Source organism: Scatophagus argus, chromosome 14, assembly GCF_020382885.2.
Source record: "Scatophagus argus isolate fScaArg1 chromosome 14, fScaArg1.pri, whole genome shotgun sequence".
NCBI classification, from domain to species: Eukaryota; Metazoa; Chordata; class Actinopteri; family Scatophagidae; genus Scatophagus; species Scatophagus argus.
The window spans coordinates 22,284,408-22,406,303 of NC_058506.1; the positions used below are offsets into that span (position 1 = coordinate 22,284,408).

The 121,896-nt window shown below is 44.9% G+C and overlaps 11 protein-coding genes, 3 long non-coding RNA genes and 1 other non-coding gene across 26 annotated transcripts; 11 read left to right on the plus strand and 4 right to left on the minus strand.

Moving 5' to 3' along the window:
- Window positions 1-26,954: 26,954 nt before the first annotated feature.
- Window positions 26,955-33,082, minus strand: znf346 (zinc finger protein 346). 3 transcript variants are annotated; one of them, XM_046411278.1, is made up of 7 exons: window positions 32,975-33,082; window positions 31,820-31,923; window positions 31,266-31,361; window positions 29,919-30,066; window positions 29,597-29,830; window positions 29,392-29,491; window positions 26,955-29,199 (listed from the first exon to the last, which is right to left on the minus strand). In XM_046411278.1, exons 1-7 carry the CDS (start codon window positions 33,066-33,068, stop codon window positions 29,037-29,039), a joined length of 939 nt encoding a protein of 312 aa, XP_046267234.1. In that variant the 5' UTR covers window positions 33,069-33,082; the 3' UTR covers window positions 26,955-29,036. The 3 variants fall into 3 exon arrangements, with proteins under 3 accessions (XP_046267234.1, XP_046267232.1, XP_046267233.1); XM_046411276.1 differs by having other exon boundaries at window positions 29,597-29,833; XM_046411277.1 differs by lacking the exon at window positions 32,975-33,082 and adding an exon at window positions 32,680-32,960 and having other exon boundaries at window positions 29,597-29,833.
- A 1,264-nt stretch (window positions 33,083-34,346) lies between these two features.
- Window positions 34,347-34,419, plus strand: trnav-aac. The gene has a single exon. It is a non-coding gene; the product is annotated as a tRNA-Val (tRNA).
- A 1,529-nt stretch (window positions 34,420-35,948) lies between these two features.
- On the minus strand, window positions 35,949-39,667 carry LOC124070930 (hepatitis A virus cellular receptor 1-like). The gene is made up of 7 exons (XM_046411279.1): window positions 39,319-39,667; window positions 38,010-38,205; window positions 37,698-37,852; window positions 37,497-37,592; window positions 37,325-37,389; window positions 37,046-37,154; window positions 35,949-36,313 (listed from the first exon to the last, which is right to left on the minus strand). Exons 1-7 carry the CDS (start codon window positions 39,365-39,367, stop codon window positions 36,231-36,233), a joined length of 753 nt encoding a protein of 250 aa, XP_046267235.1. The 5' UTR covers window positions 39,368-39,667; the 3' UTR covers window positions 35,949-36,230.
- A 15,105-nt stretch (window positions 39,668-54,772) lies between these two features.
- LOC124071022 (alpha-1B adrenergic receptor-like) lies at window positions 54,773-65,891 on the plus strand. 2 transcript variants are annotated; one of them, XM_046411444.1, is made up of 5 exons: window positions 54,773-55,487; window positions 56,651-56,902; window positions 57,399-57,792; window positions 62,312-62,433; window positions 62,906-65,891. In XM_046411444.1, the coding sequence occupies exons 1-5, from the start codon at window positions 55,173-55,175 to the stop codon at window positions 63,287-63,289; spliced, it is 1,467 nt and encodes a 488-aa protein (XP_046267400.1). In that variant the 5' UTR covers window positions 54,773-55,172; the 3' UTR covers window positions 63,290-65,891. The 2 variants fall into 2 exon arrangements, with proteins under 2 accessions (XP_046267400.1, XP_046267401.1); XM_046411445.1 differs by lacking the exons at window positions 62,312-62,433; window positions 62,906-65,891 and adding an exon at window positions 59,614-59,745.
- Window positions 65,892-66,255: 364 nt separating this feature from the next.
- On the plus strand, window positions 66,256-66,659 carry LOC124070575 (histone H4). Its single transcript, XM_046410581.1, has one exon. It carries the CDS (start codon window positions 66,295-66,297, stop codon window positions 66,604-66,606), a length of 312 nt encoding a protein of 103 aa, XP_046266537.1. The 5' UTR covers window positions 66,256-66,294; the 3' UTR covers window positions 66,607-66,659.
- Window positions 66,660-70,206: 3,547 nt separating this feature from the next.
- Window positions 70,207-71,808, plus strand: LOC124070579. The gene is made up of 3 exons (XR_006845205.1): window positions 70,207-70,310; window positions 70,453-70,961; window positions 71,070-71,808. It is a non-coding gene; the product is annotated as an uncharacterized LOC124070579 (long non-coding RNA).
- A 2,856-nt stretch (window positions 71,809-74,664) lies between these two features.
- On the plus strand, window positions 74,665-75,097 carry LOC124070574 (histone H2B type 1-F/J/L-like). Its single transcript, XM_046410579.1, has one exon. The coding sequence runs from the start codon at window positions 74,680-74,682 to the stop codon at window positions 75,049-75,051; it is 372 nt and encodes a 123-aa protein (XP_046266535.1). The 5' UTR covers window positions 74,665-74,679; the 3' UTR covers window positions 75,052-75,097.
- Window positions 75,098-77,560: 2,463 nt separating this feature from the next.
- LOC124070568 (histone H1-like) lies at window positions 77,561-78,268 on the plus strand. Its single transcript, XM_046410573.1, has one exon. It carries the CDS (start codon window positions 77,606-77,608, stop codon window positions 78,200-78,202), a length of 597 nt encoding a protein of 198 aa, XP_046266529.1. The 5' UTR covers window positions 77,561-77,605; the 3' UTR covers window positions 78,203-78,268.
- A 768-nt stretch (window positions 78,269-79,036) lies between these two features.
- LOC124070570 (histone H3) lies at window positions 79,037-79,568 on the plus strand. Its single transcript, XM_046410575.1, has one exon. It carries the CDS (start codon window positions 79,097-79,099, stop codon window positions 79,505-79,507), a length of 411 nt encoding a protein of 136 aa, XP_046266531.1. The 5' UTR covers window positions 79,037-79,096; the 3' UTR covers window positions 79,508-79,568.
- Window positions 79,569-80,132: 564 nt separating this feature from the next.
- On the minus strand, window positions 80,133-80,825 carry LOC124070572 (histone H2A type 2-B-like). Its single transcript, XM_046410576.1, has one exon. The coding sequence runs from the start codon at window positions 80,654-80,656 to the stop codon at window positions 80,270-80,272; it is 387 nt and encodes a 128-aa protein (XP_046266532.1). The 5' UTR covers window positions 80,657-80,825; the 3' UTR covers window positions 80,133-80,269.
- Window positions 80,826-84,913: 4,088 nt separating this feature from the next.
- Window positions 84,914-85,989, plus strand: LOC124070584. The gene is made up of 3 exons (XR_006845210.1): window positions 84,914-85,131; window positions 85,282-85,370; window positions 85,862-85,989. It is a non-coding gene; the product is annotated as an uncharacterized LOC124070584 (long non-coding RNA).
- On the minus strand, window positions 85,387-93,822 carry apbb3 (amyloid beta (A4) precursor protein-binding, family B, member 3). Of its 5 annotated transcripts, none has more exons than XR_006845202.1 (13): window positions 90,960-91,196; window positions 90,781-90,839; window positions 90,645-90,693; window positions 90,136-90,285; window positions 89,884-90,011; window positions 89,444-89,449; window positions 89,139-89,253; window positions 88,700-88,781; window positions 88,534-88,617; window positions 88,178-88,293; window positions 87,904-88,083; window positions 87,145-87,622; window positions 85,387-86,277 (listed from the first exon to the last, which is right to left on the minus strand). XR_006845202.1 is itself a non-coding variant. In XM_046410538.1 (13 exons), exons 1-13 carry the CDS (start codon window positions 93,476-93,478, stop codon window positions 87,362-87,364), a joined length of 1,443 nt encoding a protein of 480 aa, XP_046266494.1. In that variant the 5' UTR covers window positions 93,479-93,822; the 3' UTR covers window positions 86,598-87,361. The 5 variants fall into 5 exon arrangements, 4 of the variants coding, with proteins under 4 accessions (XP_046266494.1, XP_046266496.1, XP_046266492.1 ...); XM_046410538.1 differs by lacking the exon at window positions 85,387-86,277 and adding an exon at window positions 93,430-93,822 and having other exon boundaries at window positions 86,598-87,622; window positions 90,960-91,123; XM_046410540.1 differs by lacking the exons at window positions 85,387-86,277; window positions 89,444-89,449 and adding an exon at window positions 93,430-93,822 and having other exon boundaries at window positions 86,598-87,622; window positions 90,960-91,123.
- On the plus strand, window positions 88,068-90,966 carry LOC124070580. Its single transcript, XR_006845206.1, has 4 exons — window positions 88,068-88,333; window positions 88,556-88,833; window positions 88,925-89,334; window positions 90,791-90,966. It is a non-coding gene; the product is annotated as an uncharacterized LOC124070580 (long non-coding RNA).
- Window positions 93,823-94,761: 939 nt separating the features above from the next.
- Window positions 94,762-97,915, plus strand: sra1 (steroid receptor RNA activator 1). Its single transcript, XM_046410566.1, has 6 exons — window positions 94,762-94,990; window positions 95,842-95,955; window positions 96,232-96,318; window positions 96,394-96,557; window positions 97,008-97,116; window positions 97,213-97,915. The coding sequence occupies exons 1-6, from the start codon at window positions 94,966-94,968 to the stop codon at window positions 97,551-97,553; spliced, it is 840 nt and encodes a 279-aa protein (XP_046266522.1). The 5' UTR covers window positions 94,762-94,965; the 3' UTR covers window positions 97,554-97,915.
- A 2,277-nt stretch (window positions 97,916-100,192) lies between these two features.
- On the plus strand, window positions 100,193-119,471 carry camk2a (calcium/calmodulin-dependent protein kinase II alpha). Of its 5 annotated transcripts, none has more exons than XM_046410543.1 (19): window positions 100,193-100,679; window positions 101,293-101,468; window positions 104,233-104,327; window positions 108,014-108,073; window positions 112,758-112,812; window positions 113,543-113,608; window positions 113,749-113,821; window positions 114,298-114,400; window positions 114,762-114,845; window positions 114,957-115,051; window positions 115,176-115,298; window positions 115,382-115,465; window positions 115,744-115,786; window positions 117,475-117,515; window positions 117,951-117,999; window positions 118,128-118,203; window positions 118,308-118,402; window positions 118,558-118,796; window positions 118,958-119,471. In XM_046410543.1, the coding sequence occupies exons 2-18, from the start codon at window positions 101,407-101,409 to the stop codon at window positions 118,788-118,790; spliced, it is 1,437 nt and encodes a 478-aa protein (XP_046266499.1). In that variant the 5' UTR covers window positions 100,193-100,679; window positions 101,293-101,406; the 3' UTR covers window positions 118,791-118,796; window positions 118,958-119,471. The 5 variants fall into 5 exon arrangements, with proteins under 5 accessions (XP_046266499.1, XP_046266500.1, XP_046266501.1 ...); XM_046410544.1 differs by having other exon boundaries at window positions 101,361-101,468; XM_046410545.1 differs by lacking the exon at window positions 100,193-100,679 and having other exon boundaries at window positions 101,230-101,468; window positions 118,558-118,822.
- Window positions 119,472-121,896: the final 2,425 nt, after the last annotated feature.

Sequence of the window (121,896 nt, forward strand, 5' to 3'; positions counted from 1 at the left end):
GTCTCGGATCAGTTGTACATAAACGTGATGTCCAGCAGAAAAGACTGGAAATCAGAAAGTGACTGAAGACTGAAGGTGTCAGACGCATGCTGAGGAGGAAACAGTACAGTATTTATGTTGTACTTCTACTTCACTTCATTTCAGAGGCAAATATTGTACCTGTCAGCACTGCAGGCTGGGAGCCACCGGATTAAACGAGCCGCTTACAAAGTAATTAAAGTAACTGAAATCGCTCACACACTGATGCATTAATATTATGTTATTATGTATTACTCACTCTCTCTCTCTCTCACACACACTCACACACACTCACACACACACACACACTCACACACACACACTCACACACTGATGCATTAATATTATGTGATAACATATCACTGAGTGAATGGAGATTAAAACGTGTTCACACGCTGAAGGGGTTTTCTTCAGTGCTGCGTCCATTTCAGACAAACACACACACACTCACTCTCTCTCTCTCTCTCTCTCTCTCACTCTCTCTCTCTCACACACACACACAGACCATCTTTCATTGCAGGAGCATCCAGTGGTGTAAACTGATTCCCACCCAAAGACAGTCGGCCTTTCAGCCACGCAGGAGGAATCTGACAGCAGCGTGAAAGTCGCTGTGTGAGGTTTAACGTCGGACGAGGACGATTACTCAGGAGGGAAAGAATTACATAAGCACTGAAATACATGATGTGCACAACTGTGTGTGTGTGAGTGTGAGTGTGAGTGTGAGTGTGTGTGTGTGAGTGTGCGTGTGTGTGTGGGTAAAAAAAACCAAACATTTGCTTTTCAGATGTGAGAATTTGATGCTTTTCTACCAATCTAACACATCAGTCTGAACTCCTGTGACATCTTTAAAACTGAACGATGAATTGGAAATGAAAGATGTGTGTGTGTGTGTGTGTGTGTGAGTGTGTGTGTGTGTGTCTGTGTGTGTGTGTTGAGCCACCTAAAAAAAGCTTTTTTCAAAAAAAGCATTTCCTCCCCAGCCCTTGCTTCATGACTGCACACATGCATCCTTGGTAAATGAATCTCTGTGTTGCGAACTGAAATGAAATAAGCTTGACTCAACTTGTCTCTGAAGCTTTAATTGTGCTTTGACTGCTTTATTACCTCCTGAGCTCCAGGTACTTGGCTCCCCTTAATTCTCTCAAGTGGTGTGTTGACAGTGAAAACAAGCCGGGGGAACAAAGGCCAGGAGGGATCCAGGGATCTGATTGCACAGCCTCGAGCCCCCTGCTCGGCTCGGGCTTCAGTGGGGGTTTGGAGGGAAAGATGGACGCTCATACAAAGAGTCTGGAGTTCTGCCAATGTGCAAGTGCGCCTGAGGTTTCTTTAAATATGCCTGCTGGAATGCCGCCTCAGCGAGAGCATTTCTCCTTTCATGAGGAGGAGTGGTTCTGATTTACTTGCAAAGCCACTCTGATTGATTTGAAGGCGTAGGAGGGTCGGATAGACGTGAGTCTTGTTTATGCACAGAGCTTCAAAGAGCCGCTGCGACCAAAACCTTCACTCCTCCGGCTTTCTTTGTTTGCACTGAGCCCAACTCCGGCGGCATAACGTCACCGCAGAGTGTGATTTTAGATAGCATGTCGGCCCTCTGGAAGCAAAAGAGGCGTGAAGCGAAACGCGGCAGCATAACACGCAGGTCGAGCAGCGTTTTCATTCGCCACCCGTTACATTATGTGGAGGTTGACCTTCGGCTCGGAGGGAAAGGAGCTCCTCGTTGGCTCCCCGCTTCGCATTTTTGGTTGCTCTTCTTCTTCTTTAAATTGGCGGCAAACGGCTGTTTTTCTACATCCACCCGCAGCGTCGCACACGTGACATGTTAACACCTCGCAGTCGTCGTGTCCTGCCAGCTACGGAAACAAAAACGAGCTCCTGTTCCAGCTTTCCTTTGCAAATCATGGATTTCAATTACCAAATGACAAATAAAACTGACGGATCACAGAGGACCAAAGTCCACTCAAACGTCACTCCTGAGTCAGCTGCAGCAGTTATGTCTGAGTGATGATGGAAAAGCCCAAAAGTTTTGTGCGATGGACCGAGACATTGTTGGTTTTTATATTTTTATGGCATTTGACAACAATTAAAATATAATATAACATAATGAATATATGTCAGCCTCAGCCAGTCTGTCCAGCATGTTTCCTGTTTTATTTTGGTAACTGTCACCTGCTGTGTTGTGCTTGCTTTGCACTTCCTGTCTTTGTCTGTTTCCCTCCAGTTCTGACTGTTTGCTCTGCCCTGATTGGACTCACCTGTGTCTTGTTACCTCCCATATATACCTGCATGCTCCGTGTGCTTGTTTGCCATTTTGTTTTTTCTCTTTGTCTTGGCTACCTGGTTTGTGAACTCTTGCTTGTTTTGTGGACTTTGATTTTGAAGGTCTGGTTCTGAGCCACGTTTGTGGGTCCTGGGGTCTGTTTCATGAAGCAGGTTCAACAAACTCTGAGTATGAATGTTAACTCTGAGTTGACAAACCCTGAGATGAAAAACTCTGAGTTTCCTGTTTCAACAAGGCGGATTCGCATTAGTTTTGTCGACTCTGAGTATGTCGACTCTGAGTATGTTGACTCTGAGTATGTCGACTCAAGCTCGTGCACCGCGACCATAAAGAAGCCCTCATCAATGGAGTCCCGATTCCCTGATTCACCACGGAGGCCGGAGGGGAAAGAAAGCGCTCAGCATATTTTTCACCGCTGGAGCTGGAAATCTTGATGGAGGCGTACGGTGAATATGAGCGTATATTCAGGGAAAACGATCACTGCTCGAGTCAATGCGTAAGTTTTGTTTCTAATCACTCATAAAATATTGCATGTAGAAAATGGTATTGACCCTCTGTTCATGTAGGTGCAACCCAGGAGGTGAAAAACGTGTGAAATATAAAAATATAATTCAGTCAGGTGAGGCGGAAACATAACATGTCTGGTTGTATCTCACTTTGGTAACGTTTGACATGTCAGACTATTTAAATGTATTTAAATGATTTAATACTCTACAACTCTTTCATCACCGCATGATGTTTCCACACATTCTGTTCTGTGTAAAGTTTCATTAATTAATGTGGTGAAGTTAACATCTGACTCCTGCCTGGCCAACAGAAAGAGGGCAGAGGCCCCTAAAACGGGTGGAGGACCTGCACCACCACCTCCAACAGAGGCAGAGGAGATGGCCCTGAGCCAAACTACTGGAAGGCCAGTGGCTGAGGGAATCCCAGGGGGCAGCTCATCTGAGCCAGTCACCCCCAGGACACAAGTGTCTTCATAACACGTAAGAAGTCCACACCTCTACAACGTTTTTTATGAAGCCTCTTTTAGAGACAGGATGTTTGTTCTTGAATCCAGTAGACTTTGAGGGACGTCTCCACCTGTTGGAGCCTCATGTAGCCCAACTCCAGCCTGTTGTAGGTACCTCAACACACCAAAACTCATAACCAGTAGTGGTACAAAGTTCACAGAATAAAACGCTTGTCTTCAAAGGACAATGAAGATGAAGACACTGTGTCTGCTGTCACAGAAAGGCCTACAGAGGCATCATATTAGATCAGCTTTACATGCACATGTGACATTCTTGTATGGATTTATATTGACATGTTATCCTTTTTTAACAGAGCGTAACTGGACAGCATGAAGAGGGTCCATCAAACTCTGCAGCACCAATGGACACAGTGAGAGTTTCAGTAAACAACACAGTTGAATTCTGTACAATTGTACATGTAGAACAATATGACTTAATGTCATTCTTATGGATTTCCAGTTACCAGTTAAACAGAATCCATCTCCTTAAACTGACTGAAAGAACAGATCAGGAAATGGTGCACTTGGAGCGCCAGATCCACAAGGCAGACCTGGAAATCGAGATACTTAAATACAAGTTAGAGGTGGGTGTGCAGTCACAGGTAAATTTAATTTGTCATTGGAACAAGATAAGATTAGATGAACTTTATTTATTGATCCCGCAGTGGGGAAATTCTCTTCTTGTGGCAGCTCACAAGAAGAGAAAAAGAGTGCAAAAACCAAAAAGTGTGCAAAAACAGTAACACAAAATATAAAGGTAAAATGAATTAACAATTTATAAAGCAATATGAAAACCACCCTGGTTTTCTGGGAGGAGGATGGGGTCCTCCTCGTGGTCTTGTGTTTGTAGGGCAGAGTGTTGCTCTCCTGTAATAATTGCAATATTATGGAGAACAACACAAGCCACAATTATGTCACAGGCTCCCTCAGGAGTTACTGAGATGACGTAAGACCTGGGAACAGGCTTTCAGCAGGCCTACAGTCATCTCTAGCCTGGCTCTGGTCCAGCAGTGTGCCACACTGAAGTGCTGCTGGGGGCCTGGTTGAGGGTCTTATGAGTCTGGGTTGGCAGGGGTAACTCCTGTCACCCAGAAGGAAGCCTTCAATGTCTCCTGCAAGTGAAGTCACATTTATTTAGTACAGATGTTATTCACAGACTAACTAGACAAAGATTTCACAGTGACAAACAGCCACCAGTGCAGTGTTTCAGACCACTTACCACAGTCCAGTCTGCGGCTCAGAGTAGACCCTCGATATATGCAGGAGTCCTGCTCAGACCCAGGCCACTTGGCTTCCACATGTGTGATGATGTGAGCTGCATCACAAATGATCTAACAGTACAGAAAGTGAGACGGGTTAGTTGGGATGTTTGTGCTCTGACATTTAAAGAGAGCAGGAAACGGTTCAGGCTTATGTTCCGTAAAGGGGAGGAGTCAGAGACAAACTCGAGGTTTCTGGAGTAAAACCCGCTCCCGACCAGGTTATGTTCACAGACTAAGTTACCGCGGTAACAGACTCTGAGTGTGAGTTACCTCGCTTTATGAAACGGGCTTAACTTACTCCTTAACTTCCCCCGATCTCGGGGTTAACTTACCTTCCTTATTGAAAGGGTTAACTCAGGGTGTCGCTGGTTTCAGGCTCAACATGCGCAGGGTTTCCACATAACCTGCTTCATGAAACGGGCCCCTGGTCTCTGCTGACTCGTGACTTTGTAATGACGTCATAAACCTGGGTACAGAATACACAACGGAAGAAACGCGTTAAGCTAACTCAAACAGTAGCAAATGACAATAATAATAATAATAATAATAATAATAATGTGCATCACACTTAACAAAACATATTCTCCAAACTGTATGCAACAACTTACCTTTCAGCTGAAGCTGTTTTCTTCATGTTGTTCACTTTTAAACTTGGTTACCGCTTCTCGTTTTACTTGTTGTTGCCGCCTTTTCCGTTTGCGCTTTTGTAGTTTAGTAGTAGTAGTTTTTGTTTTTGTACTTTAGTCCGTGCGCATTCAGAATAAAAGCATGAATCCAGGTGAACAGTTTACAGAAATGAAAGCAACAGCAACAAGCCCAAGGCGGCCAGGAAACGTACAGAGAACTCCATGACGTTGAGCATGATCTTCCACTGTTTTGCAGAGTTTGCAGCTTTCTTTGCAAGACGAGCAGACAGGTCTTTGATGTGAGCTTGTAAGCAGCGAACGATCTCTGCTTCCACCGCCGGATCCTCCAATAACATCAGAGTCTCCAGCATTCGCTTACCGCAGAACTTCTTCTGCAGCTCTTTCACCACGGCCTTGCACAGTTTCTTGGTGCTCTTGATGTCCGGGCAGAAGCCTTCAGTGATGGCGAGTCCCTCCATCGTCTGGTTCACCATTCTCTTGATGTGGGGGACCCACCTCCCCTGGTTGTGGTTCGTGACAGCGTTGCACTTGTCCAACACTCTCACCGTCAGCACAGTGACAAACATCTGGAGCTGCTTCTGGTTTTGTGCTCCGGCTGCAGGTTCACATCCAGAGGCAGGAGTCTGAGGTTGGTCCATAGTGGCCCCAGAGTTGCTTTCCTTCTCTTGGACGGTCTCCGCTGTGTTGTCACCAGACATGACGCTTTTCTACACGCTCGATATGCTCTGCTCTAAACACTCAGTAGTCTGCAATGAGATCAAACCCCGAATGCATCAAACTGTCTGCAGCTGGTCAGTTTTATAGCTTCAACATTCCAGAATCCCAGTGTGACGTCACAAAGCAAGCGGAATGTTTTTGATGACTTTGATGTGTTCTAGAATTCCCCCCCCCCCCCCCCCCCCCCCCACACACACACACACACACACACACACCACCGCCATTATAATCCCCCCCCCCCCACACACACACACACACACACACCACCGCCGCTAATATATATATATACATATATATGTATATATACATGTATATATACATATATATATATATATATATATATATATATACATATATATATATATATATATATATATATATATATATATATATATATATATATACATATATATATATATATATATGTATATATATATATGTATATATGTATATATATATATGTATATATATATGTATATATATATATATATATATGTATATATATATATATATATATATATGTATATATATATATATATATATATATATGTATATATATATATATATACATATATATACATATATATATATATATATATATGTATATATATATGTATATATATATATGTATATATATATATATATGTATATATATATATATGTATATATATACATATGTATGTACCGTATTTTTCGGACTATAAGTCGCACTTTTTGTCATTGTTTGGCTGGTCCTGCGACTTATACTCTGGTGCGACTTATATATTAAAATATATACGGCAATTTCACACGTTCACACTGACAGCCCCGAGGGGGCGCTCTAGGCTGGTGTGCCAGTATCTGCTACGCCCATTACTCCTGTACCACCGAAAAATTAAAACTTATAAAGACAACTGAGAAAGACTGAACACAACTGCCCCAAAAAGAAAATCAGACCCTGCAGATTACAAGCAGCAAGTAGTGAAATATGCAGCCGAAAACGGTAATCGAGCAGCTGAGAGAAAGTTTGTAGTTAGCGAGAAACTTGTGAGGGACTGGCGAAAAGCGGAGGACACTCTGACTGCAATGAAGAAAACCAAAAAAGCTAATCGTGGGCTAAAAGCTAGATGACCACAGCTAGAGGAACAGGGTTTGGTAAACTTATGTTGTTTATGTTATAGTTATCTGAATATCTGTTATTGTGTTACATTAACATACCAGACACCCATTCAGCCCGTTGTTCTCTAACCTATTGTTATTACTATAATTTACCGTTCAAGATGAAATATCTGTTCTTGGTCTCTGATTTTATAAAATTTCCCCACAAAAATGCGACTTATAGTCCAGTGCGACTTATATATGTTTTTTTCTTCTTCATTATGCATTTTTTGGCTGGTGAGACTTACACTCCGGAGCGAAAAATACGGTAGATATATATATTATATATGTTTTATATATATATTATTTTATTCAGTTTATTAAATGTAACCCACTGATGTGATCTCAACAAATGAAGAACAACAAGCATCGCAACAATCCAACACTTTCACAATCAGTCAAGTCACTGAAGGTCAAAACAAGCTCACACTTAGTTTTACCCGTCGCAAAATGGGTAAAAATGTGGCGTAAAACACAACCCAGATGGAGGACTGAGGACGCCGAGACAGAAGGGACTGAAGGGAAAGCCAATGGCCACTTAGTGAAGACATTTTATTTTGACAGAAGGGAGACAAGGAGGAGGAGGGGTGAGGTAGGCTGATGGTTGGGGTGGAGGCAGAGAGGATATGGTGGGGGGAGGTTAAAAGTGAGATAGAGAGGTGAGAGAGGGGAGGTGAGAGGGGAGGAAGAGGGGAAGGAGGAGAAGTCCAAAGCTCTCAGGGAACAAAGAGTCATTTATACAACCAGCAGCAACAGCTGAAAACATCTTTAAGCTGAGCCGGGCTGGCAGAGAGACTGGTTTGTGTGTCAGTGTGTGTGTGTCTTAGTTTTTTATTAATGTTTCATTTTAATTTATGCACAGTGTGGGCGGTTTTACACCTTTGAATCCATGAGGCCATTGAAGGTCATCGACACCAGAATGGTTCATCCTCCACGGAGCAAGAAGAACGCTCGTGTTGTGTTCAGGGGTGAGACTTTGACCTGATGGTGGCGCTAGAGAAAACTTCTAACAGGGCTCATGATAAAGTTTAGCCTGATGGTGATGCTAAAGCAAACGTCAGGTTGGAGTTTAACACCTGAAGTCTGTTTTCACCTGCTGGGGGGGATTTTGTGTCACCATGGAAACTGTCAAGCTGAGGACGCACCTTTTAAGTGGAGTCACGAACTGGAAACCTGAAAAATAAATCAAAATATCCGTAGATTCGCTGAGTGACCATAAGAAGAATGTGTGAGCAGTTTATTCACACGTCTCAACACCCAACTGCAGGGCGTCTGTGAGCTTCTCTTCATCCACTCCTCCTCTTCGTCTCTCACTCCCTTCCTCTCCTCCCATCCTGCCCTCCCTCGTCTCCCACCACTCGTCCAGGCCAGCTGTTGTTTTGGAGGCTCTGAGTGGAAGGTCAGGACCTCCACGGTCTTCAGATAAATGTGATCATTGCACGAGGAGGAGCAGGTGCAAACATTTTAATGATAACTTGTATTAATTATTGTACGCAGATTATTTTCACTGTGCCTCATATGAGTTGTATATGAGCTGCAAAGAGGAATGAGAGGGACCAGATTTTCAGCTTTCCTCATGAGCTGATCGATAGGAACACCGTCAGATGAACAGAAGATGAAGAACATCGCCGAACCACAGACGGCACCTTCTTCTTCATGTGTGGATATTTTAATCCCCCAGAACTGTCTCAAAATCTGCCCGTGTGTGTGGACGGGGTGAACCCCAGGACCCACCTGAGGTTCAAAAGACTTATGGGTTTGATCAAAGACATCTTTACATAATTATGACTGTTGACGAGAACATGAAGGTGGTTCTACACCGGATGAGAGAATAAAATATATGAACCAATCCAGTTCTCATTCATTCATAAGTGCTGACTTTGTAACAGTAATGGACACAGTGAAAACAACGTGAGCATCATGTAAAACCGCCTGCCTTTATTGTTATTGGCAATAACTTCATCCAAGGTGAATCAATTTCACAACTTCACCCAAAGAACCAAATTAGACGGATTATGAATGGGATTATTTCAGCCTGAGAAGAACATGAAGAACAGGATGGTGGCTGGTAGCTAGCATGTCAGACTGTGCAAAGGGCTGTTAGAGGGATGAGCTGAAAATGGCCTTCCAGCGTCCATACTGAGATGGGGCCTATTCAGGCCGGTGGGGAGGACATACGCAGTCGGGTGTCATGAACCCCGCAGAGGAAAGAAAAAGCTTGTAATCTTACAAATGACTGAGCAGCAGTCCTCTGTGCGGTCAGAAAACACGTTGCTGTTTTCTTAAGCTGCCCTGACAGAATATCACTGGAAATTCAGAGCCCCACAGCTTCCAGGACCTTGACTCAATGTGAGCTTTGTCCTCAGCATCAGGGAGGGGGAAGGTGAGTCTGGGCTGCTGATCCTTGACCTCTGAACCAAAGGGGTCACATGTCCCTGGAAGCCATTTCTGAGGCCCAAACCTACGCTGGGCAGCTGGGAGGTCTTCATCCCCAACAACAGTGAGAGTACAGAATTGTTGCAAAAGATGTTCCTTGGAGGTCTGAAACTGAACAGCACAACGATGTGTTCTCACTTAACAGGCTGCGTTTCAGGGTGACACAGTCCCGGCGTTCCCACCGGCCTCTTCGCTGAGGCCACACCTCCTACAACAGCGTCAGAAAAACATCATTTAGCAGCCACAATCTGTGCAGCAGAAAGATTTTGTCCATCTGACACATAAAAGTGTTTCCGACTGGCAGACTGGCACTAGCTAGCAGCAATGTCAGCTGATGAATTATCTCATTTATGCCTTTAATCATTTAAATATGACCCATCAAACATCTTGATGCTCTTCTGACTCTTCTCACCACCACGAGGCTGACATTTGTGGGCTTGAGTCAACATTATACCTGCTAAGTGTCAGCATGTGAGCGCTTTCACTGTGAGCACGCTAACATTAGCATTTAGCTGAAAGACTCTTAGTGTCGTTTCTCCACAAACCTCCTGGAGAAGAGCTCACAAAGAGCTTTGTGGAGCCAAAACAGGTAGAGAGCAGTAAATTAAAACAGAGAGTAGAATAAAAGCGAATAAACAGAGCAGTGAGGTTGCTTAGCAGAGCTCGATTTAGCAGACGCAGACCTCGCAGAACCATAAAACCACATGTAAGACATTTTCTTACTGCTATAAGATGTTTTCTGCTTCATGCTGTCAAAAGACATTTATGTTGTTGAGAAAAAAATTCTCATCACAAGTTTCATTTTGTAAGTAACTTTTCCATCATGCATATAAAGTGTCTGTCGACATTCTGTTTCTATTTCTGGATAGTTGAATTAAGATATGGGTTTTAATATCAAATGTATAGAAACCTGGAGTTTTATTCTGCCAGTGCTGCATCTCCTGTTCCTGCTGTGGAAGCCTCTGGAAGGTGAGTTTGGTGTGTTTGACCTTTGACATGTGCGGAGGTCACATGGGCCTCCGGGGACATGTGACCCCACGTGACTCGAGGGTTTGGACAAGCGTAACTTTTGGTTGTAACTCAAATCATTTTTCCTCTGCTGCATGTGAACAGCCAATGTCTCACCATCCACTGGCTGTCATGTTTTTCTGACTCTTAGAAAAGCAAAAAGGTGTGTGGTCTCTGTGGTGTTTATTTCGTTACATGTCAGATTCATTGTTATTGGTCACATATGGGGATGTGAGGCACGTGGTGGGCGGAGTCAGCAGGTAATAGTAATGTAAGCTTTTCTTGGTGAAGGGGGAAGTCCTACTTTTGCTGACCGTCCGCTTTTGATTTCGCTTATACCACAATTGGTGTTGTTAAATATTGTTTTTAAACTGGGAAATCATTTCACTGTTTGTTTTTACTTGCAATAAATCTGCAAACGTAAGCGTAGGTCAGCGCGTCCGGCGAGTAAAGTCTTCCCCTATTTAGCCTCTCGGCGACTACTTGCTTTTTCTAACAGTCACTCTGTAGAGCCTCATGCAAGAAAACGCTCACACAAACAGATCTGCTCTCAAATGACACGCACAAGCTTGTTGTGATCAGCAGTTTTGTAATTTTCAGGATTTACTTTTCGGCAGGAATGAAACCCACAGGCGGTCCAGACCTGTTGAGGGTCTTGCACAGATACTCTGCCTTAATCCACACGTTTTACACAAGATTTCTAATGTTTAAATCTGAATGAGTTCCACTATGGTACTTTTAAATGTTTTTTCCCTTCAAGTCTGACCCGACCGTCTGACAGGACCTCAACTTGTGCAACGCGAAGCTTTTTGGGGCAGTCGTGGATCAGCGGTTAGGGTGTTGGACCCGTAACCGGTGGATCGCTGGTTCGATTCCCCCGTCCCGGTGTCCATGGCTGAGGTACCCTTGAGCAAGGTACCTAACCCCCACTGCTCCCCGGGCGCTGCACGCGGTCGCCCACTGCCCCGGGTTTGCTGTGTGTGTGTGCACGTCACTTGGGTGGGTTAAATGCAGAGAACAAATTTCGTTGGAGTGAGTTCCCTCCAATGACAAAATATGTCACTTTATTTTTTTACTTTTTTTTGTTGTTTTACTCTTGCAGCAATTTACTCCAGTTTGAGCTGATAAAAGAATGACGTCAAAAACAAAAGGACAGGATTTTCGATAAGAATACACGTGTTTTTACAAGATGACCGTTAAAACTGGTCAAAACAAAATGTCTACTTTCATATGACAAAAGCAGTGTGGAAAATGTACAGCGCATATTTTTCTGTCTGCTGAACCTCATCGGTCTGAGCTGAATGGGCGGCAACGGGAGCTAAACAGCAACCTTTGACCTCCCTCTGTCAGACACAAGTCACATGTCCTCCCAGGCTGCAGTCTGTCCCAAAGATCTGCTCTGCACACGCACCTGCATTTGGAAAAGTTTCGGCATAAGTTCACTTGGAAGCTTTGCAAATGGATTATTAAAGGGTTTTGAGCTTCAGTGTTACCACTTAGCTCGCACTAATTTAATCCTGCAGCAGTTGACACATCCTGTAGACTCTAAGCAGGCAAATTAGGAACCAACAGGTTGCTTTCTGTTCTTCACCTGAACTTCAATAGTCTAAAAGTAAGATTTCCAAAACTGTCTGTTTGCATGACAAATAGCCTCCTGCAGATGGGAGAATGACGAGCGTCCTCTTTAAGTAGCAAAGTTCACCTCTGGCTTCCTGCCGATCATCACTCATCATTCCTGACCGATCATTCCTGAAACGCGTAGTTTTAGTGAGAAAAGTGAGACTTTGCTGTTTAAGTGTGAGGACTTTGTTTGTCCACCGATATCTTAGTGCCTTGCTCAAAGGAGAGTTCATGTTAACTTTCTCACTTGCTGCTAAACTGCAGCACCAGGCTATGCAGCATACGGCTAACGTCTGGGTGGTCCAGGCATCACTGGTAGGAAGTGACCATCTAACAACCAAGTCCAGCTCCAACAGTTAAGTCAAGCCACGGGGCTCTAAGTGAACAATGAACAAAACCAAATCCCTCACAGATCCTCACGATGTTTCCGTTCTGTGATGCAACCCTCCTTCCCTGCAGGCCTTTCAGTCAGGATGCGACCAAGTGAAGCAGCGCGGCCGCACCACTGGGCCCAGCGAGTCAAGTCCAAGCCTCATTCAGAAGCTCAGTGAGACCTTCAGCGCTCGGCAGAAACTTCCTGTGATGATGACACAGTCAAAGTACTTTCGGACAGCGAACAGTCACCGTCACGTCAACGGTCTGTGTTTCACGTGGAAGGCTGCTGCATGCAACAGATCGCCTGCCATGGGAACCATGTGGAGGTGATGGCAACTGCTGAAAAATCCATCCACTCTCAAACACTGACAACAAACCTCGGACCAGCACACGATGTGTCTGTTGTTTTGAAGAAAGGATTTTGTCCAGGGTTCTGAAAACTGACACTCACACAGTGTTTTTGGACTTGTTTTAAAGCGTTGTTGTAAACTTTTCTTCTCTGCTGCAGCAGGGCTCCACACACGAGGAGTTTTGATGGCTTCTTCTCCATAAACGTTCACGTCTTGAGTCCTCTGGTTTGTCCTGCATTTTGCCCTCAGGTTCATCAGGCAGCACAAACACTCAGACACACGATGCGAAGAAGCCGCCAGCTTCCTCCTGGTGACCACGAAACAGTATACACGTCGTGGTTTGAGCTGAAACACAAGGCTGACATCCTGCTGTGAATAATGTGCTAATCAGATTTGGCCTGTGGTTGTTGCCGTAATCAAATCTATCCGGTGCTGCAGGGCCGAGAGGCTGAAACCTGATCTGATGGCCAACATATGCACTTGGGCCATTTCTCCAATCTGTTTCCTCTCAAGTCCTGGCACGCTGCGCTATCTGTCCACCCTGAGTGTGTGTGTGTGTGTGTGTGTGTGTGTGTGTAAGTGTGTTATTTCTTCTTGCTTACTGTGCTTTACTGCTCCACAGCACATTCTGTTCTGTTTGTTAGCAGCTCTGTGAAGCTGTTTTCGTTCCGAGCTAAATGCTAACATGAGCACGTGCTAACGAGCTCATGTTTGACAGGTGAAGCGTTTCACCGCTTTTGCCATCTTAGTTTAGCTTTTTAGCATGCTGACATGCTTTAGCGCGCTAACTTAAGGGGGGGAAGCAGAGAGCAGAGCCATCGGCCCTGCAGAAGCCTCCCATTCAGCCGGCTGGGCTGTAGATCCACCTGTTCCCTGGGCTCAGAGCTGCTCGTGGGTCCGGATGTGAGAACGTGAGAACATGGAGAACAAAAACCATCTGGGAGGGTGTGTGGTGGAATGTGGCAGGGCTAAGATTTTGTACCTCAGATATCCTCAAACAAAGGACGTGCTCGCCTCTTTGCTTTGTTTTTTGGTGTTCACTCTTTCAGGCGGCTTCCCAGTTCTTATCATCTGACGGCATCAGACTTTGTTACCACATCTCACCAATTACTGTGAGTACAATGGTGGATCACAAAGCTAAACAAATCAAAGTTTGATAAAAGTTCAAATAAATTTATATAAAATTATCCGACAGGCATCATTTTCTTGTAGGTCAGATGTGCATCCGGACTGCCTTGAGTCTCTAATCATATGAAAGTGCTGAACGAAGAACCAGATGCTGCAGGAACGAAGGAAGGAAGACAGAACGAGGGATGGAGACATGAGGGCTGCGGAGGGGCTGGCGTTACTGTTTTCTACACTGTGGTCGGGGGTGGTGGTGGGAGGAACAGATTATGCAGAAAACCACTTCCAGAGGAAGTGTGTTTTAATGCTGACAGCGTTCCTGCGGAGGCTGTTATGCTAATCTGACCCCCCCTTGTTAAACAGTGAAGATCATCCGTGGTGGACGAGGGGAAATGCATCATGAAAACATATATCTGAAGACAGAGACAGACAGACAGAGAGAGGAGGTGGTGGAGGAGGTGGAGGAGGAGGAGGCGGGGGGTACAGTGCAGACGAAGCACACAGGAAGCAAGCACGGCATGCTTTTTATCCCTCCAATGCCAACACTGCTGCACTCTTACCCCAATCTGACCCGTCTGAGGGGGGTGACAACTTGTTTTCAGAGTGCATCCACCCCACACCACCTCCACCCACACACACACATTTCAGCACCACACCAGATTTTACAGCTGGATGAAGAGCATCAATGGGAGCAGTGAGCGAGTGGACAGACAATGGACATGGCGTCCAGGCCGGCACGCCAACCCAGGATTTCCTGGCTTACAACACACACACACACATACACACACACACAAATTCTCAGACCTTCCGGGTGCACAATAAAGAAAGAAACTCTTGTATGTACCCAAAGAAAAGAGCATGTTGGATAATCTCTCAATCCAGACAAGTGGTGTTAGTGTCATTTTGCGGGTTGTAATGGGCAGTTGGCGGGCAGATATCAGGTGGTTTGTGTTGCACTGGAAGAGTCCGGCCGCTCCAGCGCCCAGCAGCTCAGGCGGACTAAAGCAGCGGGGCTTAAAAAAGCAAACCGAGGTGAAATGAGCGGTGCCTTCAAACGCGACATCAAACGGTCTGGATCTGACCCGATCCTCCCTTTCACTGTCGCATGAGCCTGCATGGAAGCTGTCAGGCCTCGTTAACGCAGAGACGCCCACCGCCAGCCTGTCTGCCGTCCCAGCCGTCTGACCGCCTGACTGTCTGACTGTCGGCTGCTCTGGGCAGCTTTCTGTCTGACATCTCAACCCTGGACTGTGACTGTCTGTCGCCGGCTTTCTGTTTGGCTGCCCGTCGACACAGTTTGTTCCTGAGGTTGTGGAGCAGTGGGGCCGAAGGGAGCGTAAAAGTCGGCTCAACGGTGAAAGCTGAGGAGGCAAATGTTAAAGATTAGAGAGACGGGAAGGGGGACAACAGAGGGGAAACATCAGACCAAGACAAGGTCTCGTCAGTCGGCGTGGATCAGTACATCGAACTGGAAATGAGGTTCATCAAACACTGTGACTACAGCAAGAAAACAAACTGCACACTGAACGATCTGCACTTGTTACCTGCTTTTGAGGTTGAAGATTTTTTTTTTTTATTCACAGGGGACATTAATCAACATTTAAAAATATTAAAACGTAAGAAAATATCTGACCAAACCAGATTAAGTTCATACTTTTGCTTTATTTCTTCAGGGAGGATTTTGAGCTCACACTGATGCTTAGCAGGTAACATTATTATGCTCATCATACAGGATTAGAGGATTAGCATGCTAACATTATTAGCACACACCACAAAGTGCAACTGAGGCTGAGAGGACGTCGTTACTTTAACAGGAATTTCATTACAAACCAAAGTACAAGAGAACATTTTGACCTTATTAAGACGCTTCACGAAAAGTCATTCAGGACAGTTGAGTTTTGAGCTAAATGCTAATGCTAACTGGCATGTTAACACGCTAACAAGAATCTGTATCAAATCCAAACAAAAGCTGTTAAGACTCTCCAACCAAAGCCACAGAAATCAAACTGCTGGTGGTGTTAGAGAATCAGGGATGAGGGATCACCAGCGGGGTTGGACCTCGGGTCACCGTGAATATCTGCACCGTCTGTGCGAGATTTCACAGCCATCCATCCCAAAGGACGGGCTGCCATCGTGGAGCCACGCTGCCTGTATGGCTGATAAAACATATTCCATAGTAGGTGAAGCTGGTGTGTCTGTAACTTCATCTCTGTGTTGTGACATAAAATATAAAAACTTCCTCCCTCCAGTGTTGCTCACTTTGATTTCCTGCAGACCCACTCAGAGTCCTGTGATCTCCTGAGGAGCAGAGCATCAGGGATTCCCTCATCCTTCCTGCCCTCCCTTCCTCCCTCCATCCCATCATCCTTTACTTCCTCCTCCTCTTTGCAGGGGGACATAAGCCTCTTATCGAGGCCCACAAACTGTTTATAATGTGTTGCTTTCACATGTATGACTGTGAAGGCAGCCACTGTTAAGAAAAAGGTGTTTTTAATGAATGTGGATACGAATTTTCCTTTGCTTTGTGCAAATTGTAAAATGCAGAACTGTGTCACCCAAAGCTTGAGATATTAAAGTGTTCACACCGCAGATGACAGATAACTGAAGATCACATTTGTCAGATCATCACAAAGGAACCACAAAGCTCCCGAAACGCGTGACGGCTGACCATCAGTGGAAAAGAAAGAGAGCAGCGTCTTCCTCTCGGAGTATAAATCCAGCCTTACAGGTGGCTCAGTCTCGCCTCAGGGAGGTGAAAAACTCTCCTTTAAAGAGAAACAGAGGCAGACAGAGGAGCTTTTTGTGCTGAGGGGAAACGAGAGAAGCTGCTGATTATCAGCACCAAAGGCACCAGATCCCTTCGCTCCGAAAACCCCCGAGCAAAGCTCTGAAGCCTAACGTGCTCTTTATCCCCTACTGATTTGAAACACAAAAGCTCCTCATGAGTGTTGCTCTGAAGGAGAGGCGGAAAGCAGCAGGGAACAATTCTGAACTGTTAAAAGTGACAAAAACACCCAAAAAACCCTCAATTTTGATTTGAAAAATTAATTTCAGTGGCATGGAGGTGGGAGGAGTACTCCGATTTTGTATTCAGATTTATTAATTGGCTAAATCTACTTTCCACTACTGCAAAATGAGCTTTGTTTTCTACATTTGTAGACATTTGGCTCTGAGGAAAGTTTTCAAGGCCGAAGCCGAGACAAAAACAAGAAAACAAGATGAGTCGTCGCTCGCGGGATCTCCTTCAGAGGCAGCTTTACTCCCGCGTCCACAAGTGATCAGGCAGGTCTGAACAGTAAAACAAAATGGAGACTGTACAGGAATATGCTTTGTGCTCTTGAGCAAGGCAACAGCAGGAAGTGCGGCATGCAAAGGGGGATGCTTTTAGTAGGTTTAATTTGTCTTTGTGCTACTTTAGGTCACTCACTCACACCGATTCACAACTGAGCAGACCTGTGGCACCATTCAGCATCATCGGCATCAACGATGAGCCCAAGCAGACGTCCACGGGACCAAACCTTAACCAAAACTCTAACCCCGACCACTGAGGCCAGCGCGACTGAGGCTGGTCCCAGCAGAGTCCAGGATCTGTGGTCAGTGAATACATTTAGATCTCATCCTCATGCAAACGTGGCATAAGACCGCGATTATCAGCAACACGTTTATCCTTTCCCGTCGCACAGCCACACAGTTCAATGTCTTTGTGAAATGCACAGAAAAGACAAGCAAAATGAAAATGACTGTTGCTTAGTGTAATTCATGTGTGTCGTTAATGACCCTCAGGAGGAATTTGTAGTCCTTCAACACACTTGAAAGCACGAAAAATCTCCCAAATGACATTAAATGTGGTCCTGTGTTCTGTTTTTCTTTCATTTTTCTTTTCTTTTTCTTCATTAATGTGTTGTCCTGTAATTACTCCGGCTGGGAGAAGAAGCTCGGCTTTCATTATCCTGAAGAGAAGCTTCCCGAGTTTTCTCTCCAGGTATTTGGCAAACTGTGTAATCCTGCTTCCTGGACCTCATGGACCTCATGTCCTCCACCCCCGGGTGAGGGCGAGCGGACATCCGCAGACCGCCACTCCTGCATCGGCAGAGGGCGGCGACCCGTGGCTCCTTAAACGGCCAGAGGTCAGCCAAAACAGAGGTGTTGGATTCAGACGGTGTGATGAGACCCTCACTGAGCTCTGACCTGCAGCCTCCTGAAGGGAAGTCATTGTGTTGTGTCCCCTCTCTGTCTCACCGTTTTCACTTTCACTGAGGCAAACTGTTACTGCAGACTGGACGGACGAAGTCCTTAAAAACTAAACAGTGTGGGTTTCCACGCTGTGAAACGGGTTCCGGCTTGTGTTCGCAGAACACTAAAGAGAAGAACACGACGGGCATCTAAAGTGACCAAAATGACATTTGCACATGAAGTTTCCATCTGCTTGTTGTGCTGCAGCTGAGTGGATAATTAGCCGATCAGCCCTGAAGCTGGACCTTCACACGTTTGCACCAAAATGTGCTTCTGCCTGCTTGAGCTGAGTGTTTGGCCCCTTGGGGTTGTGAACAACTAAAATTCTCACCTTATAAGTTGATATGGCAAACATGTTAGCAAACGTGCAGCCGTTCTCCTAACAGAGCGAGACTTGTGGGTCCATCCCTCAGGTGAACTCAGCTCGGCCTCTTCTGATCCACTCCTGAGGTTAACATCTGGCTGTTCGGCTTTCAAATATGTGAAGATAAAGCAGCGTAAAGCCGAGGGCGCATTCAGGCGGTTATTCTCTGTAGGAGGTCACATCGTTAGGATATCAGTTACACTTCTGAAAGCAGAGTGTTAAAAGCAAAGTAAAGTGAAATGAAAGCAAAGGAAATACTGCAGTTTAAGCTAAAACATCCATATTTTACTAAGATGTTAATTCAAAAACCCTGAACTCCTGGAGCAGGAATATAAAGTAATGACAGCTGAGAGGTGCACTTGACTAAAAGCTCTCTGAACTGCTTTTACCCACAGCCACGTTCAGCTCAATGTGGACTGAGAAGAGACTGCAGGGCCAGAGAAGGAAAATGAACCAATGAAACATGCTGATGAAGTTAGCGCCTCCGGCCTGCGTGCACACATGCTTCCACACGCCTCCTCCGGCCGCACGAGCTGCTGCTCGGCCTCGGCTGCGATCTGCTTCACATGGACGGGATCAAAGCCTGCAGGGGGGGCGGGCGGCGGGGCTGGGAGGCACTAATGTGTTTCCACAGGGGAGTCTTCTCCCTGGGAAAGTGCAATAGGTTAGAATATCAGTGAGACGTGCCTGAGAGCGCAACTGCTCACCTGTCGTCTGACTGCGGCTTTGGCGCTGCAGCTCTGCGGTCACGAGGACGACTCTGGCTTCCTGTCCACTGCGTCTGGCCCGCGTTTCCCAGCAAACACTTTGACACGAACGGCCCGAACCGACGCTGGACACCCGGGAGCGGCGAGTGGACCGAAGCGGCCTGTGAGAAGCGTTCGTTCAGCCATCTTGTTAACAACCACAGCCGACCGTCCGCTTCAGAGGGACACTTTCACCCTGTGCACCACATGGACTGTCCACAGGTGTCCAAACCACTGATCCCACTGATCTGATCAGCACTTTGTCTGCTTTGGGTCAAAATGATCACGTTCAAATGTCAGTAAATATGAACGAGCATTTAGGCTGATCGATACTGGAGAACTCAGTGAGTTTAAAGGAGCAGAAACTCCTCGACTTCACTGCAGGATTTAAATCTCTGAGCTTCTGTTCATTGCACATGTTGAGCAGACAAACTTCCAGTTATTTTCACTGCAAAGGGTTGTCAGTGAAAACACAAAGCCTCAGGATCTGGTAAAATGAATCAGTGTTAATCATCAACCGTTTTGTGCGGGACAGAAGTTAAAATGTTACTGATTGGCCCTTTAAGACTCTCGGGTCCTGACAAACCAGAGACAGGAAACAGAAAACGGAAACATTCAGTTGATCCAGCTGTTTTCTCCCTTTCTCCCCTTCCTCCTCTATCTGTTTGTGTCTCACCCCTCCCCTCCCCCTGCCCTCACATATCAAGTATCCGGGGGAGGAGGAGGAGGAGGAGGGGGAGGAGGAGGAGGAGGAGGAGGAAGGGGGGGGGTTCAAACAGGTGTCTTACTGTCCCAGCAGCCTGCTGGTTGGTCTGCTACAGGTTTTACCTCGTGCTCCCAGCTGCTCTGTCACACACACACTCACACACTCACACACTCACACACACACACACTCACACACTCACTCACACACACACACACACACACACACACACACACACACACACACACACACACACACACACACACACACACTCACACTCACATACTCACTCACACACACACTCACAGCCATCCATCCATCTGTCACAAGAATTAGAAGTAATCCATAGGAATTTTCAGATGTCATGGAAGGAGAGGTGTGTGTATATGTATATGTCTCCCTGTGTGTGTGTGTCAGTGTGAGTGTGTGTGTGTGTGTGTGTGTGTGTGTGTGTGTGTGTGTACTTTCACTTGTTGTAACCCGACCACTCGGCCACCTGCAGCAGATGGCTGAGAAACCCAGAGAAACAGAAGACACACTCTGTCTCTGTCTGTCTGTCTGTCTGTCTGTCTGTCTGTCTCTGTCTCTCTCTCTCTCTGTCTGTCTGTCTGTCTGTCTGTCTCTCTCTCTCTGTCTCTCTCTGTCTGTCTGTCTGTCTGTCTGTCTCTGTCTCTCTCTCTCTGTCTCTCTCTGTCTCTCTCTCTCTCTCTCTGTCTCTCTCTCTCTCTCTCTGTCTGTCTGTCTGTCTGTCTCTCTCTCTCTCTCTGTCTCTCTGTCTGTCTGTCTGTCTGTCTCTCTCTCTCTGTCTCTGTCTCTCTCTGTCTCTGTCTGTCTCTGTCTGTCTGTCTGTCTGTCTGTCTCTCTCTCTCTGTCTCTGTCTGTCTGTCTGTCTGTCTGTCTGTCTCTGTCTCTGTCTCTGTCTCTGTCTCTGTCTCTCTCTGTCTCTGTCTCTCTCTCTGTCTGTCTGTCTCTGTCTGTCTGTCTGTCTGTCTCTCTCTCTGTCCAGAATGTAGAGGACAAAAGATGTGAACCCCTCGTGGGAAAAGAAGGGTTCACTTGTGAGTTATTAAAGCGTGAGGTTCGTGTCAGGATCAGAGTTTAGGGTGCGTTCCATTTCGTTTGTGATGCTGCCTCCTGTCCTCACTCATCTGTCAGTCAAGCCACAAATCAACACCTGTGCACACCTATGCAAGCTCCTCCCACCGAACCCACAAGTCGGATCAGCAGGAGGACACGGTTCCACTCATTTGTATGGAAAGACCAAACGGTCCTGTTGACTCTTCAGGAAGCCTTGGTTGTTGACATTCCTACACCTGGAGGTCTGCCTCTGGTCCCTCACCTTCACACATCACGCAGGTCGTGAAAATCGAGAAGATGCTATTGGTTAGCTTTTAGTTTGCAGCTTCCTCAAAGTGCGCATCATCACAGAAACATCACTGAAACAGGACTTAGGATTACACACAGAGAGACAGACACACAGCCAGAGACATGACTGATGAGACGACGTGATGAAAGGATCAATGAGCAGATGAGACCGCACACACACACACACACGCTAACCCGGCACCCCACACACACCTTCAGCCACCATGCAGCACAGGAGGCGGATGTTGGATGTTTCCTACCTGCCGCCTGTCAGTGACAAAGTGTCTCGCTGACTGATGGCTGATGAGAAATGAACCCGCTGCATGCTGGGGGATGAGCTGATGACAGGCTGATCTGCCCTCTTGCTTTGATTTGCTGTTTCCTCCCCGCAGTCCGCTGAGTGAAGGCCCCTCACACCCACAGCAGAACCGCATCCGTCAACCTGCTAACAAGCACTTAGATTGACTTACTTTTGTACAACCAGCCAGCCAGTCCTCACCCTTCATGTCTTTTCTCTTGTAGAACCGAATCATGTCTGAGAACGCTGCCCCCTGTGGGAGGCCGTGTTGTTCCTTGGTTCCTTGGTCAAACCCAGCGATGTCTTGGCCTCTGGGCGTCTCCATTTCAACGATCTCCCTGAAGGCCGTCACAGACTGGACACACAAACAGCACCCTGTCCCTTTCTGCTTGTCCATGTCCACCATGTTTCTGTCTCTTGTCTGGTTTCTCTCTTCCTTTCTTTTCACTCTCGGTGGCTTCCTCTTCTACTGACAGAACAGCAGAAACTGTGACCACGACACGCACGAGGCAACCAAACCAAAGCAAACACGATAAACGTTCATATGTATTTAAGTTCAAGGAATATTTTAAAATCAGAACGACTGGGAATTAAACCCGCTGCATATTAGAACAACAAAAACATGTAGCGGAAACCTGTGGGCGTCTCCCCTCACCTCTCAGCATGCAAACAACACAGCACATGCAAAATATGCAACACGATGCCTCAACACATCACACAGACAAACATCAGGTGATGATTTTGTCCTGGAAACACGAGTAAACAAGCGATGCAGTGAAAAATAAAAAACTCTCAGCCAGGCACAGTAAGTGCAGTCATTTTCCTATGCAATAAGATGTAAAACACTAAAACTGGTTGGCTGTATTTTCTCTCAGGGGAAATTAGATGATGTAACTCAACCAAAATGATGTCCCCGTGAGGACCAACACTGGGATCAGGACTCGTCCTGACGTACTCACACGGTGATGCTGGACACACAGATCAGATCCCTGGTGTCTGCTTTAAAAAACTTTAAAAAGATCTGTCGTGAACATTTTGAGGGTTTTGCTGTGTGACATTAAATGCGGTCACACTCTGATGTTTTCTTTGAGGTTCCAGATGTGAATCAGAAAGTCTTTCCTGCAGACAGACGAGGCAAACGTCACAAGACTGATTCTCCTGTTGGTCCTCTGAACACATGGGTGGCATAGAACAGGAAGTGGATCAAGACACCAGAGCAAAGCAAAGCCACGTACTGTGCTGTGTTTCCTCTGTGCACCTTTGTGCTGCAGTTGTGTAAAGCTGCGCGACTGACAGCCGAACACGAGCGTTCAGCTGGACTCAAGCTACACATTTTGCAGTTGTAGCGAGTCTGCAAAGAAACGGCTTCCCTTCATTTTCTGAGGTTCTTTTGAGTCCGTTGCTTTCATTTCGTCAACACTAAACTCACTAACGAGTGGAGCGGGATCGAACGTGACAAACTGTCCCAGTGAGGTACGACGGCTTCGTTTTTAATCCGGGACGAACAGCAGCGAGTGTGCAGGAGGCGTTTTAGCCTCTTCTGAAAAATGATGCACAAAATCTGCAGTAGAAGAAGAAATGGGAGAATTCAGATTTCAGCTATGACTCTTTGTTTTATTCTTCTGATGTTCCGCTGCAGCCAGCTGCTCAAACCTTGAATAATAATCAAGCTGAGCATCGCCACAAGCAGGTCACTTCTTTCAGGCCTTGAGGCCGTTCGACAGTCCAACAAACACTTCATTTGAAGCGTAGTGACGCCTTCACTAGCTGAGCCAATGCGTCCGTTTCCCCATAAGCCTAATGGAAGCAGAAAAGAACACCTGGATGCAACATCTTCTGCATTTCTAATGCACTTCATTACAAATCAGCACTGGGTTTGCATACACACAATGAGAAATGTGGAGCTCCAGGACAGTTTGAGCTCCTCACAAACACAACCTGGCAACCAAAGCGTTTCTTAAAGAGAGGAGGCAAATTTAACTGACAATAAAAGACAATTTATTGTGTTTATTGTCTGTTGGTTGATGGTGTAGAATCATACAGTTTGTGTATGAAACCCAGATTAGGTGCATTTTAACACTGACATGCCTCCTTTAATTGAATTACAGTAACGCTGAAGCCCATTCAGCCTGCAGGGCAGCGGGACAAATTGTCTTTTCTGGCTGCTCCAACAGAAAATCCTGATGTCACCAAGTTTGCTTTCAAATGCTGCTGGACACACACACACACACACACACACACACACATGCACACAAACTTTATTAACGCTGCTTTTAACGAGTGCAAAGCAGCTGCATTGGACAGAAGACGGAGTCAGAATCCCTGCAGACGTCAGAAAATGACAGAAAACATTCAATTTGTTTTATCCACACTGAAACGTTCTGACTGACGGCATAAAGCAACAGCATATTTGATTAGATTATGCAGGAGGTTCGCGTGTTTCTCTGTCGAGGAGCAACAAAACCTTTGGAAACAGCATCTTCTGCTGTTCATGAGATTGACTGACGGCTTTGTATGTGCTGCTTACTGAGATCAGACTCAGCCTGAAGACGGTTTGTCTGTCACATCAGGAAGTCATCAGGACGAATCGAACACAAGTCTTCATGTCTCGCCAAGACATCTGACTGCTGTCCCTGATGCTCTTTTAGTTTTCCTGTCTTGATGTGCAGGTTGATCCCACACTGTGAAATGCCACTGAACTGTTCAGTGCTGAACCGCGATGACTTCGATTAGCTGCTCCTGCACGTCACTTAAAATGCTTCTGTATTTCTGTTAATGCTACTTTTATTATCACCTTTAAAGTTTGTTTCTACACACCTGAAGCAAACCTTAAGATCCTGATGTTGTGTTTGAAAACTGACTCAGAAATGTTTCACACACATGAATGTGTTTGTTGCTGCGCAGACACGCTAACACACAAACCTGCGCTCACCACATGAATGTGCCAGCACACTCATTTATGCTAAAGTCAAACTGGACTCCACTGTGTCCTCGAGGTAACAAGTGGTCTTTGTGTTTTTAAAAAAAGCTTTCTGTGTGTAACACACACACACACACACACACACACAGGAGAGCATATGTTTACTGTGCATCGAAGTGTGTGCGCGAAATTTCGATTCTGGAAGATTTAAGGCCGTCATGGGGTCAACAGGAATGAAACCACAGCCAGGAAGTCCCCCTGACTGGACTCCGGGTCGGGTTTAGAGCTGTTCCCATTTGTTTTTTATGCATTCATCGCTGTATTAGCTGTGGATAAACACTCACGCACCACTGACAACTACAGACCGCTGGGAAAACAAGAAACACTGCTTGAATGGCTCGGTGTGTTTCGAGCGAAGTGTTTGTTTAACATGTGAAACCCTCTGCGTCCACACGCTGAGACTCTAAGGGGTCTTACACGAACACAAAGTCTCCTGTTGGAAAAGTCGGAGGCGTTTCATATGAGAGATGCTCTCAGTTTATTCACTGGTTTGAAGTGGGCGGCGCTCCAGTGGAAAAAGGTGATGTCATGTATTTCTGTGACTCAGCGATATCAAAATTGAAATCTGATGACGACTTTGAGGATATTTTCTCGTGCTGCAAATGGCACCCAGTGGGACCATCCAACCACACCACACATGATCACATGGACCTTCACTGAACGCATCTTTTAAAAGAAGAATCTATGATATATGTTTTTAAATGAGAAAGGATATATATGATATAATTAGTAGCTATACATATAAACTGAATAAAATCTTAGATTAAAACGATCTGTGGTGTCTAAAGTTAGTGATTGCTGATGTATTTCCGGCCACGACTCAAAGAGCTTTGCCCGTTGACTGTCGTTACAAGTTTGACATGCGCAGTTCGTTCCGCTTTGGGTTCTTTTTTCCCCACCGCCCAAACAGCATGTAGCCGAGTTACAAACCACCAGCCAGCAGGTGGCAGCAGAGAGCGAGTTGCTCGTCACAGTATGAAGACAGAAGAAGAGAATCCAGTCAATGGCGACCTGCAATGCTTTATTTTTCTTTCTGCGCGTCCTTAGTCAACCCCTGTGGTCAGACCCAGCACTGACTCGGACAGGTACGGCCGATTTAAAGGCTTTTTCCCGCAGAAATTCACACTAGAAGGCTGTTTTCAATCCTGTTCCAAAATTCAAATTACAGCAGTTAGCTAACTCCAGGAGGTCAGCTAACTTTTTAAGTGTTGGTAACTCTTAATATACAATGATTAAGGACAGCTTATTTATTATTTCATTTATTTATTTTTTTGTTTTGTTTAATTTCTTGTTAGCAACTCATGAATATAAATGAGTGAAATTCTTAAACTTACAGTAACTGATTTTTTGGCCACTTGGGGGCAGCGGAAACAAGCAGTGAAAACAGCACATTATCAGCTTTTAAACTCATTTGATGAACTGGTTAGGAAATGCCTACTTGTGCTTATTTATCTGCAGATTCGGGTGATTGTTCTCTGGGCTTTAAGCCATCATCCACAGGTTTTTAACAGATAATTTGAAGTGAGGTTTGCTGCCATTTTGTCACATGTAGCAACAAGTAAAACCACTGCTAACAACACTTCATTAAGAGAAGTATTTCTCCTTAGTTTACTATTTTCAAGGTTTTTTCTGAATTACTCGAACATTTTTGCACGGTGTTCATCAACAGCACTCAGAGGTTTTAGTATCCATACTGACTGCTTTACAAGTCAGTATGCATGTTGAAAAATAGTCAGTGTGTGATGTGGTAATTGGGATTCACCTGGAAAATCAAAACGTGGAGCTGAGGTCAAGTGAGCAAGCGGCAGCTAAAATGTGTGATGTTTAACATAAGCCTTTTTGATCCCACAGCATGCAGGCAGTCTGTAATAATGTGGTTATGTTTTGTCTTTGTGCAGGGCTCATTGCTGACAGGTCATATGAGGAAAATGTCGCTGGAGCCTGGACTCTGAACGAGCCCTCATCATGAGCCAGGACCAGGTGCTGATCCAGTGCTATCAAAGAGTAAGTGCGCCCCCATGTGGTCTGAATGACGCTGCTGGATGAGGCTCAGTCAGTTTTCAGCTTTGTGTGTTTTTACTGCTTTGTCTTTGTGTTCTCTCACTTTGGTCTGTGGTTGGATTATTAATAATCAATTCAATCAAATCAAAAAGGTTTGCTTCTTCCTCTTGCTTTTTCCATCAAGCTCACGTTTTTTTTGAGGTCCTGTAAGGTTCACAGTCGTGAAGTGGCGAGTCAGGGTCCAACAAATGACTTTTGTCGAGTGAAAAAACCAACCAACTTTCTTAAAACAGGCCTTTATTTAATGCACACCTTTGCTGCATTTTTTTTTCCTGTTATACGCAACTTACACTGAAAGTAACTCTTAATCACAAAACATCTAGCACACAATGAGGGAGGAAAGAAAAAAGGCCATTTGTCTCTGAAACACCATGTACTGTACAGTATGCATGAGCCCTCTTTGTATAAATTACATCCAAAGAAATTCTTTTCTTTAGCCAGTAGGTTGAAGACGTTCAACACTAAAATATTCAACCAGTCACCTTGTGAGAGGGAAAATGGACTAAAAAAAATCCTAATACTGACATCACTCTCTAATTTGACATCACTCTTGGAAATCTCTGTTAAACGTCTCTGCTATCGACAGCCATTGCAGAGCTCAGAGAGCATCCATGAGTCTCTTCTAGAGTCTGTGAAGTTCCAACTCAGAAGGAAAAGTATTTAGAAGTCTTCAGTCTCACCCTTAAATAAACCAGGCATATAACTTGACAGTACAAAAGAAAAAAAAAAGCTTAAACTCTGCGTAACTCACAGCTGTAACAAATCCGCTGCATTTGAAATTATTTTTATTTTTCTTCACAATCCCTTTCGTCCCTCCATTTCGTAGTTAACACTTTCCAGGTAGCTGAAAACTTAAAACTGTTTTTATAAAATGACATCAGCTTCGACAAAATGCAGATTCTGGTCCTTTTTGTAGTAGCAGAGGGTCTAATTTAGACTCTCTGAAACCCTAATAACATAATCAGGTGAACTAGAACTACGAGCATGGACTGGATAGCAGTTTCGTGTTGAATTTTCATCAGTTACATGTGGCTCTGCTGCTACATGTTAGTGTTGGTTAGATGTTAATAAGCCTCACTCTGTCCATCCTGTAGACTGAATCGTTTGCTACAGTGACGCTAACAAATCTGTTATTAGTCCACCTTGTCTCATTAGCAAAGCGAAATGTCTAAAACATTCCAGTCGCAGTTTCTCATTTTGAGCTGGCGTTGACTGTCGCTTTCACAGCTTCACAGACACGTCAGCTGTCGCCAGTCAATGATAAATACATGAGTAACTTGATAACAGACCAGAATTAAACATGTCTGTTGCCTGGTGTGAGTGCTCACTACAGCTGCTGTCTGCACTGTCAAAGATCATTTGTGCGGAAAGAACCTCCGCTCCGTAACACCACCGTAAAACCGTATTGCCATTTCTGTACACACTCGCTACCGCAGCAGAGTGATACATCTTCTCGTTAAAACAATCTAGCTGATTACGTCACTCCCAGGACAGTGTCCTCAAGTAAAGTTTAGAAATATAACAGTTTGCAATGAAATACCTCTTGAAAAATAGGTTATGCTAGACTTAGCAGTCTACAGTTCATATTCGATGTGTCAGATACACGTTTGATCAACATTTAATGGAATCAGACTCTGAATCTCACACACCCAATATGAGTCGGATCAGGACTGGGACATTCCTGTTACGTACACTAAGGCTGAGTTTCACACTTAAGTACTTTTTAATTTTAAAATTCCTCATCAGAGCTGCAGATTTATTTTACTGCATTAACCAATTAAAACTTTTTTGGATGGATGTTTTGTTTTATCAAAGTTCCTTAATGGGTTTTTTTTGTACAGACAGCATTTAGCATTTAAAAACTTTGGCTTCATTGATTTTCTTTATGCGAAGAAAGTGTTTCGTATAAACGAAAGGTCAAGTATTGATCAGCACGGCGCGATTCCCAGCCTTAATGTACACTGATGGGTTTCAGACGGTGCGGGACACGTTTGATGGAACCCTCGAAGACATTCCTTTTCATGATTGCGGGTACAATCACAGATGCAGCTTTTCTCATTCATGGAGAACACAAAACACACACACCAAAAACCCCAGACAGTCTTCAGCCTTTTCCTTTGGGAATCCAAAATCCAGACCTGTCGTTTAGACTACTCTGTTTCCAGGGGAAAACCTACTGAGAAGAGACTCTGGCAGGAGTTAGAGGTCCATGGAGGTTGATGTTAATGTGTTAAAGGGGCTGGTTGTGGTGTGCCATTCCAAGTCCTGGCTGAAGCCTCTGCAGTCCGTTCCAGCCCGGCCTCAAGTAAACTGGTTCTCCACTGAGTACTCTGAGTCCTCAGGAGTGTACTGGTTACCCCCGGCTGTGTACTGGTCGTCTGCAGGAGCGTACTGGTTGTCACCACCGTGTGATTTTTCTGCTGCGTCCTGATGCTCTGCATTGTTCAGGCCTGATTTCTTCACTCTAAAAACAAACAAAAAAAAGACTCGTTTTAAGATCATTTGGAAACATTCCTGTTTTTCTGCATGCACAAATACTCGCTTTGACATGTTATTTTCCCCACAACTGATTGGTTCATTTGAAACAAAGTATCTCACACAGGAGCGGGCTGCCGTGTCAGGCTAAATGCTGAAAGAAAACCGAGTGAGTACGTACTGGTTCTTGTGTTTTGCGCCGCTGATGTGAGACTGGTACTGCTCCACAGAGTTCAGCTCGATGTTGCAGATGGTGCACGGGTATCCCTTCAGCGTGGAAGCTGTTGACACACACAACAGGAGAGAATTGAAGGCCATAAGCTCTGTGACCAGTGCCGTTAAAAGGCCGGTGCTGCCATGGCGAACGCCTGGTTGCGTGGCCCGACCTGGTGCCGTGGAGGGGCCGTACGTCTCCATCAGTTTCAGCTTGGTCATCTGTTTTCTATGCTTCTTGCCCACGTAGTGCTGCTGGGCCATGAGTGGGTTGTTGAAGGAGGCCTGGCAGATGGAGCAGAAACGGTCCGGGTTGTTGTTGTCGTTGCCGCCCGTCGCCGGCACGCTGCTTGAATCATCTGCGGGTTTCTTCTTCGGCTGAGGTGTTGGTGGTGTTGGAAAGGCTACTGCTGAAGAGGACATACGACTGCAACCATCAAAAGGAAAACAGAGAAAGGGAAGCAAAAAGCAAAAGGCTCACCAGCCTGTACCTACCTGGGGTCTGGGGACCGATGGTCTTCATCCTCAGGTTCTTGGCGTGAACTTTGCCCTGGTAGTGAGACTCGGCCACCACAGGAGAGGAGAAGGTCATGTTACATACATGACACACCTTCAACCGGTCGGTGTCTCCGTTGTTACAGCCCTGCTGATGCAGAGCGACATCAATCATTTATGGCTACAAGAGGCATCATTTGTCCTATTAAAAAAGGATGAGTTGTATGTCATCGCTGCACGTCTGCTCTCTGTGTTTCTAAACTCAAACTCGCTTTTCTTTCAGAATTTCAATGTTTTCGGGTCATTCGCCATGTGCTGAAACAGCCGGCCTTTCTCAGTATGCAAAGTTCAAATGCTCGTGGGGTTTTGGGAATCCACACTCCAGAAAACGAGCTGCAGTGCACCCAAGTTGCATTTGCACATCATTAGCTCAGCTGGATGCCTGCTGTAGTGTACTTCTATCTGTAGTGTTGGAGAATTATCTCAGTGGGAAAAAGATCCTCCGACGGCTTTTAAAGCTTTTCCTGAGCCGTGAAACCACACAGTAATGTATGTTTAGGATAAAATAATTCTTATTTAATTCTTTAAACATATCAATTACATGTTAATGAAGTGGGTCATGAGCTGTGCACATAAGGATGCAAAAGAGCACAAGGCCGAGAACTGTGAACAGTTACACAGTGTGACAGCCACAAACCAGGTTGTGGGCCTGACACCAGGTTTATTGTGAATATAAGAATTCCACAGCTTGAAATATTAATCCAGCTTTTAATCCACTTTATCAAGCACTTCTTCAGTTTCTGTCCTTGCATGCACTGTGCTCCTCCACTGCTTACATAAAGCCCGGCTTCAGCTCAGTCCGACTGGACGCTCAGGGACACGTGGGTGGTGAAATCAGGCGTGACCAAAGCCACGGCGCATTTCGGGACGTGAATCGTGGGTTGCGTCTGAATTAATGAAACTTTGAATTTGTTTAAACTTGATTTTGTAAGAAGGTGACAGCCCTCACTGGCAGTTCACTGCAGCTTCATTTAAGTGAAGCTCAGGAGCAGCCGCTTATTGTAGGACGCAGGACATCCTGTGGGTGAAAGCATCCTGGGAGATCCAGCAGCTCAGTGAGCCCAAGATCAGAAACATTTTTCAAAGCCCGGTTGATTTCAGTTCGTGGTTGACAAGTTAGTCGTTACGTTTGGGATGAGAAAAAACTGACTGTGGGTTTTGATTCGACTTACATTAGCTGTTAGTGTAAACTGTTCATTATCCACTTTGCTTCTGTTACAAGATGAATTTCCCCACTGTGGGACAATAAAGGAAATCCTATGTTAAATCTGAGCACGTCTTACTCACACTGTCGGATGATGACGACTTCAGCTTTTTGAGCGCTGGCTCCTTCTCGTTTTGGATGGAAAAATAGCGACGCACTTTGTTGGCATGTTTCTTGCTCTGAAAAGACAAGCACAAATGTTTAATTAAAGTATAATTTTGGCGCCGGTGTGGAAACTCTGGAATCGTATCAGCACAAATACAAAAACAAATGAAGCGGCTGTGTGTACACGAGAGCTGCGGGTCACGTTCATAAAGATGAAACACCCAAACAAGAGGAAAACCGTCGAGTCTCGTCTTTGTCCTCTTCAGTCAGCAGAAACACAAAATGTGCATCAGAGCTAAAGTCGTGTCAGTGTTCTTACTCTGTTTTTGTTTTTTGTCTGACAACTTGGGAACAAAGCAGTGATTTGACTGTAACCCGCCCACTCAGTGTGGACGTGCTCTCGTAGTAATAATAAACCCACTGATGTGATGGAAAGCACACTGAGTAACGATACCTTCCATCTCATAACTAAGCAGATTTTCCACATTTCACTCACACTGAAGCCGCGGCAGAAGACTGTGGGCTCACTGACCTGATAATGAGTCAACTTCTGAGACTTAGAAATGAGGACAGCACTGCAGACTTTACACTGGGAGTCGGAAAACAGGTCGCTGTGCTCCTTTATCATCTTATTTACTGCAGAGAGAAACAGGACAAATCAGGTTACATCTTCTGGGAACGTGGAAATGCAGCACAACGTAAAACATCTGTGGCAAAAGTTCAAACATTTCTGCTCGACAACTCTGATCATTTTCATCCTCTGCATGAGCCTGATCTTAAAGCGTTGTGGGAAACAAACAGTGTGAGCAACCCCTGCCTGCTGAATGTAACACGGCCTTCCTGTACACACATTAACATCTGTGAACATCAGCACGCTCACACACACACAAACGCGTGTTTTAGCAATGACTCAAACTCGTCTTGACTCAGACAGCCTGGAAAATGAAATTACCATGATGCATCAACTTACAGACGTGTGACAAAAATAACCGGTGACACAGCAGGCAGATATGATTAAGCCAACCGCTAAGGCAGGAGGTTTAACTGGCTGATATGACATTGTGAATCACATGAAACAGCTGAAAAGGACTAAAGTTTGTAAACTGGGGATTCGTACTCCAACCAACCGGCACAGTAATCGACTCAAGCTGACAGCAGCGATGACACCTAAAGCAACAAAACAAACACAAAACGCAGACATCTGACACGCTTGTTTTAAGGAATAAACTTCAGACGATTCATATGAAGTCGAGCCGCAATGCGATCCATTCAAAACTTAAGAAAAGTAACAAGTGTAACGTTAAGTGACGTTACAGAAGCAAAGCCAGAATCACGTATGGCTTAGTTCAGCTCGCATGTGACCAAAATCATGTTATGTCTGCTGAGCCAAACCTAAAGATGCGACTGTCCGCCTCCCGCGGTCCACAGGCAGAGGAGTCACTTCAGGGGCTCTGTGAGCACACATCGGATGCAGACATGCTCTCATCGACCTTGGAGCAGAAACGGCTACAGCTAAGTTAGCTTAGCAGAGTTTAGCACCCCCGCTCCGCTCACTGTGCCGTGCCGGCTGACGCTAGCGTGCAGGAAGCTAACTGCAACAGTTGCATTGAAGCTTGATTAGCCGTCCCTGTGACTGGGCGCACTGACGCAAAAATAAACGTTAAATGAGTAAATGAACAGGTCGTACCCTCCGCCGGCCCCGAAGGTAAGTAAGGAAAATCCTCCGTCTGCATCGCGACAGCCATTATTTCTATTACGGCCAGCGGCGTCCTAATACGCATGCGCGACTTGTTATTCTGACGTTTTGTGGCATTACAGCTACCTTTCCCTAAAAATGAACTATCGCCCTACACCACACAAGACCTGAGTTCAGTTTTAGAAATAGTTTTGATTCAGGTTTGTCACGATCTTTTTGCAGGCATGTTTTACTGTGTCCTGCAGTCCTCCAGTCACAGTGTGTGTTCAGTTTCTCTTCTAAGTTTGCTGTTAAGACCAGTGTTCCCAAACCCCATCCTGGAGTTAATGTCTTCTTCTGTCTTACATCTTCTAGTTTCTCTCTTTTCTCCTACTTTGCTTTTGGATACTGCAGTAATGACTGCCTTGAGTTTTTTGTTTTGTTTTGACATTTCTCCCCCATTTCTGATTTGATTATACCTTTTGCTTCGGCCTGACTCTAATCTGCTGTCGTTTTAGCTTCTGATCTTTTTGCTGTTGCAGCTTTTGCATGTTTGCCAGTTCATTTGCCCCTTGTGCTGTGTGTGCTGGAGTACAGATGAATCACTCAGTAATCCCTGTGTTGTTAATTCTAAAGATAGATTGGCATATTTCTCCTACACTGTGCTGTTTGCCTCTGACTACATACTGTTGTTACTGGTTAATGCTTTGATAGAATATGAGCTTGTTAACACTTGGTTTGATGTTTTCTCTCCGACTGAGCGCTTAAGGAATAACCAACAGTTCTTGCATCTTTTTCCTTTGTATTACTGTTCCTTTTTGGTATTAAGTCTTTTGCTGCTCCTACAATAATACTGCATTATATTAACCCACTTTAATGTTCCTACCGTTACTGCTCCAGTCCCAGTTTTCTTTCCAAATTTCCATCTCCCTTGTCTTTCATCTTGTACTTTCTGCCCTTCCTCTACTTTATTTGTGACGATGAGATAGTGATCGTTGCCGGTTGTGCTCTCTTTGAATATCCATCTGGTTTTCCTGGCCAGTCAGAGATCTACTGCTGTGCCCTCCACTCATTTAAACACATCATTTCCTTTTCATTCCAATTCTAGGGTTTTCTATAGTTTGTTCATTCTTTGATAAATAATGCGTATCGTCTTGATTGTGTTTGTAAAGGAGGTTGTACGTTTGTGTTTGTTATTTAAAAGCAGAGAATTAGTCTCTAAGTATTGCACACACAGAAGTGCGGTCAGGAGGTGTTTAACAGTCCTGTGTGGTGGATGAGTTAAAAGGAAGGCTTTTTATTGTATATTCTAGTAGCCTTTGCAGACTGTGTGATCATATAGAGATGTTCTTATAGGCGGAGTGACGACCCTCACATATCGCCAGTTTCCGTAGTGTAGTGGTTATCACGTTCGCCTAACACGCGAAAGGTCCCCGGTTCGAAACCGGGCGGAAACACTGTTTTTGATTTTCCTTAAAAGTTAAAACCGCAAGATTGAGATATTACGTAATTCACGAAGCTGATTGCCAACAGTTAAATGAGTAGCATGTTAGAACAATAAAACGTCAGTCATCTGGTATTCAAGAAAAGCGGTTATTATCGGATGTATTTAAACTGCTGCTTTTACGACAGCAATAAAGTTTGAGACAAATTGAAACACATTGTTCATCACCCCGTGCTGTGGCTGCTTGTGTCAGGCTGTGGGGATGGAAGCTTAAAATGGGCCGTTGACAGGTTAACGTTCTGAGGCACTTTGGCAGTCATGTGGTAGGAGTTGGCAGCCAGTCACAATCAGAGCCAAATCCACGGCGTAAAGCCATGATCATATGCACGGCGCTGGGCGACACGGTCGTCCTGTGGCCTTCGTTGCGTTTCATTAATACATGCGTGGAGGAGAAGAAGAAGGAGAGAAAAGGTGAATTGGACTGACAGGCGCACATACTAACCACTAAACAAACAAGGAATACTGTGCGTATGGCACCTGCAGTACCACCTTTAACCACAACACTGGGATCTATAGACGAATGGCGCTGTTGAGCTAAAACCCATCACATATTTAGTTTGTTCTGTTATCCTGTTTCACAGGAACACAAACAGCGACACGACTGAGTGAGCATCAGTTCAGTTTTGAAGTTTGAACAAAGATATATCTGAACAAACTCAACATAAGCACAAATATTTTTAACAGAAATGAAAATGTAAAAAAATGTGACGTCCATAAATTCAGTCCTGTGTCTTAACTTCATTTTTAAGGTAAAACTTTTTATTGATCACATACATGTAAAGCAATACAAGACAACGCCCAGCTGATGTATGTGCACAGTGAAACAGCCTGTTAAAACAAATCATATGGTAAAAATATTTAGCTGCATCTCATCAAATCGTAGTGAAAAGTTGAGCTCAGTGGCTCCACCTGCTGGCCACAGCGCGGATCTGCCGGGCTCATTCAGGTGAACATGTGAGATAAGTTAGTATTGACTGCGTCTATCATCTCATTTGACTCCAATAGATGTGATTTCTTTGATAAAATTGCAAGAAAAATTTATTTATTTTTATAAAGTATAAAGTCAAAGCGTCATTCGTTAGTTAACTCATCGTGGCCACAGACTCAGACTGTCAAGAAAAGAAATAAACACTTAAGTCAGCGAAGGAACGAGAGCAAATTGAGCACCAGGCTACAGCACGGAAACACGTCATCACCACACGTTACAGCAGGGAAACAAAGAAACACTGACCTGGTCAATATAAACCAGGAGCCCACTCAGAACCTGACACATCCGTCCGCACCGTCCTCAGGATGGAGCAACGACATCTAACCAGCAGGGGGCGCCACAGGCCAGAGGACAACACTGACACCGACACTGCAGGTTTACTGTCTGCGGTGTTGCAGGAGTTCATTGTTGGTGTTCAGAACCTCAGCTTTCATCACATCACTCATTAAACGCAATCCTTAATTAATCTGAGATGTTGAGATCTTGCTGTGCTGATGGATAGCTGTTCACTGTAACTGTGTCAGACCTTTAAGCACCTCAGTCTGAAGTAACCAAAGCTGACAGATGATGTAGTGAAGCCAGCAGGACTGAACTGTAGGGGAACTGAAGTACTGAGTATCATAAGAACTACCGCTTGAGTACAGCATTTGAGTAAAAGTAGTTTGCTGCACTGTAACACTGTAATGTGTGGTGAAGGTGTGTACGGCGGCCCAGCTGGACCAAAAGTAAGAGAATAACCAGGAAACAGACACATAAACACTGAACACTGAGTGTCTCTACACACAGCTGTCCTCTGCCTCCTGCTCTGATTGGTTCAGCCTCCTGTTAGTCTCTGGTCTCTGATTGGTCCTCCAGACTCCTGCAGACATAAAACACATCAGTGTCAGGACATCTCATGACCACAGCCAGGACGGAGGTGATGCACAGGAGGTGTTTGTTGTTCCTTGATGTGTATTTGTGCTTCACAGTACAAGCCGGGTTGTTTGTATTTCCACTGAGGGCACCGACTACTTCCTGACAGACGCGCTGTTTAACTTAGTTCATCTTTAAGTATCACAAATCGTCAACATCAGCACATTATTTTAATATTCATTGCTGATAAATAATTCAGGACTGATTGTAGATCAGCACTCCAGACCTTCAGTAGATTAACGTGTGTGTGTGTGTGTGTGTGTGTGTGTGTGTGTGTGTGTGTGGGGGCAGCCGTGGCCTAGAGGTTGGAGAAGCGGCTTGTGATCGGAGGGTCACCGGTTCGATTCCCCCACTGGACGGGCAGGAAAAATTTGGGTGTGGTGGAGTGATTAATGCGAAAAATACTCCCCCCCTCTATTAGACGGCTGATGTGCCCTTGAGCAAGGCACTTAACCCCCAATATGCTCCCCGGGCGCCTGATGCTGCCCACTGCTCCTGTGTGTGTTTCACTGCATGTAGTTTGCCGGGTGTTGCATGTGTGTGTTCAACTAAGGATGGGTCAAATGCAGAAGACGAATTCAGTGTGTGTATGTAAAAATATATATACTGCCAATAAAGTTGATTCTTCTTCTTCTTCTTCTGTGTGTGTGTGTGTGTGTGTGTGTGTGTGTGTACTGACTGTAAGCAGCAGTCAGCAGCAGTGCAGGTATGAAGACGGTAAAGGAGCCTCTCAGTGTGTTTCCGATGAAGCTCTGCAGACTGTTTACCTGCTGCTGCTGCACAGGCCACTGTCAACAAACAAATAAACAAACAGACAGACCCACAGACAGATGGACAGACATTAATCTTTATTTTCATGGTAAACAAACATGAGGCGTTTAACAAATGAATTTCTGTCAGTATTTCAGTGGGATCATTAAGAATAAACATAATAAACAATGGCGTGTCCAGTTGTTACCTGAACCTGTGCCACCATTGGCCCTGTGCTGTTGTCTCCTGTGACATCACTTCCTCTGCTGGATCCTGCCCATGAGATGAAAGTGAGGAGAGTTCGTAGAGGTGCACCTGCACACTCCTGGTACTTCCCTTCAGTATTTTCAGTATGTCAGTGCGTCCTGTCCTCTGCTCACCTGTCGTAGTTTGTGGCGCGTTCAGGTTCTCCTCACCCCTGTTGCCTGAAGGCTCCGAGGTCTCTGTTGCTGCAGAGCCGAAGAGCACTGAGCGAGCTGCAAGTGAAAACAGTTTAAAAGCTTCCTGTTCAAAGCTGCGTCACTGACGCATTCATTCACACCATCACTGAACAACAGTTCATGTGCTGCTTCTGAACGTACGGGTTATGATGATGAGGTGAACGATGGATGTTTGGTCGTTGAACAGACCGGGCAGCTGAACCCTGCAGTGATAGAAACCAGAGTCTGCTGGTCCAGACTTAAAGATGGACAGAGTAGAGGAGGAGGAGGAGGAGGAGGAGGAGGACACAGAGTACCTGCAGGTGACAACAGATAATAAGTAAAACATTATCTACATTTTCATTTTTATTCCCATGTTTCTTTCACTTTAACACGGCTGGGGAAGGAAGCGGAGAGATGGAGATGTATGAACTGCAGTACCCATGAGCCTCAGCGGCTTGTCTGTAGCCTCACCTGTATGACTTCCTGTAGGTGACCTGATCTCCAGCTGTGTTGATCACCGTGTTGTGGCAGGTGAACAGTGATGGTTCTCCTCTCCCCCAGCACACCTCCACTCCTTCCTGACTTGCTGCCTCCAAACGGCACGGCAGCGTCACCTTCCTCCCGGCCACGCCCACCACCGTCTCCGTGGTGACAGCTGACACACGGGCTGATGAAGACACAAGCAAACAGAAATTAGCTGTTAAACTCTGACATCAACAGTGTCTCAAAGTTCAAACCTCTGGATTTTAAATTTACTTGTTCCTCAGCTGCAGCTCCTCTAATGTCCAGCAGGTGCTGCTGTTATCTAACTGTTTTATGTAGAATTTTAAACCAAATTAAAACCAAACTGATCAGAAAAATGAACACTTGAACAAACATCAGCGTGATAAGAACTACCTAAAAGAACAGAAACCATCTTTGGGAAAAGGTTATTTGACGTGTACTTTACTTTGCTGACACGGATGGGGAGGAGTTTATGAGCTGTACTGCAGCCAGCCACCAGGGGGCATCCACGTGTTTGGGCTTCACTTTTGGGGAGCTCTCACATCATCCAACTTAATTGTACAGTTAACTAACAAAACCACAACTACTAACAGATGGTACTGTCTGACTCATAGGAGCCAGGATGAATGTGAATACGTGCTTTGATATTCAGGTTTGTAGCGTCGGTCACATTACTGGGGAGTCTGAATCGTCTAACCTTCGTAACTGGAAGTGCTAGCCTAGCGTAGCTCCATCAAAAGAGCACAACTGCACCTTCCAACCACCGCAAGTCTTTGTAATGCTTTCCTAGTGGCGGAAGAAGTATTCAGAGCCTTTACTGTAGTAAAAGTACTACTACCACACTTCAATACTCGTACAAGTCAGGAAAATGTGTCTATTGGACTGCAGCTGATGATTCTTTTCACTCTGGATTCATCCGCTGATTATTTTCTCCATGAATCCACTGACTGTTTGGTTTGTCAGACGTGTGAAAACAGTGAGAGATGTTGTCCCACTGAGCCAGAGGACAAAGTGACTCCTTCACAGAGTTTAGTTCAGTCCAACCAACAGTCCAAAGCTCAACATCTTTACTAACACATTCAGAGGATTCAAGTCACTCAGAGGCAAAGCAGCAAAGCTTCACTCTCTGAGGAGCTGCTGCCATGAAAAGTCAAACAGTTTCTGTCTGAGGAGGGGAAACAAAACCAGCAGATCCGCCTCATGTGGAAATCAAATGTCCCGTCTCAGTCGAACAGGTGAGGACGGAGAGGATGAAGAGCGGCGGGTTCAGACTCACCTGTGAGGAAGCAGACGCACGTGAAGCTGTGAAGAAGGAGAGACAGCATGTTGATGTGTTTCCTCCAGAGGGACAGACGGACGGACAGGAAGAGAGGACGAGTCAGACACACGACTCACTTCTCTTTTCCTGACATTTATAGACACAGACAGACGTTTGCAAACAACAAACTGGACAAACAGCAGTCGTGGAGGAAGACTTCACCGAAGGACGAGTAGCAGTACTACAGTGTAGAAGTACTCTGTCACAAGTCCTGCAAGTCTAACCACATGAGCATCAGAACAAAGTACCAAACCTACAAGTGCAGGATATTTGGTATTATCAGATCATGATGCCTTAATGCAGCTGATAAAACCTGGAGCTGTTTATTAATACCTCGTTTATTTGTTTAACGTGTTCAAGTAAAGTAGCAGATAATAGAAGTACTCGCTTTGATGTCACAGTTGGTTGAAGGTGTATTGTGAAACCTGTTTTATCTTTACCACGTTATTTCAAGATCTTTTCTGCATTTATGAACCAGGCAGTCAAGAAACATGAAATCTGATTCAACTTGTTCCTTCTTTCCTGTCTTTTCCCTCTTCTCTCCTCCTTCCTTCTTCTCCTTCCTTCCTCTCCTTGTCTCCTCTCCTCTCTCTAATATCTAACATTTGCTGACAGTGAAAACAGTTGGGGGTCAAAGGTCAGTTTTTCTTGGCTTTTCTTCTGATTTTGTGCCACATTCCTCTCTAATCACATTCCTCCCCCTGGAAATATAAACACATCATATATTTACACAACATATTAAACCCTCTTCTTACAATCAGAGACGTTCTATGAGCTCCCATCATGCACCATGTTTCTGTTCTGTCTGCGTTGTCTTTATATTAAATTAGTTATTGGACGATGTTTCGGCTCCTGAATCAGTTTCAGTTGAAGGATCAGTTCAGCATCTTTCTCTCTCTCACGGAGCTTAGCTTAGCTTAGTTTAGCTTAGCTTAGCATGAACAGCTAGCCTGTGTCCGTCTGAAGCTCCTTGATGAACACGTCATACAGTTCAATCACAGCAGTTTGAGGTTTTTATGGGGTGTCGCTTTAAAAAGAGAAACACATTTTTTAAAGTAGCAGACTCAGATTATTACCGTAATACACAGCATTATTTCTAATAAATGATGTTTGGTCACGGGTTAAAATATGCAGCGGTACATGAGCTCATCCTGATTTATGAAAGCAAACAGGTCAAACCTCCTCTGTGTGCCTGCCCGAATACTAAACAACACTCAGCTGTAATCTGTGACATCAGCAGTGAGGAGGAGGAGGAGGGATGAAGGGCGGAGGTCACACACACTGACGTGTGTCTCGTTAACTTCACAGTGAAGAAGAATCAGGATGACTCGACCTTCAGACACCCTGAAGGCTGATGTCATTTTATTGGCTGTTGCCATAACGACTGCCTCCACCCTTTGCCTTACGGTTCAACTCCAGCCTCTGTGGTCCTGACAGGATGAACTTGAGCCAGAGGCTGTACAGCAACAGACAGAGTGGCTGATGGGAAATGGTGTTTTAAAAGATTGGCCTGGAGAAATCTATCGAATTTCATTGGAGTGAGTTCCCTCCAATGACGAAATATGTCACTTTAATCTTTAAAAAAAAAAAAAAAAAAAAAAAAAAGGGGCAGTCGTGGATCAGCGGTTAGGGTGTCGGACCCGTAACCGGTGGATCGCTGGTTCGATTCCCCGTACCGGTGTCCATGGCTGAGGTACCCTTGAGCAAGGTACCTAACCCCCACTGCTCCCCGGGCGCTGCACGCGGTCGCCCACTGCCCCGGGTTTGCTGTGTGTGTGTGCACGTCACTTGGGTGGGTTAAATGCAGAGCACAAATTTCATTGGAGTGAGTTCCCTCCAATGACGAAATATGTCACTTTAATTTTTAATCTTTAATCTTAATCTATGCTCCTCAGAGAATAACAACAGAGGAAGAAGAGAGAGCAGGACACACAACTAACTGTATTTAAAGAAGAAGAAAATCATCTGGTTCGCCCCCTGGTGGCTGGCTGCAGTGCAGCTGGTAAGCTCCTCCCCTTATATGTTAGCAGATGAGCCAAACTAAAAACCTAAAGTACATGTGAAATAATGTTGTATAATGTATATAATGATAATGTTTCCCACGACAAGATGAATGACATGATGCTTCCACCTGAGCTGTCAACCACAACTGAAGAAATGCTGATCTCCCACACACATGTGCACAGTACGGGAAGCTACTGTTTGACCTTCAGAATAAAAGACTGAAACAAAAAGCAAAAACAGTTTTGTCTAAAGCTGCTCAGTGAAGATGAAATGTTAATAGATGTTAATACATGTTAATAATTCAGTCAGTGAAGTGGATGTCTTCTGTATGAGTGCTGTAAACCCACGTCACTCCAAATTCTCAAGTGTTGCAGCCTCTCATTAGCATCGTGTAGCATCATGCTCATTAGCCTCACGCTGAACAGCTTCAGGCCTGTTAGCAGGACACTCATTAATGTGGCAGCACTCAGAGTTAATGCTGCTCGCTGCCTCCCGTCCACGTCCACTCAGTCCGTCCTCATTAGCATGATATAATTAGCATCAGACCTGCTGTGCATCTGAGCCACCGATTGGTGTTAGCCGCATGCTAATGTCAGCTGGAGTGGATCTGACACGAAGGTTCAATGAAGGGACGAGGACAGTGAGGACAGACAGGAGGACCATGTTGGCTTCGGTCGTCTCTCTGAAGCAAAGAGCAGCAAGATGGAGACGACACATGACAGCTTCATCATACTCGGCAAACAAAAGAAACAAACAGATAAAACCCTGAAACCCTGTTGATGAGCGAAGACTTCATGTCTTCTGACGTCTCGCAGGTTTCAGGTCAGTTTTCATCAAACTGAACGCAGAGCAGCAGAGGTCACGACGAGACTGAAAGCCTCCGTTTGGTTTCAGCTCTGTGCTTTGATGTGCTTCAGTTCTTCACATCTGACTGGCTGTGAGCACTCAGACGTTGTGTTTATGAGTCCCAGAGGACATCAAATCACTGAAGCCTTTTAAAAGTCAAGAGGACAGAGTTTAATCGCAAACAGTCGTAAACGTCAGCTGATTCAAATGTTTCAGCTGGGCTTCCTCCCAGCTAAAATGGAAATATTCAAGTGTTTGACTGAGACAGGCTGACGTTCAGAAGAAGAAGAAGAAGAATCAGCTTTATTGACAGTATGTATATTTTTACATACACACACTGAATTCGTCTTCTGCATTTGACCCATCCTTAGTTGAACACACACATGCAACACTCGGCAAATTACATGCAGTGAAACACACACAGGAGCAGTGGGCAGCATCAAGCGCCCGGGAGCATATTGGGGGGTTAAGTGCCTTGCTCAAGGGCACATCAGCCAGCTAATGGAGGAGGGGGCATTTTTCGCATTAATCACTCCATCACACCCAAATTTTTGCTGCCCGTCTGGTGGGGGAATCGAACCCTCCGATCACAAGCCGCTTCTCCAACCTCTAGGCCACGTTCAGGTAACGTTCAGGTGATGTTGACACACTGAGGTTAAGAGAAGTGCTGGAAAGTACGTTTGAGGTTATTCCTCTATATTTGCTTTTCCCAGCAGTATGTAAGGCTGTGAAAATCTCGTCTCAGGGCTCATGAACGTATGTTTGAGCACCACTACACCCACTCCAGATGAGGTGAGGGCCATCACTTTTAGCTTAGCACCTACAGTTGGGTTACAGCAGAAACCAGCAGAGCAGAGAGAAGGTTCAGTCCTGAATCTGTCAATATTCACATCCACACACCCGTCATCTGAGTCCACAGTCTGAATCCGTCGAGGATCTAATCTCTGATCGTGTCTGCAGTTTGCACTTTGTAAAACCCCGGAAGCGACAAACCGACAACACAGAACGAGTGACGACGAAGGTCGACTGTTACGTCACCTCACGTCACGCCACAAAGTGTGACACTACAGCCGACGGCCAGTTCATCGATTCTGCGGCCGCATGCGAGAGGAAGCAAGTCGATGAGTCGAGAATGTGGCCAGAGACCGACAGTTAACATCAACACACCAGCAGAGTGTGTGTCATGACTCTCACTGCCAGAAGGGGGAGCCAAAGGTTCTGCCCTGCAGGTTCAGTCACTCAAGAGTTCATTTTCTTATTAATGCCAGCCCTGAGATGAATCCACTGTTTCCATGTGCTCATCTGACGAGCCTAAAACTTATTTCCAAAAGTTGGTAACATTAACAAATCCATAAAAACCGCTTACAAGTCAAAGTCCAAGTCAGAGACAAAAGACTGTGGACACTGAAATGGAGAAACGTTTTCAACAATCCATCTTTATATTCCACACCCACTTCTGAAGTCTCCAGTTTCTGACGTGTCCTTGAACACACCATCAGCAAGAGTTTTCTAATGATATTTTAATGTTGATTCAACCAGCAGAAAAAAACCAATGGTGTGAGGTAATTGGTTTTGATGGATCGTTTCTGTGAGGCAGCCGTCTGAGAGGAGACCAGACAGAAACCTGATGACGGGAATCATCACAGACGTCAGGATTTAATGAGCTGAGACCCCCGGTACAAAGGTCCTTTAAGGCAGCAGACAAAAGACTGACGAAGGACAGAAGAAAAGCCAAGCTGGTGCGCACACACATACACACACACACACACACACACACACACACTGCAGCAGTCCACCCTCCTGCTCACGCAGCACATTTTTAACTACATTGCATCAGTGGACGGAGCCAAAAAAAAATCCATAACAGTTAAGTTCTGTAGCATCACAACATTAACGACACCTCCTCCTCCTCCTCACACACTCACACACACACACTCACTCACACACACACACACACACACACACACACACTGCGTCAAAGACCTGTTGTAGGCTGGAAAGGCCTTTGAGGAGCTTGTAGGAGGTCTATTTTCTGCCAGTACAACCACTGAAGGGATGTGAGCTCCTGGATCGCATGCAAGAACATTTTAAAATAAATTTCTGTTTCAGCTCAGATTCAACAAACTCTGTTCACAAACATGTTGTAAGTGGCCGGTTTCAGCCTGATGAACCACGCCTGATCACCATAGGATCATTAATCGACACTCCTGAGGTCTCTGCTGTTTCAGTCAAATGCAGAAACGTCAGATCGTCGCAGCTTCCTGTCCTGCTGTCTGAAAGCTGCACAGGCAGTCGGACTCTGAGTTGGTGTTCAGGTCTTAAACTGGGACTCGTCGTGTGTGTGTGGGGGCTCTTTTATTGGCCTAAATACTGGATACAAGTTTATTATCATTAAAGGTGCTGCACTAAAACCATGTGAGGTCCATCACAGACGTAGTTGAGGACCCGCTGGAGTTTTCTGATGAGTCCTTGCATGTCAGACTCTGTGGCATTTTGTCAAAAACACACTTTGAAGCTCAGCCTTAAGATCAGATTTCTGAAAACGCTTCTAACTTTATACAGCACGTTATCCAACCACTCAACATCAAAGCTCGGCTGATCCAGGACCTGTTAAAACCAGCGGTGTGACACGAGTCCAAATACCTGAGACGAGTCAGAGAGAGCAGTTTAACCCTCGGACACTCAGACAGGATCCTGTTTTCAGCCGAGCTGCTGAGCTGAGCTCCAAGCTTTTTATCTTTCCATCAGATACTCAGCACGTCTGCTGCTTCATTTTACACGCGTTAACCAAAGACAGTTTAAAACACACAGAGAGTCTGGACCGATAAAACTGGTCTGAACTGGTTAAAAGACATCTTCTTTTCAGCACAACCTCAAGGTTTCATCCTCTGGGGAGCAGGAACGACTCAGCTCAGACCTGCTGTGTCCGTCTGAGGACAAACATTATGAGACGATGAAACGGCCTCAGGCAGGTGGAAGCAGCTTCCCATTGGCTCTGATTCCACACATCCAGAGGTCACACACAGACTGTCTTGACCTCGCTGTGACCTCACTGTGACCTCGCTGTGACCTCACTGTGACCTCACTGTGAAGCTGCTGCCGTCCAAAGAAAACATGTGGAGACTCAACAAATTAAAGACAAATATTCCAAACATGTGTGAGATCGAAGAGACGGAGAGGAGCCTTATTTGGACATGATGATGATGATGATGATGATGATGAATCCCTCCTCACTCTCACAGATGATTAATCAGCCTTGACTTGAGCTGACAGGAGAACGACCTAAAAGTAGATGAAGAATTCGTGTCGTTTATTTCAGATGCTGAAGCTTCAATGTAACACAGAAAGGAAACCACAAGACTGAAGAAACCCAAACAGAAGAGAACAGTCAGAAACCTGCAATAAGTCCACAACAAACAAACAAACAAACAAACAGGAAAAATAAACAAAAGTGTCCGCTCCTCCCAGACTTCCTGGCTGCAGGTGACAGTGAAACAGTTCAAATGAAATGAAATGATTGGAGTCGCTTTCTGTCTGGATAACAAACTGACCTCAGACCAGGCAGAAGAGATGTTCACCATCAGCATGCAGAAACCAAACTCCCTACGAAACGCTTTTACCGCCGTCACATTTCTGTACTGAGTGGCTCCTTCATCACTGTTAGTTACAAACAAAGATTTAAAATGTGGACGTGAAGTGAGACAGAAACAGAGAGGAGGACACGCTCATGAAAAATGGACTCTGCTGTAAAGTTCTCCAACGTCTCAGTGGAGATTAAAAATAGTCTGCAGCCGTAAACACTGTGTGTGTGTGTGTGTGTGTGTGTGTGAGTGTGTGTGTGTGTGTGTGAGTGTGTGTGTGTGTGTGTGTGTCTGCACCATCTTTAAATAACCCCCCAAGAAACAGATGGAAGATTCAGACTGTGATTAATTGTCTGCTGGACCTCATCATCATCATCATCTTCATCATCATCATCATCATATCATCATCATCATCATCATCATCATCATCATCTTCATCATCTTTATCTTCATCATCACCACCACCATCATCTTCATCACCATCATCTTCATCATCACCACCACCATCATCTTCATCACCATAATCTTCATCATCATCACCACCATCATCATCATCATCATCATCATCATCATCATCATCTTTATCTTCATCATCTTTATTTTCATCACCATCTTCACCACTAAATCTGCACTTTCCTGTTTCTCTGAATCATCCAGTTACGTAAAGTCACAATCTGCTCAACGTCCAGACGAATAGAACTCCATCCATCCATCCATCCATCCATCCATCCATCCATCCATCCATCCATCCATCCACCTGTCCGTCCGTCCGTCCGTTCAGTCGCCTGCAGAACTTCATGTAAATATTGGCTCGTTTTCAGCTGAACTTCTGTGGTGAATGTTTTTCTGTAATGTACAATGAAAATGTATGATTAAACTGAAGTGTTTATTCTTTTAAGAATATGACTGAAAGTTTGATTGAATACGCCAAAAGAAAGAAACGGCGTCTGCAAGGCAACGTCAAATCACATGCTGTCAACTCGGTTTTGCTGCTTTTTGCTCCAGCAATAAAACCTTTAATAAGTTGTCTCACTGAAGTAAATCTGATGGATGATTTGAAGGATTTAAAGGGTTAAATGATAAAACGCCATGAGGCCCGACAGACTCGCTCGGTGGAAAACTCCCTCCTTTATTTCCTCCTCTTCCTCCTCATCCATCCATCAGCGGTGAAACTCCCACCAGCTGTACGAGCGGCTGCTGCTCGCCGCCATAACTCAGCTCCAGCTGGAGCGGAGGAGGACAAACTGCACCCGCGAGGAAACACAACCAATAACTTTCAAATCTGAGTTTGTTCAAACATGGAGGCTGAATTCTCTGAGAGCTCCTGCATGACTAAATGTTGAATCATCTCAAGTGTTTGTTTATGGATTTAGAAAATGTTCTTGAAGTAACAGTAAAAGAACAAAACAGCCACGACGAACTGCTGTTTGCTCCTCCTCACATTTAAACTCAAGTCATTTAAATTGTAATCTGTGATCATTTTACGTTCAGTCCTTATCAGCAGAATCAGCCCTTTTGCATCCTCTGAAGTTAGCGTGATGATGAAGCCACGTGGTCCACCATGTGGTCAGTCTCCCAGGCCAGGTCAGGTCCTGGTCTGCCAGCTCGCCCAGCTCACCTGGTGCTGTGAGCTCAGCTGAGGACGGCTAACTGCTGGGCCACTGAGCTAACTGTGACAGCGACGGTTAGCAGCAGTTAGCAGTTTGTTTGGAGAATAAATCTGACTTGTGGTCAGTTCTTATTGCACCTTTAAAGCAGACCTCTCAGTAAACTGACTCCTTTTCATGTTGTTTGGCACTGAGAGAAAATTAACAAATGCTACTTTAGATGACTGTTCCCTCCAGCCTCTTCTAAAACCCTAAATCCTGCAGCTCAAAATCACAAAAGGTCATATAATGCGGTTTTTGTGTCATCGTTAAAACTGTGAGGTAAGTCAATTCTGGCTCACGCAGGATTGTCGATCAGCAGTACGGTGGTGCAGTGGTTTGCACTGTAGCCTCACAGCAAGAGGGTTCCAGGTTTGAGTCCTGGTCTGGGCCCTTCTGTGTGGTGTGTGCATGTTCTCCCTGTGCCTGCGTGGGTTTTGGGGGCAGCCGAGGCCTAGAGGTTGGAGAAGCGGCTTGTGATTGGAGGGTCACCGGTTCGATTCCCCCACCGGACGGCAGGAAAAATTTGGGTGGAGTGATTAATGAGAAAAATGCTCCCCTCCTCCATTAGCCAGCTGATGTGCCCTTGAGCAAGGCACTTAACCCCCCAATATGCTCCCCGGGCGCTTGATGCTGCCCACTGCTCCTGTGTGTGTTTCACTGTGTGTAATTTGCCGGGTGTTGCATGTGTGTGTTCAACTAAGGATGGGTCAAATGCAGAAGACGAATTCAGTGTGTGTATGTAAAAATATATATACTGTCAATAAAGCTGATTCTTCTTCTTCTCCTCGCGGATTCATCGCCTGCACAGAGTTGTGATCCCAGGAATGTACAGTTGAAATTTAAAGGGATGTGCTGCCATTTTTAGCCTTTTTAGCCTGGCAGTTAATAATTGGGGGTCACAGTGTGGAGAGGAAGACGTCTGCTGACATTTTAATGTTCATTCCACATATTCCCGCTCTGCTGAGCTGTTTTTAGAGCCGCAGACTGTGGGGGCTTTAACGTGAGAGGACTCGGACTTTTGTTTGAAAGCAGCATGAAGATAAATCACTCTTTCTCAATAAAACCCAAACTAATCCTCCAGCGGGCTGAGATCCACCACTTCTGCTCCTTCTATGGAAACCAGTTAGTGTGGCAGCAGCAGGTCAAAGGTCACAGCGGATAATCCACTCAGTGAGCTCCACCACACCACACCTGAGCCTTTCAGGTTCAGGTTCACGCTGCTGCCTGCTCCAGCACGACCAGTACGGCCCTGCAAACATGAACAACACATACAAAAAAGAGATATTTTAATAAAACGTTAAAGCAGCAGCTGAGGGAAATCTTCTGTTGCTAGGAAACCAGCAGAGACTCCAGGACGTCACGGTTCAGGAACTCAGAATAAACAACAAATCGAGTTTAAACGTCATTCACGTGATTGGCAGGATGCTGATCATGTGACTGCAGATACGTGAGGGCGCTTTGAACCGTCCCACAACGCACCGGGGCAGCAGGTCCGTGGACGTCCACAGCGTCCTCGTCGCTGATCAGATCAACGCTCGTTGTCAGAGATCTGAAGCTTTATGTTCCCTGCTGCTCACCGTAGTGTTCAGAAGTTCTGCACAGCTGAAGTTGGATTAAAGTGAAAAGTCTTAATGGCTTCCACTTTCCTGCTGTGAAGTATGAAATACTGCAAACGTTTGTCATTAAAGACAGAAATCTGAAGAAGAAGAGGAGAGAACATTTCTGACAGGAAAAATATTGAAATAATTACAAATAAAAGTACACGAAAGATTTCTGCATGATAGAAATGAAGCTAACAGTAAGTCAAAATTTGTCTCAGTTTTTCTTTTCGTATCACAATTTTAACTTTGTACATCAAACTAATAACAAACTGAAACAAGAAACTAAACCTGGACTTTGTTTCAGAGACTCCTGACATAATCAGTACAAACGCTGACTTTTGTTGTTCCTTTCTTGTAATTATTGATTTGCTTGTTATAATTTGTGTGTGTTTTCATCATTTCAGCTTTCTATCCAAAGAGTTTGACTTACTGTCATTTGACAATTTTTTAATGTTTTATTTTGTTTATGCATCATTTTTGATGTATTTCTGTCTTTTCTTCTGTGTGGAAACTTTATTCCTTCACATCTTCACAGATCACACTTTGTCCTTTTCTTCCTGTCACAGAACGTAAAGCGTCCCGGTCACACGCCGACTGATGGCTTTCGTTTCTGATCTCACAGTCATTTCCTGCAGCTTTAAGGTCGTTAGTTTCCCGAGCTGCTGTTGTTCTTGCTGTTTGTGCGTTTTATTGTGCTGGCAGCGTCCTGCCTGCTCGGCCCTGATGTGCACAGTCTGAGTTCATTCAGAGCAGAGCGGAGCAGGAACCATCAGTCAGCAGATGTTGTTCCTGCGCCTGAATGTCACAATGACACGACTTATTTTAGCTTCTGACTGTGGAAGACGGTGGAGGCCTACAGCAGTGCCGTCAGCTCTTTTCAACATTCATTCATTTGTGTTTCATCTTTGTTTATTTTAGCTGTAAACTCTTGCTTTGTGGTATCAGGTGTTACAGGTGTACCGGCTGCCACGGGGCTCCATGTTTGGATTTGCTGTATTCATTCTTGAATTCATTTCTTTAAACAGCAGGTTTTTTTTCTGTAGTTTTTGTCGAATGTTAACGCCGTCCCAGTGCATTGTGGGTAGTCGCTGATGTTGGACTTCACTGTTGTTCATGATCAGAAAGGTGTGCAGCAGAAACAAACAGCAGCTGACTGACGCGGCACAGCTCACATGTAGTTTAGTTTGGAGGGGGAGGGGCTTCCCGCAGCCAGCCAGCAGGGGGCGCTCGCCGTGTCTGAGGAGATTCAAGATTCAAGATTCAAGAGTCTTTATTGTCATTATGCAAGCATAACGAAATTTTGTGCAGATTCTCAGCTTAAAAACACACTTATAAATAGTCAGAGAAAATTAAAATTGCACACTTAAGGAAAAATATAAAAATATAAAATACAAAATACAAAATGAGGTAGATAAAAACAAAGTGCACTTAGTGCCAGACTATGTGTATACTGTGTGTGTGTATGCGGCTAGACGGGGGAGGGTGTGTGTGTGAAGTCCTGTATGGGGGTGGGACGTGAGTGTTTCACTGTAGGGGGGTTATTGCTTTAACAGCTCTGGGGAAGAAGCTGTCCCTGAGTCTGTTGGTGTTGGTTTTAATGTTCCTGTACCGCCTTCCTGATGGAAGCGGTACAAACAGTTCGTTGCCCGAGTGGGTGGGGTCTGTGGCAATGCGTCTTGCCTTCTTCTGGACTCGGGTAGTGTAAACTGAGTCCAGATCTGGTAGACTGCAGCCCACAATCCCCTGTGCTGTCCTCACCACCCGGGCTAAGTCCTTCCTGTCCTGAGCTGTGCAACTGCCATACCACACAGTCACACTGAGACACAGGATGCTTTCGATTGTGGCTCTGTAAAAGTTCATGAGCAGCTGAGTAGACAGTCCAGTCCGTGTCAACTTCCTGAGAAAGAAGAGCCGTTGTTGGGCCTTTTTCACCAGGTGTGAGGTGTTCACTGACCAGGAGAGGTCAGAGGAGATGTGGATGCCCAGCTCTCAGGCCGTCAGCGGTTCAGACTGAAACGTCTCAACAGCCGCTGGGTGGGCTGTGATGAAATGTGGGGACGAACTGTAGTGACTCTGACGATCCTCTGACTTTTCCTGCAGCGCCACCATCGGGTCAACATGTTGACGTGTTCAGTACTTTGATTTATGTGGAAGCACTTGCAGACCTGATGACGTTCACGCCAGCCTCAGCTGCGCCTCGACTTTACTGCTAATTCAACACCGTAACGTGTCTGAGCGAACCGCAGCCATGAGACATTTTCATGACGCATCGTTTTCACTGTGACGACTCGGGGGGGTCATGGGAAGGATCAGATGGTGTTCGATGCAGATTTCCTCCAGAAGTCAGATAATCAGGTCTATTTGTATTTTGGATTAAAGGGATGATTCAGATGTTTGAGAAACCGCAGAGAGTAATCCTCAGCAGCCGGGGGAACTGGGTCAGTCTGCACCAAGCCGGCAACAAGCTTCTTCTTTCTGCTTTGTTTCTGCAGGGCTGATGATTTCAGGACCTTTCAGTTTGACTAAGTAAATTCACTCACGTAATTAATACGTTTGAGGTACTTTTACTGCAGAAACTAGTTTTGTAGTTACAAGTTCAGAGTTTTTCACACACACACGAAGAGTATAAAATTAAGATGATTTGTTCGAAGTTAAACTCAGTCCATTGTTATTATTGTAATTATTGATTAACTGTACTGAGGATGTTTTTCCTGTAAAAACGTGCAGGCTGCAGCTCCTTGGAGGAAGTGAAGTTTTGCTGCCTGTTGAGGTTGTCTCCGTGTCTTCATTATTCTGATGAATTTAAATCAATGTGCAGCTGCAGAATGAGCTGTGCAAACGCTCATCAATCCAGTGGAAGACAACTGACTCACACACACACTCAGTCCTATCTGATGGTTTGTGAGTGTTTTGCCGTTTTATCAGAGTGAGCGGCTCTCCTGAACACCTCGAGCTCATTCATGATGAGGCTGAAAAAGAAGCTTGGAGCTGCTATCAGTGGACGCCCTCTGAGGGGTAAACAAACTGCAGCGCGTCCACCAATCACTGCAGTCCAACAACACACAGGTGCTCACTGCAGGTCAGCTTTGCTGAGACGGCTCCAAATGACTGCAGAGGGGCTTTGCAGTCGGAGCAACTCCATCCGTCACTACGGCCTCGGCTCAAACACTCAAACCTTTAACAGGAAACAACAGCGTGACAATCAGTTAGACAGAAACGCATTTTAAATCACATACAGACAGACATATTGGTTAACGTGGTACTCAGTGAGTCAGGGTCACATGACTTGGAGTTAATCAGCTCTGACTAACATGCTAAAGTGGCTCTTTTAGCTCCTACTCTGTTAGTACATATATTAATACATTTACTAAAACAAATGAGTCCAACAACCTGCTGGGTTTGTTGTTATTTTTGAAGAAATGGTCTCCAGCATCTTGAACAAACATCAACGTGACAAGAACTACCTAAAATGACAGAAACCATGTGTGCACTTTGGGTTTGTTTGGTTCATGTCCCATCTGTCCCCACATGGAGGGGGAGGAGCTTATGAGCTGTACTGCAGCCAGCCACCAGGGGGCGAAACAGATGATTGGACTTCATTTTTGTCATCCATCTTTATATACAGTCAGTATGAACGTCAATGAGACTTTCTCCACCCACCTGAGGATCTGCTCTCTGATTGGCTGTCGCTCTCTGTACATAACAGCACATCAACGAGAGGTTATTGTTGCTCTGCTGCCAACGGCATGGCGCACATTTCCAACTGATCTGAAAATAGATTTCTCTCTCTCACACACACACACGCAAACACACACACTCCTGGTGAGCTGCTTATATCGCCTTAAACTGGTCGACCTTGGCTGAGAACAAATAGAGACACACACACACACACACACACACACACACAGACCAGTAAAAGCAGCTCGCGGTGTCTGACGAGGGTTTGAATTTTCTGCGTCTCATTCGTTCCTCTCTGAGTCCAAACTGAGTCGATGATGTTGTCGTGTTTCTGCTGTCGAGAACAGAGAGATGAATTTAAATTTGACAGACGGACACATTAAGTGAACTGACGTCCTGATGGAAGACAATTTATTCTTTTGACATGATTCTGGAGAAAGTCCCAACACCATCATAACCATCTGTCAGTATGCCACTCAGTGTTTATCTCTTAATCAGCCTTCATTTCTCCATAAAACTCTCTTTAAGTTAGGATTAGGTAGGACCTGGATTTTTCATGGCATTCAGTTGTGAGGATTCATTAAGACTTCGGAAACTTTCCGTGGGTTTGACTTTTAAATGAGTTTTGAAACCAGGGATAGCAGGACCCAAACACATGAACAGTTGGGAAGCTGAGAGTACTGAGTTTCATGTTTAAAACAGGCAGTCACTGCAGTTTTTATCAAACATATAGAGGACACAATGCACTGGCTGTGCACTATTTTCAGCGGTGGATGAATCCACATTTGGAGCTCTGGTGAGTACTGGCAGCAGGACGGTGTGTGTGGGACTGAGTCAAAATAAACTACCGTGTGTATGTATGTGTGCGTGTGTGTGTGTGTGTGTGCAGGCGTGTGTGTGTTCACGCGTGTGTGTGTTCAGGGTGATGAACAAAAGCCATAAACAAATCTCTTAATCCCTTAAATAAACCCTTGAATACAAGCTTTTCAGATAAACGTTCAAATGAAAGTTCTGTTTAGAACCACATTTATGAGCTTACTTTACTTTGCCAATTAGAGTTTTAGAGAATTAAATGTGTGATAAAATCATAAAATTCAATTATGTTATTAAAACCAGTTGTCTCCAACCTGGTCGGAAAGGTATACAAATAAAAACACAGTGAGGCCGGAGCTGAGAGGGATTCCTCTGCCGGGGTTGGACAGGAAGTTCACCTGTCGCCAAGACGATGACCCCAAAGCAACACAACAAAATGTTTGTCCAAATCCAACCAACATGCACCCGAGCTGAACAGCTAGGTTTTCAAAGCTACTTCTACAAGCCGGTGGTACAGCTAAAGGTGGTTAGCAAGTACTAATGTGGAGGTGTGAATACTGACAGAAGTCAGTTCATCAAAGGGTTTGCTGACTAATAATTTGGCTAAGTAACAAAATTTAGCTATGAAAATTTAATGCTGAAGTCATGGAGCCAACACCAAATCTGCCAGGTCTTAAATATGGAAAAATTCACAAACACATCGAACTTTGAATTTTTCTCTGAGCTAATGCACAGCTAACGTTCCGACAGGAAATTAGCATAACATAACCAATCCTATATATATATATCTATATATCTATATATATATAGATATATAGATATATATATATATATATTATGACACAAAACCTCTCACGTTTGACAGTGATTTTACACTTATGTTACTGTAGTTTTCCCTTTATATTGTAATATACATTAGGAGGACACTTAGCGTATTTAGCGTATAGCATATTTGAATATGGCTGAATACTTTTGCAAGCCACTAACGCGTTTTGTTTTTTACACCTCCGGGCCACCATACTGTACAACCTGCCTCGACAATACTGCAATAAAGTCTGGCCAATAAAGTGAATTTCCATGTGAATTTTCCAGAGAGAGGGACAGAGCGGGACAGAGCGTGTCTCAGTGTGTCTCAGTGTGTCTCTGCCACCGTGAGAGCAGGACGCGGCGGTTCGTGTCTCTGTCTCATTTTTTTCTGCTCTTCAGTCGAAACTTTCCCACATTAAACACTTGGACCATAAAAGGACACACAGATCCGTGACCCACTACTGAAGCAGCAGCTGAACCCGAGGAGGAGCTCCATCGGCCGGCAGGACGCTGTCCGACCGCCCGGAGGGACCGAACTGACCCGGACCTCCACCTGCTGCTGCTCCGCGCGCCTCCCGCGCAAACCGAGCCCGGCGCGAGCGCTCCTCTCGGCCATGGCACGAGCGGTGCCACTTTCCTGTCCGCGGATTTTTACCGAAACACACCCGGATTTTTTAAACATGTAGGAGCCGATGGAAGCACTGAACTGACACCGACGAACACTCACACTGCCAGTTAAAGTACGGTTATTGTCCCTCTTCAGGTTTTAAATTAAAACCCACTGATCACACTGCGTTCGTACCCCGGACCGCGTCAGGCGAAGCCCCCTCACCATGAGTCTGTGGACTAACGGCTCCTCCGCAGATCTTTACCCCGGGACGCAGCTGCCGCCTCGGGGCTCCAACTCCTCCATCAACCGCAGCTCCGGTCACCCCGGCGCCGCCCCGCTGGATCTGAGCCGGGCGGTGCCGGTGGGCATGGTGCTGGCCTCCTTCATCATGTTCGCCATCGTGGGGAACATCCTCGTCATCCTGTCGGTGGTGTGTAACCGGCACCTGCGGGTCCCCACCAACTACTTCATCATCAACCTGGCCATCGCGGACCTGCTGCTGGGAACCACCGTGCTGCCGGTGTCCGCCACGCTGGAGGTCAGTAGAGGGATTATCGATCACTTATTGGCGATTTAATGAAGATTAAATGGAGATTTTCACCATTTTAGAGTAGCAATGGAAAGGAAAGAAAGAAGGGAGATTGGAGGTAATGAATAAAAATAAAGACACAAGCGAAAAAAGAAAAGAAACAAGAAAGGAAGAAATTAGAATCGAAATAACTGATGTGTTGATGGTAGTGAAGTCATCAATGAGGTGATTTATCGATCCGTTTCAACAACATGAGAGCAGACAAAACAAGACGTCAACTTGTACAGCTGTGTGACATTTTCAAGACTTAACGAACAAATAAATGAATAAAACTGTAAAAAGTCGGTGGTTGTGACCCGAGAAGAAAAGTGGGATGGAAAAATTAGAGAAATGAAGGAAAAAATGAAGGAAGTAAGAAAGAAACCAAGAAAAAAAGAATTTGTCAATTAATTAAGGAAGAAATCCTTTAAAATTATGAAACAATTCAGATTCTGTTCATAGATATATATATTCCACTTTGCTATTCATGTTCTTAAATAATCCTTTTTTTCTTCTCTTCGTCAGCAGTTGTGATATTTACAGTCATAATCTCACTTTTTAGTAACCAAATGTCCAAAACAAAACCTGAAATGTTTGGTGCAGCAGGCAGGACGTGAAGGCAACAACATCCACTAAACTTGTTTTACGTCACTGAAGTGTAGGAAAATGTGTGACGTGTCCTGCTGGTGGTCACGTGACGCAGCTCGACCAGCTAACGTTAGCAGCTAACGTCTCAGAGGTGGCTGTTGAAGACAGTAGCTTTGTGCTGCCTTCACTGGCCTCCTGGTATACAGTAACACTGAATATCTCCAATAACCTCCACCTGGCACTTCACACAAACCAGAAATACTTTATCACCCATCGCTCACACGGGAACACCTCGAATAAAAAAACAGAACTAAAATATGCACTTATGAAGTTAAAAGAAAAATACAAAAAGGACAGCAGCTAACGATTATCTTCACTATTAGTTTGGTAGTTTTTCACAGCTACGAAATGTCAAAACATTGTGAAAAATTCTCATGGTTTCCCAACGTGGCTTCTTCATGTTGCTTCTACACTCAGTTATCAGAATCAGACAAGAACCTCTGAACTGAACAGGAAGTGGATTCAGATACTTCCTGTCTCTGCAGGTCTTGGATTACTGGGTGTTTGGCCGTATCTTCTGTGACATCTGGGCGGCGGTGGACGTCCTGTGCTGCACAGCGTCCATCATGTCTTTGTGCGTCATCTCCATCGACCGGTACATCGGCGTTCGCTACCCGCTGCAGTACCCCATGATCGTCACCGAGAGGCGGGCGCTGCTCGCCATGCTGGGAGTCTGGGTCCTCTCCATCGTCATCTCCATCGGCCCGCTGCTGGGCTGGAAGCAGCCGCCGTCACAGGTGCTGAAGTGCTAAAGTGCTCAGAACATTTGGACGTTCCTCCCAGTGTTTTGTCATTTTATAGGTAAACGATTAATTGATTTATCGTGAAAATAGTCGGCAGATTATCTTTCTAAATGACACCCATCCCAACAGGAAGTCATTAAATGGAGCTTGTGATTAACTTGTTTTAAACATGACAGCAGAAAACCTGCACAGAACAGCTTCATCACACAGACCAATCAGGAGCTTTCAGTTGTATCACATGACCTTCGTCTGTCTGCGAGTTGCAGAGGTTTGAACGTCAGTTTTCAGCTGAGGTTGAAAGCTGGTGAGGACGGTCGTGTGATACAGCTGAGAGCTCCACAGCAGCAGCTGCTAAATGGACCTTGTGGTCAGAACTGAACTCAGGTCAGTTTTAGTTTTCCAGATCCAGCAGAAGCTCCTCGACTCGGTTCTGTTGGTTCTGTGTGTTGAAGCTAAAGATGATCTCTCGTCCTTCCCGTCCGTCCTGCAGGATGACACGGTCTGTCTCATCACCGAGGAGCCGTTCTACGCCCTCTTCTCCTCGCTCGGCTCCTTCTACATCCCTCTGGCCGTCATCCTGGCCATGTACTGCCGCGTCTACATCGTGGCCAAGCGCACCACCAAGAACCTGGAGGCCGGCGTGATGAAGGAGCGTCAGGAGGACTCCAACGAGCTCACCCTGAGGATCCACTGCAGGAACCAGCAGATCCAGGAGCTGTGCCCCGCCTCCAAGGCCGGAGGGGGCGGGGCCTCGGCCACACGCAGCGCGCTCACCGTCAAACTGCTCAAGTTCTCCAGGGAGAAGAAAGCTGCCAAGACGCTGGGTGTGGTGGTGGGCATGTTCATCCTCTGCTGGCTGCCTTTCTTCCTGGCTCTGCCCATCGGTAAGCTCGAACGCAGACACATGATGGTGGCGTCTCCAGGCGTCTTTAGGCGCCGGTGGGGCCGGATGTCACTCACAGACATCAATTCATCCGTGAGTCAAAGCTCATGTTCTCTGCGCTCTTTGTCTTTTGGCTGCGTCATTGAACTCGACAGGAAATAAACGGTCCAGAGATGACCGTGGGGGTCGGTCAGAACTGGAAAGTTTCTGTTCCATCCATCAGCCGTCATCACGTTCTTATTGTTTCACTGCAGAATTTTTAATAATTAGGTGCTAAAATCAGAACAATATCCCATTCATTTCCACATCAAAAAGATCTATCAAAATCTATCAGCAAACCCTTTACAACAGGCTCTCGTGTTGTACTGCAGTATTTATAAATACTGAAGTCATACTCAGTATGCATACATGTTCAGCTCGTCGGGTGAGTTAATTTGGGACTGTGAAGTATGTCCTGGTACTGCAGTTCAGAGTACAGTAAACCACACAGTATTTCACCCCCTCAGAAGCTTTGATATTGAAAATAAATACTTATGATCAAAGTTTTAGGCCACACAGTCGATGAACTGAAACTCGACTCATCCGGAAATAAAATCAAACGTCTTTGAGAAACGTCATTGTTAGCCGCCAGCGTGTTTACACGTTTACACAGTCGACTCATTAAAGAAAGAAAAGGTAAAATAATCACTTTGACTAAACGGGAAGTATCATCTTACAGTTCAGTTAAGTTCAGTTAAAACAACAACCAGAAACAGCCCGATGGTTTGACTGTCCTCATAAGGAGAGTTAAAGTGTGGCTGAGGCCTACAGAAACTGCACATTATTTTTGTTTTCTTTGTGTTTTAAATATTTGGTCTGAGCAGCGACGCTTCAGGTCCTTCATCCTCCAACAATCAGCCGAGTTTCTGGGACAAAACCCGGAGATGGCCCTGACAGGGAGAAGATCAGTGCCGAAACACAGAGCAGGAAGTTAAACACGCTTGTTATTTCTGTATTTTCTGTGATGCTTTCCCACAACACGGACGGTGGAGCGACGCCAGACACCCCCCGGCTGGTATTAGTCCAGTTGGACAGGAAGCTGTTTATGTTCGTAAATACTGAGAGGACTGTGTCAAAGACGATAAGCCCCAACACTGACCTGAGGTCTGTGCTCCTTTAAAGGTGCAGCTTGTAAGATTTGTCCACAATTTTAGTTTAAATTGTTCAGAAATGAACTAACATCAGCGAATGTTATGTCAGAGTGCTAATCAGCTTTATTCGCTTCATTAACTCCTTGTAAAACACACTTCATTGAGACGAGACAGAAACGAAATAAAACCCATCCAAACCGTCTTGGTTTGTCTTTGCACGATCACCTCTGGTTTGGTCCAAATAAATCCTCAGTTCACAGACTAAGATGTGATGTGTCTGCCGTCCCGCAGGGCTCACGGTCCAGGAAGACCTCAGTCAGCTGCAGGGCCTGTAGCTCCACAGCTAGCTGAGCTAACAGCAGCTATAGCTACAGCCACAGACAGCCACAGCAGACAGAACATGGAGCAGCGGTTGGTGGTAACTCTGCTCTGTGTTGCTCCTATAGAGACCCCAAAGAGAAACCGAATAAGACAAAATAATCAGCCAGTTTCTCAGGTTCTCATAATGATAACAGGTGAAACAGGTGTGGTGCATTCCTCAGCTGGGGTTTAAACATTTTCAACCAAAAACAATCAGTCACGTCAGTAATGAGAGAAGAAATCTCATTCGTGTCTGGTGTCTCAGAAACTGAAGAGCTGCTCTGTAAACTACACCCAAGAATATTTGTGTTTGTGTTCTCCCGACGTCTCAGGGAAGATTAATGCGGTCGCACAGGAAGTGTGAAGTTCACCACACTGAGGCTGTTTGGATGGAGGCTGAAAGTGACTACGCTGACAAACCTGATGGATTTTTCAGCAGCTATTTTCTGCTCATCAGAAAACCCTTCCTCAGGAACTGAACTCGATTCTTGCCATCAAAATGGAGTCAAAGTTTCTTCTTCCTAAAAAGGTTTCTGGAAAGGTTCCTGCGGTTGAAATCATGTCTGAGGTCAACTCTAAGCCTTCGACAGGAGCCACAATAACACGGGCTTGAGCGAATCCCTGTGGCTGCAGGAGAACTGTGGAGATTTCATATGAAGTTTGAGCAGACTGATCCTTTAATGCTCAGAGAAACAGAGCTGTGATCAGAGGATTCATCGGGTTGAGAAGCCGCCGACACTAAACATGGAGATGTTGACGGCTGCCGGCGTCCTCAGAGGGACACGCGTCCCTTTGAGGACGAGGAGTGAAACTGTTTCGTCTGGTTCATTTATGTGGACATGACTTGTCTGATTTTGTTCCTGTCAGATCTTTTTCCTAACCAAACCAAAGTGAAGCTGACAAACTGGAAACAGCTTTTCCTGACCGTAACCAAAGTGCTCTTGTTGTCTAAACCTAAACCACAGACAGGATCTGATCCCTGGATCCTGGTGTGACGGTCCTCGACTCCTACGTCCGCCTGTCATCCCCCCAGACCACCGACATTTAATCTAAGGTGCGTCCATGTTAGGTTAAATGTTGTGATCACCTGACAAGCCGCCGTCATACTCGTCGTTGTATTGGTTTTCATCTTAGTTTTATTTGGATGCTAAATCTGCTCTGATTTTGAGTGAACCTGAAGTATCGAGTTTCCATGGAGTCTTTCAGGTAGCTTCTCAGCCTAACATGTAGTCACACCACCTGTCAGCAGCGTAGCTGTGGATGTGGAGACACGATCACTGGATTGCTGTCATATTGAAGAAAAGTGAAAAACGTTTTTGTGGACTTATGGACGTTTATCGCGAATGGACAGCAGAGCTGATGACCTCAGGAAGTGATGTCACACTGCATGACATCAGCACGTGTTTCATGTCGGTGTGTTCACGTCTTAAAATGAAGGAGCGAGACGTTTGACCGTACCTGCGGCGATCCGTAGCTGAATGATCTCTGCGATTTAAAAAACCTGCTGAGTTTACTGAAAGGCTAAAAATAATTTAGCGAGTGACTTCGATCTGCTCTGCAGAAACAGCAGATACTCGTCACGACTCACAGCTCCCTAATGAGAGCCAACTTTGTCTGAACACAGTCTGGTGATAAAGTAAATCTGCAGAGCGGCGGGTCTGTCCTCCGGGCCCGCGGCCGCTGCCCGGCTTAAAGGGACAGTACGCCACAAAATCAAAAATACACGTTTTTCTTCTCTTGATCCATGGAGTCTGCTGTGAGATCTGGTTCCAATGTATTAGGGAGGAAGCGGACTGTGAGACCTTTGTGCACCTGTCAGGCAACATCATCACTGCACCACACATGCACAGTGACTGTGCAGCGCCACCTTCAGGTCAGCTCCTGGACGATCCAGATGTTCATGTGGTTACAGAAGATAAAGTCTGACTTCGTAGCTTAATGAGCTGCTGAGAGTCTCAGGGATGCAGTGTTGGCTGGATGCTGCGTCACGATCTGCACCGCGTCCTGAGTCAGACCGAAGCTCCTCCACCTTTTAAACACCTGTTTTCAGTTAGAGCTGCACGACTGCTTTTAACTCCAGAGCTGCATTAAAGCTGCCGACACTCAGTCAGATTTCGTGATGAAGGAGAAGAAAAGCTTTGTTTATCTGCATTAGGAGGGAGAATCACCAAACTTGGAGATGCCTGTTTTATACACGACAGCGGTGCTTCCTGGTCAGGTGTCACATGTTTTTCCCACGGCGGAGCTCAGGTTACCAATGAGTTTCTTCATATATAGTCAGAGAGAGCAGCCTGAGGCGCAGGATGGCCTTACAAGTCCATGTTCAGGAGAAAATAATCTCTGAGTTATCTGAAGAACATCAAAAACCTGATCCACAGAAATCCCCCGAAATCCACCAAAATCCTTTGAAAACCTCCAACATGCTGCACATCACCTGCCGCGCCTACGGGTCACTTCCTGTGATCCTCAGGAGGAGGAGGAGGAGCCCCTGGATTGAATGCTGCTGACTGAAAAGCTTTGTTTAGCTGTGCTGTTATGAAAGGAATAAATGAAACTCTGCAGTCCTTTTGGTGAAAAACTGCTGTAATGTGTTTTTCTTTCTCCCCGTTAATAATCTGACAAACCTCTGACTCCGTCCAGCTGGTCAGAGGTCAGTTTCTTCTTATTTACAGCTCTTTAAAAGTAAACATTTCTGTTTGTGGTTTATTTAATGCAACATTTAACTGATTACCCACCAGCCAATCATAATCAAGTGCTCTGTGTGCGATCAAAGCTGCAGCAGAAGCTCAAGATGATGATGATGATGATGATGATGATGACTGCTCACAGATTTCCTGCTCTTGTGGTGATTGCTGCCCCCCGGTGGTGAAACATGTGATCTGCAGCTCAACTGTGTCTGCATGTGTGAACCAGACACACTCACCTAAAAGACTGTCCAAACTCACTTCCTGTCCACATGTTCACTGCCCACCACTTTACTTGTGTGTGTGTAATTTGTGGTTTATGCCAGCTGTGTGTCTCTGTGTTCAGGCTCATTCAACAGCAGCCTGCGTCCTCCTGAAACCTTCTTTAAAGTCATTTTCTGGTTGGGATACTTCAACAGCTGCCTGAACCCCATCATCTACCCCTGCTACAGCCGGGAGTTCAAACAGGTACCACTCCTGCTCACAGTACTGATACTTCTGATACTACTGATACTACTGCCTTTTCTGTGCTACATTCAGCTCGGACCTCCAGCCGTGGCCTAGAGGTTGGAGAAGCGGCTTGTGATCGGAGGGTCACCAGTTCGATTCCCCCACCCAAAATTTGGGTGTGGTGGAGTGATTAATGCGAAAAATGCTCCCCTCCTCCATTAGCCGGCTGATGTGCCCTTGAGCAAGGCACTTAACCCCCCAATATGCTCCCCGGGCGCTTGATGCTGCCCACTGCTCCTGTGTGTGTTTCACTGCATGTAATTTGCCGGGTGTTGCATGTGTGTGTTCAACTGAGGATGGGTCAAATGCAGAAGACGAATTCAGTGTAAAAATATATTTACTGTCAATAAAGCTGATTCTTCTTCTTCTTCATTAAACCTCTCAGTTTCCTGTTCCTGTCCAGTGTCCACACTTGTTTTTGTGTCTTCAGGCGTTCATCCGGATCCTTCGCTGTCGTTGGAAGAGGAAGCGTCAGGGCTGGCAGGCGTACTACAACTACCGCTGCCAACAGGGCTCCAACAACTCGTCCTTTCTGAACAGCAGCCAGCAGACGCTGTCCTCCATTAGCCCCAGCCCGCGCTGCATCGCCTCCAGACTCCGCCCCCCGCCGTGGCCCTCCTCTTCCGACCGAGAGCTTCTCCCCGGCTCGACGGGCAGAGGCCGGACGAGCCCGGTGTCCCCGCTTGCTAAGGATGCCGGGAAGGTGTTGGGCGTCGGCGCGGGGCGCAACACGGCGATCGACGGGCAGACCGTAAACAACAAGGAGCAACGCGGAGCCTCAGAGGGAACGCTATGCGAGAAGGTAGAACACTAAGTGACACACCTCGCGCGTCAGGTGGCCACGCCGCCACTGACAAGAAGTGGTTTGAAACACATCACAAGATGCACTCACTGAGGGGTCATTCAGGTGTGATGAAGCTCCTGTCAAGTGGTTGGGACTGTTTCTGCCTCCTCCTCAGCTCTGATAAGACACCTGTGGAACATGACGGAGCTCACCTGGACCAGCTGACACTTTAAACCAGCAGTCAGGAGCATCCACTGCACTTAACAAATCTTTTACCTCGACTGCAACTGACCTACAACTACCACAAACTTTATTCAAAACGACAGCTGCACACTGTACTTTGACTTTCAAAAAACTTCATTGGAGCCCCTGATTGGTCTCACCTGTTCAGGTGTTTGCTGTCCATCAGCTTTACCTGACGGACGTCCGAGGACTGAAATGCTTTTAGCAAGTCAAAGGCCGGTGTGCAGGACTTCTGACTTCTCTTACCTGTGAGTGTTTTTACAGTCAGGACACAAAACAAAAACTGAACTGAAGATGACCTCACTCATCAAAATCTGAAATAACAAACAACAAGCATCTGCCATCTTTCCCTTTTTAATTTGGACACTAAAGTAAAATCTAATAAAACAACATGGAAAAAATATCAACGGAAACTTAAGAACAAAACTGAACTGAACAATAAAAATGTAAAACTCAGTTTAAAATATGATGTATAAAATTAAATCTGAAAACTTGTGTAAACATTACTTTACTTGCATTGCAGTTATTATTATTATGTCTTTCTTTATCTTTCAAATAAGTTGGTGGAATCCGATGGAAGATTCTAATTGAAATTATAGAATTTTTTTTATACCTTTATTTATTGTTTGATTTTTCCTCTTTTTATTTTTGCTAAAATGGTCACAAACTTCTCCTGTAATAAAAACAATCAGAAATAAAACTTTATTTTTACTTAAAAATAAGTAAACATGTAAAACTAATTTAAAGAAGTTGATTATAAACAAACAAACATATCTTACAATTCCTAAACTGTCGTTAGCTGTGAGCTAACTAACTGAAACACAAAACAAAATGAAATCACTGAACCAAAAAACAGAATTTCAAAGATTTAATCGAAAATGACCTTGGAAGTGAGTTTCATTGCATTCCATGAAGTCATTTATCTTGTTTTGGTGGTTAAACTAACTGTTAGCCTGTGAGCTAACGAAAACAGCAACAGCTGCTAACTTGTGTTAGCTTGCTAATGAAATATCAGCTCAGCATGTGCTATACTGAGAACAAACTGTGACCATGACGGTCAACAGGAAACAAAAAAAGGATGAAATTATAAAATAAATAATTATAGTTATGTTGTTGTACATTTAATAACTGAACTGAATCTTTCCTGAAGTATTCTGATATTCTTATTTTATCACACTACAGTGCTTTATAAACTGACTTAAAGCTACTAATTTCAGTTAAATTAGTTAATTAAGTTACTAAATTAATTTCCTCAAATTAAAATAATAAATAAAGAATAAAAGGAATCTGAGTCTGAGAAAGTCTGCCAACTGATAAAACTATTGAAATATTTAGATATTTGCAGTATTGTGAACTGCATGCCTGTGGTGATAAGCAAACCACACATTTCCTATTGCTTTGGCTTCACAATAAAAGCATTTAATTTGTGAAATACTTTTATCATGAAGTAATGACAGGAAATGCATTGGCTTAGTCGGTTAACAAAAATAAGTATTTTACTGCCATTTGTAACTTCAGGCTGCCATTTCAGCTTCTGTTGAAAGTTAAACATTATTCTATTGTACTTTTATTTATTGTCATGTGAAATTTGTATATTGGTGATTATAAAGGTTTTTTGCTTGTTAGTGAGTGACTTAGCTTACTTTAAACAGCAGCATCTGCTAATGTATGTTAGCTTGCTCATCAAATGTTAGCGGAACAAAGAATAAATGGTATGTAGGAAGTGAGATTTGTACACTACGAACGGATTAGCCAAAATTAGCCATCTGGCTAATGTTAGCATAACTTGTCTCTGGGACATGAGGATCCAAGTTGACCCATGAAGACATCATTACAGCCTTAATAACCCCTGACAGAACAGTTATTATGAAAGTCTTCTCTCATACTGACATCAGAGGAAGTGACATCATCTGCTCAAAGTTGGACGTGTTGTGTTAAAACTGTACTGACTTTGTCGAGAGAAGTTGGAGGTTTTCTCTTTCACTTCAGCAGTGTGATCACAGCAACACCTAGTGGCTGTTAGAAGAACTGCAGCTGAGGTTGACCAGTGTGAACAGTGTTTTTGTACTGTACTTCTATCAGACTTCGTTCAGTGAATATGTTGTGCAGTGTGTACTCAACAAGATGGGTCGATGCTACCTAAGAACATATAAATCACACACAGCTGTTGAATTGTGTTGTTTTTCTCTTTTAACTGAGCTCAGTTTCTCCTGCTTCGAGTCTTTGTGCTAAGCTATGCTAAACATGTTGTGGACTGATCTCAGTGGCGGAGATGACAGTCAAATGTCTTCTTTCAAACGAGTTCTTTCAATAAGCAACAAACTGGCTTTGAAGGGTTGGAATTAGTTGTGATGATGTAAATGAAATTCAATAAAATGGCTTCTGTCTCGTCGCTGCTCCTGAGTGTTGCTGTGGTCGAAGGCAAGTGAAGCACAGACCGACATGTTTGAAGTGAACACGAGGGATAAAAACAATTCATCTCCGAAAGTTAACTCGTCAGTCAACAGGCCATCTTAGCCCTAAAACTACACGATCTGCTCCGCGACGTCCAGCAGGACAGACACGAGAACAACCGACCTGCCACATATTGTTTCAGGACGCCTCCGACGTAGAAATTAAAGATTTTTATTTTTATTTACATTTTAGTAAGTTTTTCGGGAAAACACAGTGGAGAGGTGGCGTTCGACTCCACCCAGTGAAGCACTGGCGTCTCTTACGTCCGCACGTGAGGTTTAAATCCAGAGTGTCGCGAGGCAAACGAGACACTCGACTCAGAAAGCAACTTGAGTACAATGAGCGGAAGAGGAAAGGGAGGAAAAGGACTCGGCAAAGGAGGCGCCAAGCGTCACCGCAAAGTCCTCCGCGATAACATCCAGGGAATCACCAAGCCCGCCATCCGCCGCTTGGCTCGTCGTGGTGGTGTGAAGCGTATTTCCGGTCTTATCTACGAGGAGACCCGCGGTGTGCTGAAGGTGTTCCTGGAGAACGTGATCCGGGATGCGGTCACCTACACCGAGCACGCCAAGAGGAAGACCGTCACCGCCATGGATGTGGTCTACGCCCTGAAGAGGCAGGGCCGCACTCTGTACGGCTTCGGCGGTTAAAGCAGACCCTGACCCGCGGACACTGAAACACAAAGGCTCTTTTAAGAGCCACACAAACAGCCTGAAGAGCTGATCCTCCACATGTAATGATCACATTTATCTGAAGGCCGCGGAGGTCCTGACCTTCCACTCAGAGCCCCCAAAACAACAACAACAACAACAACAACAACAACAACAACAACAGCTGGCCTGGACGAGTGGTGGGAGAGGAAGGAAGGAAGGAAGGAAGGAAGGAAGGAAAGGAGTGAGTGAGTGAGTGAGAGAGACGAAGAGGAGTGTGGGCTGCCGTTCGTAAAGCTGCTCATGCTGAAAATAACAGCAACATTTAGTCACATTTAGCTTCAAATCGTGTCTTAAAAAGTGGTGTGACTTTTTGAAAGTCATTTTTTTTAGCACATTTAACACAATATTTGTTAACTTTGAAATTAATTCTAAACCTAAATGTTTTGGGTGAAACTAAATATTTGGCTAATATGTAAATTCTGACTGTCCCCATCAGACTTTCTTCTTACTAATAGAAAATGTGTCGAATTCGCCTGGATAAGTAACGTTACCCGATGGATCAGTCAAAGTGCGCCCCCTGTGACTGACTGTAGTGGCTACAGGTTATAAGTCCCGCAAAAAGCGACACATTAATTATTTAATACATTTTCAAAGTTAACAAACATTGTGTTAAACGTGCTAAAAAATGATTTTCACACCACTTTTTAAAACACGATTTGAAGCTAAATGTGACAAAATGTTGCTGTTCCTTTCAGCCTGAGCAGCTTTACGAACGGCAGCCCACAGAGGAGGAGTGGATGAAGAGAAGCTCACAGACGCCCTGCAGTTGGGTGTTGAGACGTGTGAATAAACTGCTCACACATTCTTCTTATGGTCACTCAGCGAATCTACGGATATTCAGGTTTCCAGTTCGTGACTCCACTTAAAAGGTGCGTCCTCAGCTTGACAGTTTCCATGGTGACACAAAATCCCCCCCAGCAGGTGAAAACAGACTTCAGGTGTTAAACTCCAACCTGACGTTTGCTTTAGCATCACCATCAGGCTAAACTTTATCATGAGCCCTGTTAGAAGTTTTCTCTAGCGCCACCATCAGGTCAAAGTCTCACCCCTGAACACAACACAAGCGTTCTTCTTGCTCCGTGGAGGATGAACCATTCTGGTGTCGATGACCTTCAATGGCCTCATGGATTCAAAGGTGTAAAACCGCCCACACTGTGCATAAATTAAAATGAAACATTAATAAAAAACTAAGACACACACACACTGACACACAAACCAGTCTCTCTGCCAGCCCGGCTCAGCTTAAAGATGTTTTCAGCTGTTGCTGCTGGTTGTATAAATGACTCTTTGTTCCCTGAGAGCTTTGGACTTCTCCTCCTTCCCCTCTTCCTCCCCTCTCACCTCCCCTCTCTCACCTCTCTATCTCACTTTTAACCTCCCCCCACCATATCCTCTCTGCCTCCACCCCAACCATCAGCCTACCTCACCCCTCCTCCTCCTTGTCTCCCTTCTGTCAAAATAAAATGTCTTCACTAAGTGGCCATTGGATTTCCCTTCAGTCCCTTCTGTCTCGGCGTCCTCAGTCCTCCATCTGGGTTGTGTTTTACGCCACATTTTTACCCATTTTGCGACGGGTAAAACTAAGTGTGAGCTTGTTTTGACCTTCAGTGACTTGACTGATTGTGAAAGTGTTGGATTGTTGCGATGCTTGTTGTTCTTCATTTGTTGAGATCACATCAGTGGGTTACATTTAATAAACTGAATAAAATAATATATATATAAAACATATATAATATATATATCTACCGTATTTTTCGGACTATACGTCGCTCCGGAGTGTAAGTCTCACCAGCCAAAAAATGCATAATGAAGAAGAAAAAAACATATATAAGTCGCACTGGACTATAAGTCGCATTTTTGTGGGGAAATTTTATAAAATCAGAGACCAAGAACAGATATTTCATCTTGAACGGTAAATTATAGTAATAACAATAGGTTAGAGAACAACGGGCTGAATGGGTGTCTGGTATGTTAATGTAACACAATAACAGATATTCAGATAACTATAACATAAACAACATAAGTTTACCAAACCCTGTTCCTCTAGCTGTGGTCATCTAGCTTTTAGCCCACGATTAGCTTTTTTGGTTTTCTTCATTGCAGTCAGAGTGTCCTCCGCTTTTCGCGAGTCCCTCACAAGTTTCTCGCTAACTACAAACTTTCTCTCAGCTGCTCGATTACCGTTTTCGGCTGCATATTTCACTACTTGCTGCTTGTAATCTGCAGGGTCTGATTTTCTTTTTGGGGCAGTTGTGTTCAGTCTTTCTCAGTTGTCTTTATAAGTTTTAATTTTTCGGTGGTACAGGAGTAATGGGCGTAGCAGATACTGGCACACCAGCCTAGAGCGCCCCCTCGGGGCTGTCAGTGTGAACGTGTGAAATTGCCGTATATATTTTAATATATAAGTCGCACCAGAGTATAAGTCGCAGGACCAGCCAAACAATGACAAAAAGTGCGACTTATAGTCCGAAAAATACGGTACATATATATGTATATATATACATATATATATATATACATATATATGTATATATACATGTATATATACATATATATATATATATATATATATATATATATATATATATATATATATATATATATATATATATTAGCGGCGGTGGTGTGTGTGTGTGTGTGTGTGTGGGGGGGGGGGGATTATAATGGCGGTGGTGTGTGTGTGTGTGTGTGTGTGGGGGGGGGGGGGGGGGGGGGATTCTAGAACACATCAAAGTCATCAAAAACATTCCGCTTGCTTTGTGACGTCACACTGGGATTCTGGAATGTTGAAGCTATAAAGCTGACCAGCTGCAGACAGTTTGATGCATTCGGGGTTTGATCTCATTGCAGACTACTGAGTGTTTAGAGCAGAGCATATCGAGCGTGTAGAAAAGCGTCATGTCTGGTGACAACACAGCGGAGACCGTCCAAGAGAAGGAAAGCAACTCTGGGGCCACTATGGACCAACCTCAGACTCCTGCCTCTGGATGTGAACCTGCAGCCGGAGCACAAAACCAGAAGCAGCTCCAGATGTTTGTCACTGTGCTGACGGTGAGAGTGTTGGACAAGTGCAACGCTGTCACGAACCAACCACGCAACCAGGGGAGGTGGGTCCCCCACATCAAGAGAATGGTGAACCAGACGATGGAGGGACTCGCCATCACTGAAGGCTTCTGCCCGGACATCAAGAGCACCAAGAAACTGTGCAAGGCCGTGGTGAAAGAGCTGCAGAAGAAGTTCTGCGGTAAGCGAATGCTGGAGACTCTGATGTTATTGGAGGATCCGGCGGTGGAAGCAGAGATCGTTCGCTGCTTACAAGCTCACATCAAAGACCTGTCTGCTCGTCTTGCAAAGAAAGCTGCAAACTCTGCAAAACAGTGGAAGATCATGCTCAACGTCATGGAGTTCTCTGTACGTTTCCTGGCCGCCTTGGGCTTGTTGCTGTTGCTTTCATTTCTGTAAACTGTTCACCTGGATTCATGCTTTTATTCTGAATGCGCACGGACTAAAGTACAAAAACAAAAACTACTACTACTAAACTACAAAAGCGCAAACGGAAAAGGCGGCAACAACAAGTAAAACGAGAAGCGGTAACCAAGTTTAAAAGTGAACAACATGAAGAAAACAGCTTCAGCTGAAAGGTAAGTTGTTGCATACAGTTTGGAGAATATGTTTTGTTAAGTGTGATGCACATTATTATTATTATTATTATTATTATTATTGTCATTTGCTACTGTTTGAGTTAGCTTAACGCGTTTCTTCCGTTGTGTATTCTGTACCCAGGTTTATGACGTCATTACAAAGTCACGAGTCAGCGGAGACCAGGGGCCCGTTTCATGAAGCAGGTTATGTGGAAACCCTGCGCATGTTGAGCCTGAAACCAGCGACACCCTGAGTTAACCCTTTCAATAAGGAAGGTAAGTTAACCCCGAGATCGGGGGAAGTTAAGGAGTAAGTTAAGCCCGTTTCATAAAGCGAGGTAACTCACACTCAGAGTCTGTTACCGCGGTAACTTAGTCTGTGAACATAACCTGGTCGGGAGCGGGTTTTACTCCAGAAACCTCGAGTTTGTCTCTGACTCCTCCCCTTTACGGAACATAAGCCTGAACCGTTTCCTGCTCTCTTTAAATGTCAGAGCACAAACATCCCAACTAACCCGTCTCATTTTCTGTACTGTTAGATCATTTGTGATGCAGCTCACATCATCACACATGTGGAAGCCAAGTGGCCTGGGTCTGAGCAGGACTCCTGCATATATCGAGGGTCTACTCTGAGCCGCAGACTGGACTGTGGTAAGTGGTCTGAAACACTGCACTGGTGGCTGTTTGTCACTGTGAAGATCTTTGTCTAGTTAGTCTGTGAATAACATCTGTACTAAATAAATGTGACTTCACTTGCAGGAGACATTGAAGGCTTCCTTCTGGGTGACAGGAGTTACCCCTGCCAACCCAGACTCATAAGACCCTCAACCAGGCCCCCAGCAGCACTTCAATGTGGCACACTGCTGGACCAGAGCCAGGCTAGAGATGACTGTAGGCCTGCTGAAAGCCTGTTCCCAGGTCTTACGTCATCTCAGTAACTCCTGAGGGAGCCTGTGACATAATTGTGGCTTGTGTTGTTCTCCATAATATTGCAATTATTAGAGGAGAGCAACACTCTGCCCTACAAACACAAGACCACGAGGAGGACCCCATCCTCCTCCCAGAAAACCAGGGTGGTTTTCATATTGCTTTGTAAAATGTTAATTTATTTTACCTTTATATTTTCTGTTACTGTTTTTGCACACTTTTTGGTTTTTGCACTCTTTTTCTCTTCTTGTGAGCTGCCACAAGAAGAGAATTTCCCCACTGCGGGATCAATAAATAAAGTTCATCTAATCTTATCTTGTTCCAATGACAAATTAAATTTACCTGTGACTGCACACCCACCTCTAACTTGTATTTAAGTATCTCGATTTCCAGGTCTGCCTTGTGGATCTGGTGGTCCAAGTGCACCATTTCCTGATCTGTTCTTTCAGTCAGTTTAAGGAGATGGATTCTGTTTAACTGGTAACTGGAAATCCATAAGAATGACATTAAGTCATATTGTTCTACATGTACAATTGTACAGAATTCAACTGTGTTGTTTACTGAAACTCTCACTGTGTTCTGGTGCTGCAGAGTTTGATGGACCCTCTTCATGCTGTCCAGTTACGCTCTGTTAAAAAAGGATAATATGTCAATATAAATCCATACAAGAATGTCACGTGCATGTAAAGCTGATCTAATATGATGCCTCTGTAGGCCTTTCTGTGACAGCAGACACAGTGTCTTCATCTTCATTGTCCTTTGAAGACAAGCGTTTTATTCTGTGAACTTTGTACCACTACTGGTTATGAGTTTTGGTGTGTTGAGGTACATACAACAGGCTGGAGTTGGGCTACATGAGGCTCCAACAGGTGGAGACGTCCCTCAGAGTCTACTGGATTCAAGAACAAACATCCTGTCTCTAAAAGAGGCTTCATAAAAAACGTTGTAGAGGTGTGGACTTCTTACATGTTATGAAGACACTTGTGTCCTGGGGGGTGACTGGCTCAGATGAGCTGCCCCCTGGGATTCCCTCAGCCACTGGCCTTCCAGTAGTTTGGCTCAGGGCCATCTCCTCTGCCTCTGTTGGAGGTGGTGGTGCAGGTCCTCCACCCGTTTTAGGGGCCTCTGCCCTCTTTCTGTTGGCCAGGCAGGAGTCAGATGTTAACTTCACCACATTAATTAATGAAACTTTACACAGAACAGAATGTGTGGAAACATCATGTGGGGATGAAAGAGTTGTAGAGTATTAAATCATTTAAATACATTTAAATAGTCTGACATGTCAAACGTTACCAAAGTGAGATACAACCAGACATGTTATGTTTCCGCCTCACCTGACTGAATTATATTTTTATATTTCACACGTTTTTCACCTCCTGGGTTGCACCTACATGAACAGAGGGTCAATACCATTTTCTACATGCAATATTTTATGAGTGATTAGAAACAAAACTTACGCATTGACTCGAGCAGTGATCGTTTTCCCTGAATATACGCTCATATTCACCGTACGCCTCCATCAAGATTTCCAGCTCCAGCGGTGAAAAATATGCTGAGCGCTTTCTTTCCCCTCCGGCCTCCGTGGTGAATCAGGGAATCGGGACTCCATTGATGAGGGCTTCTTTATGGTCGCGGTGCACGAGCTTGAGTCAACATACTCAGAGTCAACATACTCAGAGTCGACATACTCAGAGTCGACAAAACTAATGCGAATCCGCCTTGTTGAAACAGGAAACTCAGAGTTTTTCATCTCAGGGTTAACAGAGTTAACATTCATACTCAGAGTTTGTTGAACCCGCTTCATGAAACGGACCCCAGAAGTCCCCAAAGTTTACGTATTACCATGCTAAACAACATCAGCGTGTTTCAAATACACTAAAGGTGAGAGGCTTATGAGGAACATTAGTGTAATAAACATTGCTGAATCGATTAGATAAATGAATCAATCATACTGATCAAGACTGGTAACGATGAATCGATATATGAAGTTTTACGAATGACACGTGAATTACAAGCCTGATGGTACGTAAAAGAATACTAATTAATACTACTAAGTATCAATAATCTCAGAGGACCTGACCTGGACCACCAACACCTCCAGCCTTGTGAAGAAGGCTCACCAGCGCCTCTTTTTCCTGAGGACACTGAAGAAACACCATCTGTCTTCAGCCATCCTGGTGAACTTTTACCGCTGTGCAATTGAAAGCATCCTGACCAGCTGTGTCACAGTATGGTATGGGAACTGCTCGGCTGCAGACCGCAAGGCGCTACAGCGAGTGGTGAAAACCGCCCAGCGCATCACAGGGACTCCACTTCCAGCCCTTGAAGACATCCAGAGGAAACACTGTCTGCGTCGAGCTCGCAGCATCCTCAAGGACTCCTCCCACCCTGCTCGTGGTCTGTTTGCACTCTTGCCGTCTGGCAGGCGCTTCAGGAGCCTCAAGGCCAGGACCAGCAGGCTGAGGAACAGCTTCTTCCCCAGGGCTGTCTCCTGACTGAACTCAGCCCCCCACTAACACCCTCACCCTACACCACACTCCACTACACCACCCTGTCCTAACTGAGTACTACGTACTGAGTGTTGCACTAGTTCCTCTACCTCACTGCTAATATAGTTAGCCTACTGCCTATCGCTGTACACACCATACTGTCCATTGCACTAGTGATTTATAGTTAATTTAACATCTGTAAATATCATCTGTAAATTGTGTTACAGTTTCCGCCTACACTGGATGCACATTAAAGCACATATCCATCTGTATAGGATGTTCATAGTACTTAGAAACCCTGTATATTATGACAACAATCTGTATATCATGTTTATAATATACCTGTAGCATAGACACCTGTACACACCCTGTACATACTGTATTATTGTACACCTGGCACTTACTGCTTATTGCACTTCTGGTTAGATGCCAAACTGCGTTTTGTTGCATTGTACTTGTACATGTGTAATGACAATAAAGTTGAATCTAATCTAATCTAATGACTACACATTAATTTATATTTGATTACACTGTCCACTGCAGTCACAGTAATAGAACTGATCAAAGAGTTTATAGTAAACTAAAGTGGAGTCAGAAATGGGACATAATGTTCAGAGTTGTGTTTATAAAGTCCTTAAAACCAAACGTCACTCTTTCAGCCCCCAGTGACGTGATGCGTTAAGTAAAAGAGGTGGTGCTAAAGAGAAGTGGCCACTGATGATGGATGACAGCAGCACCTCAGGGAGGGAAGCCTGCATTGGCCCTCTTTCTGTCGCACCGCACGTTCAACTTTCCAGCGGCTGCTCTCTACCGCGCATGCTCGCCCGCCTTAGCCAGAAAACCAGCCAATGCTCTGTGAGCAACAGCACACTCGGATTTGCATGAGGCACATATAGAAGAGGCGTCCTTTGGACGGGACCGGTATTGTTAGGTGAGTTCTCAATAGAACGAAAATGCCCGCTGAACCCGGAAAGGCCCCCAAGAAGGGCTCAAAGAAAGCTGTGTCCAAAGCCGCCAAGACCGGCAGGAAGAAGAGGAGGCCCAGGAAGGAGAGCTACGCCATCTACGTGTACAAGGTCCTGAAACAGGTCCACCCCGACACCGGCATCTCCTCCAAGGCCATGAGCATCATGAACTCCTTCGTGAACGACATCTTTGAACGCATCGCCAGCGAGGCCTCCCGTCTGGCTCACTACAACAAGAGATCCACCATCACCTCCAGGGAGATCCAGACCGCCGTCCGCCTGCTGCTGCCCGGGGAGCTGGCCAAGCACGCCGTGTCCGAGGGCACCAAGGCCGTCACCAAGTACACCAGCTCCAAGTAAAGTGCTGACAGTCCCCACAAGTCCCAAAGGTCCTTTTCAGGACCACCCACTGACCCTGAAGAGCTTTGTCCCTCGTTACCTCGTGTGTTCAGTGTAAACAAAGTTCTTATTCTTTATGTGGTGCTCGTTAAGCAGTTCCGGAAGTCTGCGGGACACTTGAGACCCCAGTAAGCCTCATTAGCCAACAGCCGCGTCAGTGAAGAGCAGCACGTAAAGGACGCGTTAACTGACAGGTGAAGCCCCAGACTCCCACAAAACAGTGTGTGTGTGTGTGTGGATCAGATCAAACGACTGAATGGTTTCTCTGCTCGGTGTTTTACCAAAAAGACAACATTATTACTTTGTAATAAAACCGTTAAGTGTGTTTTGTTCAGCAGCGAAGCCTCTAAGTCGTTTGTTCACAGGGATGTGTGTATATATATTTTTATTTTATCATGTTGTTTTGAATGCATTATGTGTACATCCTTACATATATATTATATGTGTGCTCACCCTGCAGGACAACACTGACATCACAGAACTACATTATCTCACTGTAAGCTGTGCTGTCCTTCCTGTTTACTGAGGTTAGACATTTTAATCAGAAATCAGAAAGACTTTATTGCCATTGTAAGGGAAGAGGTTTCACATTACTAGGAATTTGTCTTGGTGATTGGTGCATACATAGAACGTAACATATAATAGAAGAATAAAACAAAATAAAATAAGTAAAATAAATGTTTCTGGAGGTAGTCCAAAAGTGAGGCAGTGCAGGGTGGAGTATAGTGCAAGTGGGTGAGGTAAACAGTGCAAATGAACAGCAGGTGGATCATGACATGAGCAGAAATCAATTACTAAAATCAATTACTAAAATCAATTACTGAGGTGCAGGGCAGCATGTCAGTCAGCTGGTGTTCAACAGAATGAACACAACAGTTAACCTGTTCAAAAACATGTGGAAAGATGTCTTTATGCAGGCAGTACGGTTATTCAAGTTCAAACGTCAGGTTTTGTATTTTTAACATACTTAATAGTATAGTTTACTTGGTACGGAAGTCCTTTTTGTTTCTTTAGTGAAGTCAGGTGGAGTTTTTTGATATTTAAAAGCAGGCACTTGACCTGCTGACCACTGAGCATCAGTGTAGAAGTTATTTTTATTTACTCTTATTTATTTGTAAACATAAGCAGCAAAACACTCATCAACTCATTTACAGCTCATCTACCTGTCAGAGCCACGATTACACACCTGGACTAAATGTACCTGTCACCTTCTGCACTCCGAATCCCATCACATATGCATCCCATATGTTGTTTGGTCTTGCATATATTATATCTTTATCTATACTATACTATACATCCCATATATATATCATATCTTGTGTGTACATATACATATGTCTATTCATGTGTACATATTACATATTGCAGATATGTATGTTTACACACCTGCACATGCTATATACACACATATATATATATATATATATATATATATATATGTATATTATGATCAAATATACTATTGCTGCTACCTTTATATACTGTTATTATTACAGTTATTATTTATTTTCACACAAGTGTCCTTTAAGTGTATTTTTATTCTATTTTCCTACTTCAGTATTTCATGTTATTGTGTGTTTTATCGTATTCAAACACACCGGGCTGCTATGACAACCTGATTTCCCCTCGGGGTGAATAAAGTCATCAGTCTATCAGCGTGTGAGCACTTCCGGCCTCCTTCAGCCAAGCTGCTCTGCACAGTCACTGACTTTAGTGGGTCAACAGAAGTGCTTATCCTGTAATGAAACGTGTTTTAATGACCTGAAATAAAAACGAATAAATGTAATAATCGGGGAGACATTTCACAGAAAATCTTGCTGTCGGCTGACAGATAAAACCGGACAGTTCTTACAGTCGGCACCTGAGGGTCTCCTCGGCCTCACGTCAGATTTAAAAACGGTTCAAGCTGAGGCCTATCGACTGTGAAATGGTGTTTTAAAGCCAGGTGATGTTGAATCTGTCAGACATCCTGCGGATCCATCTGTGACAGGAGTCCGTCCGACCGTCTGAGTCACCGGCAGCTCCGTGTGTTTACCTCCACCGAAAACTTTTCCGAGTAAAACCAAATAAATCACAGAAGCGCGGTGATTTCAGTCGGCCTCCATCCTCACACATCTCAGCTCGCTGCCACACGGACGCTGCGCTCCCTGCGAAACACTTTTGGCCATTTTTAGAGCCGAAATGTGGAGAAAACCCGCCGCGGACTGCACAAAGTCACCGTGTGTCCGAGCGGTTTGAAGCCCACTGGGATAAAACGAACGAGTCCCCGGCGTCAAACGTGAGCTCAGCCTGAAGTGACGGACGTGAGGTCGCTGCTACAGAAACAACTGTGGCGTGAAACGGTCGTTTGGCGTGGATTTTACCCGCTAAACGTGTGTGAGAAAACACAAGTGTGTCGTCCTGTGAGCGCGGCGGCGGAGCGGCGGGCTGACTTCTCTCTCCACGGTTCTCATGCGCCTCATAAATTCCCGCCTCCCGCTCATCTGTTCAGTCACATCGACACAAACGCTCGAACATGGCGGAAGAAGCTCCAGCAGCACCTGCAACGGCTAAAGTTTCCAAGAAGAAGAGCGCGGCGGCGGCGGCCCCGAGGAAGAAGGATGGCCTGCCTCTGCCCAAGCTCATCGTCGGCATCCTGACGGACTCCAAGGAGCGCAAAGGGATGTCCATGGCGGCCATCAAGAAGGCTCTGGGAACCAAGGGCGTTGATTTGGCCAAAGCCAACAAACGCGTCAACATCACCATGAACAGGCTGGTCAGCAATGGGACCCTGACCCAGACGAAAGGGACCGGGGCTTCCGGCTCTTTCAGACTGGCTAAGAAGGAGACTGTAAAGAAGTCCAAGCCGGTGAAGAGAGCGCCTCCGAAAGTCAAGAAGCCCGTTGCCAAGAAGAGCCCGGCCAAGAAGCCTGCTGCCAAGAAGACCGCTGCCAAGAAACCGGCTGCCAAAAAGTCAGCCAAGAAAGCAGCGACCAAGGCTTCCCCGAAGAAGGCCGCCAAAGCTGCGAAGTCACCAGCGAAGAAGTCCGTGAAGAAGAGCACCCCGAAGAAGGCCAAGCCTGTGAAGAAGCTCGCTGCGAAGAAACCTGCAGCCAAGAAGGCCAAGAAGTAAAGCCACAGTCCCGGACCCGCACTCCAAGCACCAAAGGCTCTTTTAAGAGCCACCACCGCCTCCCTAAGAGAGCAGGACCTGCACGTGCGTGCGTCCGTTGTCATTAATCACGTTCATATTTCACATGAAGCAGACCGCAGTGGCTGAGTGTCACACGGCCAACAGACACATGAAGCACCGCGGGGTGCACGTCTCTCAGTCAGCCTCAGCGTGGACACACACGTGCTGGAGCTCCCGTCTCGTCCCCGCGTTTCACCTCACGTCACTCTGACGTGTCGGCGAACATCCTGACCAAAACTCTGACTACTAAGGGGATTGTAGATGTAAAATATTATTCCACCGGCTACGACTGCCTTTCAGAAGTCACTTATCGATGTCATTTCATCAGTAATCAATGTCTTCATCACTCAGGGTTGTACTCATTATCTACTGTGTTTCTGCTCCACCACAAACCACATGCAGTTATTGTACTTCACTAAATATGACTTATAATTCTGCGGATTTAGTTTTATAATCAATCACCGCAATTACCCAGTAACATGTATTATCCTGAAACACATACTGGAGTACATTTACTATCGGTACTCTTGATTACTTTTATACTTTAAAATGTAAACGCAGGACTTTCTTATTTATTTAACACCTTATTCGAGTTGCTCTGACACAGTCTGCTCCTGCCTGCCTGCCTTCACTGATGGTTAAACGGTCGCTGGAGCCTCGTGGTTATTGGTTAGTTGGATAGTTTGAATGGTTAGTTTATTGGTTAGTTTGAATGCGCGCGCAGCTCCGTCTGGACCAATCAGCGCTGCCGGCAGCTCCTTCATAAAGCCGCTGTTCGCAGACACAACACATTCGATCTTGTTCTGCAAAGTCAGAGAAGACTGAAAGCTCACAATGGCAAGAACCAAGCAGACAGCCCGTAAGTCCACCGGAGGCAAAGCCCCCCGGAAGCAGCTGGCCACCAAGGCCGCCCGTAAGAGCGCCCCGGCCACCGGCGGAGTGAAGAAGCCTCACCGCTACAGGCCCGGCACTGTGGCTCTGAGGGAGATCCGCCGCTACCAGAAGTCCACCGAGCTGCTCATCCGCAAGCTGCCCTTCCAGCGCCTGGTCAGGGAGATCGCTCAGGACTTCAAGACCGACCTGCGCTTCCAGAGCTCCGCCGTCATGGCTCTGCAGGAGGCCAGCGAGGCCTACCTGGTCGGCCTGTTCGAGGACACCAACCTGTGCGCCATCCACGCCAAGAGGGTCACCATCATGCCCAAAGACATCCAGCTGGCCCGCCGTATCCGCGGAGAGAGGGCTTAAGCCGACCCGAAACCCGTCCGACCAACGAGACTACGACACAAACGGCTCTTTTCAGAGCCACCTCACCGCTCACTGAAGAGCCGCTTCCTCTCGTGTGGTTACACCAGAGTGATCACACTCACAGCTTTCCTTATCCCGAGGAAACGACACTGGCGTATACAGACACTGCAAACAAACAAACAAACAAACAAAACAAAACAGGTGTTTACATATCTGTACATTCATACGTGTGCGTGTGTGTTTCCTTTACAGTGCAGAGCTCGTTCCATGGCACGAGTCGTGTCCTGTGGTTCATCGTGGCAGTCAGAGTCTGACTGAACGAGCTCCTGCAGCTGATCACACTGTGCGGGTGGGACGGAAACACGGCTGGCCTTCTTAATGACCCCGCGGACCGTTGATTAATTTATTAACGAGGGGAGCGGATCTTAACATTTGGCTGCTCACGGTCCTCACACCATACCGGTCGTACCGCGTACAGCGGGAGCACGAGCCTGAGCTCTGAAGAACTGGGCAAATAGGAGTCAAATGAGTTTAACAAACCACACATTTCACAGCTTAATGTCTGTGAGAGCGTGTCGGTGGATGTACAGACAGAACTGACATGTGCGGTAAGTTAATGTGCAGAGTCCCATCAACATGTTTATTTCAGCAGATAAAAAGCAGTACAGTGACACGCAACAGGTGAGGATTGTTACTCTTCAGACAGGAAGTGTGTGGCTCTTAAAAGAGCCTTTGTTTTGATGAAGTTTCATTTCCGGGTTTCTACTTGGTCTTGCCGGGCTTGTCGGTCTTCTTGGGCAGCAGGACGGCCTGGATGTTGGGCAACACGCCGCCCTGAGCGATGGTCACTCCGCCCAGCAGCTTGTTGAGCTCCTCGTCGTTGCGGACGGCCAGCTGCAGGTGACGGGGGATGATCCTGGTCTTCTTGTTGTCGCGGGCGGCGTTTCCTGCCAGCTCCAGGATCTCAGCGGTCAGATACTCCAGCACAGCCGCCAGGTAGACGGGGGCGCCGGCACCCACACGCTCCGCATAGATACCTTTCCTCAGGAGCCTGTGGACACGACCGACCGGGAACTGCAGCCCAGCACGGGATGAACGACTCTTCGCCTTGGCTCTTGCCTTTCCGGCTCCCTTTCCGCGTCCAGACATGTTGGTGTTTGTTTTGATAGTCAACTTTGTCGGCTAAAACAACAAGCCGGTGGTGTGAACCCGTGTTTATATAGAAACCCGTCTGCGCGTTCATTGGGTAGACTGAGCGTAGCCACGGTCGACCAATCACAAAATAACTGCTTTCAGTTATCGTTTTTCTTCCGTTGTCTGCGATTTTCAAAATAAAACGCGCCACTTCAAAGTAATGCGTTGTTAATATTTTCCACCAGGAACATTTTACTGTCATTTACTCACTTCTGCTTGTAGTTAAAAATTTCCCCATGTGGCATTAGTACTGAAGTAAGGCGTCGTGACGTTTTGTGCTCTGAATCAGAGTACAGTTTGAGTGAGTAGAATGCCAGTGGTTAAAGGAAATTAAATTAATGACACAGAACTTGAATAACACATGATTAGATTGAAATGCAATTCAAAAATGTCCCGTGTTAATTATGGTGATTTATATTGTCACATCACAGTGAAAAACTGTGTCCCCAACAAGAACATAACAGGAAAACACATCATCAGCACATGTTGGTTGTATGTGCATTCAGCATACAACTTGGTCGGGTCATGTGAAACGTAAGGTTGAAATCTGAGCACGAGTGGTCAGTTGAGCACCTTGGGAACAGGTGTGAACAGGGTAACATGTCAAGGCTGTTCACCTGCGTTCAGACCACAGTGTAATCAAGGTAAAAGAGACACCAGAGCATCACAACTCCTTTAGTCTGATAATAGATAGATTGGTAATAAAAAGTATTTTTATTGTAAATTAAAACATGTTTCTTCATTTTGACTTATATTATTGAATCAGTTGATGTCATCACATCTGCCCCCAATGCATGATGGGAAAGAAGGAACCCAGTGGTGATAAAGGTCAGAGGTCAGCAGAGGTGATCGGTCAACATGTTCCAGAGGCAGCAGCAGCACAGAGCAGCCGAGCATGCTGCCAGACACGAGTCTTCCCCTCCGCCACCGCCATCACCGCCACCACGATTCTGCTCGACCACGTACACTGACGGAGAGAGAGAGAGAGAGAGGCCAAAGCCTAACGTCAACCTGTGATCAGATGTCTGAGGTGTGTATGAGTCCAGAACAGCTTCCTCACATGGCACACAGTTAACTTCCTGTTGCTGTTCCTTGTAAAATGTCTCAGTCCTGATTGGTTAAAACTGTCTGCTTTGTATGTCTCACATACATTCATGAAGAGGTCATGTGACCTGAAATCTCCGCAGATATCAGATGAAGTGAATACAGTCAGCTGAGCTTACTTCCTGTGTGGGGGGATGAATTACTCACGTTGTGAGGACTCAGCTTAAGGTTGGTGCTTGTGTTAAGTGTCCAAGTAATGAACGCTAGGCCATGTAATGTCCTCAAAAGTGATGGAAACATGACCGTGAGTGTAGACTATGACCCACCCGTGTGTTTTGGCGGCTCTCCGTATGGCTGGGCGGTACCGGGGGGCCCGCTGTGGTAGCCCTGGTACCCAGGCTGAGCCATGTAGCCTCCTGAGGACCCTTGGGGTCCCTGGAAATAGGAGTGGTTTCCTCCACATGTCTGAGGGAAGGTCTGTAGGAAAGACAGACGTGGTTGTCGTAGTAACACCAATGTCATGTGACAACCGTTGAAAAGGTTAATTTATACTGATCGCCACTGTTATCATTCTTTAACAAAATATACAAAGTGAAATCAGTAAACACACATGGACAGCAGTCACGGAGACAAAGTACAGACAGCTTGGACAGATTCAACACTAAATCAGATCTGATTTGTTCTACAGATTAATGTTGTTTTTTATGTGTGGATCCGCAGCAGCTCATGAAAGATGTCTGCAGGCGGCTGAGCGTTGCTGAGGCTGCTGCAGTGCATGCTGGGTACCTGGTATGGTGAGCCGGGGAAGGCTGAAGGCTGAGTGCTTAAAGCTGCAGAAAGACAACAACATGTCATGTGATCACGTGACTGAACAAGGAACCAGTTGTTTACACGGTAACAGCCGAGAATAACCTGTTTTTTTATTGTTTGTTTTTCTTTTAATGTTTACAACATTAAGGACAAAAACTTCGAGATGGAGGCTAAACTCTGAGAGGCGAAGAGTCAGAGCCACCGAGAGGATGAAAGACAAATCAGACGAATTCAGAATCAGAAAACATTTCAAATATTTCCCAAAAGGAGGTGCAGCTGTGATGTTTCAATGAATCTGAGAGATTTCAACATAAAGATCTGATATTTTGAAGAGGAAGTCAGAATAAAGTAACATAAAAAGGTGTAATATTATGAGGGGAAAAAGGCTTTGAAGTGGTACTTAAGTACTGCTTTGTAGTAACAAGGAGAGTAAAGTCTGTCAGGACTCTGAATCTTACCATAATTAACCATATAACCAAACCATAATAACATCATAATAACATCAACAGTAAAACAAGGACAGATGTCACCTTCATCATCGTCCTCATCCTCATCGTACGTCGTTGTCGTTCGAGATTCGATTGGTTTGAAAAGGAAAGCGAAAGAACTTGATCTTAATTTTCTTAATTTTAACAAACCTGACGGGAAGCTGGGAGCTGTGGGGGGAGGAGGGTGAGGAATGTAGGGAGGAGGCAGCTCACTCATCTGGATGGATGGATGGAACCTGAAAAACCAAAGCAGATAGAAAGTTTGGCTAAAGAAACTTTGTGTTTGTGAGATGATTTTAAAAACGTATGCCGTCAGTAGAAATGAGTGTGTAAAGTTCTGACTTAACGCTGAAACATCACAACACTCAGAAACAGACTCACGTCACACACACGCCATGAAGAACGACGTGTGTGAATGAAGTTCAGTTGAACTGATCATGTGATCTGCTTCCATATGAGTCCACTCAGGGACGCGTCTCATATCTAATATCTGTCCTCATACCAGCCGTAATCTAATCTGCTGGTTTCCATGACAGCCGGTATAGAAACAGATGTGTCTCTCTGTCTCCGTCCCATTGTTGACTGTCTTTTTCTCTCAGACATTTTGTTTGTTTGGAGAAAACAACCCAGTAAACACGTTTCCAGTCAAACCAGACTGCTGCTCAAACCCTCTGAGGCCCAAGCAGCCAATAATAAGAAAAAACATGTCGAAGAAGAAAAAACTTTATTTAATATTATTATATTATATTAATTAATTTTATTTATATTCATTCCTGTGTTGTCTGACAAACAACTGGACTCAACATCCACAAAGTCTAGAGCTTCATTTGTGCTGACAAAATGGCTCCATATGTTTATGATAAATAATCTGTTTACAAGTTAATACGTATCAAACTCAGTAACACAAAGTTCCATTAAAAGCTTCATGTGTTAATGTGTCCTTCAGTCATTAATGCGGACAGTGTAATAGTTAATTTAACCAAAGAATGTTTAAAATGTTAGTTTCTTTAATGGAGTTTGGAATGTGTGGCCTCTTCAACACCCTGTAAGCTGAACACACACTTCTTATGATCTCACATTTAATTCCTTTAAATAAATCAAGTGATCTGAGCCCAAATTTTGGCTTCATTTTCATCATTAAAGAACAGTTTGCTTAATTAAATTAAAATATTTCCACCATTAACTTTGAAAGCAACATGCAGTGGATTCCACATAATTAGACTAAATGTGAGACATTATGGATTACAGATCGTGTTGATAAGAAGCAAACCGTTACACATTAATAACAGCACTGAAATGTGCAGTAAGTGGATGTTCCATTAATGCCAGACTCCATTCAGGAATCTACAAGTTTTATGTTTCCAGGTGCACCAGTGGTGATTACAGACTGAAGGAATATTTTTTAGGATGTTTTACAAATTCAAAATTTACATTCTCTAATTCAGCCAACATCTGATTTCAGCAGTTTTTAAATTATCTTAGCTGTTGTTCTGAGTGGAGTCTGGACCGCAACAGAACCTGAACTTACCTTCTCAGTTCTCGTCTCTTCCTTTGATTGACCAGTTGGTGGTTTGATTGGCGGATCGACTGTGTGCGGGGACACAGCTGGCTGCAGGACAAGAGTGAGGAAGAGGACGGACACCAAGACTCCTGCTGACCTGCTGTCTCTGTCTTACCTCCTTCTCAGTTCTTTTTCAGTCTCTCCCCCTCCCCCTCTCTCTCTCTCTCTTTCTCTCTGTCTCTCTCTCTCTCTCTGTGTCTGTCTCTCTCTTTCTGTCTCTCTGTCTCTCTCTCTCTCTCTCTCTCTCTGTCTCTCTCTCTCTCTCTCTCTCTCTCTCTCTCTCTCTCTCTCTCTCTCTGTCTGTCTCTCTCTCTCTCTCTGTCTCTCTTTCTTTTATCCCATCACTTATTCAGTCAGGTTATTAATAAACAGGTCCTGTCTCCATTGTAACCATGGTGACATCCTGGGTCCAGGGTCAGGTCCAGGACTCTGTTCAGGACTTCTGACCCCCACCTGTCTGTCCCCAAACCGCCTCCGGTGTTTAGACTGACACCAGTTTGAAGTAAACAAGACAACAACACAAACTGGTCAGTTCAGTCGGTGTATCAGAGTTGATCTGACTGATCAATTATGAGACAGACTGCTGATCAGATCTTTTAAATTAACTTAAGTAAAAGTAGTCAGAATAATATATTTATATAATATAATTTATTTATTTTGTGTCCTGCTGGATTCAGTTTGACCACTCGAGTCTACGAGTCACTCGGGCCCAACCTGAAGCTAATTGATCACCGACAGGAAGTAACACCAAAAGACGACAGCAACGGTAAATACGTTCACTTGTTTATTTGACATTTTTGGTAAATTTCTACATGACATCATCGGTTCGTGTTGTGCCAGTTTTGAACTGTGGACATGGAGACAGAGCAGGTGAGGACAGTTTCTCATCACGCTGAGCTGCAGACTTCGGGGACACTTTGGACTGTTGTTGTATGCACAAACCGCTCGCTGATGTTTCCTACTGGCAGTAAACACACTAAAGCTTCTATCTACAGGTGCGTCAGCCAATCAGGAGACAGCTGCACCTTCTCTGTCAGTTTATATTAAATACGTTATTAAATAGGAAGTTATATATCTGTGAACGTCTCCGCTGTACATTCAGGAACGTAAAGCTATCGGACATGTTGACGTGAAAGTTCCCTCACAAATCCATGCTTTCATTTGTGTGCGACATGCAAGTTGCAAGTCAAAGAGTCAAACTGATGTTGACTTTTTTAAACTGAAATTAAACTAAAATAAATGTTTATTTGTTTGCAGTGTGTTCACCGACCCGTTCAGGAGGCGTTCAAGAGCCCTCACAGTTACAGGTCACATAATTACTGTTCCTTTAATGCTGCTTGTCAAACTCTTTATTTCTCTTTGTCAAATGTTTCTTCTGTTTTTTCCCTTTTGTCAAGTTTTATTTGAAAGATTTTGAATATTTTTATGTACGATGGAGAATCAGACTGTTAAGAAACAAATCTGACTTGAGCTTTTCCTGACATCAGATTTTTTTTAAAAAGTTGTCAAAGAACATTTTTCTCCAAACATTACAACACTGGAGCACCGTGGCAGCTGATTGGTTGCCATGCAGGTCACATGATCAGTAACGCCGTTGGTTTGATTCCAGCTGCACACCTTTTCTGCTGTCGTAGCTCGCTCTCTCGTCGCTGTTTCCTGTCTGCTTCTGCTGCCTGATAACGGTGGCAAAGAAATCCTTATAAAAATCTGTGTTTTTGTTGTTACTTTTGTGTATGAAAATTTTGTATAAACAAACATTTTAGAGAACTGTTGATTTTGAGTTGTAAAGGAGTAGCCGTAACCATGGTAACCTCATCACCAGTCCCTTCCACGTGACATGAACATGGAAGAGGAAACATCAGTCTGTTCAGGACTGTCTGTGTGTTTGTGTTTCTGCCCCCTGGTGGACAGAATCGCTTGCTGCAGCTTTAAAACTTGAATGTTTTCTCTAAACAGGAAGCTCAAAGCGAATACGTACAGGACACACGTCTGACATCCAGTGTGGGAAGATGCGCTTCGTTATCTCTAAGTTTCAGTCATTTTAAGGAGAAGCTAAAGGGGAAGTCAGGGCTCAAACACGATTACTCATCATGGTCACATGACAGTGAAGGGAACCTATAATATTACAGGGTTGGGTTTTTTTTTATTATTATTTTATAAGTTATTTAAGTTATTTGCTGATTAAAATGAAGTTATCTTTCCCCAAAGGATAAAGTTTAATCATAATATCCTTTCAGTTTCATCTTTTTTTGTCATTTCAATATTCAGCCTTCTTTTTTAACATTTAATTATGACCTGATTATCCTGAGTAGAATAATAATGACATGCCAGTTTTTATTTTTCTTTTTTTTCTCTGTCTCTCCCAGTTTTGGCTAAAATGATCCTCTGTAGTTCTGTTGATCTGTCATGAATCAGGACTATGTGGACTGTGTTGCGGATGAGTCTGTCTTATCATCTCATGTGTGACTTTTGTCAACCAAATTCATGTTGTTCAACCTGCAGTCAGGTAGCCAGCAACACTGTTGCTAAGCTAAGCTAACCTGATTGTGAGTTCAGACAGGTATATTTCTGGTCCAATGAACAAGAGGTGAGGTGACTGTGGTCTCCGAGGCGTCGCTGGTGACGTGAAGGCGGCACAATCATTCTGTCAGACCACCAGAGGCAGGCTCCGCCATTCACATGTTGGTCTGGAGACACCATCATGGTCTTGGCGAAGATCGGTAGCTTCTGCTGTCTCCGATGGTCCCTGACCCGTCATTAGGAGGTGGCGGCCTGTTTGTTCCTGAAAGTCTCAAAGAAGGCCATCATCCCCTTCCTCACATTGCTGCTGCTGCCGTTGGCCTTGGTTATCCTCGGGGTCATCATGGTGCCACTGCTGCTGAGATGGTGATGGGATGTGAGTGGAGCGAAGGCGGCGCCGTCCATGGAGTTGGCACGTTTGACCTTTGACGGGGTCACACGCCATGACTTGGTTCTTGGGGGAGGAGTCTGAGCTACCAGGCACTTCTGATACTGGACCTGATGGAGAAAAATGGACTGTTAGAGGAAGTGATATCAGCAAGAGCTGCCCAACATGTTTTGGCCACCAGGGGGCAGAAGAACACCATGCTGACAAATCAAGCCAAAATGAAGTCAGGACTCTTAACTCTAAACTTGCATTTTGAGAACTTAAAAGCTTTTCAACAATGAAAACAACACATACATAACAGAACATCATAAAGTCCATGAGTTCGTGAGCCCTGCAGACCTGAATTTACACCTGAGCTGCCTTGGAGGTCGTTGGAGGTTTGTTTACTCACCATACATGCAGCCTGGACAGCCTCAGACAGGTTTCCTGCGTCTGGTTCACACCAAAACACATGACACTCAAAACGCTGCGTGCCGCCGTCTACGATCACAGCGAAGGTGTGGCTGTCATGGCCGACGCCTAGAAAGGTGAGGAAACGTACCTGACACTCCCAAAAGGGCTCCTCCCCTTCCTGTCAGCATCCAATCAGAAGGATGAAACACAGTGAGCCGTGACGACCTTCAGCCTGGTGGAATAACACAATTTAAACTGAATAAAGACATTACCTGTCCCTTCCACAGAGACAGGATATTGTCAGAGACGTGGACGACGATCGGCTCCCACTCGTCTCTGTCTGTAGAGTTCATGATGCTTTCGATTGCTCGGTTCAGCACCTCCATACCTGCACAAACACACCAACACGGACGACCTTCAGCACGGAGGTGAGGACGGAATGACTGAATTTTCATTTTTGGGTTGATTTGAATTTAAATTAATAAAACTTCATCGTTATTATTATTATTGTTCATTATGACTGAACAGCTAAAGAATTAACCATCAGTTTGTTTATGTAGAGGGAAGCAGCCAATCACAGCGCTGGGTGTTGATGCATGCAGGTGTAACAGGTGTGACTCTGTCCTACCCATTGCTCTGGACACTGGCAGGTTACCGATGTACTGGACCTGGAACTTCTGGACCTGCTGCCGCACCGCTTCCAGAAACTCCACTGAAACCCAACAAACAGAAGGAATCAGCAGAGAGCCAATCAGAGAGCAGCAGGTGATGATGTCAGAGAACACGGGAGTCACCTTGTCTTGGCAGGTCTTCAGGTGAGATGCTCTCCATCGTCAGAGAGCGAGACGGCCTCATCAGCGTCTTCTCAGACAACATCTGCAGACACAGAGACATTCAGACCCGTGCTGATCTACGTGAGGGGCTACAGGTCAGGTTGTCTTTGATTCTGACTGCTTGTTTTAGCCATGTTAGCATAATGGCTGTGAGGATGTTAATGTCTGTCTGTCTGTCTGTCTCAGGATCTGTCCGTCCATTTTCTTCCACTCGTCCGGGGTCAGGTCGTGGTGACAGCAATGCTCCTGCTGAGGGATCCAGAGGTGCTCTCAAGCCAACATGTAATCACATCAGCCTCAGCTGTGTCTTGTGTTTACTGCCAGTTAGCTAATGTTAGCGTGCTAACTGGTGAAACTAAGATGGAGAACCCGAGAGCATCTGAGCGGCGGACTCACTCACCTTGGAGCACATCTCATGCAGCGCTGTGGCGATGGCTTTGGCCGGAGCGTTGCAGCGAAACACGTGACACTTCAGCACACAGCTGTCCTTATCACCTGCTACGAAGGCAAAGTCCCTGAAGGCACCACACACACAGAGGACAGATCATGTTGCTGTGACCAACCAGCTGATGGACTGATGATCATGTGACTGGGAGGTGAGCTCAGCAAATGACCCTAACATAACATATGGAGGAGCTTGTGAAGATGAGTGTAACTGTGACCGTGTGGCTCTGGATGTGATGAGGTAAAGGTAGAGGGGTTTACCTGTCCCTGCCCAGGTGGAGGGGTGGGGGGTGGGCGTGTTAAAGAAGGAGAGAGAGACAGTGTTAGTGCAGACAGACAGGGAAATCAACTGAAAGGTGCGTTTGATTTCCACATGCCGAAACATCAGACTGTGAAGGAGTGCTGAGTTTAGCTTAGCTTAGCACAGAGGGGAACTAGCATAGCAAAGCACTGAGTCACATGTTGTTTGACTGAGACATACAGTGACATCACTAAGCTGCACCGTGACATCACATAAGGAAATGTGGGTGGAGCACTGTGGCGAACTCTCAATACTGAAGATCAGCATGCTTTTACGACGCCGATGAAGCGTTTTATCCCTGACGTCCGGCCAGCAGCTTTGCTAACATCATTTCAACCACAGCTGAATAAAATCCACTGCAGAACTGAACGCAGATCAGACAGAGATCTGATTGGCTCACCTGCCATTGTTGCAGCCCACCCCCCAGACACGAATATTGATGATTGGCTGACAGTGTAAGGGGGTGTGGTCTAAAGGGTCCAACAGGGTCAGAGTGTCTTTCTTCAGAACCAGCATCATTTCCCGACCCTGCAGACGGACAGACAGGCAGAAACCAGTTTAAACCAGACCCTGACAGTCTGAACAGGTATATTAAACTGTGCAGAATCTCTGTGATGTGTTCAGGGCACAGATGGGTACGAGTGTGTCTTACCTCCCCCCAGGCTCCTGGCCTGTCTCTGTGCTCAGGGCTGTTGCAGTGAGACAGCTGCTGGATGACATTACTGACAGCAAGACTGCTGCGACCTGGAGACAGGTCTTCCTCCTCGACCTCCAACCAGCCCAGAGAGCGCACAGCAAAACACTGACAGACAGACAGAGAGACAGACAGGGAGACAGACAGAGAGACAGACAGACAGGGAGACAGACAGAGAGACAGACAGAGAGACAGATGAGTAGATTAAACGGTCAGTGAGTTGTTGGGTGACAAACAGAGAAACCAGGACACATACAGAGAGACAGGCAGAGAGAGCGACAGACAGATTAAATCAGATTATTGCTCTATAAAACTGTGGTAGAGCGAGGCAGACACGAACAAGCAGAGAGAGAGATTAGAGCAGATTAGAACACCAGAAAAGACAGCAGTTAAAACCTCTGCTTTCACTTTGGTATCATTATTATTATGATTATTATTATTATTATTGTCATTATTTCTGTTGTTACCTTGGAGTTGGGGTCGTGATTGGTGAGATACTCTTCATGCCACGAACACCTGAGAGAAAAATCCAATTTATTACCTGTACAGACGCACTGTGTGTGTGTGTGTGTGTGTATGTGTGTGTGTGTGTGTGTGTGTTACCTGGCCTCAGGCCGTTGCTCTGTCTCTTTGTTGGAGCTCTGCTGTCCAGCCTCCTCCTGCTGAGATTCAACACCACAGAAGAAGAAGATGCATCAGACAAACCTGAGCTAATATGAGCTAACTCGGCTACACTGGACTCACTGGGTTAATCTGGACTAACTGATTAAAGAGGGTCTAACCTGTGTGTCTAGCTGCTGTGGCGTCCCACTGAGGCGGGGGTGTTGCCACTGAGTGGCGCCGGTGGGAACGTGCCAGTAGTAGGTTCCTGTTGAGTCTTTGATGGTCCTCCAGCCGGAGGGAAGGTCTGGATCCAGCAGCAAGTTCTGGTCTGTCCAGATGTTGTCTGCATAGACACAAAAAACAACATCAAGACCTGCAGTCAGAAGGCAGCGCCCCCCGGAGGCCACGCTGTTCATCACAGCCACAATGTAAAAGACATCAAGTCAAATGTCTTGAGTTCAGTTTGGCTCAACTATTAGCTGTGAGTCAGCACCCGATTGGTGAAGCTCCTCTGTGAGATGATGAGCTGCTCCACTACGCAGACGTGTCTAAACACACTTCAAATGTCCTAAAATATTATTTAATCGTTCATTCTTAATCACATGACACAAAGGCCAAGACACATGTGTAACCAGTCAGGTGACGGTGTGTGAGGGAAGAGCTGATTGGATCGTAGACGTCAGTCGTTCAGCTACTGTTAGCACAACTGACATTCACTTCTACTGAAAGTCTTCCTCCTGTTCAGTCATCGTCAGCTCCACACAAGAGTTTTATCATTCTGATGTTGTCCACCTGGAACAAAATGTACAAGAGACAGTGGACGGCCAAGAGATCAGAGGACAAACTGCTGTGCAGGAAAAGAAACTGAAGATGGTTTGAATAATTAATGAACCTTCAGAGACACAAACTGCTGAACTGGCTGATTGAGAGACAACGATATGACTGGACGAAGACGATGGGTGGAGCACGCGGGCGTCCATACGTCAGCAGTTACAACAAACCACCTCACGGCTTGTTGTGGCATTCAGTCATCACATGGTGTGTTGATCACAGCATTTATTCTGAAGTTAATGTAGGATGTTCATACGGTGTGTGTGTGTGTGTCCCAGTCCATACAGTCTGGGACACACACACACTGCATACTCAGTGGACAGACGCACATATTGATGGTTCTCTGGTTGTCTTGTAGTCAGTCTTTACATTTCCATAGCACAGATCAGTTGTTTTAATGGCGCAGCTTATCTGCGTGGCCCTGAACACAACATTCCCCTCATATTAAACGTATGGAGGCTTTCTCTTATTCTGTCAGGGTTCAGGTGGGCTGGGAGTCAACTTTACTATTCGTGACATAACTGAATGGGACGGGAAAAAAAGTCAACAGACAGGATGGGAATCATGAAGACGTCTTGTAGTTCTAATATAAATAAACACTATTGTCTTTACTTTGAACACAGTGCTGGTCTTTCTGTTTGTCTGCTGGACTGTGGATTGAAGCCGCATGCCAACACTGGAATCGGAGTTAGATCTGAGGAGGACAGAGCTGCGACGCAGAGCAGAGGAAAGTGATTCTCCTGTCACACTGACACTTTTCTGACAAGCCTGAAGTTTTTAAACAAGTGCCTAAGAAGTAAAAACTCTGCATGTGTGAGGACGTCAGGAGCCAAAAGTGTGCAGTCAAACACAAAATAATCAAAGGATGGTGAAAACATCAAATCAAATCATGTTAGGAAGAGGATGGGACAGGAGAGACGATCCCTCCAGCAAACAGCTGATGCTGTTGTTTTCATGGGAGGACAGTTTCTATCTGCTTACACTGACTCAACAGTAAAGTCAGTCTGCTCTGTCATTATGACCTCATACGTACACAGTGTGTCTCTCTTGTGTCCCACAGTCCCCCATGACAGCCCTGTCTGAGTGTGTGTTTGACCTTTAATCATGTCCATTAAGCCCCGCCCTTTACTGCTTCCAGCCTGCCAGTTTTTCTCACATCACACAGCACGTGTGCAGTTTACAGTACAGATTTAGTGTCAGAAGTCTTAGTGATTCATGAAACCAAAAGAGACTGAGAGAGATTTACTTTCTGGCTTGATTGCTAATGACATGCTATCCACCTGCTAATGCTATGCTGTTAACAATCAATACGCTGTGGAAAGCAGCAGAGGTCGGGTGAGGGTTCTTCTCAAAGCCCAAATTTCACATTAAATGATGATTTGACCCTGCAGGCAGCCGCTGTGGCAACCAGGTAATAAGCTAGTTAGCTGGGCGTGCTAATGTTAGCTCAAGTGAAAGCAGGTAAGCACACTGTGTAATCCATTGTCTCCTATACTCCTCGTCATGTACGACGCTTCAACATGTGAATAAACTTAAACGCTGACCAACTGGACCCTCGCTGTTCCTGGGAGGGGTTCAATATCAGCACAACTGTCTAATCAGGCAGGTCAGAGGTGACAGGTGGTGATGACACACACGGTGGTTCAGGCCAGGATCACAAATCCAGACCTGCTTAAACCACATTGTCCCATTTTTTACATGTATGTGTCTGCAGCTGTTCAGCAAATCAGACATGTGAACAGAATGTCCTCACAAAGCTGTGAGATTACAGGCACCTGTGTGTGTGTGTGTGTGTGTGTGTGTGTGTGTGTGTCTCACCATCATAGTTGACTATGAGGATGGCCAACATGTAATCCTTGCCCATCATGGCTCCACCCTCCAACGTGTGTGGTCCAATCAGCTGATCGCCTCTCCAACACACACACACACACACACACACACATACACACACACACACACACACACACACACACGCACGCACGCACACTCACACACAGGCCCAGATGACAGATGTTAAAGGCTCCTCCTGCCTGTCTCTCTCTCTGGCTGTCTGTCTGTCTTGGTGTCTCCTCCGTCCGGTCTTCTCTCAGAGGACACCATCAGTCTTCCTCTTCCTCCTCTTCTTCTTCTTCTTTATTTTATTTCTGTCCCGGTGTTTTCTTTCTCCTCCCGTCCGTCTCTCCTCTCTCTCTCTCTCTCTCTCTCTCTCCCTCTCTCCTCTCTGTCTGATGAAGGATGCTGTTTTCCTCCTCCTCTCCCTGCTCTCGCGCTGCTCTCTCTCCTCCCCCTGCTGACGTCACCCCCCCCCCCCCCACAGGCTCTGCCTCACTCGACCTTCACTGTAAAAAATTCTATATTTTCTATATTTTAATTCTATAAAATCTATATTTTTTCAGATATTGTATATATATGCGATAATGCGCAAGTGTCCCCTGCAAACACACCTACCCACTCCTGCTGCTTCAACCTGATTGGCTGCTGTCAGTCTCAAAGTATATCTCTGGTAGGGACTTTAAGAACACGCTGTCTTTTGAACGGTTTAGTTATAATCTATTTCTTTTTTTTAGTGATAAACAAATAGATTTTATCATCTCGACATGTTTACCTTATGCTCTTCAGAGGTCAAATTACTGCTGGGTGACGTCATAGCAGGTATGACACAGGAACCACGTGTCCCGGAAAAGTTTTGCCAGCGAGGATCTGTGAAGTTCAATAACATTAAGGAAGTCAGAGCAGTACTCCTACAAAGTAAAGGCCTAAAATTCAATGATGATAATCTTCAGCCTCCATCTCCATGTCAGCAAACAACTGAATTGGATAGTAATGAACAATAAATATTAAATACTTTAGTTGTACTTAATTTAATTACATTTGATATTATGCACATTTTTTACAAATGCAAAGTTAAATTTAATTTTGACTTTTAAAAGTTTTTACTTCTGGATTTTATTGCCTCACTTAAAAATTATTACTCACAAACACTGAGCTACAAGCATAAGAATGAAGAATGTTCAGTATTAATAAAGAGAAGAGAAGAAATGTGTGACAAGAAACGCTAATATACATGTAAAAAAAAAAACATTTCATCTGCAAACTGTAATGAAAACACATTTGAAAAACATTGCGCTCCGGAAGACTTATTTTGAAATTCAGGGCGGAAGTTGCTTTGTTTAGTGCTGTCTGCACGACGCGGATGTAGTTAACTAAACACGTAATATTCACCGGTCTTTATATCTGTACGATTACACATGATTTTGACCCCAAGGTTACTTCAGCTCTTTTGGTTAGCTTAGCCTCCCTAAGAAGAAGAAGAAGAAGAAGAAGCTCTTGTTGTTTGACACGGTGGGGTCCAACATGGAGGACATGTATGTGAAACCAGGTAAGAGTCAGCGTCACTGGCCCAGGGATAAATAAAGTTCATAAAGTCTTCTGTTAGTACTCGTCTTGTAAGGCGAACTGTTAGCGAGATGCTTGTGCTGCTTTGATACCCGAAATGAGATTTGTGTCTCATGGACAGAATCGTTCAACGAACTGCACTCACAATTCTGCCAAGTTAATGTTCCCGCAGCTCAGAGGCGAGATTTACTCACTTTGTACGCGTAAACGGTGCATTTTCAAATTTACTGGGATGTTGTTTTTAGGTCGGCATAGAAATACAATTCTAGTAACGTTTGTTCAGGAGGAAATGGAAGGATTATTCGTGCTTGGTCTGTTGTTTTCTGAATGTCCGTTTACTTTACAGTAACAGTACTCGAGCGTCATAGTAGTTGGTGTGAAGTGGCGATATAAATAACGATGGAGAATAGAGATAAGATTTCCCTGAACTCGAGTAATGTTTTGGATCATTGAAATCCAACAGTGCCAGAATTTGTCGATTCCTAAATGTGTCAAGTCATGTTGCAAAAGCAGCCAAATATTCAGTGGAGTTTGGTTGGACTCACTTACCATTTAAATGGCAGACTAAGGATTTGGTTTCGGCCTGGTGTTACAGCTGGTTCTGCGACCCACATGTTATCAGTTCATGTTAGTGCACTGCAGTAAGTTTGCTGGGATGTTTTATATTGTGTTGGCTGAAGCAATAGTTGACTGACTAATGAATCAATAATTGATAAGTGACTTCAATCTAAATCTGCTGCTGTCCTCATCGCACCATCAAACACAGCTCAACTTGCTGACACAAACTAGTCCTTTTAATAAAGATATCCTGGTCTCTCTGTCCATGTTGCCTAGGTAACCAGGAGCGAGGTTGGAACGACCCCCCACAGTTCTCATATGGCCTTCAGATGGCCCGCGGACCACAGAAGAACCTCCTGAACAGGAGAGTAGCTCCACCTGCAGCTTCGGGTCAGAAGGCACTGCTGGGTTCTGTGATGTGGTCATGTGGTTGTCTGTTGTGTTCAGCTGCGGAAAACAATCTTTTCTTTACTTGTCTCTTGACTGTGAGAGGCCAGCAGCGTTCTGTTACCCAGGATGACCCACCCTCTGCTGCCTCTGATTGGCTGACTTCGCCATCCTGAAGAAAAAATTGAAGTGACTTGAAGCAGAAGCGAAGTCTATTGTGTGTGATCTTCTTTATCAGCTCTTTATGCCTCAAACATCTTGTCTCTGATCGGTCCTCAGGTGTAGGAGCCCCACCCATGACTCCTCCATCCTCCAGTCCTCTGGCCCCACCCCTAAGTGGTGTAGCCCCGCCCCCGCTTCACCCTGGTAAGAAGCAGAAGAAGAGAGGATGTAGGAGCAAACCTGATGTCGTGTTCTGATCTCCTCGTCTCTTCCTTGCAGCTCGGCCTCCTTCTGCCTCTGTGGCCACGCCTCCTCCTCCTCCTCTGGGTCCAATGAGAAGCCAGAGACAGGCTGACAGCAGCCAACCAGAGACTGAGCCTGACGTAGACGCTGTGGTGTTGGTGATGAACCGAGCGCTTGCTGCCTGCAGGCAGGCTGTTAAAGTGAGTCTGAACTGTGCAGATAGACAGCATCCAACACACTAAAACTCTTCTTTTGGCTTGATGATAATGTAAAACAGCAGCTGAAGAGTCTAGCAGATATCCTGACCTCGTGAGTCCCTAAAGGAACGTGGTCTCGGTACAGAATCAGGGCCACAGAGTCCAGCAGAGAGGGAACGAGTTGTGGGAAGATTTTCCAGCCGGTTTTATGAACATAACACCTTGATGATGCAAACAACAGAAAATAGAATATTACTCAAAAATCAGAACATTAAAATACATAAACCACATAAAACCAAACTGATTTGATCTAAAGTTTGCTCCTCATCGCAGAGACACACAGCAGCTTTAACAAACTCACACTCTGGAATCTGTGGATGAACAGTCGAAACCAAAAACCAAACGCTGGACCAGCTTTGCTCATACTGTGTGACCTTTGACCTGTGTGTGCAGAACCAGGTGTGTAATGATGTGGCTAAGAGGCTCCGCCTGCTGGAGGACAGCTGGAGGTCAGGTAGACTGAGCCTTCCTGTCAGGAGACGCATACACACCCTGTCTCTGGGTAAGCTGTCTTACTGCACACCCACCTGCCTGTCTCTCTGAAGATCCGTCTTTCTGAATACTCATCTGTCTGTCTGTCCTGCTGTCTGTCTCTCAGAGTTACAGTCGGGACACTGGGACTCAGCTGATGAGATCCATCGCTCTCTGATGGTCGATCATGTGACAGAAGTCAGCCAATGGATGGTTGGTGTCAAACGACTCATCGCTGAGACCCGACAACTGAGTCCAGAACTGTTAGAACCATTTCAGAATCCTGCAGAACCAGTCCAAGACCCTGCAGATCTAGCCCAAGACCTTGCAGAACCAGTCCAGGACTCTGCAGAATCAGTCCAAGACCCTGCAGATCTAGCCCAAGACCTTGCAGAACCAATACAGGACTCTGCAGAACCAGTCCAGGATGCTGTAGAACCAGTCCAGGACCCAGTCTCCCAGTCTTGATTCTGTTGCTCCTGTTTCTTTCTGCTCTCATCAAACCTCGACTCTTTTAACCAAAACCAGGATCTGGTGCTAAAAATCTTCACAGTCATGTTCACACTTAAGCAGAGGGTCAAAGGACAGAGCCCCAGCAGCAGGGAGGGGGGGTCTGAGGTGGGCCCCTGTGTCTGACATTCGACTCTGGACTCTGAACGGTAACAGTCTAAGGTCATGTGACATCTCCACCAATCACAGCTCAGCTCTATGCAGTTAACCTCAATTTAAGGCGGCAATGACACAAATCATGAACTCGTTTTTTACTTTGTTTTCTCGATGAATGTGATGTGGGAATAAATCTGATTCTTTTCTTTCCACGTAGGAACGCCTTCGATTGTCCGAGTCGTGTTTTTATTGCCTGTGTTGTGTGAATAACTCCCACCTTCAAACAGTACATCATGAAGAATATCAATTATTCTTTATTCTTTCAAATTACTTATATATTTATATGCAAAGTTCCAAAATGACTTCCTTGTGATGAAAAGCTTCAGAGGGTTTTCTCCACCGGCAGTTCAGAGGATGTTTTGTGTGTGTGCAGTGTTGGCATGCGACCAGCAGGGGGCAGCAGAGTGTGCGTGTTTGTGAGGACGTAAGGACAGCATTTTGTGACTGTGCCCTAATGTTGCATTGTTTAAAGTCTCAGTTTGTGTTTATTTTGGATCTTGCGGTTGTTTTATGTTTCTTTGTTGGTGGTTTATTGACCTTCCTTCAGAGAACCGGGAACAGTCACATCCAGTAATCCTTCCTTTTGTCTCTTTTACTCTTCTGATTGACGGTTTTGGGTGGATGAACAAACAGGAAGTGTCACATCTGTTTGTGAGTGAGCTGCTGTCTTCGTGCTGTGTTAGTGTTGATTTGTTGCTGCTGAGGAGGTAGCCAATCATAAACCTCCATATGTCCTTACATGTGTTTACTTACCAGCCCAGCGCTGCTGGTTTGGCCTCAGTCAGGTGTTATAGGAAGCAGCTTTAACGCACCAACAAACAGATGTGAGGCCTTCTCTGTCTCCTATCAGAAACCTGAAAGTGTTCTGAAAATCGTGGACTTTTAAAACCGCTGCAGTTCCATCAGCTGATCAGCCGACCCTCAGCTCTTGTTTCTGATGTCAACAATGAATCTCAACATGTTTGTTCATGTGCTGTCTGTAATTACCTCTCCGGCCTGCAGGCGGCGCTGACAGCAAATCAAAAACTGTCTTTCTGCCACACACTTTGTTCTTCATGTTCTCCTCTGAAGTTGGATTCCAGCTGCACAGACCGGACGTCTTTCATGCTTCCAGCAGTCTGAACTCTGCTGACCAATCAGCTCCTCCTCCTCCTCCTCCTCCTCCTCCTCCTCCTCTCTCTGGGGGGAGGAGGAGGAGGAGAAAGTGAGGGGCTAGAAAAGAGGAAGCCAAGCAGAAAAGATGAGTGACAGAAGGAGAGAGAGAGAGAAGTGGAATGAGGGAGCCTCGTCCCCACGGACAAACCTAAAAATAGACAGAAAGACAGAGAAGAGGGAGTCCATCTCTCTGGCCACAGGTCGAACAGACAGAAACATAAAAGCACAAACCACTCGAGCTCTAACAAGGTCACTGAAGTTGCTGATTCGCTGATTAACTCGCCGTCCACCGTGATGTTTTCAAATGTCTTTTGTCCAACTAGTAAAGACAAAAACTTCCAAATTATTATCAAAGAAAGCCAGCAAATATTCACATTTCAGAAGATGAAACCAGCAGCTTTGCCTGAAATATTATGATGGGCAGGGGGGACCCAGAATAACCCACACCCCAGGAGGCCTCTGGTCCTGGTGCCAAGTGCACCTCTACACCTGAGGAGTCAGATTACAGGTTTAATGGCACATCAAACTACTTCCTCCTTGTTGCTGACATCCAGGAATCTGAATTAGATTCCCAAATCCATTCATTGATCACTTTGAGTTACTCATGGATATCTGAGCTCCAAGGCCCACCAAGCAAACTCACTATCCAAAGGTCATAACAGTATGTTAGTGCTGGACCAGACATCGACTGGTAGGTCAGGACCCTCTGAACCGGCCACAGTCTCATACAGTGTCTGCTGACTCTGAACCAGTCCACCTGTTGATCTCAGGACACATCAGACCCTCACTGAGGTACCTGAAGGCCACTTACTCCACCTGGAGCAGCGACGCACTCCAGACTGGACCTCAGACTGGAATCAGTCTCAGTGTTTGCTGAAGGTCACCACTGGACAAAAGCCAACAGAGTAACATCATCGAGAAACAAAAGGCAGTGATGTAGTCCTGAAGGCCGTTGTACCGACATCCCACACCTTGACTGAGCCTTCAGATTCTGTCCATGAAAATCACCAAAATAGTCTGTGACAGGAACAACTGACAGAGTCCATCGCCCACAGATACAGACACGGCTCTTATACAAGGCCTGAAAGACATGTAGCATCCGCCTGCTGCAGACCTTCACAACACACCCCAGATGACTCAGCTGTGAGTCCACCGAGCGCATGTGGACGGTACTGATGGCCAGATAAACACCTGGTCAACTGTTCCAGGACAGAGAGGGAATCGTCCTCCAGTTGGTTTTCCCAGGGAGGCTGAGCAGTGGAATCGATCCTGATCGGATCTGACTGAAGCTGTTTACTGAGGTCAAGAATCAAGTGAGATTACATACCATCAGACTTCTGTTTGAAAGTAGTGAAGGCGCCCCCTGCTGGATACCTGAAAGACTTGCAGGTTTAAGGCACTTCTGCACTTGCTTCAAGTTCTTTCCACTTATTGTACCGTCTGTGGTCCTTCAGCTGTGCGACCCAGCAGATGTTGAGAACATCCTGGTCTCAGCCCTGCCTCTACCTCCTGAGCTGTCTCCAGAGGTTTTTCATGGCCTCTCTCAGGCTCAAGTTCTCTCACTTCCCTGTGTTGTCTTCTCTGTCCTCAGAAGCTGCAGTCCTGACCTCCTGATTCCTGTCTGCTCCCTCAGGGGTTCCTGACCTGGAAGACTGGGTGGACTCCTTTCCTCAGCCTGACTATCCCCACCAGCAGGTTCTTCTTGGACTGTGTCCCAAGACATCCTGGACAGGGGACATTTCAGCCCACATTCATTACATTCTGGTCCACCAGGTGACGTGCAAGCAGTTTTCACAGCAGTAGAAGTTGGATTGATAGTCACAGTGTGGAAGCAGTGGCCCTTGTAATAGCACAAGTATCAGTAGTAGTATTAGCTGTAGCAGTTTTAGGGACATTTTGTTGTATTAGCAGTAGCAGTGATAGTATTCCATGTAGTAAAATTTGTAGCAAATTTTTATCTGCTGTAATATTTATAATATTACAGTTTTGGTTTCTGTATAATCTGGCAATGTTTGCAGTCTTACTCTCCATCGCAGACAGAGAGGATGCAGTTACCATGGCGACCCTGTGTGTGTGTGTGTGTGTGTGTGTGTGTCCTGGCCTGTGATTGGCTGACGGGGGAGAGTGGGCGGGCAGGTGGAGCGTCTGAAAGCATCTCTGTCTCTCTCCCACAGATTGGGACAGTGAGACGCAAGCTCTCCTCACTGCTCTCTCCACTATCCCTCCATCTTCTTCTTCTTCTTCTTCCTCCTCCTCCTCCTCCTCCTCTTCCTCCTCCTCTTCTTCCTCTTCCTCTCCTCTGTCCAGTACCACAACTCTCTCTTCATCTCTCTGCTTCTTCTGTTTTTCTCCTCTTTCTGTTTTTTCTGCTCCATTCTTCACACAGACAGACAGACAGACAGACAGACAGGTCTAACTCTTGGCCTTCTTCATCACCATCACCATCATCCTCAGAGGAAGACGGACAGGAAGCCCCTGACCCTCGCCCGGTCGGGTCGCCATGGCAACGGTCATCTGCACTCGCTTCACCGAAGAGTATCAGCTGTATGAGGAGCTGGGCAAGTAAGTATCGTCATCTTCATCGTCGTCTTCATCACCACCACCACCATCATCATCATCATAAGTACTACAGTACTACAAATACTACAATTAATACTTAACTACATTATTGGGTTAAAGATATTATTCTTTACGGTGATATTTTATATTTCTGATTTTATTCACATCCTAACATGTAGTACGGTCATGTTTTGTATGTTCTGCAGAAAGTTTAAATTGTTAGACTTATTTTATTAATTATTTATTATGGTTGTTATCAAATATTACAACTACATAATACATTACATATTTTTATGTTTTAACCTTTTTGTTTCTTTTCAACATATTTTGTTTTAATTTGTTATGATCATTATTAATAATAGTATTAACCATATTTACAATTGTATTCATTGTTTTCATTAATATCATGATTACAGTGCTGCACTTGTGAAGTATAATATTACAACATTTTACAATTTCAATTCAATTTTATATTTCATGTTTTATCTATAAAATGTATGAAATTATTGCGGACATTTTTTAAGATGTTGATCTACTAATCCTAATAATGAACAAGACTAATAACACATATTCATCAATTATGAATGAATTAATTGAGTTTCAGTGATAGATCAGTTATATATTATTGACCGTGCAGATAGATGGATAGAGGGATGAGTGTATCACCTCTCTGACCCCATCCCACTCACTGCCCACACAGGCGTGCACACACACACACACACACACACACACATAATGCCAGGTCTCTTACATAATGTGATGGTGGGTGGCAGAATCCAGCTTTCATGAGAAACGCAGACACAGAAATCTTTCTGTAAAAACTGTTTCACTTCCAAGGAAATCAATATAATATTTATTGATCACAGTGTGTTGCTCTCTAAGAAATAATCTCTTCCATAAAGAACCAGTTGTTCTGAGAGACAGATTTAAAACAGAAACTGTGCAGGTTCTGACTTTTAGCTGACTTAACACTGAATCCTAAATTTCCCACAATGCACCTGGATAATTAATCTAACTCCCCACCTCCACTTTGTGTAATGTCAGAGAATTTCTAATCAGAGGAGAACTCCCACTCTCGGAACTTTATGTTATGTAGGGGGCGCTCATGAGGTAGTCCAGAATGAAGGGGGGGCTGTGGAGCTGTAGGCCCAAAATGTGACCTTTAGGGAGTGGAAAAAAAATCTGACAGTTTCCATCGACACCAAGGCTACACTTCCATTAGATTAGAATTTTGCAGCTTTTTTGTAGTAGTAATATCTTTCTGTAGGTATTTGTGGCGTCATGACTCAGTTTACAGCATCCACCATTTTGGTTTCACACATCAATCAAGAACCAAGTGTGTGTTTTGCTTTGACGTCTGCTGTAGCTCTCATTAGCTCTCATCTGTAACGCACAGAAACCAACACTGTATTATTGTGGTTATGTTGACGTTGTGATAACTGAAGTTAGTCTACCGTAACATAAAGTTGGCAGTCGTAGCTCTTTAATCGACCAATCAGCATACGTTAACAGAATGCTAGCTTGTGACGGGGAAAACTGTCTGCCCTGCAAGAAAACATTTCATTTCACTTCTGATCTATAATCAATACTGCATTTCCAAAAATTAAATTAAATAATTTTTTTTGTCTAGAAGTAGGTGTAAATAATCATCTGCATCCACTCTTTTCTTCATTGAGGGCTACCTTCCCCCTTGGTGAACTGCAGCCAGTTACAGTACAGTGGCATTAGTAGTAGTAGTTCAGCATTTACAGTGTAGTGCCACCACAGTAGTACCAGTAGTACTAAAAGTAGTTTTAGAAGTGGGGGTAGCAGTTTTAATTGCAGTAGTAGAGACAGTAGCAGCGCGAGTAGTTGAGGGAACAATAGTGCTAATATTCGTAGCATGGTTAGCAGTAGCAGGAATATTTTAAGCAGCACAGTAGTGTAGTAGCACAGTAGTAGTAGTTGTTGAGTTATATTTACAGCAGCATCAGTATTATCTTAGCATGAGCGTGAGTGAGAACAGCGGTGATAGCAGAAGTAACAGTCGTAACCATGGTGATGTTTGCAGTAGCAGCAGTAACATTTGAAGTTGTAGTAGTAAAATGAAGCGATAGCTGTAGTAATGAAACGGAATAGAAGTAGTTCTAGTAGCCATAGTGATGTTAGAAGTAGTTTATAATATTTTTATTATCAGTAGTGGAGTGTCCTGACAACAAGATGACTATTTCGTTAGCACTCATTCAGTCCTGTGAGGCGTTCACACGCTGTTAAGCACAGCCTCACCTGAGCTGGACAAATAGAGACAAATGTTTACTAATGTCATCACAACTGAAAAATAAAGCCTATGGCTGCTATCGCTACCATCAGCATGCTAACATGTCATCAGTCATAAACCATGCAGCGTGGGACCCATTAAAACGCTGACCTGATGGTGGCGCTAGATGAAAAGTCAGGAGATCACCAGAGTTATTGCGGTTCATCCTGAGGAGAACATGAACTTCTGAACCAGATGTTGGCATCAAGCTAACACAGTGATGTCAGTTAGCTCATTTCAGTGACAAACATTTCCTTCAGTCTGACCTGTCGTACACTTTAGTAACAATGAGAAAATGTGTTAGAATTCCTGTGTAGTATAATATATATAGTATAATATATATTGGTATTAGTATAATCCTTTTATATTGGAAAAATGTTGTTAAAATTTGAAAAATATCGAGTTAGGAAAAGGTTTTCTTGTTTTCTTATCGTGAGTCAAGATGAATGGTTCCTCCTGTTGTGTTTCCAGGGGAGCATTTTCAGTGGTGCGGCGCTGTGTGAAGGTGCTGTCAGGCCAGGAGTATGCAGCCAAGATCATCAACACCAAGAAACTCTCTGCCAGAGGTGAGGACCTGAGGAGGACTCAGACGAACACGTAACTCATGAACACAACACACTTGGTCTCCAGTGAAGGCAGACATGTTTTCTTGGCTCAGTTGGTTTAGAGCTCAGCAGTTCATCAGTGACGTTGAAATGACACTTTCTGGTGATTCAAAGGTGCTCTGAATGCCAGAGCGTAAACATGACAAGGAAATACAAAAGACGTCTGTAGGTTGTTTACTTATTTATTTACAGAAACACCTGCGGCGTAAAGCTAAGAAAGCTTCCAGAAAGCCACCTGGAACGTGTTTGACATTGTGAAAGGTGTATTTATAACCCAAACCACGATGTTTTCATAAAGCTAACCCAGCTGTGACTGGACGGTTAGGATACTGATTGTTTAAGATAAATTAGAAGCCATCACAGGACACAAACTGTCTTCTGCGTGAGCCCCGTGTGGGCTTTTGCTTTATACTTCTTGCTTTCTGTGTGAAATGTCAGAAAGTCCATTCTAGCAGAAAGCTGAACTCACTGGACCTTCCCAAACAGTGAAGAAACAGAAAGACTCCGAGGTCTGTTGCACATGCTGATCCCCACCTGTGCAGGTGTGTGACGGCGGCCTCACGGCAGCTGGTGTCCACAGAGTTTCTGCTGCCAGGCAATAAAAAACATGAAAACATGAAGAGATTCTGTCCACACACAGACGTTTCAGGGCTTTTAATTTGAAACAGACACAGGAAGTCTTGAATTATACGAAAATCAAAACTTTTGATGAACGTCATGTTAACATGAGAACGTTAGCATTACAGTCACAGCACTGGGAGGAGCTACGTTAGCTTAGCTTTTTAAACGCCTGCATGTTTCAGTAGTTTGTCTCATGTGGTTTCTGTTTCCTGTTGAGGTCTCAGTTTAGATCTGATCCCAAAACACCAGCGACACACCTGTCTGTCTGTCTGTCTGTCTGTCTGTCTGTCTGTCTCTCTGCCTGTCTGTCGCTCTGTCTGTCTGTCTGTTTCCATTTTCACATTTTTTTTCAATTCAAGAGATTTCCTTCAGTTGCTTAGCAACACCTTGCAAAGTTGACAAAGATATATGTGTGTGTGTGTGTGTCTGTATGTGTGTGTGTGTGAGACGTCATTGCAGTAACTCATGTTATTAACTCTGTTACATAATAATAACAATAACAATAAAAATGATGATGATGACGATGACAGTGGACGTGGCTGCTAATTAATAACTAATTACTAATTAAGTTGTGTTTATCAGTCGGGGATAATGATTTCTTTCATCCGTGTTCGATCTGTTGATTATTCTGATGATTCATTTGTGCATCACATTTTTCCAATCTGAGTCAGCGTGTTCACAGTCATTGAAACAGCTGATTGATTATATAAAAATAGTTTCAGTTTGATCACTTTGATCTCTGCTGAAGCGTTTGTGTTGTAACTTTGGCTCAGTATTTAATAGGCTGCATGACAAACTGGAGGAAACAGGCCTTTCTTCTTCTTCTTCTTCTTCTTCTTCACACCCTCACAAAGTCCATGTGTTCACACGCCAAACCTCCTCCACATCTAATAACACATCCCATAATATTCTCACTTCCTGACCGCTGCAGCCTGCAGCTCCGCTCACGTGACTCCACCTTCTTCAGTTTGAGCGTGACAAACTCGATCTGATGATTTTACCTTCACTGCAGTAACAGTACTGGTACAACAGTGTAAAAATACTCCGTTACAGGTAAAAGTTCTGCATGTAAGTAGAAGTATTAAAGTATTACCAGCAAAATGTACTGAAAAAAGTAAAAGTACTGTGATGCATTAGTGTCAGAGAAGCATTTTTTTAGTTTTTAGTCCCGTGGTTCCCAACCTGAGGGGCCAGGCCCTCCAAAGGGCCACCAGACAAACTCGAGGGGCCGTCACAAAGGTCGAACACATCAGTCTGCCTGAATGTGTCTGTCGTGTCGTCACATTTCATTTCGATTGTTTCAGATGAGTTGAATGCAGTTTTACTGTGTGGTGATGGAGAACATCAGCGAGTCAAACACCATGCGACCAGCTGGTCTTACTGGAAATGAGGAGTGAAACCATCGAATGTTCCTTAAACCAACAGTCTGTGTTTGCTCTGTGTGTGTGTGTGTGTGTGTGTGTGTTTGGGTTTGAAGCCAGCGTGACAGTTGTGTGCTGTGTTTTCTGGAGCAGAAGGGCGACAGGCAGCAGAGCGTCTTTGGTTTCGTCTCCGTCTCTTTGATTCGATGGTTTCCTGCAGTTTGAGCACGTTCATGTTTTGCTCTTAGATCTGTTTTCAGCTCTGAGGTCTCCTTTTTGTTCTCAGTCTTTGTGTCGAGCTCGGGAGCTGCAGCTCTGTTGGAAACCTCCCTCAGCAGATTCTCTGTTGGCTGCAGGACGCTCGTCTGTTCATTCAGCTGAAAGTGAGCTGCGGCTGGTCCTGGATCAGTCCCTGCTGCTCTGCTGGAGATGAATGAGAGGTTAAGCTGAGCTGGGTTCATAGGAAGTTAGCGGTTTGTGCACACCTCAGACCGCTCAGAGTCATGTGACTTAACGTGACTTCCAGCTGAAAACATCCTCTGGGAGGCGTGACGAGGAGGCTGTGACCTTCCTCACATTAACACACAAAGCCCACAGAAATGCTTGTTTTCCATCATGGTCTCCATCATTTGACCTGTGACTGGACCTCTTTTAATGACAAAGTCATCTCATTGCAGTACCATCTTCTTCTGTGGTGGTTTAATGAGAATTAACGCCACCTGCTGTTTATGAATGTGCATATAACGGGAGTTGATGAAAATGAACCATTTGTCATGTTTCATTTTCCCAGTTTTCACAAAATGTTGTTAAACTTTGCTCTGTCTTTGGATGGAAATGTGGCTAGAGATGAAACGCCCTGCCCTGCTGATGTCAGCACCACCCTCAGGACAAACTCATCTCTGTTTACACAAGCAGCCCATCATCAGCAGTGACGTGCGGGTCCACCAGTCCCTTCATCCCTTCTGAAGTTAGTTTAAAGCATCTTCTGCGTCACGTTCACAGCACAGAGGACGGCTCGAGGAATATCTTTACAGTATGAACACTCTGTTCTGTACAGGCTGTATGAATATGAAACTTTCAGTGTGAACGATGAGCTGTTCAGTGAAGACAACTTTCAGTCATCTCGAACTTTCTCTGTCATCAATCATTTTAAATTTCATTAGGGCTGCTGTCATTAACTTGGATTTATGTTGAATGTAAAATAATCATTTTCTAATGACTTTGGAGGCGTTGTATGGAGCATGAGGGGGTGACTTCATCGTCCTGAGTTTTGTCTGCAGGTATTCATTCCAGGCTCAAACAGTCTTCACCGATAGTGAAAAGTAGCCTGCAAATAACCTGAGAGGCAAAACTCAGGGGGAACAATCCACACTGTTCACTGCTGCTCATTAAGTTTATTACTCTGAGCTCACAGTAATAGATGAAGATGACTCAGTGGGTGAATCATCATCTTTATGAAATCACATGTGACTTCGTGCTGACATTAGCAGCCCGAAGCTGATCTCTGACTGACGCCTGAGATATCCAATCAGGAGACAGGGCTCATGCTGTCATGCTCTGATTGGTCAGTACCTCAATCTGCACCTTCACCCTGACACTAAACGGTCTGTATCGCTTTATGATCAATACGTCTGATCACTGATCGATGTGTTTTTGTGTTGGCAGATCATCAGAAGTTGGACCGTGAAGCTCGAATCTGTCGTTTACTGAAGCACCCCAACATCGGTGAGTACTGCATGTACTGCAGGTACTACTACTAATACTGTATTACTTTTACTAGTGCTACCATGCCTACTACTGTTACTGCTGAGGTCACTGCTACTGCTGCTTTATTACCACTATTCCTTCAACATCTCCTCCTTCTTCTGCTACAACTACAAGGCAGGACAAATATTTTGTACAGCAGCTTTCAACACAACACAAAGCGTTAGGCAGGAGAGGTGGTCAGATAAGAAACACAAAGCGTTTAAAAAGACACATAAGGCTATTTGAGACTGAACAGGTCAGATGTTTGGTTGTTTCCTCACACCTGAGCTGGCAGCAGCAGCATGTACATGTTGAACTGAAGATGTCTGAGAACGGAGCCCTGAGGAACTCCATTAGATGTTACTGATGGACACAATGCAGTCCTCGTCCTTAACAGAGGATTCAAACCAGTTTAGACTTGGTTTAGTTTTAGTGCCAGAATGCCCACCACAGTCTTGTAGTCCTGTAACGTTTTGTGGAGAGCACGCAGCACTGAAATCCAAAGGTTTTTCTCTCGCTAGGAGTTCACTCATGTCCTAAACTGAGCTTCTCCGTGCTGCTCTGGTTAAAATCCCGATCAAAATAAAGGTTTAGGTGAATGGATGTGTTTGAAAATGAGCCTTTTCAATGACTTAACCGAACAGTAGGAGGTTAGTTCTGAGCCTGTGTTGTTCATTAGTGACTTGTTCTTTTTTAAGAGCAGTTCAATGACTGCAGTTTTCAGGCTCTGTGGGAAGAAGAGAAGTGTTGACTGTGAAGCAGGCGGCTTTTTTTTATAGCTGAAAGTGAGTAGTGCTGGTTGAATTTAAGTGGACACTGACAGGAACTGACAGCTTGTCTGATTTTCTGAATTTTATCAGCAAAAACAAGACAAATTCAGTGCAGGACTGTGGTGTTTGTTAGCCCGTCAACAGAACCTGGGAAATGTTCACATACTAATACTGCATGCCTTGTACTGCTACTTTTTTGCTATCGCTTATGTTAATGGAGCTTTTGAAAAGAGATTTAAAGATGTTGCTTAAAAGATCTTAAGTACACAACGTCAGCATCTTCTGTTTCCACCTCCATCTGAAGGCTGTTCAGTCAGTATCAGTCAGCTGGTCTGTTTGCTCTCCAAATGGTGAATCTATTCCATTCTGTGTTTTCATTTCTGCTGAAAATAAGCTGCCTTATCATCTGCTGGTAGAGTCTTTCTCACTGAGGTGACTGGACAGTAACGGCCGTGCTGGTTCTGCAGTGGGTCCCCAGCATAAAGGGGAATCATTTATATTTTTTTAATTGTGACCGTGCACAGTAACAGAATGTACTGGACTTCATACACTTGCTGCAACAAACATCTTAAAGCGAAATTCTTCTCAGATGGAGGGTGAATCTGTGCTGTGCAGTTTACTGCTTTTTGCATTTCTGGTTAGTTACTAATGTCTCCACTTCCTCCCACTGTACTAAAATGAAGCCAAAATGATCCCTGAATAGAGCGCTGCCATCTTGTTCTGATGATGTCATTCGGAGCCAGATTCTGTGCGGGAGTGATCGGAAGGTGGAGCTGTGGTATTGACTTCCCACCCATATACTGCTCTGACCCAATCAGCAGCAGCGCTCAGCTGTCAATCATGATGTTTCAGGCCCTATTAATAGCATCAAATGAGAAATTAAAACCAAACTGTTCAGAAAAATGAACACTTGAACAAACATCAGTATGACAAGAACGACCTAAAATGACAGAAAACATCTTTGGGAAAATTTTTTTTGAATTTGGACTTTCGAGTTCTTAGTTTGGCTCATGTTCCATCTGCTAACATGGAGGGGGAGGGGCTTATGAGCTGTACTGCAGTCAGCCACCAGGGGGCGAAACAGACTATTGGGCTTCACTTTTGGGGAGCTGTCATGTCTTCCATGTTTACATACAGTTCATGGTCAGTGCCGTGTGCAGTGACAGTAAAGCTGAATCAAAAGTTTTCAGACAGACTAAAACCTGCACAGTAAAACCACTAAAACAAAAATCACAAGCAACTGATTTGTGTTGGTGCATAATAATTAGCGCAGTAATCACCGTAGTAAATCCGACACATTTGTGATATATTGACGTTCTAAAATGAAGAGAGCGAAGAGACAATAAGCAGGACTGCATTTCCTGTGGCCTATTCACAATAAAAGCATGCTTTGACTGACAGCAGTTCACACTGAAAATAATCTGACCACATTCAGCAAAAAACAAACTCTGTCTTTATTAAAACAAACTGAACCAGTCAGTCAGGTGTTCAAATATGACCTCACATGGATCAAACCAGCCAATCAGAAGGCCCCGGCTGAAGTGAGCATCCAATCAGAGCTTTGTGTGGGCAGGTGATGCTCTGCAGATACTGTGGAATGTTACATAACTCTGTGTGTGTGTGTATGCATGTCTGTTGCCAGGCAACAGTGTCCTTAGGTGAAGGCATCAAAACCCTCTCTCCTCCTACACACACACACACACACACACACACACACACTCACAGACAAATCAAATCCCACTGCTGTACTGTGTGGGAGTGTTTCGAGAGAAAAACCTGATTATTTCTCTCTGAGTGCTTCACACAGGTACGCTTACGAGTGTGTGCGCGCGCGTGTGTGTGTGTTTGTGTGTGTAGGCAGCAGCTTCTCTTTCCTCCTGTTATATATCCTATTACACAATCTATACAGAGTTTGTGCATTCAGAGCAGAAACAGACAAACATCCTCATCATCCAGCTCTGCATCTACTGCAGTAAAAGTACTAATACCACACCATATGGAACTCACATACAGTACTGAAACTAGTAACTTCTGTCAGTGTGCATTTGATTGGCTACATGTTGTGTGTCAGCATTCATTAAACATGACAGCTGTTGTTGAATCTGTGCTTCATGTTTCACCACATCTCATTGAACGACTGCAGCTGGAAAAGAGTGAAATACGCCGGAGTTATTGCTCACAATCGAAGGAGATACTTGAGTAAAAGTACAAAAGTATTATCAGCGGAATATTAGATAGATAGATAGATAGATAGATACTTTATTGATCCCGAGGGAAATTCAAGCATCCAGTAGCAGCAGTGCAGGTTAGTCAAAAATAAGCAAACAAACAACCAAACAAGGCCTAACTGTTAGTGGGAAAAATAGACTAAATAAACATATACTAAATAATAAGCTAAATAAACTAACATATGCTACATAAAGTACAATAGAGTATCAGTACTGAAGTATCAGAGGTAGAAGTACTCATGAGCAGAGGGACCAGTAAGTCTCCGTCTCCTGTGTTCATGATTAGGAGATTAAATCAGCCTTTTAAAGTGCGGTCAGACTGATCCGTCCAATCACAGGCAGTCCCGCGATGTAACCTCACTGCACTAGTTTAGGAAGGTTACCTGTTGAATACAGGTGTGCTCACTTCTTCACAGCTGTTACAACAAGAAATAAAAGTCACCTTTTTATTCATTTACAACAACACACACACACACACACACACACTTACTGCCCTGTGATGTACTGACCTCAGGCCAGTTCGCTGCACTCTGCTCTGTTAATATCACCTTTACACGAGTCGTGAGCTGAGCTGCTTGTCCAAGCGAAGCAGAGAACAGTTTGGTTAGAATCAGCTGTCACGCTGACTTCAGCTCGGCTGTGAAAGCACATCGCTGCCCTCACATCACGTCTCACTCACCTGTGAGGAAACTCCTAACATCAAACTACAAACATGGCAGCTGTCAGCACCCACAGATGTTGGGAAAGTGTGCTCGGCCTCGGCATGTGCAGTGAGGACAGAGTGTGGGTGGACAGGTGTGTGGGGCGTCCAGGTGTGTGGGGGCAGCCGTGGCCCAGAGGTTGGAGAAGCGGCTTGTGATCAGGAGGTCGCAGGTTTGATTCCCCCACCGGACGGGTGGGTGTGGTGGAGTGATTAATGCGACAAATGCTCCCCTCCTCCATTAGCCGGCTGATGTGCCCTTGAGCAAGGCACTTAACCCCCCAATATGCTTGATGCTGTCCACTGCTCCTGTGTGTGTTTCACTGCATGTAATTTGCCGGGTGTTGCATGTGTGTGTTCAACAATATGAATTCAGTGTGTGTGTGTAAAAATATATATACTGTCAATAAAGCTGATTCTTCTTCTTCTGTCAGTCCACTCATTTCCATCTCATGTGAATGAAATGAGTGGTTGTTTGTGTGCTGCATCAAAAAAAACCTTTTATGTGTGTGCGTGTGCTGTGGAGAATGTCACCACTGTGGGACTAATAAAAGTTTATCTTATCTTAAGACGAGGTCACACAGAGAGATTGTGTGTGTGTGTGTGCGTGTGTGTGCGTGCGGGCCAATGTATCCTGACAGAAACTGTATCACTGTGACCCGTCCATACAGTAAGGCTGCAGATGGCGGCAGAGGAGCGTCACCTCTCATTGGCTGTTCAGCTGAGTTCAACTGAATCCTGTGAACTGCAGAATTTGAATGAATGAACATTAGAATGAATTTTCAGAGTGTCTGCTTTTTACTTTGATTAAGAGCATGTTTTACATTCACAGGACGGTCGTGTGTTTTGTGTGTGGAAATGGTTTCATAAAAGTAAAAAGAGAGAAAGAGAAGCTGGAGGAAACTGTTAGCTTAGCTCCAATCAGTTCTGTAAATGTTAAATAAAGTTTTCTTTCTCTCTTTCAGTTCGGCTACACGACAGCATTTCAGAGGAGGCCCATCATTACCTCATCTTTGACCTGTGAGTGCTGCTCTGTGCCGTCACGTATGTTATGTGGTCATGTGACACCACGTGACATCATATCCTGCCGTGGTACATGGTTACTTCATGTTGTAGCTTTTTTCTCATGTGTGACTGTTTGTGTGAGGTTCTTACACCATGTGACTTTGTGCTGCGTGATGTAAAATAATTTTTATTTCATGTTAAATACCATTTTTTTGTTGTTATGTTGTATTGTGTAATGTTACATTAAGTAATTTGACATCACGCATTGGGCTGCAGTTTGTTGTGTAACACACTGTTTTGTTACAGGATGCGACATTATTTTATGTCACGTTATGTTATTTATATGTTTAGTTTGTTATGAACTGGTCCACTCAAAGGAGGAGGGAGAGCAAGAAAACTGCAGCTCAAACTACGAAGCAGCTGACTCAGTTAACAAAATGATTAAAGAAACAAATTGATCAGTAACACCAGTGATTGAGTGTTAAGCAGCACATGAACATGTCGTGTGCTCAAAGAAAAGAAAACCGAACGAGGAGAGCGTGACTGATCGGCTCTGATCGGGTTAGCTGGTTCGCTAACTGCCTGCAGCTTCAGCCGCCTCCTGTAGGGGGCAGCGGCAGGCAGCCAGCAGGACTCGGTACACACACTGCACTGCGTGGTTCAGTGCTGTGCTGTCCGTGTTGTCACCACTCAGCACATTTGTTACCTCAGGCATGTTTTCCCATAATGCTGTTTGTCCTCGCAGGGTAACAGGTGGAGAGCTGTTCGAGGACATTGTAGCCAGAGAATATTACAGTGAAGCTGACGCCAGGTAGGAGACATCCGCCCATCTTCTCATCTCGCTGTTTAAGCTCCTCCTCTTTCTCTTTCTTCATCACTGGTTGGTCAGACACTGATGCAGTTTCATGTCCTGTCCCCTATGTCTGATGGCCTGTGTCCCCTTGTCCACAGTCACTGCATCCAGCAGATTTTGGAGGCGGTGCTACACTGTCACCAGATGGGCGTGGTCCATCGAGACCTGAAGGTACCTGTCTTTCTGCACTCGTCAGTCCATCTTATTCTCATCATCACATATCGCACGTTTGGACTCAAAGCGACAACGTGATCGTGCGTCTCTCATACGGTCTGACTTCCTGTGGCTCTCAGCTCCAGGCTCATTGGTTCCTTCTGAAGACATTAACAAACCCCATGAATTTATACACAAAGTCACACGATACGACTTGAGTTTTGTCTTTTAGCAGCAATCCAGATATAAAACTTTAAAAACTCGTGACAGATGTAAAGTTTCATGTTTGAACTAGACTCACACGTAGGCTGAACTCCGGTCACATGACACGAGGTGCACCCACCCACGCAGATGCACCTGTCAGGGCGTGGGACCTTCAGGTTCTGCTGAGATGCTGCTGATCCCACTCACTGAAATCCACTGAGCGTTGTTAGCACATCTCATGTAAACTAATGATGAGAGTTAGCGTGTTAGCATGTGTCCTGTGTCTGCAGCCAGAGAACCTGCTGCTGGCCTCGAAGTCTAAAGGAGCCGCGGTGAAGCTGGCCGACTTCGGCCTCGCCATCGAGGTGGAGGGAGACCAGCAGGCCTGGTTTGGTACGTCCTCCATACTAATACTACTGCAGTATTACTGCTGCTGGTACTACTGTGATGCTACAGTCAGTGACCGTTTTTACTCTCTGCTTCATTTTATTTTATTTTGTGTTATTGTGTCTTTTTCATTTATGTTTATTTTGTTTTTTATTTTATATGTTTTAACTGAATGAGACTTTACCAGATTTTATGTTGTCTTACTGCACCTTATTTCTATTGACTTTCACTGTTTTATTCTTATTACATCATATCTTAATTACTGACCAAAGACATTGACATTTTGTGTGTGTGTGTGTGTGTGTGTGTGTGTGTGCGTGTGTATGTGTGTGTGTGTGTGTGTGTGTATGTGCGTGTGTGTGCGCAGGCTTCGCGGGGACTCCTGGTTATCTGTCTCCGGAGGTTTTGAGGAAGGATCCGTATGGCAAAGCCGTGGACCTCTGGGCCTGTGGTCAGATTCCTCTCTGCTCTGCTGCTGTCCTACCTCCTCACTCGCTTCCTCACTTCTTCTCCTTCTTTGTTTGTTTCCTCTCTCAGTTGTGTCTCTGTCTTTCTCCTTCAGGTGTGATTCTCTACATCTTATTGGTCGGTTATCCTCCATTCTGGGATGAAGATCAGCATCGTCTCTACCAGCAGATCAAAGCTGGAGCATATGATGTAGGTCACATGACTGTTTACCTGTAGTTTAATGACGGAGAGCAGTCATTGGTCAGTGTGTTTGTTCGGGGCGGGGCTTCGTTACTTCTGGACCAGCTCTCATCTCTCCTCCTCCTCCTCTCAGTTTCCCTCTCCTGAATGGGACACGGTGACTCCCGAAGCCAAAGATCTCATTAATAAGATGTTGACCATCAATCCATCCAAACGGATCACAGCAGCCGAGGCACTCAAACACCCCTGGATTTCTGTGAGACATACACATACACATACATATACTGTGTGTACTGTGTGTTGTCTGATGATGATGACGATTTGTGATCTTCCTCCCAGCATCGCTCCACTGTGGCATCCTGTATGCACAGACAGGAGACGGTCGAATGTCTGAAGAAGTTCAACGCCAGGAGGAAACTCAAGGTAGGCTGAGGTCACATGTCCAAAAAAATGGGACTCAGTGTGTAGCTCACAGCTGAATGACTCCATAAAAACGTTTGTATTTGTCAAACGTTCTACTTGTTTCATGTGTGGTTTTTCAGTGTTTGAACTGTTCAGAAAAGTCTACACAGAGTGAGACCTCCCTCTTTCATTTGTGTCTCTGTGTTATGATGTATGATCAAAGTTTCTTTGACATCTGGTGCTGAAATATTCCTTCCTTCCTCCCTTCCTTCCCTTCATCCTTCCTTCCTTTCCTTCAGGGAGCCATCCTGACCACCATGTTGGCCACCAGAAACTTCTCCGGTGAGTCCAGCTCTCGTCTCGTCTCCTCCTGGGCCGTCTCAGGTCATGTGTTAGCTTGTCTCCATGTGATCAGTAGTCCTGCTGGATTTTATGGGGTTTGACCTTTGACCTGCAGGTCTGTGTTACAGTAGCAGAGGGTTAAGCACTCAGAGGCCGACCAATCAGCTGCTGGTGTTCACACAATTAACACGTTAACACTGAGGGGGCGTGTGTGTGTGTGTGTGAGCACAGCAGCTGTCATAAAGTTTCAAACACACTCAGGAGACCACACATCTATAGATAGAATGGAAACCACCGTGACAGAGAGAGAGACAGGTGGAGAGACAGACAGGTTTTTCACAACTCTTTACACACAGCAGCAAAACGTCTTTATCTTTGATTATAGAAAATTAAGACAGTAGGCGTCTTAGTGCCGCCACCCGCCACCGCTGCTGATTACTGACAGAATTCAGTTTCAGTCAGAAAACTTCTTTTGTTTTGTCAGTTTGAGAGACGCGAACACAGACGGGACGGGGACGAGACTTCGTGAAGCTGAACTCCATCGGGTGTAAACCCACAGTCCCAGTAACAGTCCCACAGTCAGACAGCACACCCCCGTCCCCCCTCCTCCTCCTCTTTGTCCTCATGGACTGTAATCTTTGACATGTCGGCCTCTGCTGTGTTTATCGTCTTTTAACCGCCAAGCTTTCAGTTTCACAAACATGAAAGAGCGGAAACACGTCAGCATTAAACATGGAGATGCCTGACAGTTCAGTTACGATCTCCTCAGCCTCCTGCTGATGGACAGTCAGACCGTTTCTCAGACCACCACAGCCACAGTAAGGCAGCGCAGCAGCTGAACACCTGAAGAGGCTCGGGGTGAGTGGGGGTGAGTGGGGGTGAGTGGGGGTGAGGAGACTGTGGCTCCCCTTTTGTTTCCGCTGATGTCACATCGGCAGCTGACGTCTCATCTGGACGCCTCGCAGCAACAGAGAGACGAACGTGTCAGAGTGCTTTTCGACTTTTCTGGCTGAGTTTTGGTGACCAATAGGAGAACAGAGCAGCTCTCTTCACCTGTAAGCATGGTGAAGTGAAAGGGAAGTGATGTCACTGCGACACAGACGCCACCTTTCTTTTGACACCTCTTCCCTCACGCAGGTTGTGAAAGACGGCGAGCTGTGATTGGTGGGGGAGCAGCAGCGTGTCGTCTGTCACGTCTGTGTTAATGCGAGTGCGAGTCTGAAGTCAGTAGTTCACTGATAAAACGTTTCCTGCTGGGCTCCGTCTGTGCTGCGCTCACACGGTCAGGAATGTGTTGCTGCTCTCCAACTATCTGAAGCTCAAACTAAATTTGGCCTCAGCTCTCTCTGAGTGACCCCCATGTGACGCCGGGACCTCCCTCCACCTGTCTGTCTGCTGCTGCACACAGACAGACACAGGGGAAGTCAGACGGGATCACAGACAGGAAGCAGAGCTGGATTACAGGACTATTTTGTTGTTTTGTGACTGAAAATGGACTTTTGATATTTGTTTTGTAAACTTCCTTTGTTCACTTTTAAGTCTCACTTCCCCTTCCCTTTATTTTGAAGTGCTTCCTGTGAGATTTCTCTCGACTGTCGGTGCGATGCCAACTCTTCTCTTCTCCGCGTTTGTTCCTTTCTTTCTGACTCTGCTGCTTCTCTTTCTCTTCATTCTCATCCCTCGCTCAGGAGGAAAGAGTGGAAGCAACAAGAAGGCCGACGGAGTCAAGGTGACAACTTTCTTCTTTGTATTATTTTCACTCTGCTGATCCTCTGACTTGTCATCCGTCATCATTGACATTTTAATTGCAGAATTGATGACTTTGACATCAGCCTCAGCTGGACCTGTCAGTTAATGTTGCTAACATGCTAAGCTAAATGCATGGTGAACTTAGAGTAATGACGTTAGCATTTAGCTCAGTAGCTGCTGCTCTGGTTCAAAGAAACAACAATAAACTAAACACCTCAGGGATCAGGGTACCCTCCCCCTGACAGGCTCGTATTCGCTAAGACCCGCCCTCCTTCTCAAGGTTTGACAGCCAATCAGACGCAACTGAGGCTGAGCTGCAGCCTTGCTGTTGTGTGTGTGGGCGAATCAGCATCCCCGCAGTCTGACCCTGCAAATCAGTGAAACAACATCTCTGTGACTCATGTTGTTGTTGTAGGAATCATCTGAGAGCACAAACACCACCATAGAGGACGAAGACACCAGAGGTACACACACACTCAAAAAGTTTACAGCACTGTTCTTTAATGACTGACAGGTTTTTGAAAACATAAAGAAACTTGAGCTGAGATGAATAACACAACCGACAGATACAACCTGTCTGTCTCTTTGTCAGTGAGGAAGCAGGATATCATCAAAGTGACCGAGCAGCTCATCGAGGCGATCAGCAACGGAGACTTTGAGAGCTACACGTATGTAACGTTCACGCTACATCTCTTATATTAACTTAATATTATCTTATATATACTTAATATTATCTTCTCAATAAAACTCTTATTGTGAAATGTCCTCTCAGTAAAATGTGCGACCCGGCTGTGACGGCGTTTGAGCCTGAGGCGTTGGGGAATCTTGTTGAAGGCCTCGACTTCCACCGCTTTTATTTTGAAAACTGTGAGTTGAACCAAACTTCCTGCATGATTGAGTGTCTCCTCTTGCTTATGACTTATGAAGCCTGGTGTCCACGGTGTCCAGGAGCAGCTTATCGCCTGTCTCCAGCCATGTGCAGAACTTCCTGTGTCCAAGTAACGGCCTCCGTCTCTCCTCAGTGTGGTCTAAGAACAGCAAACCGGTCCACACCACCATCTTGAACCCTCACATCCACCTGGTCGGCGACGAGGCCGCCTGCATCGCTTACATCAGAGTGACGCAGTACATCGACGCCAATGGGACGCCTCGCACCGCCCAATCAGAGGAGACCAGAGTGTGGCATCGCCGCGACGGGAAGTGGCAGATCGTCCATTTCCACCGCTCAGGCTCCGCCTCCACGCTCAGCAAGTAAGAACAGGTCAGAGGACGGTTTTAAACAAACAGGTCAGAGGTCAGTTTTAAACATTTTTAAAATGATCCTTAAGACATTAAAAGGCGACTGAAGCAACTTTAGAGTCTTAAACATTCCATAACGTTGTTGAGTGAAAATATTTAAATTGTTTTTTTTCTTCCATCCAGTTAACTTCCAGCGTGGGTGGGTCTTTGATGGGGCCACCGTGGCCTTGACAACTGATTGATTGACAGCAGAGGCATCTGACACCAACCAATCAGGATTTAGTTTGAGAAAAACAAGATGGAGGAGGAGAAGGAGGAGGCCGGGGCCAGGAAGTATTGAACTGCACAACCAGTCGATCAATCGACCAATCAGCTCGTCTGGATTTTGCTTCAGTCACACCCCCTCCTGATTAGCCAATCAGCTACACAGATTGTAATAACGTGTGAAAACCTCTTATCTCCAGCTGTTTTTTACTTCCTCCTTCACTAATTAGGTCGACACCTTTAATTAGGTCCTAATTAGGGCTTAACCCCCCGCCCCCCCAAAAAAGACAGAATTTCAAAGCAAAAGTCTTTCAGGAAGTTCCCCCTTAGTTAACACACTGATAGCAAATGTGCGACACAAATTTAATAATGAATTTCAGATGTTAATAAACTGAAGGGATTTTGGTTTGTGATATATTTTCAGCGGCAAATTTAATTTCTTTAATTCTTATTCAGCAGTCAGATATTTAATAAATTATTGGACACATTAAGGAGATTTCAGATCCACTGATTGAGGATTTTTTAAATGGGCAAAACCTCTTTATAAATTACCATTAATCATAGTTTAGATTAATAAATGACTGGTATAAGTTAATTTGAGCTTAATTCATGAATAATTCTTTTTTTAGTGGCTGATTTCAGCAAATATTCCATCATTTTTAAGATTGGCCACAGTTGCACCACCAAAACATCCTCCAGTTTAAACATTACGTAGATTTTGCATATTTTACTTATTTACTTAAGTTTTCAATCATTTTTCTCTTTTGTTTCTTTCTGTGCTCTAATCTAAACATAAACAATAATTTACAATAATAACAAACCAAAACTCAACAGTAAATAAAGAAAAATAACATACAGAAGACAAGCCACCAAATTACACATTTTATATTTTATTTCCCAACATGAAGATCTCTTTAATATACTTATTAATTTCTAATCTGTTCAGATTGATCACCACCGAATTGTTAGAATAGATTAATAAACATTGTGCTCTTCATTTGTCTTTAAGGTTAAGATTTCATTGTAGAGATAAAATCAGTTATTCAGTTAAAACTACATCATAAAACACAGTAAATGTGATATTACTTTAACGGATTAGAAATTAGCAGTTCAGGAAAAGCTGAAAACATGCAGATGACTTTTGGATGTTGGACGCTCTCTGCTTCCATCGGGCTCGGGGAGCCTCCACAATCTTCCACCGCTCTCCGACCTGCGATCTTCCATGAACAGCCTCACCTCCACCTTGACACCACCCTCACCTGCCCAACCTGCCCCTCCCCCGCCAGGTGTCCTAACAAGGAGGGCCTTTACGAGGTACCTTAACGAGCGGTCCGCCTGCTGCCTGCTCTCCACTCTGGGCTTCATTAGAGGAAGAAACTTTAGTTTATAAAATGTCTTAGATGTGGAAGCAGCAGATCTCCTGTGAGAGGAAGAACGAAGGAAGAACGGATGTGACAAAACAGAAGGAAGATGAACAGAAGGAAACGGGACAAATTATTCTCCCTGATTTTGTTTAAGCATTAAAATTCAATCTAATTAGAGTTTACCAGCTTTCACTAAAGGGGACTTTACAACACTGATCTGCTGCTGGTCCCGTGCAGGAAGCTGTATCTCAGAAGTGTCTGATTATTGAGCTCTTTCAGGTGGCACAATGAATTTAAACTGGACTCTTGATTGTTTGTTGGGCTTTTGAAGTTTCGGAGTGAAAAACTGCACAAAGCAAAAACAAAATAGTCGCAGTGATGCTTAGACAGTCAATCAAGATCGCTGACACAATAATGCATCATCTGTTGCCGGGACCGAAGTCCAACAGCCGAAAGAGTCTCATTGGTACGGAGTCTCAGAAGTGACAAAAATCATTGACCAGTCAAAAGTTTAACTGAATATAAATAAACGATTTTAATGCTGTTTCTGCTGTTCAGGTTAAATAAACTGATCGATCTGAAAACAGAAACTCAAACAGTAGCTACTTAAACTTCACTGAAAACGAATTTATTTTTAACAGTAGCCATAAGCTAAACATCACACTTTCTTGAAATGGGCCAAGTGGACATAAATGCACGTCTATGAATGTTGACTAAATGATTAAGTCAAAGTCAAAGTCAAAGTCAAAGTCAAAGTGTACTTTATTGTCAAAGATCTATGTAACAGGGGTTAGCACAGAAAATTGAAATTTCGTTTGACCAGTCTCCAATGTGCAGTAAAAACTAAAAACTAAAACTAAAACTAAACATGTAGGTAAGACAGTGACAATAATTTCACACACACCCATACACATACGCCCACAACAGGCACACACAGTGTGCAGTAAAAGGACAGCAACCTGATAAAACTATGTACAATAAAAATACACACACACACACACACACACAGTCATAGCAGCAGAAGTACAGTCAATGGACATACAGGTATGTGCAGTGGGATGCAGTATGTAAGGTGCAAAGAGTAAAAGTGCAAGTGACATGTCGTGAAATGTTCATGGAGTGTTCATCAGTGTGTTGATGAGTCTGATGGCTTGTGGAAAGAAGCTGTTTCTCAGTCAGGTTTTTATTTGAACAAAATCAAGTGAAAGAAACAATTTCAATTAGTAACAGAATATAAAATAAGAATAATAGAAACAGATTTAATTATAAAATGTTCATGTCAATTCATATATTCAGTACTTCTGAGAACCGTTTAGTGCTTTTTGTCTCTTCTGAGCCTCCGTCCATCAGGACAGTCTGAGTCTCACCTTTCTGTTGTGTTGGTCTGTTGGCTATCTGAAACCTCATATCTCTGTTTGCTTTATTTTTTAGGAGACTTCATGATATATGATAAAAAAAACAACAAAAAACAAAAACAAAACTTAATAAGACAGC

Excerpts from the sequence above, each read along its gene's own strand:
- apbb3 (XM_046410536.1), bottom strand. The coding sequence starts at position 91,196 with ATGAACAGCGTGGCCTCCGGGGGGCGCTGCCTTCTGACTGCAGGTCTT. Across the intron at positions 90,012-90,135 it reads GGCCAGGAGCCTGGGGGGAG|GGTCGGGAAATGATGCTGGT; the intron begins GTAAGACACACT and ends GTCCGTCTGCAG. Across the intron at positions 87,623-87,903 it reads CTGTCCAGGCTGCATGTATG|GTCCAGTATCAGAAGTGCCT; the intron begins GTGAGTAAACAA and ends TTTCTCCATCAG.
- LOC124070568 (XM_046410573.1), top strand. The coding sequence starts at position 77,606 with ATGGCGGAAGAAGCTCCAGCAGCACCTGCAACGGCTAAAGTTTCCAAG.
- znf346 (XM_046411276.1), bottom strand. The coding sequence starts at position 33,068 with ATGCGTATTAGGACGCCGCTGGCCGTAATAGAAATAATGGCTGTCGCG. Across the intron at positions 30,067-31,265 it reads AGTCGTCATCATCCGACAGT|GGCTGTAACAACGGAGACAC; the intron begins GTGAGTAAGACG and ends CTGCATCAGCAG. Across the intron at positions 29,492-29,596 it reads CGGCCCCTCCACGGCACCAG|CTTCCACGCTGAAGGGATAC; the intron begins GTCGGGCCACGC and ends GTGTGTCAACAG.
- LOC124070572 (XM_046410576.1), bottom strand. The coding sequence starts at position 80,656 with ATGTCTGGACGCGGAAAGGGAGCCGGAAAGGCAAGAGCCAAGGCGAAG.
- LOC124071022 (XM_046411444.1), top strand. The coding sequence starts at position 55,173 with ATGAGTCTGTGGACTAACGGCTCCTCCGCAGATCTTTACCCCGGGACG. Across the intron at positions 55,488-56,650 it reads CGGTGTCCGCCACGCTGGAG|GTCTTGGATTACTGGGTGTT; the intron begins GTCAGTAGAGGG and ends CTGTCTCTGCAG. Across the intron at positions 57,793-62,311 it reads CTTCCTGGCTCTGCCCATCG|GCTCATTCAACAGCAGCCTG; the intron begins GTAAGCTCGAAC and ends CTCTGTGTTCAG.
- sra1 (XM_046410566.1), top strand. The coding sequence starts at position 94,966 with ATGGAGGACATGTATGTGAAACCAG. Across the intron at positions 94,991-95,841 it reads GGACATGTATGTGAAACCAG|GTAACCAGGAGCGAGGTTGG; the intron begins GTAAGAGTCAGC and ends CATGTTGCCTAG. Across the intron at positions 96,319-96,393 it reads CCCGCCCCCGCTTCACCCTG|CTCGGCCTCCTTCTGCCTCT; the intron begins GTAAGAAGCAGA and ends TCTTCCTTGCAG.
- LOC124070570 (XM_046410575.1), top strand. The coding sequence starts at position 79,097 with ATGGCAAGAACCAAGCAGACAGCCCGTAAGTCCACCGGAGGCAAAGCC.
- LOC124070575 (XM_046410581.1), top strand. The coding sequence starts at position 66,295 with ATGAGCGGAAGAGGAAAGGGAGGAAAAGGACTCGGCAAAGGAGGCGCC.
- camk2a (XM_046410543.1), top strand. The coding sequence starts at position 101,407 with ATGGCAACGGTCATCTGCACTCGCTTCACCGAAGAGTATCAGCTGTAT. Across the intron at positions 112,813-113,542 it reads CATTACCTCATCTTTGACCT|GGTAACAGGTGGAGAGCTGT; the intron begins GTGAGTGCTGCT and ends TTGTCCTCGCAG. Across the intron at positions 115,299-115,381 it reads TCAAACACCCCTGGATTTCT|CATCGCTCCACTGTGGCATC; the intron begins GTGAGACATACA and ends TCTTCCTCCCAG.
- LOC124070574 (XM_046410579.1), top strand. The coding sequence starts at position 74,680 with ATGCCCGCTGAACCCGGAAAGGCCCCCAAGAAGGGCTCAAAGAAAGCT.
- LOC124070930 (XM_046411279.1), bottom strand. The coding sequence starts at position 39,367 with ATGCTGTCTCTCCTTCTTCACAGCTTCACGTGCGTCTGCTTCCTCACA. Across the intron at positions 37,853-38,009 it reads ACCTACAGGAAGTCATACAG|GTACTCTGTGTCCTCCTCCT; the intron begins GTGAGGCTACAG and ends TGTCACCTGCAG. Across the intron at positions 37,155-37,324 it reads CAATGGTGGCACAGGTTCAG|TGGCCTGTGCAGCAGCAGCA; the intron begins GTAACAACTGGA and ends GTTTGTTGACAG.